Genomic DNA, 139564 nt, shown 5'->3' with positions numbered 1-139564 from the left:
AGGATAGCAGCTATTTTTTTTTTTTTTTAAGTTTTGAGATCTATAATCATACACACAATGTTACCCTCATTCCGTTTCCACACAGACCCTTTTTATGTCATTCTCAGAAATGTACTCTTTGCTACTTTTAAACACTTAACAGTTATTAAAAACAGAACAGGATGCTACTATATGAGTCCCAAGCCTCAGTTTACCTCCCTGCATTTCTATTTTATTGCTTTCCCTGTCAATGTTCTGTAAGTGGAATAAACGAATGGACATTTCGCAAAGATCATTTGGAGATAAGTTACACAGATCAGCACACAGGTAGATCAAGTTGAAAAAACTTGACCCAAACATGCAGGCACAACCCTGGAATCACAGTACTTCACAGGCTATGGATTGCCCCGAGTTTAGAGTCAGCTAGACTGAAAAGCCAGTAATAGCATAGGTTGGGATACCTAGAAAGAAACTGGCAAGCAAGCAACAAGAACAACAACCAAATATAACGCATACATAGATGTGTTTCTATTACACACATATGCATGAGTGCACACATGGACACATACACACATATCTATGCCAATATCAGACATTCTCCAAATTGAGTCTTGTTCTGACCTACCAAGTTTAGTTCTTGAACAGTGGGTTGCTCCTTGCATGGACTGTCAGCTGGTTTCACCCTATGTTTTTATTATTTTAATAAGCGAAACTCATAGGCGTGGTGGTGGCACCAGAGGAAAAGCCACAAAGGAGGGTGTGGATGAAACCTTGTATGGGCCTCCTGACACCACCAACTGTTAGTCACCAGTTTGTGGCAGTTCATGTGAGCTGGCTATCCAATAGGTGACCTCAACTATTCTGTATTGATTTGTTCAATTGATGAAATTTTCTGTGCCCAGATGCTGATTGGCAAGAGATCTTTATGTTTTATTTTCTGCCTAGGGTCTTCAAAGGTGAGGCCACTTCAGAGAATTTGCTATAGAAATGCCCAGTAACTACACACAAGTTATCCAAAGTGTTGTGGTGGACTTGAAGTGACCTTGGACTTTGTGGATCTGTTAATGACTTAAAACTTCACATGTTTTATAGGTGTCACCAAAGAGAATGCTTGTGACTCCATCCTTTTCAGCACCTACTTTGCCATAACTGCTTTTTCCTGCCCAGACCTACTTTGGTTTCCAGTATGGTCAGGAGAATGAATGCGCGACTGCTATGTACCACCTCCCTCTCTTCTATTACAGCAAATCTGCTCAATAGTGAATGCCTTTTCTGGAATGGATTCTCTTCTCATGATCATGATATAGATAATCAGTGTTTTTTTTCTTGATGATACCAGTTTCATCTCCATGATGGCAAGACCTCTAGCATCCTTTCCCTCCGTGCTTATTTCTTCTCCACAAAATCAGCTCTGAGTTTTTAATAGTGTCACCTTCTCCTCCATTTCTATGACCTTGCTTTGTTGAGGTTTGGTCTTTTGCTGTGTACTGTAATGCTGGCCCCCAAGGCCTGGTTGCCCCCAGGGACAAGAGAATCTGTAGGTACACAAAATGATGCATGTGACCTTGTTCTTTACGTTAAAATTATTGGTTGAATAAACATGCCAACAGTCTATAGCTGGGCAGAAGAGATATCGGTGGAATTTCGGTTTGGGGTCTGAGGAGAGACCACTGGGATAGAGAAGGTGGAGAGTGGGAAAGACTCCATGGGACAGGCGAGTCATGAAAAACACATGGCCATGAGGGCTGGCCAATTGAATGTAAGAGTAGTCGAGATGGAACATGGAAGTTATAACTCGGAGTTATTGATGGAGAAGTAGGTTCTAATAGCTTAGAGGGGATATATGTGGCCGGCTGTACTATGTTAAAGGCTTGTTGTAATACAAAAGTTGTGTGTATTTTATCTGGGAACTGAATGATCACAGGTACAGTAGAACCCCCCAACTGAGATTAAATAATTACAACAGCATTAGTTTGCGTGTAGATTTTCTCTGTACCCCTTTATGGGATCTTCTTCTTCCCTTCCCTTCCCTTCCCTTCCCTTCCCTTCCCTTCCCTTCCCTTCCCTTCCCTTCCCTTCCCTTCCCTTCCCTTCCCTTCCCTTCCCTTCCCTTCCCTTCCCTTCCCTCCCTCCTTCCCTCCCCTCCCCTCCCCTCCCTCCCCTTCCCCTTCCTTCCTTCCTTCCTTCCTTCCTTCCTTCCTTCCTTCCTTCCTTCCTTCCTTCCTTCCTTCCTGTCTGTCTGTCTTTCTGTCTTTCCTTCTAAAAATCATTTGGTATATGTAATAGATCTTGAGTCTGGGATCTTGCCCATGCTAGAAAAGGTTCATCTCCACTGAGCTAGCTCTTTTATAATATTTTGTGTGAGTTTAAATTACCCAGGCTGGCGACAAACCACATGCTGCTGCCTCAGCCTCTAAAACAGCTGGAATTGCACAGATGCTCTCTCCCACTCTGCTCAATGTCCACACTGGTGGTGTTTCCACTGGTCATGCTTTGCCAGCCCTCTGCTGTCTTCCACACCTGAAGCTATTTTACTACTGAGAAGTTTGTGAGCATCGTGCTTTTTGATGGACACCCCTTTCCCTTTATTTCTCCATCACTATCAGTTCCTTGGTCTCTAGCTGTCTACATCCTGTCTGCATTCCCTGACTGGCACATGCTGGCATTTCTGGCATCTCTATCCACCTAGGGTCATGAGGAGGGAGGGAGTTAGGTAGCACTTGCATTAGGCTCACAAACTCCTCTTTACAGTCTCCTTTCCTTTTACTTCCACTGTTCCTTATTTTTCCGCTTCTGTTTAGTCCAACTTCTCCATCTGTCTCCTCTGATGCTATCACACTTCCCAGGGTTACTAAATAGGTGTTAGAACCATGACTATTGGTCTCAGCACTGCTTGTGGTAGCTGGCCCTGGTTGGGCCTTCTGGATTCTTCCACCCCAACCTTTTTCTCTTGGTTATTATTCCACAGCTTCTGGGCTTCTTTTTCAGGCTCTAATCTTTGTGCCTGGAACAAGTAAACAAAGTGTTGAAAGGATGAAAATGAATCTAGACTCTTTGAATTTCTCTGACTTCTCTTATTTTACAAGGAGTTTAGAACATCTAACCAATGGTATTAGTTTCATTGAAAACACCACTGTGGATGCAATTATCTGGGACAAACACATGGACACCTCTGTTGTTCTCTCTCGTGCTAAAACTTCAGTGAGCTAGCACATGTGGATTATACTCAGTATGATATATCCACTTCTCCTCATTCTCGTTGTCTCATTCTGCCTCACAGAACATGGTTCCTTCTCGAAGTGAACACCCTATCCATCCAAATGTCCTCGTTTGTGTACTATATTCTGTCATTGATAAACACAAAGGTGACTATTGTTGATCCTCTACTTGTAACGGCTCTAGAGTCCCATGCCTTTCTCTAGGTCAATTCCAAATGCCACGGAAGGCAAGCATTTCTATGACAGGCCTGCTGAAGAATGTTCTTGCTCCCAGCTTTATTGACCTATTTACAATCCCAGTAACAGCCCTGTCTCCAGACTTCCCACACGTTCTGATAGAACACCCTTTCTTTTGTATCACTTCCATACCCTAAGAACTCTTTCCTAGAAGATTCCTTTGGGCCATAGAGACAGCACTTTCTGACAGCTTTCCCTGGTCCAAGGTTTGACAGCACCTGTCCTTTCAGGTGTGTACCCATAACTCGATGGGCTTATTCTCCTTACGGCTGTTACCTTGCTAAATTAAAGTTGTGTTCGCTTGTCTCCTATCCCTTAGCCAGAGTTGTGTAATGGGATATTAATTTCAAAAGTTCAGTGGTGGCACCAGGAAACAGTATCTGGTATCAAGGTGAGCTGTGTATCAGACTATAGGAAGCTTAAAGTGGGGTTGGTTGCAAGCTCATTAGATAATCTGTGAACTACAGTCTTCTGTGAAAAATATTTGAACCTCAGGAATGAGAAAGTGTGAAAAGAGGTTTGCTGGGGGGGAGAGGTGGAAGAATCATACTTCCTCCCTTCTCATTCTTCACCACTCCCTGTCTAATTACAGGAAGTTGTTAACCTTTAGTCATATTGCATAATACAAGTTCGAGTACAATCGGCCACCCCAGCGAACTCTGCCTGCATATCTCTCGGCTTCGTGGCCATTACTTTCTCTCCTCCTCTTTCTGTTCATATGAAAATCTGAAGTCTGTCTCAGCTTATCATTTCACATTTTTTTTTTCTGGAAATGAATCCTTCAATTTCCCTTTCTCTCTCTTTTTTTCACTTTCCATTCAGCCTTTTCTCCTGTAGAAATATCTTCAATTTTCCCTTATTACCTAAGCCAGCAACTTCTGACCTCTCCTCTAAACAGAAGAACTAACATCCCTGAATAACAGAGAACAACTAAAAACTAAGAGAAAAATATGTGAAATTGTGTGTGTGTGGGTTTTTTTTTTTTTTTTTTTTTTTTGACTTTGCATAGCACACAGTGCAGAATTGTGATTGGACAGGAAATTAACGATGGTGGCCCTATGGTTTTCTGAGGTTGAAGAATTTTCAGAGCTCAGCAGGGAACCATCCTTGGTAGAAAGCTGTAGTCTCCTGGAATTTAGACGATAAAAGCTTGAAATTTAAGAAAATAACAGGGTCAGAAGTTATGGGTTACTGAAAAGGTAAAGGTGTATACCAGCCAAAATGGAGGAGTCACCAAAAGGGTCCCTGAAATCTCTAGGGGAGTACAGATGGATAAAGTACATATCAGCACATGAAGGGGAGGTATTGCCTAGAAGCCAGGGCAGAAATACCTCAGAGTAGCAAACATTTATACAGGGCCAAGAATAGTTCATGTTTCCATTGTACACAGTAGGGAAAGTCTCAACAAATGGAGTAGACTCAGACTTTTGCCACAGTGCTACAGTAATGTCCAAGTTGGACAAATGTCTGCCCTAGTCCAACACCACAAACCTTTTATTAATCTCTCTGTCTTTTTTTTTTTTTAAAATTCATATAGTCTTCTAGCTTATGGTTATACTATGGTTAATTTAAAACTCACGATATGATCCTTCTGCCTCTGTTTCCCAAGCACTAGGGTTAGAAGTGTGAGCTAACACATCTGGCATAAAGCCTTTAAAACAAATCATCAACATTGCCAGGCAGTGGTGGTACATGATTTTAATCCCAGCACTGAGTAGGCAGATCTCTGAGTTCAAGACCAGCCTGGTCTACAGCGTGAATTCCTAGACAGCCAGGGCGATATAGAGAAACTCTTTCTCAAAACAAAAACGAATACCCCCCCCCCCAAAACAAGCAAAAACTAACCAAACAAAAAGCCCTAAACAAACAAACCCATGAAAAACAAAAGAAAGAAACAAACAAAAAAATCAACCAAAAGACCAAAAAAGCATCAAAAGGCCTAACTTACTCAAATGTAGAACACAGCAATACTTGGGAATTTTATAGGAATGCAAAAGTACACAGAAAACAGCAAGATAAAGTTTACAGTGTCAGGTATTCAATAAAAATTTGCTGGTCATATGGAAAAGGCAGGGATAATGAAATATAATAATAAACCATTATATAGAGGCCAGAAATCAGCCCAGATGATGTTTTTCAGTGGAAGAAAACATTAAGGTAGTTATTATAAATAGATGTCATATGTTTAAAAGGAAAAGTGAACCACATTTAATAAAAACAGATGTAACCAAATTGAGCTGTATAAGAAGACTGTAACGTGACAGATTAAACCTACTCTGAAGAGGATTAACAGTAGGCAGCTACTGAGGAAGATAAGACTATTCAACTTGAAGATGTGTAAGTAGAACCTAATGTTATATACATAGTAGGACAATGAGTGAAAAAATGAACGTGTTTTCTAAATGTGTAGTTGAAATATTTTAATATATTTGTAATCAGAGTCTCAAAAGAAGATGGAAGAAGAAGAAAAATATTTAAAGAAATAATGACGGAATGGTGTCCAATTAAAAAGTTACACCCACAGAGCTAACAAACTCAACAGATTTGAAACCTGAAGAAACCAAGTTACATGCTATTCAACTTGCTTAAAAGCAAAGACGAAAAGCTTTGAAGTAACCAGAAAAGAAATCTCACAGCATCCAGAGAGCAAAAGACAGAGATAAGAAGAAACGACAGAGATAAGAACAAAAGACAGAGATAACAACAAAAGACAGAGATAATAACAAAAGATAGGTATCAATTTAAGCAAGAAGACAACTGAATGTCATCATTTAATTACCAAAAGGAAGAAATAAATATGGTTCCTCTGTAAGTCTATGCACTATAAACAAAAAATGTTTTCAAAACTGAGGGTGAAATATAATTTTTTCTTTTCATCTATGAAAAGAATGCAAAATGATTGAGAGCAGGAAATGCATTACAGTAAAGGCTATGTGGAATTTTTTTAGGTAGAAAATGTTAGGGACACTGGAAAATCTAATTCTACACTGAGGAAATACATAGAAAGAATGCACATGTGGGCAACACTCCAACACCTGCTCTCACTCCCTTCTTATACTTAGTCATCTTCTTCCCAACAACTCTTATTCCTCCTCTCCCATTTTTATTTATTTTTAAACTCATTATTTGTGACCACTGAGTTGAATTTAGTACCGTTTGCTTGTATGATCATGGGTCTGAGATTACTTACTGGACCACAGGCACCTTACCAGTGCTACATCACTGAAGGGAGCAACCATGAACTGTCAACAGCTTTTCAGAAAGACATGGGGCCTCAGGAACTTCTCTCCCATTTGGATGGACTATTGATGGGTCCAGTCTTGAGCCAGTTAACCACAGCTGCAGTAGTTTATGAAGAAAAATGCTCGAGCATATCCAGAAGAAATTGTCAAACAGTTCTTCTCATTCTCCCGGGGGGGGGGGGGGGGGGGCAACTGATTTGTCTAGGCTGACTTGCCAGTGAGCTCTAGGGATCCGCCTGTTTCTACTTCTCCAACACTGCTAATGGACACATGTCAACTGGTCCAGATGAGCTCACAGTGAAGCCCAATCTCACCTCAAACTCACAGAGGTCTGCCTTTCTTCACCTTCTGGTGCTGGGATTAAAGGGATATGTCACCAGGCAAGGTTTGTGTTTTGTTTTTCACATTAATGGTGCAGATCCAAGCTCCGGTCTTTATGCTAACCTGAAAAACATTTTTCAATCTGAGTTTATAAAATATTTTAGCCATTTCCCTGAGATACATTAAATTTAAAAAGTTATGTTACATTACAACTGGTTAAATAAAAATGTGACAATTTCCTATTTTAAGATGTATAATAGATGCGAGAATCACCCCACATCTCTGTAATATCACAGAGGTTTTAAGATGGAGATAACAACTGTATCTTAAGGTCCTTCTGGTTCACTTACACTCCTTGACTAGTGCATGAAGTTAGATTATGAAAATTTAGAGATGTCATTTGTGAACTTTGAAGGAATGACAAAAAAGAAAAAGCTGTAGCTAATAAGTAAACAATATTCACAAAACATGCAAAATTAGCCCAAAAAGAAGCCAGACAAAGACAGAGGAGACCAAAAATTAGACAAAATCATTGTCTACAAAAATCTTACTTTAAATACAAATATAAAAATATATTTAAAAGCTAGGTGGTGGTGCACACCTTTAATTTCAGCACCCAGAGGTAGAGGCTGGCAGATGTCTGAGTCTGAGAGTATAAAGTGGTATACCATAAGAATAATTTCTAAAAGCCCATGGGATGCCTTTATTAGACTAAATATTTTTCAATACCGTGAAAGCTATCAAGAATAAAGTGGGTCAGTAAATAATGATAAAAGGGCAAATTTATCAAGTGGGCTTAGCATTTCCAAATTCTTATTTGCTTTATAAGAATTTATAAAATATATCATTTAGAAATAATAATTATTTGTAATAACAATTACAAATGTAGAAATCCACAATGGGAATGAAGCCTTTCATGGCCACCCCTCTAGATAATTGGTAAATTAGAAAGATCAGCACTGGTATGGAAGACTTATCACCTTGCCCAACAACATGTCTGCTCATCTAGAAGTCTATTTTTGTGTCAATAATTGACACATAAATGCCACTGGGGAAACCTGGACTAGAAATAAGTAAAAGCCAGAGACTGAGGAGGCCAGGAAAGAGTGTGTGACCTTAGGCCAACGTCAGGCAGATGCCGAAGCTGCTGAACAGCTCAAGTCTAATTCTAAGATATTCTAAAACCCTGTGTCTCCTGATCTGACTATTAGACTTCTGAAATAATGATCCCCAAAGAAAGAGGAATTTCCCCCAGGAACTGCATGTTGAGAGAAGGAAAGGCATCAGCCAGAGGTGGAACTTGTTGCCCAGGAAAGAATTTCACACAGTTCCTAGTACTTGGATGAACTTGAAGCCCAGACAAGGATGGTTCAATGGTTGTCCAAACTATACCTTGATAGACTGCTTAGATTTTTGCAAATCCTTGGCTTTTTATTTAAACCTTTAATGTCATTTCAGGACTCCAACAAATGACAACAAATTCAGTGTATCTTCCCTCCTCTTTCTAATGTATCCGAACTAGACCAATCTCCCCTTTCTCTGCTTTACTATCAATTTGACTCTTCTCGACTTATTGGGGAAGGGTGGCCAGCCTCAAATTAGGGCACAGGATAAGACTCCTAAGTCTACACTCTTTTACCTGGCAGTAATTGGAGAAGGTGAACTGCCACCTCTTCTAGACATTTGCACATAAAACCCATCTCTGTCTTCCAGGCAAGGACATAGAGTACCACTGCAAAAGGCACACAGGAGGGGTCTATAAAGAGACTGACCTGGAGGGACAATGACACCAGGTCCCTTATTCCCTAGTTACACTTCAAGCTCCAACCTCTCACTCAGATTTCAGGCTTTTGTCTTTTGGAATGATCTTGCACCTGAAGTTCAGCATTTCTCTCTGATTCTTTACCTTTCTTTTGGTTTCTTCTGCTGCTCTTTCTATCCCCATTTTCTCAATTTTGAATTTTACTTTAAAATCCTTTGTTCTGTTGAGCTTCCTATTTCTAGTCATTTGTTACAACTGTTTCCAAGTCATTGCGACCCTTCCTCTCTGATGTTTCATATATAAGCCGTTCATTCATTTCGATTTTTGAAAGCAAAGCTGAGTTACCTCTCCTTTGAATGATATATACTAAAAGTTGTAAATACTGACATTTGTCATCTACTCTCTATTCTCTGGTAAAATTTAGATTCTTCTCTGACACTGGCTTCATCAAAACTAGCCTAGACACCTCTTTTTGCTCCCCCCTCATTTGTCTTTCAATTCCTGCCTAATATATCCTAAGCGAACAACAACAAATAGGAGGCATTCCTCCTTCACATCCCAAGGTCTGTATTAGTTTCTCCGTTTGCTCTCTCTTTCTTGAGTGGTTCCCTCCATTGGCCTTTGCATACACAAATTTGAGCTATTCTTTAACTTCCTGCTTGACAACCACAATGCCTGAAGCCACATTTGAACTTTTCTACCTTACCAACAGTTTTCACATTCTGTCTTATGTAGCAGCCTCCCACTAGTTCACACCCATATGAATATGTACATACACATATTTATGAGCATGCAAACTCAGGCACATATGAATATATGTGTTCTGTAATATATGTGTTTATAGGCAGAATGGTATTGCACCATCTTTTCTAATGTACATCAGGATTGTTATTGCCTTTTGTGTACCAGTGTTTTGCATGTTACTTGTTCCTTTTTTGTATTTATTTATTGGCTGATTGATTGGTAATGTTTGGGTATTGAGCTTAAGGACACATGTATGCTAAGAAGCATTCTACAATTGAGCAAGACAATGACTTCTTCTTCTTCTTCTTCTTCTTCTTCTTCTTCTTCTTCTTCTTCTTCTTCTTCTTCCTCTTCCTCTTCCTCCTCCCTCCCTCCATCCCTTCCTTTCTTCCTCCTTCCTCTCTCCCTCCCTTCCTTCCTTCCTTTCTTTCTTTCTTTCTTTCTTTCTCTCTCTCTCTCTCTCTCTCTCTCTCTCTCTCTTTCTTTCTTTTTTTGTTTTGAGACACGATCTCATTAACTTTCAAGGGTGGCCTTGAGCTCACCCTGTTGTCCACATTTGAATTTGAAATCCTCTTAATATACCCTCTGTTGTAGCGAGATTACAGGCCTGCACTATTAGGCTTGGCTTTAAGTCATCCTTTTATTGCACAGATTCATTTTGTAATGTGACCAATACATCCCAGGCACTGGAGATGTACTGGCATATTTGATTTACAGAAATTTACTCTTTCTGTTTTATTGGGGAAGCAGATATCCGTGATACAAATATCTATTTTAAATTATAATAAATATTATAAAGGACATTGGTTAGGGCTCTAAATTGCAAGCAATAGAATTGGAATGCAGGTGGTTTAAATAGAAGTACACTTTCAGAAATTCACAAACTTGGCAGGCAGGGTATAAAACCAAACTCAGAAAATGACAAAATAGAACAGATATATAGCAAAAGTCACAAAATTACATACAAAACTCAACTACAGGGATAGTCTAGTGCTGATGACATGTCCTTTTTTCTTGCTTTTATATTACTCAAAGTTTCTGAAGCCCATGTTGGCCTAGAATTCAGTGTATAAACCAAGCTGTCCTAAAATTCAAGCATATTCTCTTGCCTCAGTTTTTTCAAAGCTGGAATTGTGTGTGAACCACCACACGTAGCCATTGGCTGTATTTTCTACTCCACTGATCACCAGAACCGTGTGCTCTTGTCACGTGTGGTTCTTAAAATTGGAAACCCTGCCATCACCACCACTTCTTTGAGCTGTGCATTATTTAAAGTCAGAAGCCAGTTTATCCATACTGCTAAAACTGTGGTCCAGTTGAAAGGAAGATGAGGAACATGGGTCTCTGTTTTTATATTTACATAATGAGAAATGGCTTCATGGTTCAGTGTAGCTTAAACTTTGGAAAATTGGTCATGTAAACATTTGGTTTGGGTGTTAAGCTGGCAAGAAGATAACAGCTGGTGTTCTTTATATGAAGAGCATGCAAATGTTTAGCCGAGTATCTTCATCCCATGTGGGAAGCTGGGGAGACCTTTAATCAGTAAATGAGTTTGACTCAAAGATGAATATAAGCCAATTTGAAGGATAGAGTTGTAAGGTCTCTAAGATGTGTGCAAAATATACACAGTAAACATCTGTTGTGTGATAAACATCTTTAATAATAACACATGCATCAAAGAAATTATTCCTGAAAAAAATAATATTAGTTTTGTATCTTGGCACTTACCACATTTTGTCCAACAGAGCTTGATTTTTAGAGGACATAAAAGAAAGAAATGGATTGATGTTTATACAAAACATTTATACAAGAGAGAATGGGTGTTGCCAGAACTTTTACCTAAGAAAAGCCATCGAAGTTGCTAAGTTTATACTAAGCACTCTGTCACACCAAAAGAGAGAAAGAAATGTTTCCCTAAGGTTTTGTATTATCCATGTTCTTTAAGACTTAGGCAGAAGTAGATTCTACCTTGCTAGAAAATTATTCCATGATAGATAAAGCCTAGTAAGCTAATTCTCTTCTAATTATATTACATTTATAAGTATAGCCTGCAGGCAGATCTTATCAGAGAGCAACAGCTTCTAAGGATATAAGATTGTGATCCTGTTAGAGCAGTTTTAGGTTCACAGAAGACCTGTGTGGACTGGAGGAAGATTTCTCACATATCCTCATCCCCGGCTTCCACACATTGTCACCACTCTCAGCCCATGGTTAGCATCAAAACTCACTGTCACAGTTGTGCATCCTTTGAATTTGGACAAATTGTGTGACAATTAATGCTGTCCATCATGGTATCATACAGAGGAGTTTTGATGCCTTGAAAATGGTCTGTGTGCCACCTGGACATCTGTCATTCCTCCAAGTGCTTAGCAACCATTCATCTTGTTCTTGTATAAAAATTTGCCTTTTCTAGACTAATCACAGTTACACAAGCTTTTCAGACTGACCTCCTTCTACAAATAACATACATTTAAGTTTTCTTGACATCCTTTTGTAGTTCAATAACATTTATTTTTAGGACTGAATATTTTATTGTCTAGCTTAAAATTTATAAAACCCCCATATACTTAAAATATTGTTTGCAGAGTAAGAAGAACACTTTACTGAAAAGTTGGGCAAAATGATAAATAGGTGGTGTGTGTCATATTACATTTTTAAAACAATTATGTGTATATGCAAGTTTTGCTGCATAAATGTACATGCATCTTGTGCACACGTGGTTATGGAAGAGTCACAAGGGTGGTGAAGCCCCTGGAACTGGAGTCACAAATGTTTATGAGCCATGTCCTTTGGAAGAGCAGCCAGCACTCTTAGTGGTTATATCATTTTTTCCCAGCCCATTGTATTCTTTTAAAACCCTGTCTTTTTTTAAGCACGTAGTACGTGGGGAAGGGGTAGTCTAATGTTCCTACCTCACGTGTGTAAGTCAGGATCAGATTCTATTTTCACAAAAACTGTTATTTTGGCAGTGGATTGAGATATTATGAAAAAAGGTATCAGAAGGTCCATCTGGTAGAAAAAGAAAGTTTTAGAATGGAGAAGGGTTAACCTGGATGAATGAATTCTTCTACTCCATTATTCTCTTTGAGAACTCTGGCTATGTGTAATTGAGAAGGAAGTATAAGCTTGGCAGAATGATCTTATATAAACTGGCCAATAGTTAAATGATGCTAACTTTAAATGATACTAATAAGCAAGTACATTTCTCTTCCTCCAGCTTCCCCACAGCCTTTATGCTCATTGTCTTTAACTATCTTTGAGGCGTTACAGACTGGTTTACAGTGTGTATCATTGTTAGAAAGCAGACTTCTTTTTAATTAAACATATCCCACACAGTAATTAGTCTGCTATGTTCTCATTAAATGGAATTATCTATTATTTTTTCCTAAACATTGCATTTGTTCACAGCCTTAAACTGTCCCAGGGCCCCTCCCACGCGAAGTACTCATTAACCTGCTCTCTCTAAGTGCATCCGCACTTGAGCCTTAAGGAGCTGTCCTCTCCCTTTTGTTTTTCACAATGGATCCAAAGTTATTCAAATAAAACTTCTACCCATTCCTTGTCTTCATGTGAGAGTTGAGTTTTGGTATTGTATAAGATCTGGTTTTTCAACTGTTATCACTAGTAGATATCAAAATACCAGCTGCCTACGATTAAGATGCAAGTGCATTTTTAGACTCAACTTTACGCAATTAATTTTGTATCTACTAGTAAAAGCTGTTGAAAAGTGAGTTTCAGTGAAATTGTGGTACTAAATTTTACGTGTTTGGTACTTATATCAACATAAAAATCAGCTATACAGTTTATATATGTGATTTATTTTATTTATTAAATGTAAGGCATATATTATATATGAAGAAACACAAATATACATATATATGTATATATATTTATATAGACAGATAGACAGACAGACAGAGACAGAGAGAGACAAAGAGTGAGAGACAGAGAGACGGAGAGACAGAGAGACAGAGAGACAGAGAGACAGAAAGACAGAGAGTAGTTGTTTGGCAATAGACTGTAACAGTTAAGCCATGTATTTAGTTGTAATTCCCAAGTTTCATTATGTGTGTGACTTCAGGCAAATACCATTACTATACAATGCCATAGAGTTTCTTTACCATAGAATAAACAATAGTTGTAAAATCCTTAATTAGGGAATAGTCCTTCCTGTAAAATCCACAATTAAGTGAGTATTAGCATTTGACCAGGACATCAGGAATCTCATGACTGTTATGGAATAAAGAATACAATCAGAGGGAGGAAGGAGATAAGGGTCGTAATAGATATGAGTGCAATCACCCTAAGTGGAGGAGATGTGGAGAATTAAGTAAAAAATAAGAGAAAAACAAACTACAACTGACAACTAGTTCTGCTTTAAAATGTGTCCAGGCATTTGAATGTATACAACAATGGTGGGAACAGGCAGAAGCAGAGCTATGAAAAGCAGTATAAAAAGTCGTTATGCAACCCTGCCTGAAGAAGGCAAGGTCCAGCTACTGTAGAAATGTATGGCAGGTGGTGGGCAACTATGGCCTTCCTCTGCTCTCAGTGGGACGCTTTGAGCTATGTGTGAGGTAGCTGTATTACTGGATAAACTATGGAAGAGTCTGAATCAGAGTCCATCTGGATTTCAGATAAAACACATTTTGGTGCACGTATACTCCAAACATTTTGTTAATACTTTAAAGGTGATTTCTATGTAACTGAAGTTCAAATTTAGCTCAACATCTTTATATTTGTATTCACTGAATCTGGCAGCCCTATTCTGTGCTCAGTTTTGGTCAGCATGGCCAGTAGCTGAAACAAAGAACTAGCAACAGAGCAGGGGAAATCAGGAATAGATCAGAATTCTTGCCAGATAATGCATTCCTCACTAATATTTGCCTGGGGGAGGGGTGGTTTGCCTGTTTACAAACTATTTCATCTTTTGGGAAACCGGACTTTGTCTTTTAATGAGCTATAATTCCCTAGTTTTATTCTCTGCAGCTTCAATGAATTAAAAGCCCATTTCTGCCTTCAGTCTTCGTATCCCTACATAAACCAGACTGATTCTGTAGATGGAATCTCAAGGCTTCATTACTCCCACCAAACTGCTACACTATGGTATTCTCTTTTTCATTTTTATGGATAGTTATTTATTATTTAATGTGTGTGAGTGTATGGTTACATGTACATGTGTGTACCACTTGTGTACCTGTGCTTTGGCTATCAGAAGATGGGGGTTGGAATCTCTGGAGAATTCCACGTGAGCTGCCGTGTAGGTGCTGGGAACCAAACACAAGGTTCTCTGCAATAACGACTTAACACTAAACCGTCTCTCCAGCCCTTACCCTTTTCTTTTTAATTTTGTGTGTGTGTGTGTGTGTGCACGTGTGCGTGTGCGTGTGCGTGTGTGTGTGTGTGTGTGTGTGTGTGTGTGAATGTGCCTGTCTGTGCATGGCGCAAGTGTATGTGTGTAGGGGGATTTACCACAGTTTGTTTGGGAAAGTCAGAAGACAACTTTGGTTTTGAGTTCTCATCTTCTATCTTGTTCAGACTTGCTCTTCTGTATTGTTTTTGTGTCTGTACTGTTTATTCCAGGCTAACTGGTTAAAGGGCTTCAGGGAAATTCTTTTGTCTCTGCCTCCTCCTATCTTGCCATGAGAGAGTTCAGATTACAGATGTGCACCATGGCATAAGAGCTTTCTCCATGAGCTATTGGGATTAAACTCAGGCCACCAGGATTGTGTGCCTGCTGATCCATCTTCCCAGCCTAGGGCATTGTTGAATTCTTGAATAAGAAACAGCTTATGGAGTTAGCTATGCCAGAAAGCAAAGTTAACACAGAGATAGACAGACAGTAAGGAAGGAAAATTATATTGTAAATTCATTTGAGATTTTAGATCTACAGTTCCGTTCATAGCTTCCTTTATTTCTCTTTGAAAAGGTTTGGTTAGACATACATGTAAACCTAGACAAGGTGGGAACCCAGACATTTACCTGGCAATTCAGTAAGAAAGTAGTAAAGATACAATGCCTGGCAGGTTAACTGAACCACATTTAAATTTATATGGCAAATTCCTTACAAAGAAAGTCAAAGGTTTGGTCTCCGGCATATGTTCTAGTGATCATTTCAGGGGCACAGTCACAAATGTACCAGAGTTGTACATTAGACATGTGTTCTTTTGTATAGCAAAATGTTTAATAAGAAATGGAGTGTAATGTGATTTAAGGTTTGAAAAATAACCATAACCCCCAAAGGAAAAGAAAACCAGAAAGAGAACATATTCCCTCCAAAGTGAGATGAATGAAAACAGATATCTAGTTGATGAGGAACTAATTTTAGATACCAGCTAAGTTTTGTCACATTTTGAACCACTCTCTGAAGAAGGAGGGACAAAAACACCCAACTCCATATGAAATCAGAAGATGCAAGGAGGCACAGTGTTTAGTGAAGTGAACTCAGAGCCAACTCACAGAGACTGTGTGTCTCTTGTTACTGGAGAATTGTATGTCTGTCAAAACGCAGAAAGTCTGAGTTCCAAGGCTTTGTTCACATGGATACATGCCTGGACTTTAGAATACCATGTTGCACCTCCACAATACCCTGGTGATGTATCTGTTGCAGTGGATATTTGTGGTCTTTCTTTCTTTCTTTCTTTCTTTCTTTCTTTCTTTCTTTCTTTCTTTCTTTCTTTCTTTCTTTCTTTCTTCTCCCCTCTTTCTTTCCTTTTTTTCTGTTAGTACAGGAATCTCCTCAAAATTAGAAAATTTCCTACCTTGAGAGACAGTTTACTACCCAATTCAGAAGCTAAATATTCTGGCTACTCACTACCTGTTCCCTTTGTAATTTCCCCTGCCACCATGGCTGAATGTGTTGTGTAGGCAATTTCTTATTAGATATGTCTACTTCAGAGTTGCTCATAGACTTTAGTAGGTGAACCTGAGAACATACAGAATCAATCTGATTGGGTGGCCATTTGTGCCCCCACCCCATGCACATATCCAACATGATTGGCTTCAGTGATCACTGTTCCAGGGGCAGCTTCATTATCTGGGAAGCCAAATACACGGGCAGAGCCCAGCGGAGGCAACAGTGTTTCTAGCAGAGGCTCAAAGTGGTTCATAGATTTCTATGTTTCAGCTTTATGTTTAGATTCTCTGGGGTGCAGCTTATGCTTTAATAAAAGCATTTTATGTTTATAATACAGAGTTCTTCTCTCAGAGGCTGGTAAGAATCCTATTGATACATATCCTAAGACAACACTGCCTTGACTTGCTTCCTATCTACCTCTCACCTCTTACCATCTGTGTTTACTCCAGGTAACCATGGATATATGATTTTGGATTCTCAAATTCTTTAAGAACTACAGAAATGTATTTCTAAAACAAGGCATTTGAGGAAATGTGTGTAAAGAGGCATGCGTTCATCCCAGTGTGTTTTTACTCTTCTGTTGCTGTGATAAAACTCCATGACCAAGGCAACTTGTAGAAGCAAAGGTTTATTTGGCTTATCATTTCGGGGGAGATAACCATCCATGATGGGGCAACAGAAGTAGCAGGGAGTTGGGGCAGCAACTGAGAGCTCAATTCCAAATGCAAATGGGAATTAGAGGGGTATAGGTGGGGGTTTGGGAAAGTGGTGCAAGTGTTAGTTGGGTAGGTAGTGGGGTTTTTGAAACCTCAAGCCTGTCCCCCTGTGACATACTCCCTCCATGCCTCCTGAACCTACCTAAATAGCATCACCAAGTGGGAACTGAGTATTTAGATACCAGAGACTGTGGGGGTGGCATCTCATTCAGATTGAGCAATATAGAAAACATTCGAGTAAACCGTGGCTGTCAGTAGTCACAACAGCTGGCGCGTCTGTAATTCCCACTCATTTTTCTCTATATATTTGCATACTGATGCTAACTGTACCCCCCACAAACTCTCAGCTGGCTATGCCTTATATCAACTTAACACAGGCTAGAGTCATCTGCAAGTCATCTCAATTGAGAAAATGTTTCCATAAGATTGTGCTCAGGCAAGCCTGTAGAGCCTGTTCTCAAGTAGTGATGGATGGGGTTGGGGGAGGCAGCCTTTGGTTTATGGAACCACTCCTGGGCTAATAAGGGTTCTAGGTTCTATAAAAAAGCAGGCTGAGCATGCCATAGAGAACAAGCCAGTAAGCAGTAACCTTCCATAATATCTGCATCAGCTCCTGCTTCCAGGTTCCTACCCTGTTTGAGTTCCTGTCCTGACTTTTATGATGAACAGTGCTATGGAAGTATAAGATAAATAAACCCTTTCCTCCCCAAGGTCATGGTGTTTCATCACAGTAATAGTAATCCTAAGACAACCTTTTTCATTCTCTGTTATGAGGTGTTACACGTATTTCTCATGTTATTCTAACACTTGAGAAAGTCAGCTCGTAGTTCCAGAGATGAGTCCACGTTTGTCTGGCTCCATTGCTGGTCAGCCTGTGATGGGGCAAAATCATCATGGCAGAAAAGATGTGACAGATGGATGCTGCTCCTCTTAGGCAGCTGGGAAGCAGTGAAAAGGATTTCCAAATGAAAATTGGAGTGTATTTCCAAATCAAATACACTTCATTAAAAGGTGTAGCTCCAATGAGTCTTTCCACTTAAGACCCCATCAACATATTCATTTATTGATTAGGTCACAGACCTTGTAATCAAAGCCCTTCTCAGGGGATCATTCAAGATAAGAAGTAAATTCAAACCCCATAGGGTGACTTCACAAGAAGAAAAGAGCATGTCCTGATGCTCTTGAGACATGAGTCTTATGGCAGCAGCTCTACTTTTCCAGATCACATTTGTCTTTGCTGAAGAACGATATCGCCCTTCCGCTTACCCATCACTATGATGCAGGCCAGCATTCTTCTTTGTTGTTATAAAAAACCTTCTTCTTTCTTCTTTTTGCACTGATTCGTTGAACCAGTCTGTCTTCCTGATGCATGTTTGTTGGATCGTTTTCTGAGCACGTGTTCTTTCTCTCTTTAGAAATGCAGCTGTCCAAGTTTCTTCTCTAGCCTTCCTTGCTTGCTTGCTTCCTCCGTGTCTCATTTTGATTGAGAGTCTTTTAGTATCATCCTTGCTTTTGTTCTTTTTTTTTTATTAGATATTTTATTTACACTTCAGATGCCATCCCCTTTCCCCATTCCCCCCCACCCCCCTTAGAAAACCCCTATCACATGCCCCCTTTTCCTTTTTGCATTTATACATTTTTTTTAAGTAATGTTAATCATAAGCGTTATAAGTTTGGAATTGTTCAATCAGAGGTGTAACCCACTGACCGACCTAGATATAACAACTATCTTTGACTGGTGGAGATACATGAATATCTGCCTTCCTGTCTCCCCCCTCTTTCTCTCTTTCATCACCTAGCTTCTCCTATCCTTCTTCTCCTCCTCTTCTTACTCCTTTTCTTGCTCTCAGTACTCCTCCTACCTTAGCTCCTCCTACACATCACCCTTCCTGTTAAAATGAAACTTTTCTCTCAAAATACAATTAGAGCATAATTATGCCAATTTGTACCAGTGAGGTACAAGATAGTCCTAATACCCAGTCCATCATTTTGTTGACTAACCAGCACCTCTGTCATCTATCCTAACTAAAACATTTAGTTCTGAACCTGGCTTTAGGATGAATGTCAGCTGACTACCATCCACTCAAATCTTTTCTCTTACGGTGAATAGCTATAAGTTTTCAACCCCGTCAGAAATCCAGAATGACTGAGTTAACTATAATTGTGGGAAGCACAAAGCATAGCTTCTAAAACTTAGCCAATTTATAGAGACCTCTGAACACCTGAAAAGCCCCTATACTACCGAACGTTGGAGCATCAAATCTTCAGCCTTCTGGCCCAGAATCATCTGACAGACCTTGGTGATGCAGGATTATTAAGGACTGATTACTCTGTCTAGGCAGATATAATCAGTCGACTATTCTGCATGTGTGCCCTTTTCTGGACAGTAATTTGTCTGTAGATGGAGAGAGGCAATTCTTGCCTAGTGGCTGTTACCACACAACTGGAGTAACTCCAAGGATGCTCAATTTCTTCTTAGAATCCACGACAGGAAGCTGTCAGGAGCAGACAGGTCTCTAATCAATATGAACATTAATATATAAATATTTGTAGCATCAGTTCTATGGACTTCTGATGTTTTGAAAACCAACTATCCATGTAAGGTAATCTGGACTGTTTTCTGTTAACTCCTCTCGGCTATTTCTAAGTAAAATATGGAAAGCACCCTAACAATAAACTCAAATATTTTTGAGTTTATTGAATTATTGAATTATTGAGTTTATTGAGTTATTGAATTTGCTATAGTCCCTTAACTCATAGGTTAACCATCCCAAATCAGTTAAAAAAGTTAAAAAAGGGCTGGGTCTAGGCATTGTATTCCTAAATGTGTTATACAGGCACAATGCCTATGAGTGTATCAATATTCATCTCATTTTTATATTAATAAGAGGCTCGTACCAATGAAAACCTTAAATTTGAGATCAAAGTAAATTTTGTACCATTTAAGAATTTATAACTTCATCTTGATAATAAGTATATAGATTTCTACCAGTAGGTTATGGCTATGCAGTAAGTCCTAGCTAATCCCCCCTGTTCCAACAAAACCACTACTTGTCCCTAGAAAGACAGACCGTTATTAACCACATTAGTCCCCAAGCTCAGGGAATAGGGGCGCTGACTCTTCTTTAACTTCTTCAAGCTGATTAAGGGCGTTGAGATTTTAGAAGAGGGGTGGGGGGGAGAGTAAGTTGATAAGCCTCTGATGCTGTGTCTTCACTGAATCCAGATGGAATTCCAGGACATCAGAGGTTTGGGCAGGTCTGCTCAGTTTGCTTGATGAGTAGATACACCAAGGCTGTGTATTCTGCAATACACAATTCTCAGAACAAGTTTTAGTATCAAGAAAAAAGAAAAAAAAAAAAATTTCCACCCCCAGGGGGCTGACATTTTTTTTTAAAGATGTTGGTTCTGAAGACTTTTTTTTCCCCGCTTCTTAAAATTGGTAGTAGTATTTACGTTTCAGATTTTATACCCTTAGCCTACTTCCTCCCACCACCCAGAAACCTATCCCATCCCCCTCCTCATGCTTCTATGAGGCAGTGACCACACCTACCCCCCTCACTATCCCTTCCCCGCCCTCACATCCCCCCCCACTGTGTGTTCATTCATTCATTTTTCATTCATTTTTTTTTATGGGACCAAGAAACTCCTTTCCCACCTATGTCTGACAGGGCCATCCTCCCCTACATATACCTCTGGAGTCTTGGGTCCCTCCCTATGTGTTCCCAGGCTGGTGGTTTAGACCCTGGGGGGCTCTGGTTGTTTGGTATTGTTGCTTTCCACCTGGGGTCAATAACCCTTTCTGCTCCTTCAGTCCTCTCACTAAGTTCTCCATTGGGAAACCCCTGATCATATCAGTGGTTAATTGTGAACATTGTCCTCTGAGTGTTTTAGTCTTTGGCTGACCTCTAAGGAGACAGATATATCATGTTCCTCACATTATGCACTTCCAGCCATCCACAACAGTGTTTAGATTAGGTGACTGTACATGGGGTGAATACCCAGGTGGAAAGGTCTCCTGATGGCCCCTCCTTCAGTTTCTGTTCCATGTTTTGTTTCCCTATTTGCTCCCTTGAGCATTTTTATTTCTCGATCTAAGTAGAACTGAGGCATCCCCTCTTGGTCTTCCTTCTTCATGAGCTTCATGTGGTCTGTGGGTTGAGTCTTCGATAATCCAAGCTTTTGGGCTAACATCCGTGGAGATATGTTTGTGTAACTCTCTTCTTTTGGGGTTTTTGGAAGATTACTTTCTTGCTTTTTCTAGGTTGTAGTTTCTCTCCTTGTGTTGGAGTTTTCCACCAATTATTCTTTGAAGTGCTGGATTTGTGTTGAGATACTGTGTAAATTTGGATTTGTCATGGAATATTTTGGTTTCTCCATCAATAATGATTGACAGTTTTGCTGGGTATAGTAGTCTGGGCTGGCATTTGTGTTCTCTTAGGGTCTGTATGATATCGGTCCAGGATCTTCTGGCTTTTATGGTCTCTGGTGAGAAGTCTGGTGTAATTCTTATAGGTCTGCCTTTATATGTTACTTTGTCTTTTTCCCTTACTGCTTTTAGTATTTTTTTCTTTGTTTTGTACATTTGATGTTTTGACTATTATATGGCGGGAAGTATTTCTTTTCTGGTCTAAACTATTTGGAGTTCTGTAAGCTTCTTGTATATTTATGGACATCTCTTTCTTTAGGTTAGGGAAGTTTTCCTCTATAATTTTGTTGAGGATACTTACTGGTCCTTTTAGTTGGGAGTCTTCCCCCTCATCTATACCTATTATCCTTAGGTTTGGCCTTCTCATTGTGTCTTGGATTTCTTGTATATTTTGGGTTAGTAGCTTTTTGTATTTTGCATTTTCTTTGACAGTTGTGTCAATGTTTTCTATGGTATCTTCTGCACATGAGATTCTCTCTTCCATCTCTTGTATTCTGTTGGTGATACTTGTGCCTATGACTCCTGATCGTTTTTTTAGGTTTTCTATCTCCAGGGTATTGTCCCTTTGTGATTTCTTTATTGTTTCTACTTCCATTTTTAGATCCTGCATGGTTCTGTTTAATTCCTTTTCCTGTTTGGTTGCATTTTCTTGAAATTCCTTAAGGGATTTTTGTGTTTCCTCTTTAAGGGTTTCTATCTGTCTACCAGTACTCTCCTTAAGTTCTTTGAGAGTGTTATTTATGTCTTTCTTAAAGCCCTCTATCATCATCATGAGAAGTGATTTTAATTCTGATTCCTGCTTTTCTGGTGTGATGGGGTGTTCAGGGCTTGCTCTGATGGGGGAGCTGGGTTCTGATGATGCCATGAAACTTTGGTTTCTGTTGCTTACATTCTTGCTCTTGCCTTTTGCCATCTGGTTAACTCTAGTGCTGCCTGTACTTGCTGTCTCTGACTGAAGCCTGTCTTTCTAGTTATCTAGCTTGTGTCTGATCTCCTAGGGGTCCAGATGTCTCTGTGATCTTTTCCAGCTGCACTGATTATAGTGGTACCTCTAGGATGCCTCAGGATATGGTGCCTCCAAGGTAGTAGTCCAGCTACTACAGTCTGCTGTTCTGGGTGCAGTGTCTCCTCTAGAATATCTCAGGATACATTGTCTGAAGCTCTGAGTTCATTTGTTCCTCTGTGGATCTGGATTGAGTGGAACTTCCAGTATGTCTCAGGTGGAATCCGGGGTCCACACAACAGCAGACCTGGCAGAGGTCTGATCCAGGCCTCAGATCTGAGAACTAGTTTCTAAGATACTGTCCAAGTTAGAGCGCCTGGGATCCCTGCTTCCTCTGGGTTCTTGGATGTTGGGGGCAGAGCTGCCACCCAAGATCCGCTCAGTGTTCTGGCCCAGACCGGAAGGAACCAGTGTTCCAGGCCGGGAGTGACTTCCTGGGTCCTTTTGGTTCCCAGTTACTCCCTGTTTAGGGCGGGCCCTGCTGTCTGCTTACCTAAGATACTGCCTGAGTTCAAGCACCTGGAATCCCTGCTTCCTCTGGGTTCTTGGAGGTTGGGGGCAGAGCTGCCACCCAAGGTCTGCTCAGTGCTCTGGCCCAGACCGGAAGCCTTGCTTTTGTTCTTACTCATTTCTAAGAATTGAATACAAACTGCCACATATGTCAGACAAGCACTCCACCTTTAGTCTTTTGAATGTTTAATTCTTCCTCTTTTACATATTGGCTATCTCTAGTTCTTTTTAAAGGCAGATTTTCAGGTAATATTTAAGTTATTTTTTTTTCCCACCTTTGATATGGGATCTCATAAATTTCAGGCTGGCTTACAATTTCTTATGTATTGAAAAATAATTGACCTGCTGGTCCTTCTGCATCTCTCTCCTTGGTGCTGTGGTTATGAGTAGGTAGCACCGTACCCCATTTATTTAGTGCTTGGAACTGAACTCAGGACTTTGTGTAAACATTGTCAACAAAACTATATCCAAAATGCAATGATTAACTTATTAAAGTAAGTTGCCAATGTTTTAAAATGGTAAGAGGAGGCTGAAAAGAAACTTCAGTGGTTAGGAGCACTTGCTCTTCCAGAGGACCAGGGTTCCATTCCCAGCACCGACATGTCATTTCACAACAGCCTACAACTCAAATTCCACAGGTTCCAATCCCCTCTTCATCTCTCTGAGCATCGGGAGCACCAGACATGCCTGTGGTATACAGGCATACAGACACAACTCCTATACGTATAAACTGAAATGACTTTAAAAGGTGAGTGTTTATTCACAATATTACAGTTCAGCTTCTCTTTTCAAGAAAAAAAAATTGAAAATCCTGAAACAATAGGCGGATACTCTTCAGAGTCAAGAAATGCTGGTCATGATGATTATTGTCTGCACCCCTCTAGTGTAGTCTTATGCTCTTGTATTGCTTCTAGACCCTGAACAGCCCATTTCCTTGTTTATACCTATGTGCAGAAAGAAAATAAAAGCTCACAACTCAGCCACACTGCCAGGCTGTAAAACTTGCTTCTGTCTACTTACTAATTATATATTGCTGGTGATTTTTCAGAACTTTAGGTACCTTACTGTTTTTTTTTTTCTACAAAGTAGAGTTAAGAATGCCCATCTTCTGAGCTGCCGTGAGAGTTAAATATATTTATGAAATGGTTTAGACTCATGCCTGAATATATTATTATTCAATAAACGTAGGCTCGCTATGGTTACAAAGCCATTTGGACTTTGCAACAATTTGGTTCACAGCCATTGTTATACTGTCTGCAAACATGCCTTGATAATGCTCTGCTCCCCCTCCCTCCAAGACAGGATTTCTCTGTGTAGCCCTGGTTGTCCTGGAACTCACCAGGTAGACTGACTGGGTTAGCCTCAACCTCAGAGAGATCTGCATGCTCCTGCCTCCAGAGTGCTGGGATCAAAGGTGTGAGCCACCACAGCCCACTGAGAATGCTCTGCTTTCAAGACTAGCCTTTTTGTTGTTGTTGTTTTGTGAGTACTGTCACTTTTTTCTTAGTGAGGAACTTATTGAGGTTGCTCTCTTATAATATAACACACATAGATAGATAGATAGAAAGATAGATAGATGGATAGATAGGTAGGTAGAAAGAAAGAAAGAAAGAAAGAAAGAAAGAAAGAAAGAAAGAAAGAAAGAAAGGTAGATAGAAAGAAAGAAAGGAAGAAAGATAGATAGACAGACAGACAGACAGACAGATAGATAGATAGATAGATAGATATTGGGCAGAAAAATCTCCTGGTGTCACGATGAGTAGTTCTAAGTTTCTAGGCAGGCTGAGAGGGCTGTGACTGATGTGTCTTTCACTAGTGCCCACCAGCTAGTTGCTCCTAGATTGTGAACTAAACTCGAACACAGAATATTTGTTTTTTTTTTTTTTAATTCTTCCTTTTCTATTATCTGAAAGGTAGTGCTATCAAGCTAAGCCAGACACAGTGGCTCATGCCTTAAATCTCAGGACTCTAGATGCAGGTGAATTTCTGCGAGTTTGAATCTACTCTGGTACACATAGAAAGTTCCAGAACAGCAGGAGATACATAGAGAAACCCTGCTCAGAAAACAAAACAAACAAACCCACTTTCCACACAGGAACCTTAAGATTAATCCCCTTCCTTCTCCAGATTCCATTTGTTTCCCTGTCTTTCACTGTGAACTTTTATCCTCCTCCTTCTCCCTTTCTCTCCCTCCCTCCCAACAGGCAATGGAATTCTGTTCTTGGAACTAACCAGTTTGTAGCCTGAAACATGAGATTTAATTAGTCACGTCTTATCATGGACCAGGAAACACATTATGACTAGTTAACAAGTTATCCATGTTAAAAAATACCAAACTTGAACTGTGATGTACAGTTGGGGATGCTACATAGGAATTTTTCAAATTAACTACCTGCTTTAGGGAAGACCCCCCTTCCCATTGTAAAAACTATCCAAGCTCCCTTTTCAGGGATGTTGAGATGCTTTCTTCCATATAATAATCTCCTGTATGAACAACCCCTAAGTGACAAATAGCTTAAATAGTCTCCTGAACTTTAAAAGAATACCATGTATCAGGAAATCTCTTTGTCTAGGCCTCTGTTCCTTTCTCACTTTCTCCCTCCCTCCCTGCTTGTCAGTTTTAATTATGTTCCTGCTTGAAGGGGAAAGCAAGGTAAATGGCCTTTCAGAACGCGCAGACTTGTCATTCTCTGCCTGTATCTTCTGACCTGAATTTATCCATAAGCTTGATTTTACTGTGTGTATTCAATTTGTAAGAAATGATCGGACTTAATTAGATCCTGCAACTTTAATAAAAACAGAAAGCATTAATACTTCATTATGAGGTTCCTTTTGATTTGTTTTGGAATTTGTTTTAAATTGCTCGATGGTACAAGAGGAGCAAGCAGAGCACGCTCCAACAGTCTAGCCTATTGGAGGGTCTGAGAACAATTGACAAGCTTTTGAGTGGAGTGGGATGCAGACAGGAATTTGGAGACTGGCAAGAGTCAGGTTTCCTACCTGGTGATATTTGTCAGACAGAGGTTTTTGAGGGGCCAGGGGGGCAAAGTGGAACTAAAATATTGAATCCAGGTGAGCTATTTTGAGCTGGCAATAAGCCAAAGAGGAAGTGTACACAGGTGGGCACTCAGAAATGAGCAGGCTGCAGACACCCAAGGGCAAAGTAACATGAGGACTCACTCCAAAGTCTGACTGGGCAGGCAGCCATCAACTCAGGGTGCCACAGGGAGGGAAAAGGCAGGGACAGCTGGGGAAACAGGAACTGGGCAAGCTGCATGAGCACTGGCCCAGGAAGCAAAAAAGACTTCCATAACAGATACCAACCCCTTTTATGATGTAGTTTGAAAGGCATGAGCAAAGACTCTGTCCTTAGGTCCCTCCAAAACCAGGCCCTGTGACCCAAGATAGCTTTCTGTGGCTCAGCCCAGGGCTTGGCATAGAGGAAGTGGAAATGCAGCACTCAGAGGCTCAATGTCTGTGCAGACATTGGGAGTTTTGCCTACCTTATTCTGTAAGGATCAAAATACATACTATAACAGTAGCAGTCCATACCTAGCATGCCTTGGAGCAGGTGCTCTGTGCAGAATTATCCTGCCATCTCCGTTTCAACACCATCTTTCGGATTTACTTGTAGCTGGTTCAAGGAGTCAGGACATAATGAAAATGAAGGGTTGTGGTTTATGAAGGACTCAGACTGATAGAGGTGGCAAGCCTTTGCCCGGGGAGCTGGTGTGTTTACCATCTATGTGCTTTTAGAAGCAGCTTCCCTTGGAGACTTTATGTTCTATTTTGACCTGAAATAACATGCTGTTTTGAAAGAGTCTCCTAACTCCCCCATGACTTTAGTTCATTGTTGGTGGGTTTCTTATAGAAGAAGAGACAATGCAGTGGGAAGTGATTTTCACGGATGAGTGACGTGTAGACACAGGAGTGACGGCAAGCATAGAGAAAAGAGAGTCAGCCTGAAGCTCTTTGCAAAGTAGGTATACTATTTCTACTTAGATAATGTTATTTGGAGTTCCATGATAACACAGGTTGAGCCAATGTTAATGTGGAAGCCTCTCACCCCTTTCGTTCTTACTCTCATCCATTCTACATTTCTGTCTTGAAAGACTCAGTTCCCTAATTATGAAATCCAAACTCTTCAGCATGGCCGGTGAACTTTTAGAAGGTAATCTAAGTGAACTGTGTGACTTCATTGGTCACTTCTCTTAAAACTGAGAGGCAAGAAAGGAAATGGATCGTTCCGTGTAACTGGGGGGGGGGGGGGGGGTCGAGAAAGCACCCCAACAAGAGAAAAAGAAACAGCTTTGCTCTGCCCCAAAAGCAGAACAGCAGGATGGTGTAGCCAAACAGAATTAGCTACAACTCCATGCCACCGAGTTGCCCTCATGAATATGGCTAGATTTACATAAGTAATTTCCTACACATTTGTTCACCCTAACCAGGAACAAACACCAACCAATCAGAAACAGCCCAATTTACATAGCAGGCATTGCATGCTGGAAAATTGCACAGCAGAATGGCTCATCTTAACGGCAGTACCATCCTCCCAGACTGTAGTCATATGCTGCTCATTTTTTTTTTTTTTGTTACTGCCTTGTGCCTGCTCTCTTGACACTGCTCTAAGTAAATTCCCTTCTTCCTTCAATGATCTAAAGGGTAAATTCTTTCACTGACCTGCATTCAAGCTGGCCTGAATCCAAATAAACAGGGATGATCTCCAGTGGCAATGCTATGTTTCCCCCCGATATTTTCTCTTTTGGAGTATTTTCCTCTTTCTACTTTCCTTTTCTACCTCCTGCTCATACTACTTTAAACCCTAGTCTGTAAGTTGCCCCTTTTGGGTAACTCTCCCTTGAGTCTGCTATAACAAACCCAAGGATAAAAATCATCAGGTATTCTGTAGAACCTGGAGCAAATATCTAGATATGCATTGAATATAAGCTACACGGTCTAGTAATTACCTATATACTGAACCTTCTTCCTCACCATACTGGATGTTTAAGAGGTAAGAATGGTAAAACTCACCCTACACACAAAACACTTAAAGGCTATTAAATCCAGTAATTATGTGTTTAATTATAAAACAATGAATTGACTTTGATCAAGTGGAACAAAAATTCTCCAAACAATAAAATTATCCCAGAACTATTTTGGTAATTGTAAAGAAATGAGGAAGGTACTGGTTCTGAAAAAAAAAAGATTTCTGTATCTGAATGACATCAGATAAAGCTAAAGGCTCTAAGGCTCATGCATAGATGCATGTGTGTGGGTAGGCGATACATGTGTGTGGCGATACATGTGTGTGGGTAGGCGATACATGTGTGTGGGTAGTTGCTACATGTGTGTGGGTAGGCACTACATGTGTGTGGGTAGGCACTACAACAGGAGTCTTCTGGAATCCTGAAAACATTTGATAAGATGGTTGAGGATGAGGGAGACATTCTTGAATTATAAATAAGGTTAATGTGCAGAAACAGCAGTAATAATTATATGTGATGTGGTCTCTGTCTGAGTCACAGAGCTAAGGCTGTCCCCACAGCTCTCCATGCCCAAATCCCACCTGGAGAGAGCTGGTCTCCCAGGAGTTCTATCATTCCTAATCTCACAGTGAGACCACCACTTATGCGCCAAAGAGGGACCTGCCAGGAGCCCACAGGGCATAGGAAAGGTGAAAGAGTCAGGAACAGGATCCTTCCATCAGTGCCCTGGAGCTAACCCTGTGACATACTCTCCACACCGAAATCCTGCCCAGAGAGAATTGGTCTCCCAGGAGTGCTGACACACCTAAGATCACAACTCTCTGCACCCCATTAGTGTCTGGAGAGAGCTGGTCTCCCAGGAGTGTTGACACACCTAAGATCACAGGCTCACAGGCCCACAGAAGGGATAAGCTCCAGTCAGAGACAGCAAGACCAATTAACAGCAGAGATAACCAGAAGGCGAGAGGACCTAAGCAATAAATACATAAATATTATGTATTTAATATGTAAATACATAAAATATCTAATAATTATATGTGATAAAGTCAGCGATTGGCAGCTAATTGCAGTGTTAAAATATGTACATGTAAATGTCCTGGTGAGATACCCTGTTTCTCCAATTCTTTGCTGTCCATCCATCGAATCTGCATTCTGGTGTTGCCTTGTGCCGAGTGATGGCAGTGCTGAGAAAAAAGTCAGAGCTCTTTGGCACAAGTTCATCACCATTTTTATATGATGACTTTGGAACTACAGGTGAACATTTTTGTTGGACTGTTGAAAAACCCGTTTCTGGTGCTATGGGAAGAGACTGCTCCTGACTGATTCTTAGACAGCAAAAACTCACAGTCCTGATACATAGACCAAACAGCCCACCATGTGTCTTGCCTTCCTGTTTCTCATGGCGTCTATTTGCAACTTTCAGTTCTCTTTCAGAAGTACTTTCTGTGTATACCTCACCTCCTCCCCATTGTCAGGATCCTCTCTCCATCATTTTCTTCCTTCCTTTTTTCCTTCCATCACGGAAGCTCTGCATTCTGCTTCAACTTAACTCCACAGATTTTAAACATCATCAGAAAACCTTCTCCATTTCATCTTGTAGTTTACCCTTTCCATTCCTTTTCCGTTAGGCTCTAAATCTGTTTAAGTCTCTCCTGACTTCTAACACAAAACCCCCACCAGTAGCCTTGCCATGTGGCCTCCCATGAATTGAGTGATTCTTTTTCATTTCTACGGCTGTCTAGCTAGAAACCTCTAGAAAGAGGACAATTTATCTACTACCATAAGTCTCAGCTTTATTTGTTTTCACCCATTTCAACCTTTGTCTTTTGCTCACTAACTGAAGTCACTCAGTAATTAATATTAATTTATTTATCATTCATTTATCCATTTATCTTTAGTCTTATTTTGAGACAAAAATCTCACTATAGAACTATGGCTGGCATGCAACTCTCTGCATTGGCCTTGAACTTGACTTTCTCCTCCTGTCTCTGACTCCCACTGACACTTTAATCTGGCTTCCTCTGCTTTTCTTAATGTCTACAGTCACTAAATGAAAAAGTTCAGTTTTTTCTTTGATGTTTTCCCACCTCTACTGCATTCATTTCTGTAACTTCCTTCCCTCCTACCATGTGATCCTTCTCTACTGTCTTTGAGCGTTGCTTTTCCATGGTTTCATTAATCCCTTTAGGTTTTATTTGATTTTTTGTTTTGTTTTGTTTGCTTGCTTGTTTTATTTAGTCACCTTTATAAGTGAAGCCAGTCATTTGCACAATTCTGACTGCCTTAACCCCAAGGCATATATTTCAAGCCTGGTATTTTTCTGAACTTTTATATTTCATACTACCATAGCTATCTAGTTGGATGCTCCATGAGTTATCAGGTGAAAGCTTCTTCTCTGGTCTTATGTTCGGGAAGAAAAGCAGAAATTCATTCTGCAAATCAAATCAAAGTGAGCAGCATATTCCAGAGGAAGTTAGGAAGTGGTTACCTCAAATGTGAGGAAAACCGTTCAGGTTCTATGCTGTGGACTGTAAAGACATTTTAATGAATATTTATAAGGTAGGTGGCATATTTTCTCATTTGTTTCTGGTGGAGAAGGGCTTATTTGCTCCCCTTTTAGATTCAGAGAAGGATGTTTTTCCTTAGTGTCCTTTACTTCCATCTGTCCACTTACTGTTCTTCAAACTGAAACTCTGCTGACTTCAAAGCCTCTACACACACTTCTCACTTTTTGGCTGCAGAGTTTCACCCAGAAACACTCTGAGCTCAAACTCAGTGAATAATTTCCCCACTACCCTCATAAGCCTTATTTCCCCAGGTTACTATGATTTGTTGGTCCCAGCTTGGGCTTATTTATTCATTTTGTTTTTCCTTACAGGTGTGATACATCCTGTGTTTTAAACTGTTAAATTTATTGCCACTAAATCTGTTCTCAAGAAACCACATTATCATCTGTTGACAGAACAACTTCAAGATTAAAGTTAGAGAGGAAAATAACCCCACTGAGAGTTAACTCTAGTGACATTGCAAAGATAGCAGTTTATGCACCTTCAGAAAGCTTGTTAGGGACTCCAGGGTGGGTGCCTCATAGTAGCTGGTCTTTGGCACTCACTCCCTCTGAGAGCAGTCACTGGGGACTAGCTAGTCATTGCTAGCTCAGGTGTTCTAGCTAGTGCTAATGTTTCTTTGGCATCTGTGCCAGGGCCTTCTCTTGAGGACTATGGTCATCTTACAGAAAATGCTCTCCAGAAACATGAGAGTTAACAGTTAATGAACCAATATTTCTTCTAGTTGATACTTCTCCTGTCTCACATCTTGAAATGTTTTAAAATTTAAAACATCTTTAATTATCATACAAAATAATGTCTTTCACCGTGGCATTGTCTTTTCTCTCCTTTTTCTATTTAGTATTTTCTTCATGTAAGTTGTGATGGTTTGAAAGAAAATGGTTCCCTATAGGTCCGTAGGGAGTGGCACCATTAGGAGGTGTGAGCTTATTGGAGTAGGTGTTGCTTTGTGGAAGGAAGTGTCACTAAGTGGTGGGCTTTGAGGTCTCAGGAGTATTTCCAGAGACAGAATGGATCAAATAACCTGACTGCTTTGCCTTTTCTACTGCTGATTTCTCACTTCAAAAGAAGTAGTTAAGTGATATAAATTATGCTATTAATGAGCCACTCCCTCTACACCCGGACATATCTTTTATCTCTTCCTCACTTTTATTATACTCTTGACTATCAATCAGTGTGTGTGTGTGTGTGTGTGTGTGTGTGTATGTATATGTATGCATGTAAGACAAAAGGCAATAGAGTGGGGGTTTCACTTTCATCTCTATTTTGAGACAGGTTCCCTCCCTAAACCAGGTATTTACCAATTAGTTAGATTTGTGGGCTAGTGAGCCCTAGAGAGTCTTGTATTTCTGCCTGCCTAGTACTGGGATTGTAGGTATATTCTGCCTTGCCTAACTTTTGACATGGCTGGTAGAGATCTGAACTCAGGACCTAAGGTTTGTAAAGCACACATTTTTTTTTGGCTGATCCATTTGCCCAACCCCAGAGAATGCTTTTTAAAAGTCTTTAAGTCTGCAATCAATGCATTTTCCTCTCTTTGTGCTCCTGTTAGTCCCACTATAGGCTTCCAAGTAGAATCAAGTTTTATCAAATTCTTAATTAAGGCATTCTTCAGAAAGTTTGTTTCAGAATGTTTGTGAAAGTGTAAAAGCATTTAAGCCAAAATGTTTTATTTTTCAGTGACCTCCTCTAAAGGTATCTGGGTAGTATTACCTAGAGCTACCACCTGGATTAGCACCTTTGTGAGGACAGGTTCTAGTTTGTCTTGTTCATTTAGACATCTACAGCATTTTGCCTGAAGTATAATATTGCATTCAGTTATATGGAAATACCCACATTAGACCATTGGCAACTTTGTATGATTTAACCTAAAGTTTCTCAATAAATGGATGCTGAACACACATATCCAGAGAGAGCTACATTGAATAGAGGCTTGTAAAAATTCTTTCTCTGTGAGATTATGAATTTAAAGAATGCTCTAATGAGCTTTGATACTGCAGGTACTGCTGATAAAATTATCCATGGCCTGAGGTCAGTATTTACATTTTGGGCAAGCTTCAAGAATGGCATATAGAGCTTGATCATGCTAGGTGTTTTTGTCCTGAGAATTCTTTTATTCCTGCCCATTATAATAAAGCTTGTCTTTAACAACATTAACATGTTGGCAGCCAAAGTACATGCTTGAAATTGAACATGGACCCCCAGACAGAGTTATTAATTTAACAGGCTAGCAAGCCAAGAATGGGTAAAATTCTGCACAGAGCCTTACCAACCTAAGACAGAAGTGCAGTGATTTTGATAATGCATATTCCACAATGGGTAAGGAAGGCATTCTTGTCAGAACAACCTAAGACAGGCTTAGTGTTGTTTATTAAATAAAAAAGGGGGAGATGACAATGGCTAAGGACAAGTAAATGGGTTTCAGGCAGGAATCTGACATTAGGGTAGAACAAAGAAGTAATGTCAGACAGAAATTTAAATCTTAGGCTAGAACAAAGAAGTAGGCTTCAGGCGTGAAAATGACTTTGGGCTAGGACAGGGAAGTAGGCTCACATATTTTGGTCATCTTGATAAGCCCTTAGAAACAATGATCACAGAAGTGTTTACAGAACTTTGTTTATTGCCTTGCTTGTTCTTTGACTATTTATATTTATTGTCTTGCTTGTTTCTTGACTATTTGCATCGATTGTATTGCTAGTTTCTCAACCTAGAATTGATTTTAATACTTGCATGTAATTAAAATGGTATAAAAGCAGATTGGGGGAAAAAAGAATTCTGTCTCCTGCTAATACCTATACAGACAAATAAGGCAGATAAAATGTGGGAAGATGTCATAGATAAAACCAGAATTTCTCCTCTGACATCTTGTCTTGTGAATTCAACAGCCATGCCTGGAATATAAATAATGTCAGAGTTATGAACATAAGAAGAGAAATATGGATCTTATATCAGAAAATGCTCAGCTAGAATTAGCCCATTTCTGCTGTTAAGGTCCCTACAGATGCAATTCATTTTACTGACCAGGAAATCAAGAGAGAGAGAGAGAGAGAGAGAGAGAGAGAGAGAGAGAGAGAGAGAGAGAGAGAGAGAGATTAAGTAGCTTGCTTAAGTAAGGCTTCTTTGTAGCCTAGGTATCCAGATTCAAGCTTAGCAAAGTGATTCTGAATGTTAACCATGCTCCCCATTTCCTTGGGGGAAACAACAGTCCTAATAGAAGCATAATAGTACAGGTTGAATTAGAAGCTATTTGTGATGCCTGCCTTTGTTGAGTTCAAGGTGTCTGCGCCATGGCATGCTAGGCAGTTAATATATCAAAATTCATAAAGCTTTTGTGGAAAAACAGTTCTACTGATAACCTTTGTTAAAAAAAGCGGTAAAATAATTTTCTACAAAGGCTGGAGCTAAAACTGCCAGAGCTCAGAGATTTTATAAGACCTGTAAAGTTGACCAGTTTGTGAATGTCATGGAAAACAATAAGCAAAAGGAACAGATTCAGTTAAAATAAAATAACAATATTGCTCTGTGGTGAAGAACACTCATTCTCTTCCTGAGGACTCAGATTGTTTTTTCAGCACCCAAGTGGTTGTTGACAATCATTCAAAACTTCAGTCCCATCTGAAGTCTTCTTATGTCCCCAGGAACTAGATACATATGTGGTACACATACTTACATGGAGGCCAAATATACACATAAATAAATCTAAAAATATAACACTGTTAAATTAAAATGCAAATAATCTATTAAGTACACTTAGCATATTAAATGTTGTTATATGTGCCTTTAAGCATTTTACATTATAGACAATTTTATGGAACTATCAATAAATGAGTCACATATTTGAGTGTTAATATGATAGGCAACTTTTGAATTACTAGGTTCTTGTAACTTGGATGTAGTAATAGAGTATTGAGGGTAATTTGTAAGGGAGGCTGATGAATCAGTCATTTGAGACAGTATGCGTGATGCTGGTCCATTTCTCATTGGGAACATTTGATTTTTAAAGTAATGATTCTTGTGCATTAAAAGTTCTTGCAGAGCTTTGAAATATCAAGAGACCAACCTTACATGGTGAAAAGAAGATATGAGATGCTATCTTACCTCACTACACAGAGTAATATCTTTTTTTTATTATTGAAAGCACTAGCAATGTTCAAGATTTCGCTGCAATGCCCTTTTGCAATTTCCTTACCCATCACTCCAGAAGTGAGACACACTGCAAAGAATACTCTGAATCGCCACTTCCAAAATGAACAGCAGCACTATACAAGCTAAATGGAACTTTTGATTCGTTTCACCCAAAAGTGGATGTTGTTGAAAGGCAGGATTGGCAGTCGCTGCAGATAACTAAGGCTGATGATGGTTTGTTGTTATTCATTGTATTGTTCTGGAGTGGATCAAATGCAGAAGGGGCTGCTTCTGAGCATTCTACCAGGGTGTAGCTTATGAAACAGTTGCCTGCTGTCCATACTCACTGATTCATTCAAAATGAGTGAGTTTGGTAAATATGTATCATGTAGCTATTGTGTCAACAAGACTCCCAAATAATTACTTCAGTGACTAGTCAACATGTAATTACAGAGTGCTTTTCATGTAGTAGGTACTGTATTGAGGACATGGAATGCAACGTAGAGCAGCAGCAATACAGCCATTGATTTATTTTCACTATAAAATTGATAGCAAAGGCAGCAGAGCCTGGGAACAAGTCTATTTCCAGGGCTGGATATTTTCTCCTCCAACCCTTTCTGTCTTTTCTGAACTCTATTCCACATTCAGTATGCTGATCTGTTCAGCACAAAGGACTCTTTTCCCCTTTCACTACCACACTGTGCTATTGGCTGAGCAGTAAGAAAAGATAGAATGGATAGAGTGAGGTCAACGTCTTCCCCCAAAAGTTGTTACAGACCAGCAGAGCCCCGAGGAAAATGTAGTTCTTTTTAGGTGGTCCTGCCCAAACTGTTCTTAATCTTCAATGTCTATTTCCTTCTGCCTCTTCAAACTTGCTACAGCTTGAATCTTTTGTTTGTTTTTTGAGACAGAGACTCATTATGGGACTCTGCTTGTTTTAGAACACACTATGTAGATCAAACTGGCCTTGAACTCCTGCTTCTACCTCATGAGAGCTATGGTTAAAGGTGTGTGTCACTACACCAGACTCAGCTTGAATATTCACTGTCCTTCAAAGGCTCACATTCTGAGTCATTAGTTCCTACTTTCTGACCCTATTTTGAAGGCTGTGAAACCTTTTAGAGGTAAGATCTGGCATTCAGAAATATGTCTCTAAGGGAAAAAATTGGGGTTTTATCTGCTTCCAGCCTGGCATAATTTGAACAAACTGTTGGCTGCTTTGTGTCTTCCAACACAGACAGAGCCAGCCCACCTTGCCTTTGGTTCTATGATAAAATTTCTGAAGCTGTGAGCCAATATAAAACTTCCCTTATTTTTATTTATTTTATTTTATATTTTATTTACATTTAAGATGCCATCCCCTTTCCCCATTTCCCCTTCCTAGAAAACCCCTGTCCCATGCCCCCCTTTCCTTTTTGCTTTTATACAATTTTTTAAAATGTTAATCAAAGGATTTATAAGTTTGGTAATGCTCAATCAGAAACATAACTCAATACCCAACCTAGATATAAAAACTATCTTTGACTGGTAGAGACATGTGAACATCTGCCTCCATGCCCCCTCTCTCTTTCTCTCTCTCATCACCTAGCTTCTCCTCTCCTTCATCTTCTCTCCTTACTCTATGCCTTCCTCTCAGTACTCCTTCCCACTTAGCTCCTCCTACATATCACTCTTCCTGTTAAAGTAAAACTTTTCTCTCAAAATACAATTAGAGCATACTTATTCCTAATTGTACCAGTGAGGTAGAAAATAGTCCTAATACCCAGTCCATCATTTTGTTGACTAACCAGAACCTCTGTCATCTCTTCTAACTAAAACACTTACTTTTGATCCTGGCTTTTTTTTTTTTTTTTTTTTTTGGCTTTAGATGAATGTCAGCTGAAAACCATTTACTCAGATCTTTTCTCTCAAAGTAAATAACCAGGATTGGCTATGAGACTATAGGTCTTCAACCCTATCAGAAATCCAGAATGACTAGAGTTAACTGAAGTTATGGGAAGCACTAAACATAGCTTCTAAAACTTAGCCAATTTATAGAGACCGCTGAACACCTGAAAAACCCCTATACTACTGAACCTTGGAGCATCAAATCTTCAGCCTTCTGGCCCAGAGTCATCTGACCGACCTTAGTGATGCAGGATTATTAAGGGCTGATTACTCTGTCTAGGCAGATATAATCAGTTGACTATTCTGCATGTGTGTCCTTTTCTGGACAGTAATTTGTCTGTAGATGGAAAGAGGCAATTCTTGCCTAGTGGCTGTCACCACACAACTGGAGTAACTCCAAGGATGCTCAATTTCTTCTTAGAATCCACGTCAGGAAGCTGTCAGGAGCAGACAGGTCTCTAATCAGAATGAACATTAATATATAAATATTTGTATCGTCAATTCTATGGACTTCTGATGTTTTGAAAACCAACTATCCATGTAAGGTAACCTGGACTGTTGTCTGTTCACTCCTCTCAGCTATTTCTAAATAAAATATGGAAAACCTCCTAACAATAAACTCAAAGCCATGAATTTGCTATTGTCACTTAACTCATAGGTTAACCGTCCCAAATCAGTTAAAAAAGTTAAAGAAGGACTGGGTCTAAGCCTTGTATTCCTAAATGTGTTATACAGGCACAATGCCCATGAGAGTATCAATATTCATCTCACCTTTTTATTAATAAGAAGCTCGTACCAATGAAAACCTTAAATTTGAAATCAAAGTAAATTTTGTACCATTTAAAAAACTATAACTTCATCTTGATAATAATTATACAGATTTCTACCAATAAGTTATGGCTATGCAATAAGTCCTAGCTAATCCTCTTGTTCCAACAAAACTACTACTTTTCCCTAGAAAGACACACCATTATTCACCACATTAGTCCCCAAGCTCAGGGAATAGGGGCGCTGACTCTTCTTTAACTTCTTCAAGCTGATTAAGGGCGTTGAGATATAAGAAGAGGGGTTGGGGGGAAGAGTAAGTTGATAAGCCTCTGATGCTGTGTCTTCACTGAATCCAGATGGAATTCCAGGACATCAGAGGTTTGGGCAGGTCTGCTCAGTATGTATGCTTGATGAGTAGATACACCAAGGCTGTGTATTCTGCAATACACAATTCTCAGAACAAGTTTTAGTATCAAGAAAAAAAAATTTTTTTCCCTTAGGGGGCTGACATTTTTTAAAGATGTTGGTTCTAACAACTTTTCTTTTTTTTCCCTTTTTAAAATTGGTTGTAATATTTACATTTCAGATATTATCCCCTTACCCCACTTCCTCCCACCACCAGAAACCTCCTATCTCATCCCCCTCCTAATGCTTCTATGAGGCAGTGACCGCACCTACCCTAATTTCTTTCTCAGCCTGTTTATCCTTTGACTAAAGGAAGGCTACTGATTTGTTTGAGTTGATTTTATATCCAGCCACATTGCTAAAGTTGTTTATCAGGTTTAGGAGTTCTCTGGTGGAAGTTTTAAGGTCACTTAAGTATACTATCATATCATCTGCAAATAGTGATATTTTGACTTCTTCCTTTCCTATTTGCATCCCTTTGACTTCCTTTTGTTGTCTAATAGCTCTAGCTAGGACTTCCAGTACTATATTGAATAGGTAGGGTGAGAGTGGGCAGCCTTGTCTAGTCCCTCATCTTAGTGGGATTGCTTCAAGTTTCTCTCCATTTAGTTTGATGTTGGCTACTGGCTTGCTGTATATTGCTTTTACTATGTTTAGGTATGGACCTTGAATTCCTGATCTTTCCAAGACTTTTAACATGAAGGGATGTTGTATTTTGTCAAATGCTTTCTCAGCATCTAGTGAGATGATCATGCGGTTTTTTTTTTTTTTTTTTGAGTTTATTTATGTAGTAGATTACATTGATGGATTTCCGAATATTGAACCATCCCTGCATTCCTGGGATAAAGCCTACTTGATCATGATGGATGATTGCTTTGATGTGTTGTTGGATTTGGTTTGCAAGAATTTTATTGAGTATTTTTGCATTGATATTCATAAGAGAGATTGGTCTGTAGTTCTCCTTCTTTGTTGGGTCTTTTGAGGCTTAGGTATGAGCATAATTGTAGCTTCATAGAACGAATTGGGTATTGTTCCTTCTGTTTCTATTCTGTGGAATAGTTTGAAGAGAATTGGTATTAGGTCTTCCTGGAAGGTCTGATAGAATTCTGCACTAAAACCATCTGGCCCCGGACTTTTTTGGTGGGGAGGTTTTTAATGACTGCTTCTATTTCTTTAGGGGTTATGCAACTGTTTAGATGGTTTATCTGCTCCTCGTCTAACTTTGGTACCTGGTACCTATCTAGAAAATTGTCCATTTCACCCAGATCTTCCAATTTTGTTGAGTATAGGCCTTTGTAGTAGGATCTGACGATTTTTTTTAATTTCCTCTATTTCTGTTGTTATGTCTCCCTTTTCAGTTCGGATTTTATTAATTTGAGTACTGTCTCTGTGCCCTTTGGTTAGTCTGGCTAAGGGTTTGTCTATCTTGTTGATTTTCTCAAAGAACCAGCTCCTGGTTTTGTTGATATTTTGTATAGTTCTTTCTGTTTCAACTTGGTTGATTTTAGCCCTGAGTTTGACTATTTCCTGCCGTCTACTCCTCTTGGGTATACTAGCTTCTTTTTGTTCTAATGCTTTCAGGTGTGCTGTCAATTTATTAATGTATGTTCTTTCCATTTTCTTTTTGTGGGCCCTTAGAGCTATGAGTTTTCCTCTTAGTACTGCTTTCATGGAGTCCCACAAATTTTGATATGATGTGTCCTCATTTTCATTTAAATCTAAAAAGTCTTTAATTTCTTTCTTTATTTCTTCCTTGACCAAGTTATCATTCAGTAGAACATTGTTCAGTTTCCACGTGTATGTGGGCTTTCCATTGTTTTTGTCCAAGTCAAAGACAAGTCTTAGTCCATGGTGGTCTGATAGGGTACAAGGGATTATTTCAATCTTTTTGTATCTGTTGAGGCCTGTTTTGTGACCAATTATATGGTCTATTTTGGAGAAGGTACCATGAGGTGCTGAGAAAAAGGTATATTCTTTTGTTTTAGGATAGAATGTTCTATAGATGTCAGTTAAGTCCAATTGGTTCATAACTTCTGTTAGTTTCCTTGTGTCTCAGTTTAGTTTCTGTTTCCACGATCTGTCTATAGCTGAGAGTGGGGTGTTGAAATCGCCCACTATTATTGTGTGAGGTGCAATGTATGCTTTAAGCTTTAGTAAAGTTTCTTTTCTTCAGTAAAGATGTTCAGAATTGCAAGTTTCTCTTGGTACATTTTTCCTTTGATGAATATGAAGTGTCCTTCTTTATCTTTTTTGATTACTTTTGGTTGAAAAACGATTTTATTTGATACTAGAATTGCTACTCCAGCTTGTTTCTTTGGGCCATTTGCTTGGAAGATTGTTTTCCAACCTTTTACTCTGAGGTAGTGTCTGTCTTTTTCACAAAGGTGCGTTTCCTGTATGCAGCAAAATGTTGGGTCCTGTTTATGTATCCAATCTGATAGTCTATGTCTTTTTATTGGAGAATTGAGTTCATTGATAGTAAGAGATATTAAGGAAAAATGAATGTTGTTTCCTGTTATTTTTGTTATTGGCAGTAGAGTCATGTTGGTATAGCTACCTTCTTTTAGGGTTGTTGGAACATTACTTTCTTGCTTTTTCTAGGTTGTAGTTTCCCTCCTTGTGTTGGAGTTTTCCACCAATTATCCTTTGAAGTGCTGGATTTGTGGTAAGATATTGGGTAAATTTGGATTTGTCATGGAATATTTTGGTTTCTCCATCAATATTGATTGAGAATTTTGCTGGATATAGTAGTCTGGGCTGGCATTTGTGTTCTCTTAGGGCCTGTATGATATCAGTCCAGGATCTTCTGGCTTTTATAGTCTCTGGTGAGAAATCTGGTGTAATTCTTATAGGTCTGCCTTTATATGTTACTTTGCCCTTTTCTCTTACTGCTTTTAGTATCTTCTCTTCATTCTGTATATTTGATGTTTTGATTATTATGTGACGGGAGGTGTTTCTTTTTTGGTCTAGTCTATTTGGGGTTCTGTAGGCTTCTTGTATATTTAAGGACATCTCTTTCTTTAGGTTAGGGAAGTTTTTCTCTATAATTTTGTTGAAGATATTTACTCTCCCTTTAAGTTGGGAGTCTTCACCTTCATCTATACCTATTAGGTATATCCTTAGGTTTGGTCTTCTCATTGTGTCCTGAATTTCCTGGATGTTTTGTGTTAGGACTTTTTTACATTTCATATTTTCTTTGACCGTTGTGTTTATGTTTTCCATGGTATCTTCTGTGCATGAAATTCTCTCTTCTATCTCTTGTATTCTGTTGGTGATGCTTGTGTCTATGACTCCTGATCTTTTTCCTAGGTTTTCTATCCCCAGTATAGTTTCCCTTTGCGATTTCTTTATTGTTTCTACTTCAATTTTTAGATCCTGGACGGTTCTCTGTAATTCCTTCACCTGTTTGGTTGTGTTTTCTTGCATTTCTTTAAGGGCTTCTATCTGTTTACCTGCGTTCTCCTCAAATTCTTTGAGAGTGTTGTTTATGTCCTTTTTAAGGTCCTCCATCATCATCATGAGTAGTGATTTTAATTCTGAGTCCTGCTTTTCTGTTGTGATGTGGTGTTCAGGACTTGTTATGGTGGGGGAACTGGGTTCTGGTGATGCCAAGTAACTTTGGTTTCTGTTGTTTACATTCCTGCACTTGCCTTTCGCCATTTGGTTAGCTGTAGTTCTGCTCGCACTCACTGGTTCTGATTGGAGTCTGCCTTTCCAGTTATCTTGGTTGTATCAGAACTCCTTGGGGTCCAGATGACTCTATGATCCTGAGCTCCAGCTGCTCTGGGTTCAGTGGCTCCTCTAGGATATTTCAGGATATGGAGTCTCCACAGTGGTAGACCAGCTAGGTGTTTGCTGCTCTGAATGTAGTTGCTCCTCTAGGATGCTTCAGGATATGGTGTCCCCTGCTCTGCTGCTCTGCGGGCCGTGTCCTCTCTAGATGCCTGCAGCTCTAGGTTCCTTGACCTTTCTTGGGTGCCTCTGCAGCTCTGCGGTCTGTGCCTTCCCTAGGGTGCCTCTGGACTCAGTTTCCAGAGGGGAGCAGATCTACTGGGAGACTGCTAGAGCCACTGGTATCCGGGCCAGAGGAGGAATGGGAGTGGTTCTCTGCAGGGGCAGGGTCTGGCTTCCAGGTGCCCTCTGGGGGGCTCTCTACTGACAGTTGTGCTTCTAAGGCCTAGGGATGTGGGCGGGTTCTCCTACCTTCTGCTCTGCAATCTGTGCCCTCCCTAGCGTGCCTCCGGACTCAGTTTCCAGAGGGGTGCAGATCAGCTGGAAGACTGCTTGAGCCACTGGTATCCGGGCCAGAGGCGGAAGTGAAAACTTCCCTTATTTAAGTTGCTCATGGCATTTTGTCACAGCAATAGGGACAGAAAGAAAGGAGATATTAGGATTGTTTTGCTCTTATTAACACTGATAGACTTGGAAATGAAGAAAAATCCATTCACAGACTAAAGTTTAAACCCCACAAGGACAGAGCTTGTTTGACATAATACTTTTCATAAGATACGTAATTTAATAGTAAATGAATATCTCTGTGTGTGGTGATTTGAACGAGAATGATCCCCATAGGCTTATTAGTTTAAATGATGGAACTGTTTGGGCCTGCTGCTGAGCTTCCTGCTTTCGCAGTTGTGGATTCACCCTCAGAAGCTTTAAGTCCCGAAGAGAACTGTTTCTTCTCTAAGCTGCCTTGGTCATGGTGCTCTGTCACAGGAGTAGAGAAGTAGATAAGACAAGGAGATCTTGAACTGTTGAAAATATTGCAGAGAATTGACACAGAGGGTAAAGAAACATTCATACTTAGAATAAATGAAGAATGAGTGATAGTAACATGATTGTGTTTGAAAAGTCAGGAAAAAATTGCTTTATCAGTTCTTATCCTTGTGCCAACATTCAGAAGTTACATTTCCGGGGACATTTGAATCAACCACCTTAATCCTCATTTGATCATTTGTATAAGAATACTGATAAGATAGCTAGACAAAACTATTTCATTTGCATTAAATAATTAATATCAAAGATTGTTGAAGAAGGTCTATACACTGAAGATAGATTACTTAGCACAAGTAATATTTTTATGAGTGTATGTATATATGCTTTGGACTTCAGTAAAAGGGATATTGCTTGTGGGTGTCATTTTGTTTGACTAAATGATAGTTATAAATCAGAAATATAAATAAAATATTTAGAAATTAAAACAAAAATTGATCTATAAAATATTGGTCAGAATAATTTGAATCTTTGCTCGTAATAGAATCTACCTATATTCAAAAATAACATCAAGATAATTTTATAGGCTTAGATTCTTCAAAATCTACTTTGGTAAGAGTTCTTAAATACTTTAACCTCCTTTCTTTCCCACCACCCACCAGAAGTACTAGAAAGGAAAAGTTAATAGGACAAAGGGGAATGTGGGCCTGTTTAGAAATAGTTATTTGGGGCAATTCCAATCTTTGTTGTCAAGATGTCAGCAGTTCAGATTACATGGGTCAGCAGTGGTAGCTCAATCCACTCACAGACACCATTTACAAATCAGCAACAGCAGTTTGATCTAGAAGAAATCACTAGGCTCTGCCAATTAACCTGTGTCTATGGAAAGAGCAAGAAGCCAGAAGAATATTTTGAAAAATTCTTTCATGAGTTTTTCTCTATGAAGTCATGACAAATGATGATCAACATAGAAGGCAGGGTGAACCAATGCCACAGATTGTCAGCAAAGACCTGTATTAGCAAAGACCAACAAAGACCAACATTGAGCAGCAAGATAAACCAATGCCACAGTTTTATCTACTGTGTGTTGGGTGATACTTACACCATTTCCAAATATCACGTGTCCTCTTAAGTATCCACTCCAGCAAAACATCACATGCCCCTTTCCTAGGCAGTTTCCAGAAAAACACCCCTTCTGTTCTAAGCAAAGCATCCTCCCATGTGTCTACTTCAGCCAAACATCCTCTCATAAGTCTCTAGAAAATCATCACATGACATAACTGAGTCTCCAAAGAAATCAGAAATTTTCATTTCTTATGCAGAGTCATTTCGTCTGCCCATTCCTATTCAGAGAATGCTTTTTGTAAACAAACTTATAATTTAGATCTGGATACAATTCTGGACATTGGTTTTATGGACATGAAAAGAAAATGTTTCTTATTTCATCTTATTTTCTAAATCATCTTCTTTTACAACTTATCGTAAATTAAGCACAAGCTTGAACTAGCACTGTAGTGTTCAAATCAGGTTAATTCTTTTGAATGTCAGCACTTGGTTTAGTGAATGTATTCTAGCTTTATGATTCAGGTACTAGAAAATTATACAAGTGAGGAAAAGGAAAAGACAAGTTTTCCCAGTGTGAAGTTTTAGCATGGAACATGAGAAAAATCGTGTGGGCTCCAGACCCTGCAGATGAAACGAAAGCCTTCATTTATAATCTGCAAATAGGTGTATGCTGTTAGCTACTTTACAAAACTGTTGTTCAGAGCTGACTTTTTATACCCAGTGGTCACCATAGTTGCCACTTACATAACGATTATCTTGAGAATTGACTTAATGTTTTGAACTGAGAAATACATCAAAGTTGGTCCACTATACTTACATTGAAAGTAAGACATGAGCTTCTATGCTGGAAGCCAAGTGCAAGGTTATGACAATGGATGGGTATTAAATATAAGATGATAAAAAAAAGGATTTCAACAGAGTTCTGTGGGTTCAAGTGAGTACTGTATTATCTTTCTTCTCTGCATGGGACAATTTCTGGGCAAGTGTTATTAAAATCTAATGGCATTTGACAAGGAACTAGGGTCCAGGAATCCTTCACTCTCTGGACAAACCTCAGTGGATTTTTAAAAAAAAAGACATATCAAAGGGATAATCTTGGAAAACATCATGCTGTTCATTTCTAAAAGATTTCCCACCAAATCCCCATAGTGTCTTCAAACTAGATGATGCTCTCAGAATGCTGTCAGCATGTACTGTGCTCAGCTGGATAGCTGGTCTTCTTGGCTTCATTTCTCTAGACCTACACCCTAATCTCAATTTTCCATCTTAAAACAGGATAGTGTATAAAACTGACCCAAAGGAAAGAAAAGAGAACATTTATATATTTATCCTTGTACTAAAAAATCAGCAATATGGTCTGACTTTCTTGGACTTGATTCTTATAGAGCATTAAATCTCCTTTGTGCAGTAGAAGGGTAAAGATGAGCCCTGGGTACCACATGCCACTTCCTCACAGTCATGATCACAAACCCTGTCTGTTTCTTTATCCTTCCCTTTCCATGTGGATGTAAACAGGGTTTTATTTATAACTTAGTTCTTACTAGCTGTATAATTTTGATGTTATGATTTATTATCCCCTAGTTAGTCTTTTGTTTAACTGGAATTGAAGACCTCTCATTTCAGAGGAATTTAGGGTGAGGGGGGGATAAATGGTTACAGAAGAAATATCTGAAAACTGACTAGTCTTCACATAGTTTTGGTTCTCCCACACACCTTCCTTCAGGTATATTTGCTTCTTTTTGTTTCCACTCATCACCTTGATATTAAATAAACTTTGATACAAACAAAAACTGGGCATCTAACAGGTTAAAAAGAAAGATTAAAACATTAACAGTAAGATGTTGGTTAGATATCTGTCTTGTTATATGAATATTTCCTTGTCTGTCTGGAAGTCCTGACTTGCTGCTTATAAAAATGGGTTTTGGAATATCATTTTTTCTTTCTAGGAAATGGTCTGCTTTGCAATACAATAAAAATGTTACCATAGATATCTAAGGTGATATCATGGCCTGACCTTAGATAATAAGAAAGGAGTCCATCATTCAACCTGGTCATAGTATGAATCATATTTTAATTCAGAGAAAGAGACAGCAGGGGTCAGTCATATTCTGATGATGACATAGACTGGTTGAAGAGACCATGGTTTCTCTTTGTGGAAAAGTGTTTTGTAAAGAAAATGAACTCAACACATGGAGAAGAGATGCAATGTATTTAGAATACATTGTGGTTTCCTCTTCAAGTTGGCTTCTGGCTGGTATTTGGGAAAGAAGGTTGGTTTAGAAAACACATTTTGAAAAGGAAAAATGTCATAACCCAGGCAAACAGGAGGTGATAGAGTCTGTCTAAACGGAAGATCCTGAAGTTGGAGCTGATTCAGGTTCAAGTGTGGATATTGTCCTTGCCTGAGTCCACTCAGAATTCAATTAGAAGGAACTGAAAATAAGGAAAACAGAGAAGTTGGGAAACAAGACGATGCACAAGTGAAACTGGTTGCCATTGTAAGGCAGTTAGAGTCAGCATCAGTAACAGACACAGCCGGACATAGTCACACACACACACACACACACACACACACACACACACACACACACCTTTATTCCTAGCACTTGGTTGGCAGAGAAAGGAGGATTTCTGTGAGTTCCAGATATCTAGAATTACATAGAGAGACCTTGTCTCAAAAACTTAAACAACAGCAACAACAAAAATAGATGAAAAATTTAAAATAAACAAATCACAAACACACAGAAAAATCTAGTTAAAGCCAGTAGGTAGGTCTTTAGTGGAAAGTAGATTCATCTTAGTAACTAAGTAGCTGTAGCAGGAGGGGTAATTATAAAGCAGAGTCTATAACACAAATGCAGACGTTTTGGTTTTAATGATTTATAGTGACTATGACCAAATGAATGTGTGACCATTACTCTAGCTGCAAAAAGGAATGTTGCTGTATTGGGTGATGTGAGTATGAATAGAATATTTTGCTACTCAAGACAATGAATGTATTTAAGCAATAGTGTGTTAATTATTCATTTATCTCATCTCCTTGTCTAATGTAGATGTTTCATGTTTATGAATAAGCTCCTAGGTTAAAAATTGTTTTTTAAATCTAGTTAAGCTAAATTCATGTTTTAAGAACAACAGTTATGTGAAATTTTAAATTTATAGATTCTTTTAACACTGAAGGGCTTCTTTATTCTATAGCTATGTGCTGCATTTATCACAGCAATATTTTTAATCAAAAGTAGCATTCTTCCACTCTAGCTAAACATGAGTCAGTCTTATGTAGCATTTCAGGAAATTCTTTATATGAAGAAAGACAAACCAGTAAGCACAAATCAGTTTCCATAGGCATCTATAATGTTGCAACTTTTAACATGGTGTTCATGATGTATAAGATTTCAAGGATTGGATACAAGCCTCTCTCATTCAAGAGTTGTAAAATTTGCCTTACTATTTGGTCAGTTCTCAGATGGTCTCTCTGTTTATTTGTACTCAGCATCAAATGGTTGTAGGCTCTTTAGGTATAATGTTAGAATGTTAGGTATAATGTTAGAATGCACCATCCAAGGTCACAAACTCACTATAGCAAGGATACAATATGGAAAAAAAGAACTGTCATATCTTAGATCCTTTAGAATTGAAAACACTTTTCCACTCGTTACTATATCTAGGCCTTATTACAATCCCACAACACAGGTATTAACAGAGTATTTTAAAAAGTCTTATCCAGTTTTGATAGGGATACTAAATAACTTGCCCAAGGTCTTATGAGAGGACTCTATCATGAAACCGGGGACTGCATTCCATTCTTCTGAATACTTTCTTTCCAATCTTCTTCAGCTGCTACGTAGCAGAACACCTCATCTATCTTCAAATGAACTTTCTTAGATACGTTGTACATGACAGCCACAAACCCCATTCAGGCACTTTTCTGCTTTCTAAGCATGATGGTAACCCTGGCCCAGGGTTGAACTTCATGAGAATTGCTCAGAACTCAAAGCCCAGAATGTAAGTCACACAGTTTCTTGTCACTAGAAGTCCAATGTACTATTCATTGTACCACAGAGCAACTTCAATTTTCAATTACTTGCCATAAAGTTTCTCTTGGATCTTAGCATGCTGCCAACTAAGTGGCAGATGTTCATCAATGCCTGTTTGGTAATTAGCTACTACTGTTCCCTCAACCTATCTAGCAGATTTTTTTTTTTTTAATTTTACACATAGCTGACCTATATATACGCCAGAGTAGAAGCTTTGAGTTTTATTTTGCACTGATAAGTCAGAAAAGATATTGAAAATACTGAGCATGGGTATCTTATTTCATTTTTAGAGATTATCACTATATATAACACAAAATATATAGTTATTACTTTTTATAATTGTATGTTTGCTTTATTGAGAAAATCATAGGGTTGAAAATCTATCCACTGGAAACCAAAGATAATCATATATGCCATGAGATACTTTTGTTTCAATTTTGGATAATTTGGGAAAGAACAAAATGCATTCAACCTTGTCAGAAATGCAATTTTCTGGGTTACTCGACATGGGAGAAAGTTAGAATGGCCTCATAATTTTATAAAGGAAGAAAATGGAGAATCAGTGAAATAGATGATTAGGTAGACTGTTTAATAAATAACTACAGGGAAAGGAATTGTTTTTAGTCATTCAATTGCAATATACCAACTCATCTTTCTCAACTAGGAAGTTTTAGTTATGCATGAGTCTGTTTGAACGAGGAAATGGTTAGAGTTAACATGTATTCTATAGTTATATATGCATATTTATAGACCTTAAATAATAAAACAAAGCACTCAGTCACTTTATACCAAAGAGTATTGAAGGACACTTTTCAGCAGCAACCAATGTCTAAGATTTATGATAATACACTCATGATAATTTTAGGGCTGCTTAGTGAATTCTTTAATGGGTGTGTTCTCTCTCTAGCTAACTTGAATAAGAGAGAAGATAAACAAGAGTTTGTTGGAGTAGTCTTGTTTTAATGGCTACTTCTAATATAACCTCACTGTCTGCAGAACTGTTTGCATGGGCTTCTCAGTTCAGACGGTGTATATGAGCACACCTTTGATTTATGACTTAATTTTAGAGTTGTTTACTGGACTAATTGAACAGCAGGAATTCAATGCTTCAAAAAATCCTTTCGTTTTGCTTCATTTCCCATGTTGAAATGTACAGTCAACTTTCCACAATACACTTCATATTTTCAGCAAAATAACCTTTATACCTAACTTTATCTTAATGTAGAAAATCTAAGCTGTTCTGCTTTCAAGACAGATACTTTCTCTAGTTACAGAATAATATTGGTAAAATTCTATAGCCATGCAAGTTCACTGTACAATGGTTGTTAGATCTTTTCTCCCACACACATTGGATTCATCTTCATGGCCATGAGGTGGGTGTCTGTCAATGGAAACCATCCAGTTCTGGTGCTTTATCTTGTAACGAGATATGTGTGGGTTGGACCCCAAATGTTAATAAAGTTGCCTAGCTACCACATTTCAGCAGAGGAGAAGCTAAGAATTTTGACAGCATTTAGCTGCGTAGCAAGCTTACCAGGCCTCTGTTGACAAGCAGGTGGTAGTGAGTTTGAAATTTTTTACCTCGGTAGTTTCTTAGAATGAGGCTGACTCATGTGAATACTTAGGTACATTGTCTTTTCCTACTCCTCCCAATTCATACCAATTCATACTAGTTTTCAGTAATACACTGTCTAAAGTGAGGATCAGGAGTTTGAAAAGTCAATGAACAAATAGTTTTGAATTTTTATGATACGAAGGGACAATGTACAGAATTAGGATATCAAGGTATGTGAACCTTGATTCCAGGGCATGAGAAGAGCAAGGGCAACTTCATCATAGATGGGCTCAGTAACCTTAGGAATGAAAAAGAAAAGGCCCTTAAACATAGGTACCCCACGAAGTACAGCAGAATGTGTTGAAGGATCTCAAAGAAGCACAAGGTTGAGAAGACAACTGTATGGGAGGAGAGAGAGATAACTCTGGGTCAATCTATTGAAGATTGTAAATATTGTTTGGATTTTGTCCCAAAGCAGTGTTCTCAGTTTGTGGGTTATGACCCCTTTGGGAGTCTTACTACCCATTCAGTGGGGTCTCCTAAGAACACATTCATATCAGATATATGCATTAAGATTTACAACAGTAGCAAAGTTAAAGTTACACTAATGAAGTAGCAATGAAAATTATTTTATATTTGGGGTCACCCCAACATGAGGATCTATATTAAGTAAGAGGGTCACAGCACTAGGAAAGGTGATAACTACTGTCCTACAGAAAAGAGATCAGAAACTATTAAAAGCCATGACTCCAAGAAGAGAAAAATCATTGGCGACTCAAAGAGACACCATTAGGATGCAATAGAGTATTTAGGAGAAATTTGTATCTTCACAGTATTGTTACCCCCAAAAGATGATCAAGACACAAAGTAGGGCACTGGTATTGGATGGAAAGGAAGACTGAATCAAGAGACATTTCAGAGGTACAACTAAATGAACTGGGTACCTGTTTTCTCATGCCTCTATCTGTGAGGTCATGAAAGGTAGATATGAATAATGAGGGCATAAACATTCTTATAGAGGCATATGGGAAAAAACAAGACCAGCAAGCATATGTCTGTCTGTCTATCTATCTATCTATCTATCTATCTATCTATCTATCTGTCTGTCTGTCTGTCTGTCTATCTATCTACCTATCAACCCTTCTATCATCTATTGTCTATCTGTCTGTCTATCTATCTATCTATCTATCTATCTATCTATCTATCTATCTATCTATCTATCATTTACTTGTGTGTGGCATGTCATACATGTTGGAGACAGAGAACAACTTATGCATTTCAGTTCTTCATTTTTATCATGTGGATCCAACAGCAGAAACAGCCTATGTCTGCTGAGCCATCTCTACAAAGAAAATACTGTTGATTTTCATGAGCTTTTGTTTAAAAGTTCCAACAGGCATGGCATTGGATTTATAAGACATAGTCTCAGACATAGACATATACAGATGTATACAAAATAGAGACAGTGAGAGAGGAGGTCTCACAGTATGCCATGGTACACACAAATAAATAAATAAATAATAGATAAATAGATAGACAGACAGACATAATAGAGACAGTGAGAGAAGAGGTTGCTTAGAAAGGGAGTTGGTGTGAATACTAGACTGATCTCCAAGGAATTCTGTTGATCAATTACAATTTGGAGAGATCTGATTCCATAATGAAGACTTGTTTGGGTAGGGAAATAGATCCAAGAGAAAAATCAAAAACAGAAGTGCCAAGAATTCCAAAAGAAGTGTGTATTTCAAGGAAAAAGAATTCCCCAGTTGGATGAGGATATGAGATAGAATGAGAGGGCTGACAATATGTTTTAGTATGGCCTGCTTTAGAAACTCCACTTTTTATTGATAAAGTTTAGTGACTTGGCAATCACAGTGTTAGTAGAATGGCTGGAGCAGGATGGTAATCGGATGTGAAAAGTAAGAAATTGGGAAAGAGCAAATGAGATAAACTCTATAAAATTTGGCTGTGGTGAGAGAAAGAGAAAGACTGTTTTCGTATTTGTTGCATGCATTTGTATGTAGGTGTGCATGTGTGTCTGAGGAGCTAAGTAAGAAATATTGTCAAAATGATGAAAAGTACAACATATTGATTTGAATCATGTTTTTATGCAGTTTTCAATATTGAGGATAATTCATGTGATGGCTTCTACTTTTGTTTTTTTCCCCCTGAATTTGGGAGGGGCGGATCACTTCAAATCTTCTAATGAGAATGAAATTTGAGACATCAGTGGTTTAAGACGAGGAATTTTTGTAAGAATAGATGCTAGAACTCATGCTGCTAAAACAAAATACCCAAGACTGAGTAATTTATAATGAATATCAATTTATTTTTTTTCAAACTTTGTAAACTTAAGATCAAGTCTCTAGCATCCAGTGTCTTTCTGCTTTGTCTTCACCTAGTAGATGGCACAAAGACTCATCCAACAAGCTCTTTGAAGCTTCTGTTCTAAGGGCATTTCCCTTTCACAAAGGCACAGTCTTCATGGGCCAGTAACCTTCCAAAGGCCCCACCTCTCAACACTATCACACTAGAGATGAGGTTTCAATCTGTGATGCTGAGAAGCATGTTCAGACCACAGTAGAGGTGATGTGTATGACAATAAGGGACATAGAGCTGTCCTTCCAATCCATACTTAGTGAGTACTGGATACTAATTTGCTGATTAATAGAAATTTACCAGCAGTACTCGCTGACATGAGTCCACCACAAAGGTAAGCTGCTAAAGTTTTTGGTGTTGGTTGACTATATTGGCATAGAGGTAATATGAGAAGAAAGAAGAGCAAAGAAATTTTGGCTGTAAACCAAAATTATTTGTGGAACTAAAGGGCTGTAACCTAACTGTGGCAAGACCTTCTCAGGTTTTCTGTAGCCTTAAAGGATCAAACCCACTCAGTTAGATATGATGATAAGACATTTCATTTAGAAAAATATCAGCTGCTACTTACTGGTTGGCTTTGAATATCTTATGTGGTTCTTGTTTCTTTTTGCAATAGCTTTCTCTAATAAGCTACTGACATATGCCACAGTTGTGGATTTTGGAGGAAAAAGAGGCACCGTACCTTTATATAATTTCCCTGTGTTCTCTTTTCATTTTTTGCTACCTTTCAACCCTTTATGTGTCATGATTATCCTTTCTCTCAGGGTAAGTTCAAGATTGTTCCATACATAGACTCCTGTTGAGAATATCTACCACTAGGTCCTCATGAAAAAGGTTTTGTAAAGCTATGATTCCATTCATGTGTCTTTATTCAGATGCTTAAGTATTCAAAAACCAAATCTAAAGTCTCACAGTATTTTCAGGACACCAATTTTAAGCAACTGTGAAGGTAGAAGCAGTTGTTATATACTCTCTAAAGCTTGAGGTTTTTTCCTATCTTTATGTCCACATTCTCTGTCATGGACAATATAATTTATACTGGCTCTTTCTGGTCCACATGGTTCAAGACCCAATCGCTTATCCATGTCTGTCATTCTGTCATGCTCCAATGTCTGTTCACCGCTGTTATTTAACTTAGTTTTCTGGGAATAAAAACGTGATTAGGATATAACAGATTCCTCTTCTCCTCTCTGATGATAACATTATCAGTCATTAATTTTCCTGTTTTAGATCATCTATATCCAAGAGCATAAGAAAGAAGAAGGTAGGTTTTATAGGTGAGTTTGTGATCAAATATATCATCTTCTGTATTTTAGGAAAGTTTTGCTTCTGGTAATCCTACTGGTAATTTGTAAAAGTATTTTAATTCTCACAATCTTATTACTTAAATATTAATATAATGTACCTTTATATATCCATCTATCTTCTATCTATCTATCTATCTATCTATCTATCTATCTATCTATCTATCATCTATCTATCTATCTATCTATCTATCTATCTATCTATCTATCTGAGATAAGGTCTCATGAAACCCAGGCTAGCCTTAAACTTGACCTGTAGTCAAGGGTGACCTTGAACTGTTGATTCTCTTGACTCTACTGCTCAGACCTGCTTGACCACAACCAGTTTATGCATTGTTGAGGATAAACCCAGACCCTTGTGTATGCTAGGCAAGTGTTCTACCATTTGAGCTGTACCCCAGCCATGAAAATGTGTTACATTTCAATGCAATATCTGTGTCAGAATATTTACTTATATTTCTAATATAAATACAATATATTACGTAGGGAAGAAGTATCTTGATATACAAGAGGAAAGAGACAGAACTAAGAAGTATTTATTTTTTCCCTTTCTGTTACTCTCAAAATATTTCATTACATCTTCAAAAATCCCTGTTATATATTCCACATTATTGATTAATTCCAATTTCCCTCAATAACAAGCATAGGATGTATATATACAAAACTACAGTAGGAGAAGCCTAGTTAGGTGGTATTGAAGAAATGATAAAATTAGAAAAATCACAATCGTACAATTTCTAGTCAGGCAAAAAAGCTCCTTGAGGGCCACATTTTTTTTTTGTCCCTGCTCCTCAAAGTTAGTACCCCTGTACGCTCAGGGCTTCCAGGAAGCTGCATTCTGGAGAAGAAAGATGGTTCAACTCTGAAACCAACATCTTTTAGTGATGTGATCACAGGCAGTACTCCACCAGTTTTTCCCTCTGTTAAATGGTGCTGTTAAGAGTTTCCATCTCTAACGAGGGGCGAAATGGTGTAAGGCATAGCCTGTTTCATTTTCATTCAAATTTGTAGGTGCTTCTTCTGCAACATGTACTCATTTAACACCCTCTCTGTTGTAGACGTGGCACACATAATATCCTCTGGTTTTGTGGAGCTTATGCTCCTAGGGTAGAACAAACCAAAACAGTACTAACAGATTATTCTAAGTGGTAATAAAGGCCAGAACGAACCTGTACTATTTGGGTACAGTAATCATGTCAGACAGAAGTCCATGAAAAGATAGTATACATGTGGTACAAAAAACATAAAAGGGGCTTGGAGTACAGTTCCTGGTGTTTGAAACCCAGAACCGTATATGTAATAAATGGTGGTGCATGTTCATGATTCCAGCACTCAAGAAGTAGAAACAGAAGGGTCAGAAGTTCAAGGTCATCCTCAGCTGTGTTGTGAATTTGACACTCTACATCAAAAATAAATGAAAAAGCTGAAACTTTTAAAAAAAATATGTAAAAGTTCCTGGTGTTTGAAACCCAGAACCGTATGTGTAATAAATGGTGGTGCATGTTCATGATTCCAGCACTCAAGAAGTAGAAACAGAAGGGTCAGAAGTTCAAGGTCATCCTCAGCTGTGTTGTGAATTTGACACTCTACATCAAAAATAAATGAAAAAGCTGAAACTTTTAAAAAATATGTAAATTCAGTTTAATCATTAATAAATGGCAAAACTATGCATATAGCAAAGAATTATTTTTAAATTTTCTTTAGGCCTTGTTATCAGTAAATGTTTGATATATAAGCCTATGTTATATTCTTATATACTTGGGGTCACATAAATCTTTCTAACGTAAACTTTTCTAACTTTCTAACGTAAAGTTTTCAAGCGAAAACTAAGAAGTGATAGTTCATTAGTTGCGTATTTAAAATTTTTTTTTTGTCTTTTGAGTTGATGATATAATTACAACATCTCCCCTTTCCTTTCCTTCTTCACATGGGAGAAACTTTCATGGGGGAGGAATATTTGTTAAAGCCCTGGGAGGAGGATTGTCTTGTCCCTGCCTTTTGTGAAATTAATGCAGCAGCAGTGTGAAAGCAGGAGGAAGTAGTTGATCAGGTCAAAGCAGGCATTACAGGCCAGTCTTAGAGAAGTTTGGGTTCTGTTTCAAGTATAATGAGAAATCAACATAGGGCTTTGAAACAGATAAAAACAGGTAACAGGTACCCAAGGGGGGGGGTTTCTTCTCTCCTGTGGAGAAGGGGAGAGGCAGTTAGGGGAGGGATTTGTAAGGGAAGGACCTTGAGGAAAGAGGGAGGTTGTGATTGGGATGTAAAGAGAATAAAAAATTAAATAAATTATTGAAACAAACCGAAACAAAGCAAAACAGATAACCAATCCCAACGTGTCTTTTAGATACATTTAATAGAATGTGTGAATTTGGATTGAACAAGAGCTGAGTGTACCAGGTCAGCAGGCTGTTTGTTCAGTAAGGGAACAGGAGTAAGAGATGGAGACAGAGAGGCAGACAGACAGATAGACACAGAGAGAGAGAGAGAGAGAGAGAGAGAGAGAGAGAGAGAGAGAGAGAGAGAGAGAGAGAGAGAAAAGAGGGAGGGAAGAAGGTAGGGAAGGAGAAAAAGAGGAAAAAAGATCATAATGAGGACACAGAGGTAAAGTATAATCATGATAAATGAAGAAGAGTTGATGTTATTGTGTGAAGGAACAGAAAGAGAGTATAGGAATATGACTGTGCCAGACATCTGAATTGCTAGTAAGGTAAATTAGGCAAAGGGCAGATGTGTGAAAAAAAAATTGAGACAGCAGATTTTCTTGCAACAGGTGAAATTTGAGATGTCTCTGAGAAAAATCAAGGATACTGTATCCTAAAAAGAAGTTGTGATGATGTTTTTACTAGTAATCATCTTTATAAAATAAGCAAATGGAATTATTTTGGTTGAACTATCTCTGATAATTCTTCATTGGTTATCACCAGTAACTATTCAAATACTTGAAGAGTCTGTTTTAGCTATGGACTTGGATCAAGCAAATTACATTAACAGCAGCCAAATTGGTAAAGCAAATAGTATTCAATGCTTCTTTTCTTTTTTTTCCTTTTCTTTCCTTTCCTTTTTTCTTTTCTATTTTCCATATTAAACATCTAATGTAAATATTTATAAAAAAGATTATAAACTCACAGTATAGCTTAAAATGCAGATGCAAAACCTAATATGAAATAATTCTAAATTATAATTTCCTCAGTGAGTATAAGTCATGTGCACCAGCTGATACTTCTAGTATGATTAGAATAAACTATGGATAAAAGGCCAAGGTGACTGCTCAGGTATTATTTCTGAGAACCAAAAGATTTGAAGATTGTCGTTTGAATTTTATAAGGCACTGATTTTTTATTCTGTTTCAAAATGAAGTGATGAATAAGAGGAAAACATACTATTTAGCTATGTGGTTTACCCAAAGGCATCATCAAATAATTGGTAACTCTGTGTACTGTAAAAAGACTGAGCTCTTGGTTTGAGAAATGAATACTTCCAGATAATGCCGATGATTCCTAGCCGGGTGTCAACTACATGAGAAACTCACTAAGTATGTTTAAAACTCAACCTTCCTGAATTCTGGCCATGTGAAAGGAGGGTGAACATCTGCTCCAGATTGTGTAGGATTGAGGGTGATTTGGGGATAAAGGATTTGGAATTAAAACTAGCACAGCTTTGGCCAAAAGTGGATAGGACTTTTTTTCTTCACTAAAATGAGTCTGATTTAACTATGGTTTTTTAAGTGGAGAAAATCATTGTTTTGAATGTGTTAAAATTTGTAAGTCTCCCTAAAAGTCACTTAAGAATTAACCAGGTACCATATGCCTGTAATCCCAAGACTAGTGAGGCCATGACAGGAGGATTATGAGTTCAAAGACAGTCTATGATACATAGTAAGTCTCTGAAAACATCATTAAAAATGCAGCTGCAGAGACTATTAATCAGCTAAGAACTTCTATTAGGATTCTCTAGGGGTGAAGTACTTATAGAATGAGCGCACATACATGCACAAATGCATGTGCGTGCACACATACATGCACATGCACACATATGCGTGTGCACATGATTTATTAGAATCACTTCCAGGCCGTACTAGTTCACAACAGTCTGGCTAATCCAACAATAGACATTTATCAGCAGAAGTTCCAAGAATCCAGTAATTCTTCAGTTCTCCTGGCTGGATGTTTCAGCAGATCTTCAGTATTCATTGAAATTTCTAAGACATAGGCGCTAATGCCCCTGAAAGATTTGCTAGCAGGAGCAAGAGTAAGCAGGAAAAAAAGGAACAAGCCTCTTTCTTCCACGTCCTTTAATATATGCTGCCAGCAAAGGGTTAGATGAAAAGTACATCTTTTTATCTCAGAATATCCGTGTTAAAGATTTATTTTCCCACCTCAAAGATCTAGATTAGAAGTGGGTCTTCTTACTTTATATAATTTAACTAAGAACATTCTACATAAATGTGCCCAGCCATTTGGATTTTAGTTAACTACAGATAAGGTCAGGTTGACAACCAAGAATAACCATCACAGAGCCTATACTGCTTTTTCAGGTTCCCAAAATTAAATTGTGTGGCTCACAGAGCCTTTATTTCTACATCCGGGAGATCTAGTGCCCTCTTCTGGCCTCTATAGTCATTACACTCACGTGCACATATTCCCATCACTACCACTCAAAATTAAAAATAAATGAATACATAAATAAATTAAAACATGAATAATTGATTATGTCCACACAGAAGGCGAAGGCAGGAGGCTTGCACATTGGAGGGCAGACAGCCTTAGTTACAGAGTATCATTATGTTTTAATAATGACAGGAAGCAAAATAAATGGAGAACTTTAAAAAATTCAGTGATCTTTAACTATTTTTTCTTCTATGTTCCAAGCTGGATAGTGATGGTGACTTATGCTTTTTATATGATTGGTATCTCAGGAAAATGGCCATAAGAGACCCTCTATACATAGAGATGTCTCAGGGTGGGGGATTTGTTAAGAAAATAGAGGCAGCAAAAATCAGGGTAAAAGGTATTTTCTTTCTTTGTATACCAGATTCTCAAATTTACATGAAAATTGGAAAATCACTGTCATACCACCTTATAGAATAGTCTTGGAATAAAATGTGTGAGAAATTTTAAGTTCCAAGACTAAGCTAATACAAAAAGCTATTTGAGCCAAGTGAAGCAGCTGAGTAATAAAAATATTTGCTCCGTTAGAGTAGGGTTTGTGTTATCACAACGCAGCCCCATTTTAATGCCATCATTTCCCTTTTTATTTTTCTAAATAAAAGAATCGTTACTTAAAATCGTGTTTTTAATTTTTTTTAACTGAAGTATCTGACATGTGGACTTTACATAACCAAAATTAAAGAAAACATTTGCTTTCAGTTCCTTTTCATTAAATTTTATGGAGGACATAAAACTGATTGAGCCAGTTAGTCTGCATTCTTGGTAAAGCATTGCCTGCTTCTTGATACAAGGAAGTAAAAATACCTAACATATATAAAGCTGTATTGGAGCCAGTGCATGTTCTTTACCACCCTTACTGTCTTTTAAAACCTAAGACCAGAAAACCCCTTTCTACAAATTTTTTTTTATCCATAAGGCTGAGAGAGTGAAGATGTTATTAACACTTGCAAACACAAGGAAAGGTTTAGTGTATGCTTGAAAAGGAGCAATACACAAATGTCACTGGGCTGCCTTTCACATCTTTTCAGAGCAGGGAGAGCATCAAGGTGATACACAAGAAAATTGGGTGTCTGATATGGAGGGATTGGGATGGGTGTTTTGTATAAGTGGGAAGAAGGCTGCTGTTATGGCTTAGACTTGTTTGAAGAATGGTTGGGATCATCAAATGTCTCATCATGTTAATTCGATTTTAAGTTTTAAAGATGCGCAAGCTTCATAACGATAGGTATCTTCTGATTATTTGAAATTATATTCATTATGAATGCTCTTTAAGAAGCAAAATTACACTTGCTATTAATTGATCTTGGTACCTTCCAATATACAAACACATGTTTTTTCCTTGCCTTGTATCCCGCTTTTGAAGAACAATCTATTTAAAAGAAACCTTGTATCTTGTAATTGGTAGTTATGATTAATTGGCTCAATAAAAATTACCTTGCCCAATTGGACTGAGTTTGAGCAGATTGCATTAGGTTATGTGTTGTCAGGTATTATGAGAATGAGTGAATGCTGAAGATGGTAGGGAAAACATATCAGTGTGCAGCTGCTCCTGTAACACATCACAACAAATCCAACTAACTCAACAGGAACTTACTAGTTTCCAGTTTAAAATCTAAAGCTCCGAATTAGGGCTTCCCTGGATTATGTCTCAGGTGGTGGCTGTGTCCTTTCTGAAGGTTCTAGATGAAAATCCTTGGTTTTGTCTTATTTTAGTATTATGAAGCTTGTGCATTCCTGGCCTCAGAGCTACATTCTCTGTGTTTGAAGTCAGCTGTGTAGAACCTTCTCAGACGCTATCATTCTTACCTCCCTCATTCTTCCACGTCCATTAGACTCACCAAGATGATCTCTCCATCTTAAGATTCTGAACAAAGTCACATCCACAAACTCCATTGTGCCATAAGCTAAATAAATTCACATCCATAGACCATGGGAAATAAGGCATGGGTGTATTTGGTCAAATAATTTTTTGTCTACCAGTAAAAACCACTATAGTCATCTAAATTAATGTGGCGAATATAAAAGATCAACAAATAGAAAAGAGTAGATCATTTCACTTCTTAAGACAGAAAACTATCCCCAGTAATATGGCAATTTAAATACATGTATATTAAAAAGCAATTTCAAATTATGAAAATTACCATAAATAATCATTATTATTAATAAAGTAGGGACAAAATGTGTATTGTGTCCTCATAGATACTTAAACCTCACATAAAAGTGTCTGTCAATATTTATAAATGAACTTTAATTTTAACAACATATAAAGTAAAGTATAAAATTGTATAGAATATGTGCATTTGTATATATAATTATGTTTCTGGTCAGCAGCCAAAAACGTTTTGCTGAGATTCTAAAGGTAATCTCACTGAAATTGATAATAAAGTCTTCCAATTTTCTCTGCTATTATTGGATACTTGTGAAAGACATTATGATATAGACCTTTGAAGAATAAAAAGTTCAATACCTCTCTGCTGGATGAGTCACTGGTAGAGAATTCTTGGCTGCCAACATGCTTCGGAGATCACTTGATTTAAAGAGATTTGCCTTCTCCTAAATGATTACTATTTTCTGAGTAATAGCTTATATGCAATCATTTTGAGAAAGAAAACATGCTTTCTCCCCAAGTCTGTAAGAACAATAAACTGTTTAAAATAATAAAGCATAGATGTTACATTTATGGAATACACAGGAATGAAATATGTCAAAATATTATGAGAATAATAAATAACATCATATTTCATAGTCTTTACAATTAATGTAAAAAGCTGAACTATTAATGAAAAGGGAAACAGAGAACTGAGGAGATCAATGGATAAAGTGTTTGGTATGCCAGCATGAGGATTAAAGAGTTTGGAACCATAATAACCAAAATATACACACACGAGTTGGTTTTGGCATTGGGCGCCTGTAAACCTAATGCTAGGGCAGAAATAGTAGGCCGATTCCCCTTTCTGGTCAGCCTTTCTGGTTGAAACAGTGAGCCTTATGTTCAGTGAGAGATTCTGTCTTAAGCAATCAGGTAGAATGACAGAGAAGATACTCATGTGCATACATGTATGTAATTAAAAATTACAAAAGGAGAAACTGTTAAGGAAATGTACTGTATTGCCTTCAGCAACCACTGAAGAAGATTATGAAAATGTAGAGCTAAGAGGCTAATGGTAAAGAGGGGATGGCACAAGCCTTAGAACTTTTCAATGACCAAATATCATGACCAAGACTAATTGTAAAAGAGAGCACTTAATCCTGGGCTCATGGTTCCAGAGGGTTAGAGTGCATGGCCATTGTGGCAGGAAGCACGGCACCAGGCAGACAGTCATGGCACTGGATTAGTAGCTGAGAGTTAATGTCTCCATTCACAAACAGCAGGGAGAGAGAGAGGTGGGGGAGGAAGGGAGGGAGGGAGAGAGGGCACTGTAAGGAAGAATAGTGTGGTTTCTTGAAATTTCAAAGCTACCCCCAAATGACACACTTTCTTCAACAAAACCAGCCCTCCTACTTCTTTCTAGACAGTTCTACTAAATGGAGACCAAGTATTTAAATGTATGAGCCAATGGTACCCATTCTCATTCACACTACCACAGCTGATGAAATACTCCTGATTAAAAAGGAAATGAGCAAAGGAGGAGAAAATGTATTAACAACAGGCATATTTCAGCTTCCATCCAGGCCTTCCAATAATGATGGCTGAATCAAAAACAGAGTCTGTCACAGTGGATAAAAATGAAAGTCGATTTTTGTAAAATAAGACAAACTGTTAAAAATTATGGAAAAACTACACAATGTAAACATTAGATTTAGAAAGCAAATATATCTATAATAACCTGAGTCTAGAGTAAAACAATGGTTTATCAGTTCATTATAAAGGGTTAAAGATTAACTCACGAAGAAGATAAAAGAACTTCAGTTATACTCATACATAATAACAGAATTCCAAAGTACAGAAAGCACAAATGGACAAAAATAAAAGGAGAAAGACACAAATCCATATCTAAGGAATTGTTCTTCTCTGGTGACTGATGAAACAAAGAGATAACAGTCAGTAAAAGGATGGAAGATTGAATAAGTATTTGAAAAATTTCCTCCTCATAACTCTTGCAGCAGACAGAAGTCAATGGATATATGAAGATTTGAAGAGTCTAGAACACTCTTCATTCATGGCTGTTGTATGAGATATAACAATCTCATATGATGAGAGTTGATGAGAGTTGTAGTAGTCATTTGTTTGTGGAGAGAGAAGGAAGGGTTTATTATAGCTACGGTTCCAGGAGAAACGACCCATCATGGCAGAAAGAGTGTGATGGTGGGAGCAGATGTCTGGTTAAGATCCATACACTCTCAGGAAGCAGACTGAGGAATGCTTATGCTGATCTGGCTTCCTCTTTTACATTTACATCAAGACCTAACCCATTAAATAGTTTAGGTTGGGCCTTTCCACCTCAATTAGCACAATCTAGAAAATCCCACATACACACAAAGAGATTTATTTCCAATGGTGATTATAAATCTCATCAAAGTGACAATCATGATTAACCACTACAAAAGTCCTGAAGATATGGATGACTCCAAAAGCATTCTCAAGCTGCTGAAGTAATTGACATGTGTGAGCACCACACCCAACAAAGCCCAGGTGAAGTTGTCAAGGTAGATTATATTCCAGGCCATGCAACAAGTCTCAATGGGTTCAAAGAGATGAAAACTTACAGAGTGTGTGTGTGAGCAGAGCCATTGAATGTGATTCAGATGCTCAACAAAATTAGATTATAATTCAGTGAAAATAAGACATTTATAAAAGTTCCACATTTTAGAAATTGGAAAACCAACATTTCAAATAACATGTAAATAAAAGAAAGAAAATAAAAGGAGTGAGAGATTAATTTTGAATGGAATGATAAATTCATGACATAAAAATAATGTCTTGTGGTTAAAGCAGGATTCACTGTGAAATGTGTCATGTCAAATGCTTAATATTACAAGAGAAATGACCAAAAGAACTGTTTCAATCGCTTGCATCTAGATAAAATGAAACCAAAGAAAGGAAAAGGGGAAAAGAATATATAAAAGATAAGAGCAACAGAAAAAAAATCAACAAAGTCAATAGTCAAGGATCTTCAAGATTTTGGTATTCAGGTTAGAGAGTGAATAGCTACTTGCTGTATAGGAGGCCTTATAGTATGGAGGAAAAGTACACAAACAAAAAAGACCAGATAAAACAGTAACAAGACTGTTGAAAAGAAAGGAAAGAATGAAAGTAGAGCAACATACAGACACATACACACAGAAACACAAATAGTGATATTCAGTAAGAATGCAGGGCTCTTATTGTATTTCTTCCAGATAAGGAAGGATAAGCAAATATATTGAAGGACACTTTTCTAGCCCATTTGAATATTTTCACTAGACAGATTTCTAAAAAGAAACATATTAAAATTAATAGCACAACATATCACATAGCTCTTACTCATCAATGCATTCATATGCAAGAAAAATAAACTTTTAAAAATAAATAACGTCTAGGCCCATTTGGTGACAGAATATGTGAATTCTAGTCGACATTCAGGGAGTAAGTACCACCATGCTACAAAAATTCCTCTGCAGAAGTAGACAGGCCTGGAGAGTTGAGCCAGGAGTTAAGAGCACGCACTGCTCTTGCAGATGATCTGGCCTCGATTCCCAGCATCCACACAACAGTTAACAACTGTCGGTAACCTCAGTTTCAGGACATCTGTCACTCTTTTCACCTTCTGACCTTGGAAGGCAGAAGACATGCACATGGCAGTGCACATGCATACATGCAGCAAAAATACTCATACACATAAAATAACAACATAGATTTTTTTCTAAAGAAGTGGAGGGATAGTTTGTACCTTGTTTTATGAAGCTAACACAAGTATAACCCACACACACACACACACACACACACACACACACACACTGACTCATAAAATTATTACTTATTATTTAAAGACGAGAATGCTTGATTCTAATTAATATACTTGGTCATGTAATGTATTGCTTTCTCTTAACACAGGGACCAGGAAAAGATGTCTGTTTTCAATACTTCCACCCCCATAAAAACCATAGCCAAAGCACTGAGGATAGAAACCAGGCCATAGAGATTAGGAAAGAAGGTGCAGAATTTTATTTACAAATTTTAGAGTATATGGAATGTAGAAGGGATGTGAAACCTTAAGAATACTAACAAATACATTCAACAGGAACACGGGAAATACAAGAAACAAAGAAGATACAATTAATGAGCAACAGACAACTACAAAATATAATTTATAAAATAATATGATTTAAAATAAATTCAAAATCAACTATCTTGAAAAGGATCAGCAAATGTCCATTTTATTTGTTTACACATATATAATTCATGCAAGTATTCAAATAACATTTTATTGAAGAAAAAAATTTTATTGGGCTGGAGAGATGCTTCAGTTGTTATGAATACTTATTGCTCTTGCAAAGGACTGGTAGTTCTTAGCATCTACAGTGTCCCACATTCATTTGCAACTCTGGTTTCTGAGGACCCAGTGATCTTTTCTGGCCGTTGTGGTCATCAAGAATACATGTGGTGCAAAACATACATGTAGGCAAACAAAATGTATAAAAAACAAGTGATACAGAAATTCATGAAAATAAAAATTATGCAATAAGCCAGAAAAGTAAAGAATGACTTAGGTAAATCAAGCATTGGTCTTGGGAAGCAGGGCAACACCAAAAGTATCGGTGATTTCCAAGGTCGATTTCCTCTTCTGTTTTTTTCAACATTCTGAATCTCTCCCACTCTTTGTATGCTTGCTCACCCTTGGATCTGTTTCTTCCCGCATCCCAAGATTCAACTTTCAGTGTCTTCCACTCTGAGTTTCACTTCTGTGTCTTCTCTCTTTTGGGTATATTCATTTGAGTGACAGGTACCTCAAACTCAACATTCTTGTACTAGAAATAATTAATGAGGACTGTCCTCTAATTTCTGCTTGCTTATCTTTCAAGCCATGGTACTAACAATTCCCCTTGTTTTTCCCTTTACTACTGTAACCTTTACCCAACCTGTGCCAGGTTGCAGTCACCTGTAAAGCTGTGACCAGAAAGAGCTTCTCATACTTGCTTATAACCTGTAGTCCGTAGCCCGCCTTGCTTCTCTGCTCTCATCTTGACCTTCACTGTGTTTGCATTTGGGACCACTGCCAAAGGTACTTTATCAAGTGCAAGTTAGCTTTTCAGTAGGATAAAGAGCCATGAGACTTTGTGGGCACTCGTCAGACCACATGTCAGATGACACTCTGCATATAATGTGTAACCTTGGGCATGTTACTAGCTTCTATTTCCTCATGTGTGCAATGAGGAAGCCATAACCCTGAATACTGGGTGCTTTGGGAACTTGAATGACTCAGAAAATGTTGTCTGACTTGTTTTAGGACTTCCATTAGCTATATTGAATTATTTTATATAAGTGTATTAAACATATATAAGCAAATATACAGACATAAATACTTACCTGTGTGTTATGCATAATGGTTAAATATTACTCTTTCCTCAAGTTGGCTTACAAAGCTATTGTCTTTTATTGTTGTGTTTATTGATTGATAGTACTTTATGTGTGTTTGTTGGGTTGTACATACCATGGCGTGCATGGTAGTTAGAGACCAGCTTCTAGGAGTCAGTTGTTTTCCTTCATTATTCTTTGAAGGAATAACACTCAGGTCCTCTGGTTCATCCCCGTATTTTTGCCTCTCCATCCTCTAACCTGCCAGCTGCCAGCTCTTCTGATTTAAAAAGTTATCTAGCTTATACATTAGTTGACTTTATACCTTCATCTTCTGTAAAAGAAAGTCAGCTTGTTTTTATAAAGGGCTATCGGCAGGGCCAATACCGTGAGCTTCTATTGTGATGGGACCTTTTATTTATAACCCGCTTTCCCTAAAGTCTTCACCGTACCCAAAATCTTTGTATAAATTAGTGTAACTTTCTGTATTTTCTTTGATGAGTTACTTTTTTCTCCCAGTGCAACACAGAAAACATGAGGTTTGAAAAGCTCATATGGGTGAAATATGCTGCAGCTTATGTGCTGTAGAACCACGCCCGGCCAAACTCTTTCCCTCCTGTGACTGGTGATGTCTGCCTCCTAATTTCTGAGTGATTGGTTCTAGAGAGTGGGGAGGAGGTATGGGATGTAGAACAGTTGGAGGGTGGACAGGGGTAGGGGGATAAAATCTGGAGTGTAAAAAAAAGTAATAAAAAATGAAATAAAAAAAAAATAGCCACTTGGGAATCCATCTCTCCCATTATTAGGAGCACTCATTAGGATCATGTTCATAGATTTTAGGAAGTTTCTATGGCACTAGATTTTCACACCATCCCTCAAATGCCACTCATTTGCACTGTCTTTCCCATATTTCTTCCCTCAACTTTATCTCCCCTCCTCCCCATCTGATTCTCCTGTTCTAGCCTCCCTGCCCCCAGTCCAACCACAAAATCTATTCTTCCCCCCTCCCATCCAGGAAATCCATATGTCCTTTTCTGTATACCTAATTTCTTTGGGTCTATGAATTGTAAGTTGGCTATCGTTTATTTAATCACTAGTATCCTATATAAGTGAATACATAGTATATTTATCTTTCTGGGTCTGAGTTACCTTCTTCAGAATGGGTTTTTTCTAGTTTTATCCATTTACTTTAAAATTTTATGATGTCATTTTTAAAAAAACCAGCTGAGTAATGCTCCATTGTATAATTTATCACATTTTCTTTATCCCTTATGTTGAGGAATATTTAGGTTGTTTCTGGCTATTATAAATAGAGCAGCATTGAACACGTTTGAGCAAGTATCCTTGTGATAGGATGGGATGTCTTTTGTCTCTTCTCCTAAGAGCTGGATCTTGAAACAGATTTGTTTCCCCTTTCTGAGGAACTAACATCAATTTCCATAGTGGCTGTACAAGTTTGCACTCCCACTATCAATGGAGAAGTATTACCCTATTCTACATTATCACCAGCATGAACTGTCTGTCACTCATTTTATTGATCGTAGCCATTCTGACAGATACAAGATAGGATCTCAAAGTAGTTTTGATTTGCATTTCCCTGATGTCTAAGGATGTTGAACATTACTTTAAGTGTTTCTCAGGCACTTAGTTTCCTCTTTTCAGAATTTTATGTTTAGATCTGTACCCCAACATTTAAATTGGATTATTACTTTTTTGATATTTAGGTTTTTGGGTTCCTTATATATTTTGAATATTAGTTCTTGATGGCACGTGTAATTGAGAAAAAAAACCCTTTTTTCATTTTGCCACAGTACACAGTAGTGGTGTTCTTTGCCTTACAGAAGTGTTTCAGTTTCATGAGGTCTCCTTTATTAATTGCTGATCTTAGTGTCTGTTATACTGGTGTTCAGTTCAGAAAGTTGTGTCCTGTGCAAATGAGTCCAAGACTATGTTCCACTTTCTTGTCTAATAAGTTCAATGTATCTGGTTTTGTGTTGAGGTCTTCAATACATTTGAAGTTGAATTTTGTACAGGGTGTGAGTATGGATCTATTTGTTTTTCTCTTCATGCAACAGTATAGTTTGACCAACATTGTTTGTTGAAGATGCTATGTGTTTTCCAGTGTGCATTCTGGCTACTTTAATAAAAATAAGGTGTCTGTAGGTGTGTAGATTTATGCGTGAGACTTTGGTTAAGTTCCAGTGATGAACATGTCTGTTTTTGTACCAATACCATGTAGTTTGTATTACTAAAGCTCTGTATTACAACTTGAGATTGGGAATGGCGAGACTTCCAGCAGTTCTTGTATTGATCAGGATTGTTTTAGATATCCTGGGCTTGTTGCTTTCCATAGAAAGCTGAGAATTGTCTTTTTTTTATTGGACATTTTATTTATTTATATTTCAGATGTCATCCCCTCTACCCATTCTGCCCCACACCCCAGAAACTCCCTATTCCATACCCACTCCTTCTTTTTTCTTTTATATCATTTTAATTGCATGCAAGGTCAGTTCTAGGTTGAGGAACTAGCAATACAACAGATGCAAATAGTCAAGGAGCAAGCAAGACAATAAACATAAATAGTCAAAGAACAAGCAAGGCAATAAAGTTTTGTATCACTCCCATGATCACTATTTCTAAGGGCTTATCAGGATGACCAAAATAACTGAGCCTACTTCCCTGTCCTAGCCCAAAGTCATTTTCATGTCTGAAGCCTACTTCTTTGTTCTAGCCTAAGATTTAGATTCCTGCCTGAAATTACTTCTTTGTTCTAGCCTAATGTCAGATTCCTGCCTGAAGCCCACTTCCTTTCCTTGGCCAATGTCATATTCTTGCCAAGCAGCCTATTTCCTTGTCCTTGACCAATGTCAGATTCTTGCCAAGCAGCTCCAAAAGCTCTTTACCTTTCCCCCCTTTTTATTTCATAAACAAGACTCAGCCTGTCTTAGATTGTTCTGACAAGAATGCCTTCCTTACCCATTGTGGAAAATTCATTATCAAAGGCAATGCACTTCTGTCTTTGGTTGGTAAGGCTCTGTACAGAATCTTACTTGTCCTTGGCTTGCCATCCTATTAAATTAATAACTCTCTCTGGGGGTTGAGAACTGTCTTTTAAATGGCTGTGAAGAACTGTGTTTGAATTTTGATGAGGACTGCATTGAATCTGTTGAATTGTTTTTGGTAGAATGGCCATTTTTTTACTGTGTTAATCCTGCCAATCCATGAACATAGATCATTCCATCTTCTGATAACTTCAATTTCTTTTTTTTCAAAGACTTAAGGTTTTACCATACAAGTCTTTCACTTTCTTGGTTAGACTTACCCAAATATATTTTATATTATTTGAGACTATTGTGAATGGTATTTTCCCCATGATTTCATTCTCAATCCAATTGTTATTTGTGTATCAGAGGGCAACTGATTTTTGTGAGTTAATCTTGTATCTAGGCACTTTGCTGGTGATGTTTATTGGTTGTAGTAGTTCCCTGGTAGAATTTTTGGGGTTGTTTATGTGTATTTTCATTTCATCTGCTTTCAGTGATATGCTGAATTCTTCCATTCCAGTTTATATCTCTTTGATCTCCTTTAGCTGTCTCATTACTCTAGCTAAAACTTTAAGTACTGTATTGAATAGATATGGATAGAGTAGATAACCTTGTCTTGTTTCTCATTTTAGTGGAATTGCTTTGGGCTTCTTGCCATTTAATTTCATGTTGGCTACAGGCTTTCTGTGAATTGCCTTTATTATGATTACATGTGTCCCTTGTATCCATGATCACTCCAACCTTCTTTTTCTAATATAAAACAATCAATGTGTATTTATTTAATATATATTCTAAGCATTCAAACAGACATAATTTAAAAATAAAACAAAAATAACACCACAGCTTAGAAATCCAGGAGAAGTGACAGACCATGGATGAAAAAAGATGACACAAAATAAACTGGACAGCTTGGGTCAGGGCTCTTGGCTATAGACCTGACTTAAGTAGGTTTCTAGCACGTACACCTTAAATGCTATGGATTTTTTCCCAGAGCTCTGTAGCATGTGTGTTCAAAGGGCTAACAATGTTTTGTTCTCCTAGCAGGTTCTGGCTAGAGAACAAGGTGGTCCTGACATCATATACTGTGGACCACTTACCCTTGAGGATATTCATGCATGTGTTGCCCTGGGCGTTCATGTTGGGGTGGTAGCAGGGTGTGAAGAACTTCACTGTGGGTGCATTTTAAGGGTAGCCACTGGAGAACATTAGAAAAAGTTTATAATTTAGGTCTTCATATTCAGTGCCAGCTGCTCCAAAGATGGTTCCTATCCATTTAAACAGGTTGTCTGATTCAGGGAAGGTGGAAATTTCTTTGTTACCAGACATTATGAGTGTCATCTGTTCCTTCTTGTCCACAGGGTCCTGAGCCCTGGTTGGGCTCATCTCTCTTGCAAAAGGTGGCAATGAGGTTTTCTGAGGCCATCGTAGAGGAGCTGACACCAAGACAGAAGTGTCAAGATGAAAAAGCAACTTCTCCAACATTCATTATCATGAAGGGGTGTTAAATTTTTGTCAAAGGCTTTTTCTGCATCTAATGAGGTGATCATTTGTTTTTTGTATTTTAGTTTGTTTACATGGTGGATTACATTGACTGATTTTCATATATTGAACCATCCCCGCATCACCTGGATGAAGTCTTCTTGATCATGGCGAATGATCTTTCAGTGTGCTCTTGTTTTCATTTTCCACATATTTTATTGAGTACTTTTGTACCTGTGTTAACATGGGAAATTGACCAGTAATTCTCTTTCTTTGTTGGGTCTTTATGTGGTTTGGGGTTCATAGTATGTAGCCTCATAAAATGAGTTGAGCAACATTTCTTCTGTTTTTACTTTGTGGAATAATTCGAGGAGCATTGGAATTAACTTGTTTTGAAAGTATGACTGAATTCTGCATGAAAATTATCTGACCCTGAACTATTTTTGGTAGGGGAGTTTGATGGTGATGGTTGACATTTAATGACTACTTTTATCTCATTGGGATTATAGGTCGGTTTAAATTACTTTTAAACTTCAATTTTGACATTTTACATAGTTGTACCATCAAATATTTTGGAAATAAATAAGGCTCATATATCACAATTATATTGCATTCTTTAAAGATATGATAATGCTCTTTGGGGCATAAATTCTCTTACTAATTCATTTTATTCGAAACTCAGTAAATAGTTTGGGTTTTAATTCATTGAACAACTCATGAGGGATATTTTTTAAATCTTTTCATCTATGTATTAATAACTTTATCTATTCAGCCAGAAGTCTAGCTATGCATTTGAGTTACTGCAAGGTTAGCAGTTGTCATTTACAAAGCTTATTTGGAGTACCTGCTGTGTGAAATGCCAAAGTTCAAGCTGGTCTCTGGGCTTATGATTTCAAAGCAATTCTTTAAATATTATAAAGTGGCTTAGTCATTCAATGACTCAAAGATGCTGAATTTGCATTATTAAAACTTCTTAGTTTGTGTGACTTGGAAGAACTGTAGAATATACCATGGGACAGATATTTCTTCAAGCCATTAAAACATTTTTTATATTGATTTTTTTTTTGTTTGCTTGCTTGTTTTTTGAAGACAGGGTTTTCCTGTGTAGTCCTGGATATCCTAGAACTATACTGTGGTATAGTCTAGCCTTGAACTCAGACATCTGCCCTGCCTCTGCCTCATGAGTGCTGGGATCAATGTGTGTACCACCATGCTTAGCTTTACATATTGTTTTTTTTTATGATTGGAATTTTAAATTCAATGCTACAGTTTTAGTAATGAAAGTTACGATTTCTGAGTTGAGGTTTTTGTCTTGATTGTTTTCATTTTTATTTGATACATTTTCAAGTACATAAAAATAATTATACCTGCCTATTGTTGAATAGTAAACTATTCCCTTTACACGACAGCATGTATGGTTTATATCTTGTTTATGGTTACTGGGTACATATTTTATGATCTGAATGTGCCCTGTGCACAGGCTCAGGTATTGATGGTTTATTCCCAACCTGATGACACTGTCTTGGGAGGTTGTGTGAACCAGCTGGAGGCAGTAGATCATTTGGGGCATGTTCTCAGTCACTGTATTTTGTCCTAAGTGACTCTTTCCAAGGCTGGCCTTGGATTGAAATTTCTGCTGGAGCCATAAGGCCCAAAACATCTTTAATTTCTTTAAATTTTTTTCTTAGGCGTTGTAACAGTGGCAGGAAATCTTACAGTACCACGAGTATACACAAATTCATACATACACATATGGTAGTCAACATATACTCCTAATACCAAATTCTAGGCTGTCTTTGTATTCAGGAAATAAATTACACTAGCAAACTGCACAGCTTAGAAATCTTCATTGCAAGGTAGCTTTAAGCTTTCATTTCTGAATTCCAATTTGTTTGCAACTTCTCAACCTTAGCAAATATTACTAGAAAGATAGTGATAAGCTATTAAAAGCCTAAAATGCTCAGCATTAATATGAAAAAATCTGATAACTTGGTAGAAAGGGGAAAAGTATAATTCAGACACCAAAATTCTGTAAGGATGGATACCAATAATCGTTGATGAACTCACTGCATAAGTTCCCACTTCTTTCCTATTTTATAATTCATAAACACGTCAACTGTCAAAAATATTTTTTCTCACACACCCTTTGAAAACCTTTTACAAAGTTTATGAAATTTTCTTTTTCTTTTTTTTTGCAATTAAGTTTTTGAAATCGAATCACTAGCGATGCTAGATCAGCCTAGACACTTTCTTAAGAAATTGTTTAGTCCCCGTAACTTTGATTAAGTAAAGTTATCAGTTGCTTTTACTGGGATTTAATTTTCTGTTTGATTCTTTTTGGAGTTTCCATTGAAGTTGCCACCTGTTGTTTTTTCTCCCAATCTCCTTTTATACCATTTCAATTACATGCAAATATTAAGGTCAGTTCTAAATGCAAATAGTCAAGGAACAAGCAAGACAATAAACACAAATAGTCAAAGAACAATTAAGACAATAAACAGTCTGGTGACCAAAATATCTGAGCCTACATTCCTGTCGTAGCCCAGTCATTTTCAGGCCCAAAGACCACTTCTTTTTTCTAGCTTAAGATTTAGATTCCCGTCTGAATTTATTTCTTTGTTCTAGCCTAATGTCAGATTCCTGCCTTAAGCTCTTTTCCTTGTCCTTGGCCAATGTCAGATTCCTGCCAAGCAGCCCCAGAAGTTCTCCACATCTCCCCCTTTTTTATTTCATAAACAAGACTGAGCCTGTCTTAGGTCATTTTAACAAGAATGCCTTCCTTACCCATCGTGGAATGTGCATTTTCAAATAATAAGATTTCCTTAAATAAATGCAACTTTGAAAGTCTCAATAAGCAGAAACATTGCTTGTTAGATAGTGGCTTAACATATTTCATCATCTAATCTCACAAATTTCTTGGAAGTTCTTACTACTATCATAATTTCAAAGTCTTTCTGTGGTCAGAAGTATGAATGGTAGTCCTCTTTCAATGTGCAGTTTTCTTTGTTAATTTGGAACTCTTTTGTTGATGTAACTTCTTCTCTGAATGACACTGGAGAGCATTTCTTGGTGTTGATGCCACCACTGCTCAAATTCTGGAATGCAAGCTATAGGACTAAATATATATATATATATATATATATATATATATATATATATATATTAAAATCTATAGTATACAATTTAGGTTTGTTAGTTTTTCACATATAGTTCTCATTCTCTTCTTTCAACGTAAGGTTTATTTTCTCTGCTGCCGTTAATGTTTATCTCTCTTCCTATGTTCGTCCTCTATGGGACTTTCTGAAATTTCTCTACAAGAAGATGTTGGGCTGAAGTTTCTTTAACATGTGTAAATGTTAGAGATACACAGGCATCCAGCAGTGAAATGAATGATAATGAACCTTCTTCCATGTGTCCAATATCTTTATGAGGGTTTTTTTCCATACTGTTAACAGCTCCTATCTTGTCAGAAGAATAGGTGCGGGTGGCTTCTCTTCCACCTTTATTTGTTAGTAATCCCAGAGCAAAAAAGAAAGATGATATCTCCCCAAATTTGTATATTAACTCATGAAAATAAAGTGGTTGTTTTTGTGTGTTGGTCATATATCCTTTTGGAAACTAATCACAGTGGTTGAAGAAGGCAGTTGATCTGATTGGCTAGTGTAGCATGACTTATCCATGATAGAAGAGTTAGGTAATTACTAGCTTCCTCATGAGCACAGGGAAGCGGATATATTGAGTAGCAGTGTAAGTACTTCACAGCAGAGAGACAATTTGAGCTTCCTAGTTTCATTTGTAATACTAAAGATGCAATTCTACTATGAAAGCACTTGCTGTGTTTAAAGCCTATTGTGTAGGCATGAAAATTTGTACTGTCTTTGTTTTCTAAATTGAACATGATAAATTGTCATCCTGAGTATAGATTGACTTTTGAAAAAACATAAATATATGTTAGTCAGTCTATTGATAGTGCCTAACTATGAAGGTGACAGCATATATACAAGGGACATGCAAGTCGAGATTGACTAAGAGTGGAACCATGTAAGAATAGTGAAATCTATTTTAAATCCATTAGAAAGGCTTCAGTGGGTAACAATAATGAGTTTTACAGCATCCAGATCTGAAATACCAAACGAGCAGCTACTTCACTTTACAGGATCCATTAATCATTGTGCCCACACAACTGGTCTTTTAAAATAGACTATGCCTGTGGTAGGAAAGATGCCTATCTGTGAAATGTTCAGACAGAAGTCCACACAGATGTTAACCACAGTGATGGGTTATATAAATATTGAAGGTTGTGATAACACCAGGAAAAAACTTAGTTAAAATGAATGAAAAATATTTTAGCCAGACAAATGATTATTCATTTTTGGTACCCTGCAAAAATTGTCCCATGCTCAGCATAAAACTCAGCACAATCTTCCTCAAATCTGATTGGGTGGTGTCACTGATTGACTTTATCACCTGCTGAATCACAGAGACCCTTCCCAGAGGCTTCAAAATTCTTCCAGGTGTCAGCTTCTGTGTTCTACCTGCATGCTTCAGTTAGTATCCATTGATTGTGTGTGTGTGTGTGTGTGTGTGTGTGTGTGTGTGTGTGTGTTGATTCAAATGTGTTTTATTCCAGAGCCATTTTGTACCAATTAATTTGTTGTTGTAAGAAAATAACTAAATATTTATGAATGTGAGTAATAAATCCCCCCAAAAGATAGTTGTTTCTGAGAAAACGTAAGTTGCATCTATTGTGAAATCTAATTTTCAACAGTATATTGCAGCACTGAGAGAGTGGCTTTTCTACCTCCCCATTTTGTTGGTCCACTTTGTTTTAGCTCAGATGTCTTCTGAATTCAGGAAGATTCAGAAAGCTGAATTAGGAATCATAACTAATCCCTTAGCACGTTCCCTTGCTGTTTGTGCTTTCCACATGTTTTGGCCAAGGGGAACCCTATGGGGAATCATGGGAGGTTTTGAATGATTGTTCTCCTTCTCAGCCTTTTCCTGTGCACCATAGGAGGTTATCTCCTGGTCCAAAGTTTTCACTTATGGACACACAGAAGTCTCTCTTTGGTGACCATGCCCTCCCATTTCCTCTCAGACATACAGGTGCCAATGCTGCTCCTGCTCCGATGTTTGCCAGTCCATGATTTCTGTGTTTCTCCATGCTGTGCCTAGGTTTGCATTATCCATCCCTTGTTTAAGCTTACTCATTGTGAGTGTACCTTCTGTTTCATTCCAGTACTCCGATAGACACAAGACCTAAAGAGAGGTTAAAAAAAATTTCATCATCAGTCAATCCTGATGACAAAATTTGAATTCATCACTTCCTATGCTGATAGAAGAAAGCAAAACATCAAAGAAAACTTTCAAATTACAATTTCATATTCATAAGCATGTGGTTAATAAGTTTCTTACAGGCACATGTTCTGTTCCTACTGCCACAGGGGGAACCAATTATTTATAGTTTTGTTTAATTCAATGTCTGGCACTAGATTTAATAAGTACTCATTTCTGGTACTTTTTGAAATTTGGCAAAACAAAAGCTTAATTTGTGATTAAAAGCAAATTCTTTTAGATGTATGTTCTGATAAAGTCACCTGTGACTGATCAAATAACTGCTGAATAAAATTTAGGAAGAATATTTGTTAGGCATAGCTAGTTTAGACCATGTACAAAAGTTTTCCGTGTCTTTTCATATCAACAGAATTGAAGTAAAGTAAAATATGCAAATATAAATGGTAAATAAACATGAATCATGAAAGTGCATGTCATTTTGACAGTAGAGCCACGTGGGTCATGGTTCCATATATACATGTGCACATAAACACCTGACTTCCTAATCTACTAGAAAATACTATCTTTGCTAATTATCTGCTGTGCTGTGTTCTGATGTTTCAACATTTTTCTATGTGACACTTAAAAATATATTTGTGCATGTGCACACGTATGTGCTTACATCTAAGTACATGTCATGATGCATGTGATAGGTGAAAGGATGAGCTCAGGAGTCAGTTCTTACTTCCCACCTCCCACCTTTGGGGCAGAGTCTTATTGCCCATCACAGCGTATGCCAGGATAGTTGGCTTGCAAGCTGCAAGGGTTCTGAGGTTCTCCTTCCTCTGTATCCCTTTTGACCATGGAATCTTTAGGATTTCAGTCAATCACTATTACATATAGCTTCACCCACTACTTCCTGTAGCTTGGTGTAGCATCCTGAGATGTGAGTTAGATATTCACACTTGTGTGACAAGCATTTTATCCCCTGAGCTGTCTTCCAATGGTGTGAAACTTTAAAACCCACCCTAGCACAGAATGCATATCATACTTTGCTCATTACTTTATTATATGTAGAAGACCTATGACAATCTAGTGTGGTAAGTTGTTCCTTCCTTCCATTTAAAGGGAAGGAACCTGAAGCACAGATTTGTTAAAATCACTATCTATACTCTTAACCCAGAGCTTTCAGTACCATTATTGTCCCATGTTTGGTTCACTTTCTTTTCCAGAGGCCACAAAAGGGCTACCTTCCCTAGGGGCATTCTACATTGAGAACAGTTAATTTTGCTCACTTAAAATTCATGTGATTCATTGTATCTTATTTATTTATTTAGAGATGGGTTCTTAGTGTATAGTATTGACTGTACAGAATTTACTGGGGTAACCTCAAACTCAAGAGATATACCTATCTCTGCCTCCCCAGTGCTGGGATGAAATTGTGTGTCATCACACCTGGTCACATGATTCATTTTCAACTGCAGTTTCTTCAGTGGGAAAAGTATTTCAATTGCTAGGCATAATGGGCCATTTAAACAACAACATTTTGCTTTAACTTGTAGGAATAAATATTCTCATCTCAAAAAGTGTCTTTGCTGTGTGTGTGTGTGTGTGTGTGTATCACACAACAAAGAAAAAGAGGCAATGAATTTGAGAAATATTAAGGATATGGGAAATAGTACCGGGGAAATGTTTGGGAAGACAATGAAAGAGAGAGAATTTGTAATTATATTTTAATTAAAAAGTAAAGGAGTATCACCTTAGTAATCTATAGGGGACTAATCTAACTTTAGCTAAGGAATATCTTTCTATTGGGTCAAATGATGAAATACTTTATGGAGGAACAGATATAAAAGTACTCAAACCCCTTCAGTCTCTGGCCTATAAAAGAACACCATGAAGCCCTCTAACTTTTCCTTCCTTTAGTGTGGCAACCTAGGACATTAAAGATGTCCTATTGACTCCACATCAGATGGAAAAGAGTGCCTAGCCTGTTCTCAACTGTAAATTAAGTAAAAATGAACTTTGTTATTTTGTGATGCATAACCAGGAAGGCTTTGTCACTAGCAACTAGAGCAGAATAGGTGCCTTTAACCTATGGCTTTGGAAATGGCTGGGTAGGACAAGAGCATCAGTATTTTAGGTCATTACTGCTTGCCTTGGCAAGGTGATTATAGATGCATGTCTCAGAAAGGAACTGGCTGCTCTATGAGTAAATTGAGAGAAGCAACGTGTGGAAATATCCTTGCCATGTAATGAGATGCTGAATCTTTGATGATGAGAAGGTACAAAAAAATGGAATAAGGTCCTAATATAGCAAATTTCCGCATGACATAGACTTAAGTCTCATGGTTCCAGAGATTCTCCAAGAAAAAAGGCATTGGCTTAAGAGAGACTGTGGTGACAGGGTAGGTGAGCCAGGTACTGATTCAGAAAACAGATAGACATAGTGTTTGAGAATTCATTCTGTCAAAGAACTCAGAACTTGCACAAGGGGCCAAAAGTAAGCAGAGCAGAAACCTATTAACTTCTGAAGGGTTTGCATTAATAAGGGAACAACAATCCTAGTCTTTAAAAAAATCATATGATCTTTTCAGACCTCAGAATACTCTTAGGTCCGAAAACTTTTGAAGAAAAAAAAGTCAAGCTACAAAGGCTATCACAGCTCAATTGTAAAGAATGGTCTCCAATATCCACATTAGATGTGGCTGGGGAGAACAATGGACAAAGGGGATGTCCTTGTCACAGAACCATGGCTGCAAAAGAAGTGCCTCAGGCGAAGGCATTCTCTTTTCTCAGAGAGGAGCCCTGCTGATGGGATCAGCAAGTAAAACTGCATATGTGCACTTTTAACTCCAAGAACAAGCTCCAGTTCTCAAATGGACAGTGTTACCAAGTTTCTAGATGTAAGAAGGCATCTTAACAGAAAAATTGTTGCTTTAAGTAACTGATACAAACATTGTTTCATCCCTGAAATGTAAGCTTGAAATAAGAGTAAATACTCCATAAGATAGTGATTGGGCATTTTAACAATTTGAAATACATTATAGACCTTGCATGCTTGCTCTGTGGAAAATTGCAATTGCTAGTGCCCCATTTGGGAAACTTCCAGTAACTGTCCAAACACTCAGGCAAACTAAAATTTCAGTGAATTTGAAAGTGATCATGGCATTATAAGATTGAATTCTGGCCAGCAGTTACATCCTTATGATTTTATTCATATTTGATTTCTGTGAATACAGTAAGCATAGTATTGTTGGTTGGATTGACATTCAAACGGGTGTTCTCAAGGAGGAGCAGGTCAAAGAGAAATGTTGCCTATATTTCTTTTACTACCAGTTTTAGTTTAAGGCAGAGATGACTCATTATTTCACACCAGAATAAATGCCTTGCATTGTGGAATAACAGATCACATCTTTTAGAAGAAGTTTTAAGATGCATAACGGCAAATGAATTCATGCTTACAGCAGTCATATCTGACAAGCGTCTCTGGGCTGAATCACTTGGCAGGAGCAAGTTAACTGCGAACTGGGGGATGAGAGAGAACAGAAGGAATACAGAGTGTAGGAGGCATTCTACAATTTAACAAGATGGCTAGTGATGCCTTGTAATAGTTATATATAAAGTCCCACTGGTCTTAGGACACTGAGAAGAACTATATGATATCAGGACTTTGAAGATAGAAAGTGCTGAGTAACTATGATGGTGTAGTCATAGCCTACATGTACCAAGTAATTGCATTTTACATATTTACCTTCTACCTACTCAGCTCTTCATTTAAATTTAAGTCAGCACAGTTCAAATACTAGTACTTCATGTGAGGACTTATGTATTTATCTCTAGATAGATAGATAGATAGATAGATAGATTGATAGATAGATATGAAGAATATGTCAGCTCAGTCAAAGTGTATGGTAGCTTATGGTAGAAAATCTAAAGTATCCCATTCTCCACCAAGGCCAGTTTGCTTTTCTGCAGTGAACTGCTGTCTGTACCCAGTTAGATTATACTCACCACATGTGCTGGGAACATGGTCCTGGAATGGAGTTGTGTAGGAGAATTCTTAGTACTTGTGAGAAAACTCCAAGAAAACAAGGATCTTTTGACCTAAGTTTCTTCAAAAATACAGAATTGTTCTGGAAATGTGGTTTCATGCTCCTCCACGTGTAGCAGATTAGAGTGAGTCTATTTTAGAGTTTTCATCACCCTTGGCTATTGTTATTTATTTATATGCTTTTATGGAAAAAAACCATGCTTTTGCTACATGCAGTTTGTCTGCTTTGTGTGACTTGTCCACCATGTGGAGTTTGTTTTTATAACTGTTTACTTACTCATTGAGTCTTCTTAACCCCCAGAGTATAAATTGTCTGATGCTCTGAATAAAGTTGGCGAAAGCATCAGGCTTTAGTCTGCCTTATTTATTGACTCCTTTCTCCTAAGGTCCTACAGCCTCTAGGAGAACGGTGACAAGGATGAAAGTAAAATCAAGAGCAAGTATTTGGTGACAACCCTGAGTCCTGCATGGTCATGGAGGAGATAGTGTGCCATGTTTTCCCACACCTGGAGTGAGCCAGCAAAGCATTGGCCTCCATGAATGTTGACAGTTGCTAGATGTGAGGCTTGATGATATAAAAATATGTATGTTTTACTTCATGTTCCTTCTTCAGGAAATATTCTCCCTGCCATGGTTTTTGGGGAACGGTCTCTTTGCCAAGGTTAATGACTACATGATAATCAGAGACAGTGCTAGGCAGTGGTGGCACACACCTTTAATCCCAGCACTTGGGAGGCAGAGGCAGGTGTATTTCTGAGTTTGAGGCCAGCCTGGTCTAAAGAGTGAGTTTCAGGACAGCCAGGGTTACACAGATCAACCCTGTCTCAAAACAAACAAACAAACAAACAAAAAAGATTTAATAATCGGAGACAGCACAAGTCCTAGAGGTGAGGGTATGTCTATGTCTTTAGCAAAAATGGTAAATGCTATGACCTTCAGGACAGCCCTTACGGCAGTGGGGAAAAAACTCTGAAAGCATGAGTTCAAAAATATATAATTTTTCAACTATGCAAAATATAGTGATGCAATATGAATTATATGAAGGGCTTCACAGACCTAAAAGAACAGAGACAGCTGCACTATGAGACAGCTTGTGAGAAAGATACAAAGGCAGGCAGATTCAAAGCAGACAGATTCCTGAGTTCAAGGTCAGCCTGGGTTGGAGTGGTCCAGGTGTGGTTGGAATGGCAATCTCAGAATGGGATCCCACACAGCTAAGTTTATTGCTTGTGCTTACAAAGGCAGGCAGATCTCTGAATTCACTTGCAATGCTAAAAATGCACTTGGTTTCTTCTTCTAAGAATCAGGGGGCTAGTGTCATGGTATGTTGATTCATGGAATAATCAAAAGGGAACCTGGAATAAATGACTGTATTGATGTCTAATTGACTGGGCTTTGGTCTATGAGAGCTAAGCCATCTGGATGAGCTGTCTGGAGCTCTCCAGAGAAAGCTGTCTTGAGCAGAACACAGGTCATCCTTACACCCCATGAATGACTTTGAATCACTTTTCTTGCTGCTTTCAAACACCCCTTCTCTCAGGACTACTTTCCAAGTCGAGGCTGGTCCTTAGCATACAGATATTATATCATCCTGTAGGATGTACTTTTTTTTTCTCTGAGCTGATAAAGAAGAAGAATGAGAGTCTGAACTGCATCAATTGTCCTATAATAGCATGAAAAAATAACAAAAAAGGGAACTGAACGAAGACTATGCTAACCAAAAGATTAAAATACACTGGATTTAGAGTTGTCATAATCTAATCATTGCCCTGTTTCATGTTTCCTTCCTTGCTTCCATTGGTGTGAGCTGGATTTGTCTCTTGTAACTGAAACTCTCCTAACTCAATAAGGCTTGATACATTTTGTATCACATCAGGTTTTTAATCATTCCTCCCAGTTTTCAACTCCAAGACACACTAGGACTACCAATATTAATTTTAGTTTTCCAGGGCTTACTGCTCTTTGGATTTCAAGATCTTTGAGCTTTCTGGTTTTCCCTGATTCTTAGGGGACTATTCCCTATAGGCAAAGATTATCCTATCCGGGCTTAAGAAACATGTTCAGAGTTTACTCTGTTTTGGCATTTAATTTGCCCATTCGATTTTGTTTTTGTCTGGTTCTACCTTGTATAGATACTCAAGATGCTAAATTTTATACAAGAAATGAATATATTGCCCTTTGGCATCTGGTTTGGATTGGCCAATGTGTAGCACATAACAGAAACAGAACAGAGGATGCAGGATGACTCTTGAACTTTTGGCTTCCCTCCCTGACTGGATGCAGGATATCTTCTTACCTCCTAGTCAGTTCTTGCCAGGAGGCAACTCTTGTGTAAATGTTTGTCAGGGTCCGTAAGTTGTTCCTACCACTAGCTGCAGAGGCTGTGACCTTCTAATGTGTTCGTTATCTAGTGAAAATTCTCCTCAGGACCTTCATAAATGCATCACCTTTACTACTCTTCTGAACTCCCTTGTTTACATAGGCCATGTTTCTCAAAGTTTGCACAATAGCATCTTGAACAAAGTAGAACCCAGAGGTAGCAGTGATTTTACATTTTCTTCCCAGCTTTACCACTTATAAAATAGTTATTAGGTGAACATCGGTCTATTACTTGTTATATCCTGGACACTTCATTTTGACATTTGTGCTATGAAGAAGAATGTGGCACCATGTCATCCATAAGAACTCAGAATAAACTCTAGACAGGCACAAATCTGCAGCACCTCACATTTGGACTTCACAGCCTCTAGAACTATGAAAATTACATGGCTGTTGTCTATAAGCCACATAACGTTTTTTTGTTCTTTGCTGAGAAAGGGTTTCTCTGTGTAGCCCTGGCTGCCCTGGAATGAACTCTACAGACCAAGCTGACCTGGAACTCAGAAGTACACCTGACTCTGTCTCCCAAGTACTGTATTTAAGTCCTGTGCCACTATGTCTGGCTATAAGCCACATAATTTATGACATTTCCTCACAGCAGCCCATTTGAACTAAGACAGTGGACAATAGGCAACAACACACCAAGTTAATAAGCATAAATTAGGAAGGTGAGCCTTCTATGGAAACTACTAATAGATATATAGGTTTGAAAATATGTATCTAACATTGAAAATGATTGGGGTGAACTTACAGGGAAGGTTATAAAGAATGCATATTTATTTATTCACTTATTTATTCATCAAAATGTAGGTTTTGTAGATGCTAAGAGTTCACAGTTTCATTTTGTGAGGTTAACAGAGAAAATGATTCCTGTCATGGTAAATTAAATGCTACTTCATATATTAAATAGAACTAACATGACCTGGTGTATACATCACAATAGTAAGAGAGGGAGACCAACATCATCTTAGACTGATGAGGGTCGTTTTTGGATTCTAGAACACTATTTTTTTCATTTCTGAATTTTTAAAAATTATTTTATTTATTTACATAGTCGTTGCCTTCCCTCAGCCCCCTTCCCACACTTCCTCATCCCATTTCTCCTCCCCGTTGCTTCTGAGAGGGTGCTCCTACACCCACCAGCCTTCCCCTTCCCTGGAGCCTCAAGTCTCTCGAGGATTTAGCACACTAGAATACTATTTTTATAGTAAAGGACTTACACATTTTTAGAATCCTGAACAAAGGATGACTCCTTGCCTTTCTGCTAAGATCAAGGGTAGAATCCCAAAGAAAGGACTTCACGTCCTTACCACAGTATACCCATAAGTCTGTGCTTCCCTCCAGCAGTACTCACAATGCCCTTTAAGAGGGCCCTGTGCTCTCCATGTTTCTGTCATACGCTATTCCGATACCTCATTGCTGTAGCCCAGGGGACTCCAATACATCATCTTCCCTCTTCTGTCTGAGCAGTCGCCTCTCAAGTTCTTTTTAGAAACTTTATCATGTCTGACTTTAAGTGTTTTCAACCAAGTCCCCTCAGAACACTCTATCTCTATTAAAATCAATTTCTTTATGTGAGGCTGTATTTTTACTTGCCTTTTGAGGGACAGGGAAAAGAATAATTTCAGAATTCTTGAAATATCTATTTATTCCTTTTGAGAAATGGATGAAATGTTCTGAAGTTTCAAGCCTACCCATGACTGATGGAAATGTCCTGAAGTAGCAATGTTCTACTGCAGTTTTTCTGCCCCCATGTATCCATGAATAGATGTGCTCTACATGCAAATAATAGGCTTAGAGAGAGCTGAAAGAAATCACATAGAACACAAGTAGGAAAGCCATAGTGTAAATTCAAAACCTTGCAATTGCCAGTACTGTATGAGATAAAATAGTGTAATGGCTAATTAATACTGCAGTATATCAATGTGGCCAAAGAAATGTTAACAAGATGACCTTAGATTGTAACAAGGTAATCTTAGGGTATAACAAAGGTGACTGTAGGGTATAACAAGTGACCTTATGGTGTTACTTAGTCTTTGTGACTCAGTTTTTCCTATATAAAATAGAAAATACTGCCACTACATGTACCATATAGAGTTATTTGAATATTAAATGAAAATTGCATGTAAAATGCTTACAACCATGTTCACATTATAATGATTATCACAGCAATTTCTTTTTATCTGCTGGTTTACTTACTATTATTTCATATGCTTGGGCCCAATATGGTTTATAATTTTGCATGGAAAATTTCAGAAATAAGAAATGTAGGCTTAGATTTTTAAAAATCTACTTTTTAATAATGATTGTCAAACTCTTTGACCCCCACTTCTACTCCATTGTTCAAAGATAGGGGGAAAAGATGATAAAGAGAACAAAAGGATATGGACCTCTTTAGAAGTAATTCCTTGGGGAAATTCCAATATCCATTGTCAGGAAACCAGCAGTCTAGTTCAGTAACATCAGGATACCAAACACAAGTCGGCAGTGGTGGCATGATCCAGCAGAAACCACTAGGCCTCCACTGAATCAGCACTAGTCAGCAGGAGTGACCAGGACCAGCTGTGATGTCAGGAGAAGTTCTCTGCCATGCCTATCTCAATGAAGTAAAGATCAGTAAAGACAGGAGACCAGTGTTGCAAAGCTAGCTATGCAAACCCCTGTCACTGTTCCTTGAATTCTATTTATATTCTCTCCAAATATCAGGAGTCCTCCTATGGGTCTTGCCTCAGCAAAACACCATGTGAGTCTTTCTTAGCAAAATACCATGCGAGTTTGCATCACATGACACTACCAGAAACTTCCACTTCAAAGAAATTTATAATTTAAAACTATTTACTCTTCTGAGTTGAACAATGAAATTTTGTGTGTCTTTTTTCTTCCCAACCCAGGATATAAGTAAACTCTGTGTAAAGTGTATCCTCACTGCATATTATCTGCCCAGGACATGAATAATGTCTGTGTAAAGTGTGTCCTCACTATGCACTATCTGCCCATTTGTCACTTGGCAGTTTCCTTGGTTATCTGCTACTGCTTGTGTTCAATTAATTATTTCACTTAATAGTTACTCTGAATCATGAGGTCATAAATACTAGAAATTTGGAAACAATAAGAAGAAACTGTAATTCAATACCTTTATGTAAAAAGAAGAAATTTCTGTGCCTAATAAGAAAAGAAAAATATTGTATGCTGAAGTAGTATTGGGGAGAATCACTCTTTTGTCTATGAAGCTACAATACTAATGCTGGTTTTATTGCCATACCTCAAACTGCAAGTGCTATTACCATAGCATAGGAAAAATGCATGGAAAAGGCATAGAAATTATAGATGCATGTGATGCTGGCCAGGATTAGGTATTATCTTTAGATTGAGACATTTCCTGAGGTCTTGGTTTGCAACCTTTGGAGATGAGACAAGGCATACTGCCCTGTTTTTTTTTTTTGGCTGTCATTCCTGACACCATTCTTGATTTTGTTACTTCTTGTCCTCTCTACAAGCAAGATTACATCAAATACTATATTCTTCCTTGGCTTCTCACAGCTCATCCCCCTTCATTCTTACTGTTTTCTTCTGCATCCATTGTGATATTGGCCAACCCAATAGATACTTTTAAGCATTTGCATATTTAAACATCCAGAGACATTCAATGTAAGTGATTGTTTTCTCTTTGAGCATTTTTGAACCTACTACTACATTGTAGGCTGTTTTTCTTATGTCTTTCTAAAGAAATACTCTTCATTTTTCCTTTATAAACTTTTCATATACCTGACAGAGCACGACTGCATCTCTCAACCCTCATCTGAAAAATTTCTCTGCAGTAGATGGTGATATAAAACTGACCAAGATGCGGAGAATAAGAAATCACAGAATGTTCAGCCATAAAGATAATATGTATACTGTACCCTGCCATCCAAGGTTCAGGAATCATCATTGAAAAGGCGACTAAAAAAAGTATAAGAGCCAGAGGTAGTGAATAACTACAGAGAAACATTATGTTTTTCAAGAACACAGCAGGTCAGCTGCAAATATGAATCCACAGAAGTTGCAACAGCAGTACACACAAACTTGTGAAACTACAGGCTGGACCAAATCCTAGCATGGAGATAAGATTGAGGGATACAGCCCCACCACTAGCTATAGAGATATTGGCCATTGTTAGTTGCTAGCAGAGGATAGAGACAGTCTTTTCTAAGAGTGCAGTTCCTGGTAAGTCAACTACTGTCCAGTTAAAGTCCACATATCCAGAAGTATTTAGGCAGCACAAATTGATCTTGAAGGATTAAAAAGGAAGGTACAGAGTTGGATAGGTGGATCTATGAAGAATTTGGGGAGACAGGCAACTATGATAAAAAAAACTCAACTATCAAAGAATTAACTCTCAAAGAAAAAACATTTGGAATAACTGAGACTATCTCAACTTACTTCTTAAATTCAACATGTTTTCTTTAAGCAATCATGCTCACATCTGTACCATCAAGTCTTAATCTAAGTTCATGATTTCTATAGTACTATATAGCCAAACTTTCTATAGGAAAGTACAGAGAAGAATGTAAGTAGAAACCATCTAGGTTTTATGACACATGCTCAGATAATATAAGATTGCAAAGTTGCCACTAAAATTGTGAATCTTAGAATGTGGTCTTTAGTTATGTGTGACATGGCTGCTGAGTAGGAAAATCAAAGTATTCTTTGGTGACATAAGTTGTTTCTGACAAAGCCTTTTGAAGAAGAAACTTGATTGCCTAAGGCTTCTCTACCATAGTGTGCATCTAGTCTCATGTGGGTTTGCCGACCGTCAACATGAGTGAATCCTAATGAGTAATAGAAAACTTAGATGTATAAGCTTAGATGTATAATTTGGTAGACATCACTCTTGATTAATTAATCAAATGTACATGAGTTTTATTTCTTCAGCACTTTAAGTCATTTCTTACATCTTTGATCTAGGTCTAAGATATTCTTAGTATATGTGCTATATAGTAAAAATAATCTAATAGCTGACTGGAGATGAAAGGAAATAAGAATAACATAACTTCTGTGTCAGAACGGCATGGTAAGAGACAAGCCAAAAACTTATTGGGCACATACCACTAATGAAGGTAAAAGAGAATTTATCTCGATGTTCTTGAAAGATGGTTCAGAAACTGACTACTCTCGGCTGCTGTGGAATAGTTGGGGAAAACAATCTATCACAGAGATAAGGCTTTCAGAAGGTGAGAGCAGAAGCCTTGTTTACTTCAACCACATCAGTGTTGTTCAGATGGTTCTCTGAGTCAAACTGCCACCATCTCTGTCAAATCTGCTGGGTCTTCCACTCACCAAAATTCACTTGAAGAATCCAGGCTTGGTGGTATACTTTAATAATTCTGCCACAGAGAGATAGAGACAAGCAGGTCTCTGGGGATCACAAGCCAGCCTGATTAGCCCATTGCCCACCTGGAAGCCATTTAGAGAACCTGTCACCAATGTGTTTGACCCCTGTGGAACCATCTCAGGTTGTCCTCTGGTTTCCAAATGCATGTGCTGTGCCCACTCACACATATATCTACAGACAGACAGACAGACAGACAGACACACCCACACACAGCAGTTTCTAAATATGTGGGAAAATATTATTTATAAATTTGCTAACCCTAGACATCTCTACATAGTGAGATGTTTTAGAAATTTAAGAAGTCATAATTTTTTTATGTCACTCTCTTTGAAAATACAAAAAAAGATGGTATAGGACTCTCTTCCTTCAGATGATCAGTGTCATTAATTCAGGGATGAACGTTATGCTCCTGGGGGTCAACAAAAGGGCTTTTGTGATACATCCTTAACCCCTACATTTTAGAAAACTCAATAATTTGATTCATACCAAATGTTTGGACTTTATCAACTCCCATTCCACAAATCATCAAGAGCATGTTTGTACAGTGATATCACTCACAAAGCAAAGGCTGTGCCCTCAACACACAAGCTCTCAGTTCTGCGTGAACAGAAACCACTGTGTACCTGCTATTTGAAGTCTCTGGTAGTCTTTCCTGTCAAATTCTTTGCATTCCTGAATAACTTGTGAGGTTGGAGTACTGAATCATTCTTGCTTTGATCATAACTTTCTTTTCCATTAGCTCTTGGACACTACCAGTCACACTGCTCTCAGTTAGACTATTCTCAGTATTTGCACGAACCTGCTGAGACAATAGAGTCCCAGTTCCTTTACTCTTGACACAACTGCTTTCCTTGATACTGATTGCTAAAAAGAATAAAGGGTACCTGTTATGATAATTAGAATTTAGTCTCTCTTCATTTAGGTTTATGGACTCAAAATGGCTTCTCTTAGTGTAAGTTTTTGAACCAATGGACTTCTTTCACCACAAATTCAATAAAGTCTATCTCAGTTCACCCAACCTGAATTGGTTATACCTTAACAAATACCAGGAGGTATTTGTCTGAAAAGAAAGCAAATCTTTCTTCCTTCTCAGACACCCAACTCCTTCTGGAAGAACACAAATGAAGGTACTTGTTGTGAAGAAGGGTAGAAAAACCAACTACTCCATGCAGTGGGGACAGCAGAAACCCTCAGCCTTCACTGAGCTTTAGAAGTTTTGGAAAATTAAATATTCAAGATTTTGTCAAATTTGGCCCTTTTCTGTATCAAATTTCATCTGTTCTTGGAAAGTTTTTCAGAAATTTCATGTTTGGTAAACTATATCTTCACTAGAAAGAGCTTGTAAGCCCATAACCACATCAGCTATGTGAAAAGCAATTTGGCATTCTGCCCCATTTGATTTACTGATTGGTGGAAAAATTTTTAGTTCTAGGTGGTGGTAGTAATGGGGGCTTGGCAAATTCTTATCTCCTCCTTCTAAAGTCCCAGACAGAAACCAAGCTTCAGTTTCACTAAACTTCAGCCTGAGGAACTGAAATTCATTAAGGCTACTTACAGAGTTATGGTTGAGGATTCTGGGCAGAAGCTTGGGTGACCCTAAAGCAGACACACTGGGAAGTGTGAACCTGCAAGGATCCTGTTCTCTCTCAGTTCTCTACCAACCTGTTGTCAGATGAAACCAACTGTTGCACACTCCTGCTGATGAGCCATTAAACATCATGCCTTTCCTGATGTATAGGGCTCGATGGGCTCTAACTGGGAGCCCAAATAAATTCTTCCTCTCATAAATTACACGGACAGGAAGTTTCTCATACCTATGACCAAAGTGACATACTCCCTGTGTTTATTGACTGTTTTCTTTGTTTTCTAAGCTTCTTTAGGCATGGAAGGGTCTCTGTTATATGAAGTAGAGAGATACAGGGGACTCAAGTGCCAGTAGAATATTTCCTCAAAAATCGAAGGATGTGCATTCCTCCAACAGTGCTATGTACACAAAAGTCAAACATTAACATTTCCTGAAAGCATTCACTTCTAAAACACACCCTTTTTGTTGGCAAGCTTTTTTCAGGGTTCCATTATGTGAGTTGTTTCAGTAAATAGCTATGTAAAGTTGTGACCTTCCAGAGAAAAATCGTCTCGTTCCTTACCATACCAGGCACACTATGATTCTCAGTTTTATATTTACAATCACCTCATGGGATTGTAAGTGAATATTAGTTTATTTTTCTGAAGACTTGGCTATGCTTCTGTGACTTGTGAGGTATTTTATACTCCATGATTGAAGTTATGAGTATTCTTTCCAGGACTAGAATTCTCTCAATATATCAAAGGGTATAGTGTAACCAGTGACCATGTTTAGCCCAGCTCCTGAGGCATACTGAATTACTGAATATATATAATTAACTATTGATAAATTAAGCTAAGATTCATAATGAGAACAGTGCATGTGACAAGGTATTAAATTACACTGATGAACAGGAATTGTCTCTATTTTCCAAAAGGAACTGCTTTTGGAAATGTTAGGTAGGTTCTGTTATAATCAGAGTTTAGCAGATTATAAAATGAGGTAATCACTTTGTTATTTCCTTCATATTTCACTATAAAACTGACAGTCTGGGTAAACAAGAGTTTTACTGTCTGTCAGGTATAGGCCAGCAGAATGAAAAGGCAAGAAACATTTGTCGCTTGTCAATATTCATTCATGCACAAACACAAAGAAAAATTCTATCTTGTAAGGAAATAATGTGGGTGGATATACACATTGACATGGAACGTCTTGTTCACATAAAAAATGAGTAAGCCAAAATAGATGAATTAATATATTTGAACAGATGTGTCAGTGTTACTCTTTGAGAAAGGGTGATGTAAATCCTCCTACAAAATTTCTTCAGCCAAGTTATTTTAGCATACTGTAGAAGAGATATTATGTTAAAAAAACACAGATGTGAAAGCAGCATGACTTTATATAATCTTGGAAATGCCTTCAGTTTTGTACCTCATTACCATAGACTTGATGTACAAAGAACTCGAACTAAGTTCTGGTCATAAGGGTGGAAATCTAAGCTGGCTTTTCCATGGTTTTCCCAGTTCTCAACATGATACCACTAGAAACAATAGATACAGATGATTAATACTGAAGTTAACAAATTTTGTTGTTATTCTAAACACAGCTTATTTTAACTACTTCCCCATGGAAGCATTGTGCTTTTGTGAACATGGACTCTCGTCCTGACTTCATTCTCTAATTGCTACAAGACTCTTATCCTTAACCCTTTCTATGGGATTTGCAAACCATCTATTTATAGTGTCTTCCCCAGATAGTAGACCCTGTATAATACACTCACTCCATCTCATTGAATAAATTATCTGTGATTGAGGTGTCCAGTTGATTGGGTACTACTGCTTTTCATCTTTGCCTCTTGTGTCTCATGAACACAATTCAGATTAGTTGGTTGTGATGAAGAAACTATTTAGTATTTGAGAATGTTGTGGTACTGAATAGTGCTTTGATAATGCTTGGCATGTCTAGGACAGTTCTTTCTCCTGTTTCTCCTTTCCTTCAGAGCCTGTCGTTGATTCCCCAGATGAACTCATGGCTAGGCTTCTCGGTTATAAGTAGCAAAACTCAGAACAAGGATAATGAGGGCAAATTAGATGAAGTGTATTTTCATTTGTCACAAAGGCTTATTAAGTTGACAAAAGCATACACATACAGACTGAATGAACATCTGTTGGAATCACCGTGAAACACATCCCTATGCTATATAAAGGTTTATGTATAAAGGATCACTGGAAAATAGTTCTTCTTCAATCCTAATTGAAATGATAGAAGAGATATTTTCCCTCATACATGAAAGGATTCAGCTGTAGTATGAAGGCCCGATAATTTTTTTTAATATTTTATTTACATTTATGATGCCTTCCCCTTTCCCCATCTCCCCTCCCTAGAAACCCCCTGTCCCATGCCCCCCCTTTCCTTTTTGCTTTTATATATATTTTTAAAATGTTAATCAAAGGATTTATAAGTTTGGTAATGCTCAATCAGAAGCGTAACCCAATACCCAACCTAGATATAAAAACTATCTTTGACTGGTGGAGACCTGTGAACATGTGAAGGCCCGATAATTTAAAGGCAGCACAACTAAAAGTTTTATTTTTAAAAACAGATTTATTTTACTTCTACAATTATGTGCATATATGTGTATCTGTGTGTGAGACTGTGCACATATGAGGGTAGGAGCCCATGGAGTTGAGGTAATAGTGTATGTAGGCTTAGATTTTTCAAAGCCTATTTCATTTAGAGTTCTTAAATGATTCAACTTTCCTTCTCGCCCCCTGAACCAGAGGTAGAGGAGAAAGAAGGTTAATAGGAAAAGGGTGTTGTGGATGTGTTTAGAAGTAGTTTTTTAGGGTGACTCCACTCTTCGTTTTCAAGATACAAGTAGTTCAGTCTAATAACATATATCAAACATGAATCAGTAGTTGTAGCACAATCCGGCTGCTCCAAATTGCCACAAGTCAGAATAAATGGTTAGAATCAGCTGGAATACCACGAGACCTTCTTTTGCTTGTTTTGCTCGACAAAGTCAAGACAAATGAAGACCAGACAAAACCAGCACAGTGTTGCATGGCCAGCAAAACCCAGCTAAGGGTGGCCCAGTGTCACAGTGTAAGAGTGACTTTTCCCTGTTTGTGAGGATCCATTTATATTCTTTCCAAATACCATGTGCCTTCTCAAGAGTTTGTTTTCAGCAAAACATCACATGTCTTCTCACAAAACAGCTTCCAGAAAAACATCACATGACACAATTGTGTTTTTAAGGAAACCAGAGACTTCCACTTCAGGTATCAGATGCCTTGAAGTTGAAATTACAGACAAGTGTTAACCACATAATGTGGACTCTGGGAACTTAACTGGGGTCTCATGGGTTCTTGGCCACTGAGCTATCTCTCCAGACCAGTGATTTTACTTTTATGTTTTAACACTCATATTTTATTTAATTAACTATAAGTTTTATATTTATAATATACTGTTGTACATTTACATTTACTTAAGTAAATATATCAATATGTTTTATATATCTCAAAATATTCATTGTTTCTCTCACGTACCCCATAGCACGTGCAGTTAGTAGTAATGTCTGAGTCTTGTGGCACCCATGTATTGTGTCTAGTTTATACTCTTCTAAATATTTCACTATAACTCCTTCTTAGTTGTCAAGGTTCTTTATGAAGTGAAAATGATAAAAAACACAAGATAAAGGACATTTAAATTATCCCCATAACATGGCTACGAAGAATTACAGTAATCAATGACATTTAGACAGCTGTGATGGCCAGATCTAGAGTTTGAACTTTTGTGAATTGCTGACACAGGTGTATCACCCTAAATAAACCCACATCACCTACCTTCTCATCAGTGATAATCTCTGCAAATGACAGTGCCTTCAGTGATGCTACTCACTTCATTTCTCCACCCCCGCAACACCACACACAGACCTTACTACCTTCTAAGCATGCAATCTAGGTAGCTTTCAGCTTGGACTAGGGTAGAATCCTGCTTTTCTTTCAAATGCATCAATTTGTTAATATCTTTTCTTCCCAGGGCTGCAGTGTTTTTACTGGAAAAAATGGCAGTAAAACTTTCTGCCTTGAGGAAGGAGGTACAGAGGAATTCCTAAAACACAGAACATGTTAAGTAGTATATTTTCAACTGGGCATGGATTTGCATACCTGTCATCCAGCATCTAAGAGACTGAGGCAGAAAGAGTGTGAGTTCAATGATGGCTTGGGTTATATACTGATACACTCACTTGAAAGACAAATAGAAAAGGGCACTCATTTTCATGGAGTTCTGATTAAATATGTAATGTCTCAAGTTCTTTAAGGCAGGAATTGATGGATCCTATTCCTTGAAACTGTCATCTACTCTGAGAAGTGTCCTCCAAACTGAGATGAGTTACTGAAAGAATGATTATTAGCATTATAAATTTATAATAGAAATGATAGGATTTGCCGTATGTTCAAAATATTCAGACTTCAGGGACTCAGAGCAATTGTGAACATGAATTCAACAGGAGCCGCCCTAGGCTGGGTTTGCTTTTGGCTGCCTCTCTCTTCTCTCAGCCTTTTCTTTTCTTCCACATGTTTTTGAATGTTCCAATTCTCTGAGATTTTGGTTGGCATTTGGTGTGAAGCCCTGATTTGTAATTATATTAAACTGATTGGCCTTCAAAATAACCTATGCCACATTCTCAAAAGAGACTCTGTAACTACTTTAATAACCTGATAAATGTCAAAGATTTAACAAATTTCTTCTATTGAGCTGAACTGAATAAGGCATTCATGGGAGACCTGATGTTGAAGTCATCATTTCCTAATGACACCTGGCACAATTAGAACTTTCAGAACTCTCCCCAGAGATGGAAATGGAAAGTTCATAATTTGGTTAACAGACATTTGTAGGTCTTACAGTCTAGGTTAGATATTGATTAATTGTCAACACAATATAGAAATATAGAGTTATAAAGTTCCAGCCATTTGACTTCAGTTCAAATGTCAGGATACTGGCTTAGAGTGATTCTGGGTCCTTGGTGGCAGCAACAGCAGTGGCTAAGAAGTAGTTGGCTCCTTCAAAGAGCAGGCTTTGACTAGTGGATTAGGGGCCTCACCCCTCCCAGTTCATCTATTTATGTCATCTTTCTGGACTCTGTAGGACGTGGATTTGTGACTCTTGGTGAATTCACATAGCCAATGCCAGTAATCTCTTCTCACCACTTGTTAGTCATGGGCAAAGTCATAAACAGATGGTTTAAGGAGAACATATGTTGTTTATCTGTTTCCCTTGTTTCATTAACTGTTTTGCCAGCATTTGAAACAATCTAATCATATGTCACAACCCATAACCAGGGTATCTGCTTATAAGGAGAGAAGCTAGAGTTTTGTTCAACTGTTTATTTTCACATGCCAGATTAAAGCTGCTTTGAGGTTTGATCTGTAGCTCAAGGTTGGCTGTTGCCAGCTCAGTAAATGAGGATTCTAAAAACATTTCAAGTGTTGTGCCGGACATATCTATGTGATGTTAAAAATAATAGAAAGGGCGTCTCCACCAACATTAATTTACAGAGAGTGAAAGGTCTCCCATGAAATTTCTCCATGGATGATGTATTAGATGGAAAAGGAAGGGTCCCCGGAGAAGGTAGCACTGTAGCACTTTTACAGTTTTCTGAAGGCTTGAGCCCTTTTCTCTAGATTATTTATGTTGAAGGTGAAGAATGTCTACATGAATACATTCGTGAAATAAAATGGAGTCATTAATAGCAGAGGTCAATTTAACAGAAAAACAATAACTTGTATTGCTTCAGCACTCTCCTCCCCCCTTCCCTTCTGAATTCCAGTGTCTTCCTTCTGTTATGCTAGAGGGTTAAATAGAGATCCAAGAGAACATCCACAAGAATGGCCCAAGTAAACATCATGTACAAAAATGTCACAATTAACACAGAAGATAGTGGAGGCAGAGCCCTTATGTCAATTTAGCAAGAGCAATGTAATTAGGAAGGTAAAGATGGATACAAGTAATTGCTAGGAGACCAAGGGAGAAAGTGACTGTGTAACATGAAGGGAACTATTTTTTCTTCTTGACAAACTCACAGACAAAATACATGGTAAGATGACACTCTGTGTCATTCCACCTGCCGGAGCTCAGCATCTCCACACAGTCCTCATGGCCGTAGGGGTCACTAGGCTCCCCCTCCTTCCAGTTGCTGTAGTTCTGCAGTGGAGTATTGTCTGTGAACACATATTGCCCCTCCTTCTCAAGGTCATTCACCCCAATGAACACTCTGAAGAAGCCACTCTTGGCAACATAGTCAGCAATAAGAGTGTTCACGACTTCATCCTTAGGCATGGCTAGCATCCCTCCCCGGATCCTGCAATGGGTCAGAGATTCCCTGTAGTTCTTCTCCTCCTGCACAATATAGTAGAATTTCTCTTCAGTTTCCCGGATCCCTGCTATGACTGCAAGGAGGAGATGAAGAATAACATGATGTGTCTCAATACAAGAAGAAGCAAATTGTTATATAATATTGTCACATTTCAATGAACTCAGCGCACTCAGGAGCTCTTTTGCAAGGTTATAATGAGGTAGTTACTCATTTAATTTCTTCTGTGTCTTTCTGTTTATTGGGTACAAAATAAAAATCTACCATCTGTTTTCTCTCCCCTTCCTCTTTAGCTTCCCACATATTTGTCCCATAGTACACTCGTTAACAGAGATCAGTTATTATGAGCTACTACCCGAAGCATCTCACCACTTTTGTATCAGGTACATATGGCACGTTTTTTTCCCACCCACACCTTTCATGCCTGGGAAGACCCTGATGGTCTTTACATCTCAGAGAAAAATGAGCTTTTCTGTACGAAGCTTTTCAATGCCCCTTGGTGGACATGGGGACTTGTACTGGATGTTATTGGGAAGGAGGTCAGGAAAACTCTACTATGCTCTCTGTATCCCTGGGTGGGACATTCGTCATGCTACAGGTGGCTCATAGCACATGTAACATAATACTAGAAAACACCAAATGCTCTATTGTTAGTAGTTATGTGCTATCCCACTCAAGTGAGTATGTCTTCATTGTCCTTTCCTATCTCTTTCTATCACTCAGCACAGTATACTCTGCTTGCTTGTGTATATCTTCCATTGAACTATAAATGTCTTGAGGTCAGTCATCCTGCCTGATGCTCTTCAACCCAATGCCTAGAACATCCTAAGAAATGCCAAATTCTATTACAAGCAAATTCAATGGATAGTATGGGAATAATAAAGATGTTTTGTCCACTTCAAGAATTTTTGGAATATGGGCATACACAATGATTGAGATTATCCAAAGAGTTATAGGGGAGACTTATCTACTGATTTTTCAAGATACAACTAGATATTGAAAATGACCTTCAACTCATAATACTGTCTTTGTGGTTTGTATTCATTATGGAGTCTTTAACTTTACCAAGAGATCTGTGACTGCTGAAATGTTATAACTTGTGGTTGTGTGTTCATGACAGTGTGAGTCATGTTAAGATGTAAAACTTTATCTTTAAATTTGTTTTTATTCATGACTATGTGTGTATGTCTCTCTCTGTATAGGGCATGTTATATGAGGGTGCCTATAGAAATCAGAAGATGGTGTTAGATTTTCTGAAATTTGAGTTACAGGGAGTTGTTAACAGCCTCATATGAGCAGTCAGAACTGATCTGGGATCCTCTGAAAGAACAGTACAAGCTCTTAACTGCTGAGCCATTTCTCCAGCTTCAAGATACAGAATCTTCTTATGACTTCCAACTAGAAGTTATAACCAATGAAGGTGCTTAGTTAAGCATTGGTATTTCCTGTGCCTCTATCATTACACTGTGACTCTGAGCAGTTGATTGTATTTGTTTGCTTCTACTAATGTGCAACACGTATGTACATCCATATTATACTAAGTGAAAGTTTATCTAGATTAAGTTGGCCATAGTCACTACATCAGATTTTTCAATAAAACTCTCTCAGCAAAGCCCTTTCCGAGTTGAAGAGTTTAGTATTCATTAGTATGGGAAAATGCACAAGGGGCAAGAAAAATGATCAAGCTGAAAAATTTATAGAAGCACATAAGAATGGTACTGAATGTTATTAAGGACAGGGTCAGGAAAACTCTACTCTGCTCTCTGTATCTCCAGGCGGGACATTCTTCATAGTTCAGGTGGCTCACAGCACATGTAACACAATACTGAAAACACCAAATGCTCTATTGTTAATAGTTATGTGCTATCCCAAGCGCTCAAGTAAGTAGCCCTTGCTACTAGGATAGTTTCAGAGATTCTGTTTCAATCTGTGTCTGTTCTTCTAGCATGGCTTGCTCAGTTCTCCTCTTTTCCTCTTCTGTTTGATGGACCAGCCTTACTCCATCTTAAGATTAAAAGCCACCTTGTTATAAGGTTAAAATAGGTTCAGTCCTATTTATGTAAAACTTGGATTTGACTAGGTCTTGACCCATTTTCTGGAATTTGACATGTTCTACACAATATGCCCTGATCACCCTCCACCCTGATAAGAAGTTCTGGTAAGTTCCTACATAACCAAAAAACCTTGGAAATCATCTAGGCCTGTCATGTTTTGGGCCATGTATAAGCTTTTTCTTATGTTTGATGCTATTTTCTCCAACCCCACTTTAGGGAGATAGCCTTGTGCTACAGAAAATAAACTTTTCTTAATTTGACCAAAGAAATTAGATAATGATCTTTACTCCCATTCTGTGGCATTAACACCCACTTTTAGCAACGTCCCCATTCCTACTGAAACACCACACACAAATGACTGAATCTGTACAGTGAAATTAAAAATATTGGAATCTGAGAGGATACTCAATATTTTGAGAGGCTTTTGAACTGTGATACTTTGCTTGACCCAAGGTATTTCTTGCTAAGGAATATAGTGTTGAAGGAGCAGATTAATAGATATGAAACTGAGCAAAGCAGTGACTATGTTTACCATTCTTGATGAATTTCATTGATGTCTTAAGACGAGCAACGCTAATATCCAGTTGTCCAACCACTTTCCGGTATCTGCCACAGTCGCAGATTGTACCTTGTAAACAACAACAAAACTGTCAGTTCGTGTTGAAGCACACCATGATCTGCTGGAGAGGACTATGTCTCTATTCCCAGTGTTTTCTATCACTTTCTAGCCTGGTTACATCTCTCTATGATCACTATACGTTTAAACAAGGGTTCTAATTTATTATTTTTTCTTAAAAAATTCATAAAGCATACTTTAGAAATGTGGAGTCAGGGCTGGAGAGATGGTTCAGTGGGTAAGATCACTCACTGCTCTTTCGGAATTTCCAGGTTCAAATTCCAACATCTATAAGGCAGCTCACAACCATCTGTAACTCTGAAATCTGACACCCTCACACTGACATACATGCAGGCAAAATACCAGTGCACATAAAACAAAAATATATAAATTAAAAATGTAAGTATTTGGAATGAGTTTTTTTTAAATAAACAACTCTAAATGAGGGTTTTATGATTAAATGAGGGTTAAATGACGAATAAGTAAGATGAACCGCTGCAGAGACGGTGAGCCATTTGGTGTTTTTGCTGAGTATGAAATGGTCTGCCCGATTTCAGGAGGAATCTTTTACAGCTTCCTTAAAATGTGTTTGCAGCCAGGCCTCTCTTCTGTTATTGCATTATTCACGAGCTCACACAACTCTCCCAAGATAGAGGAAATTTTCATGATTCAATCGCATGTTAATTCTGATTATCCATGTAAAGTGTAGCTGTCCAGTTTCAAAGCCTATGTTTAAATACTGTGAATATATGCAGTTTAAAATTTAAAAGGCAGCTGTCCAGTTTACTGGTTAAGTATTGTTTTAATTTGTTGGGCTTCTTGCTCTGCTCACCCGGCTTTCTACCGGCCCTGAGTTGTAGCGAGGAGAAGCAGAATCAAAGAAAATGGTGGTGAATTCTAATGACTCCCTTTTATTTCTGTTTAATGGTTGCTGCATGTAGTTTTCCATTTCTTTATTGCTTGGAAGTATGAAAAGTTAAACTGATTTTATTAAGCAAATGGAAAAATACCCAATGCTTTAATTAATCCACAGACACAGATAAACACAGGGAATATTGAGCAATTCTTTGAACGAGTCTTCACTAGACCACTGTCAATAGAAACAGTGGAAATTTTCCCTAAATAACCAACTTTCCTTCCTTATATCAAACATTACAAGCCAAGTTCTCTGAGGGCTCCTCAAGCTCAAGCAGGACAGGCTTTGTAGCCAGGTAACCTTAAAAAGATCAGCACTGGAGGCCAACTTCAGGCCAGCATTTGGCTCAGATGCTCTAGACTCAAGGCATGGCTGCTAATGCAGTTTCTGATGTGGACTTTTCTCTTGGTTCCAGACACTAAGCTCCAGTCCTTGATGTGCTGGGCTTGCTTCTCACCATGAGCACAGCAGGGATGGAATGTGCCCTTATTCCTTTCCCCAGGGTTTGGAAAGTCACCAGTGTGCAGACAGGAACGTTCTCTTTCTTCATGTCCTCTAGTTCATGGAAATAAGGTTGAATGAATGGAAAGGGGCTCTGTTTTTTTTTTTTTTTCTAACACATCATTTCGAGATGGACAAATTTGGAGTGGTGTCAGAAATCAATGAAAACAAATTGAGCATGTAGTTCATACCTGCCTTGCCTTTTTCTCCAGGAATCCCAAGCAGACCCTTTTCTCCTTTGTCACCTAAATAGAGACAGAAAAAAGCACAATAACTAAACAGCAGTGAGTTGTTTCAGGCTCATATCATCCATACCTCTAAAACCAAAGGAAACAGCCTTTAAATTTTATTTCCACCATCTCCAACTAATATTCCTTAGCTTTTTACCACTGATTTGCTTTGGGTTGTGCACAAACATAAATAATCAGATGAGCCACGATTTATTTAGATTGATCATTGAAATTCCTGCAGGATACATAAAGAACATTAGAATTCGTGGCATTTGTCTTGCAGATAATATGGCCTTCGCCTTAATAACAGTGCTAATACAATGAGCAGAATAGTTTTAATTTTAAAAATACAATTGCTTTGCAAATCTATATTCACTAATTAACACACTGAGCTGCCTGTAGTTACTAACTTGCAGGTCATTCTATGTGACTTTGACCTTGGCAAAATCAAATCAAATCAAAACAGAACAAAACAAAACAAAAACTAAATAAAGAAAACTCATCAGTTTTTTTTTTTTTCAAATGATTTCAACAAGTAGCAAGGCTAACAGCTAGGTTCTTGGAGAAAATACACAAAAGGACAAGATTAAATTTCTGACTTCAAAGCATTTACAATTTTTAGGAAGGACATAACACATGCAAATATCTGCTCTGCAGAGTCATATCACGTTAGACTGAAATGTCAACCTTGGTAATTTTTTTTTCTCTTCTTTCTATGGGGTGATTATATTACTCAGTCAAAGGGCTTCACAAAATAATTCTCAAAGAAGCAGACCTTTTGAAACAGGGAGAAAGAAATAAAAAAATATATATTGGTTCTATTTTAAAACTTCAAAATAACTCCTGAAACCCACATCAGACACAATAATTGAAAGGAAAGGCTTTTGATTTCCAGGAGAACATGTTTGGCTGAGGTTCTTGAGGATCAAAAGAGAAGACACTGCACAAGGTGAGGTAAGGTTTCATGCATTAAAGGTGATCTGGCAATATAAGAATATAAGAAAAAATACGAAGGATAAACACAGACTAGAGGTCACCAAGACTGAAAGAGTAGGAGGCAGTTCTGTCTGGATCAGAACCAAAGGAAGGTAGGAAGATGGGCATATGATCTAATAGGTTCTGATGTCATCTCCAACAAGACCACTATAAAGCCTGCAGATTCCTTCTGTCATTTGCTCTGAGGATGTCATTCTATTGACACCTTAGTCTTAGACAACGTCAGTCTTCTGAGAGCTTCTCACAAGGATATTCTTACAAGTAGGAGAAAGTATTTTTAATGGGATTCCCATGGACTTCCTGTTCCTTTTTAAACTGATCTGTATGGACACTTTCTTTTTACAGTGATGTCATGCATGTAGGTGCTTGGTTAACAGAAAGAAAGAGGCCCTTGACCTTCAGGGTGCTGTTCAGGTGTGAGAGTAGAAGTCTCAGAACTTTCCTGTGGACAATGTTGAGCTCAATAATCATATAACATGGTAAGTCTGGGAGAGACACCTCTAACACACATGATATACCTAAGAGGAAGTCAGAAGAGATGGGAGAGTAGTAGAAAAGATGGAGTACTTTGCACTTAAGCTTGGCAAGAACTTCAGTAGCAGTAGATAGAAGGGTACACACATCATAGAGGTGGTGAGAAAAACCAACCAACCAACCAACAAACAAACAAATAAACACATGAGAACATATCAACTCTTTTGCTGAGGAAGATTGCTCTCATCTTAGTTGTTTCCTAACGATTCTTTATTCCCTCATATGCAAGTTAGAGAAGACTGTGAGAATGAGTTGTTGAAGAAAGGGGATATTCATTTACTAAATATAAATATATTGTCAACCATTCTACATGCTTCACTTATATTATCAGATTAAATCCCACGAGGTGGGCAATCTGATTGCCTTCATTTTACAATGGAAGGAACCCAAATTCATGTAGGTGAGTGACATGTTCAATAGTTTGAATGGCAGGATTGGTATTCAAACGCAACCATTTCTGACTTCCTAGATCAGAATGCTTTGCAGATGAGTTGGCTGATTATCATATGAAGCCAAATAAAGTGAAAATGTTATTCAAGTGAAATAAGGCAGGTACAGAAAGACACCCCCCACCCCCATGATCTTACTCATATATAGAAGTGGAAAAAGTCAGTCTTGTAAACAGTAGGACAATAGTTAACAGATGCTGGAAAGGGTAGGATCAGGAGAAATTGGAAATGATTGGTTCAGGGGAATAAAATTAGACTTAGCAGCAGCAAGCCCTGGTCTTCTGTTGCACACTAGGGCAATTATTGTTGATAGCAATGTATTCTCTACTTCTAAATAGCTCGAGGAGATCTTGACCATTTCACTGCGAGACAGCAGTAAGTATTTGAGGGGATGGATATGCAATGTGCATATGTTTCAAAATATCACATCATACCCCTTAAGTCTGCATAATGATGTGAGGTAAAAAAAATAAAACAAGAAAATTTCTGAAGGAAATAGTCTTTGCAATAAAAATTCACATAAAATTATGAATATGTGTTTTGAAGATTCAAAGGCACCATAAATTAGAGCAATAACACTACTCTATAAAGGCAGACTTAATATTTTATTTTCTGATAATTTATATTTTGATTGCACTTAAATCTCTTTCAAATTGATATGGATTGAGTATGGAGTCTAATTCTGTTATAATAACTATTCTGGATAAGTCTTATAACAGACATAAAATAAATATGGATAACAATAATCTTCTCTTTCTGACTTTTGATTTTATTTCTATAGTTGTAGTTCCCTGTGATCAACCATAATCCAAAGTTATTAAATGGAAATTTCAGAAGTAAACAATTAATGAATATAAATTATATATTATTCTGAGTAGCATAAAAATATCTCACTTTAGTTCTGGGCAAATGAATCTTCCACTTGCATTATATCCACTCTGTGTATGTTCCCCATCTACCCATTAATTAATTGTTATCTCAGTTATCATAGGAATTGATTCATTAAAATGTTTTACAATAACATTTACATAGCATCATAATCATTGAAGAGATGAGGAATTCAAGGCCCATACCTAAACACAATAAAAGCAATATACAGCGAACCAACAGCCAATACCAAACTAAATGGAGAGATACTAGAAGCAATCCCACTAAAATCAGGGGCAAGATGAGGCTGCCCACACTCTCAGTATTTATTTAATATAGTACTCTAACTTCAAGTGAGAGCAAACAAAAGGAGATTAAGGGTATAAATACTGGAAAAGAAAAAGTCAAAGTATCACTTTTTGCAGTGATAGTATACATAAACAACCCCCCAAAATTCTACCAGAAAACTTCTACTGCTGATAACTTCAGCAAAGTGGCTGAATAAAAAATTAACTCAAACAAATCAGTAGCTTTCCTTTATACAAATGATAAATAAGCTGAGAAAAAAATAGGGAAATAACACCCTTTACAATGGTAACAAATACTATAAAATATCTTAGTATAACTCTAACCAAACAAGTGAAAGATTTGTATGACAAGGTCTTCGAGCCTCTGAAGAAAGAATCAAAAAACACTTCAGAAGATTGAAAGATCTCCCATGCTCATGGATTAGTAAGATTAATATAATAAAAATGGCCATCCTACCAAAAGCAATCTAAAGATTCAATACAATCCCCATGAAAATTCCAACAAAATTATTCACAGACATGGAAAGAGTAATATTCAATTTCATATGGAAAACCAAAAATCCCCAGGATAGCAAAAACAATTCTTAACAATGAAAGAATGTCTGGGGAAATCGCCATTCCTGACTTCAAACTGTACTACACAGCAATAAGGATACAATCTGCATGGTATTGGTAAAGAGACAGACAAGTCAATTAGTGGAATAGTACTGAAGACCCAGAAATAAAAGCACACATTTATGGACACTTGATCTTTGACAAAAAGCCAAAAACATACAATGGGAAAAAGAAAGCATCTTCAACAAATGGTGCTGGTCTAACTGAAAGTCTGTATGTAGGAAAATGAAAATAGATTCATATTTATGACCTCACATAAAGCTCAAGTCCAAGTGGATCAAGGAACTTGATCCTTGTTCCTTTTCTGAGGACTAATATCCAAAATATATAAAGAACTCAAGAAGGTAGCCAATTAAAAAATGAGGTACAGAGCTAAACAGATAATTCACAAGAGAGGGATCTTGAATGGCTCAGAAGCACTTGGGAAATGCAAATCAAAACAACCCTGAGATTCTATCATACACCATTGAGAATGGCTAAGACCAAAAACTCAGGTGACAGCACATGTTGGTGAGGATGTGGAAAAAAAGGAGCACTCCTCTATTGCTGATGTCATTGTAAACTGGTACAACCACTCTGGAAATCAATCTGGAAGTTCCTCAGAAAATTGGAAATAGATCTATCTGAAGATATATATATATCTCCATCCAAAAGATGCTCCACTATACCAGAGGGAGTAATGCTCTACTATGTCCATAATGGCCTTATTTGCAATAACCAGAAACTGGCAACAACCCAGATGTTTCTGAAATGAAGAATGGATACAGAAAATGTCATTCATTTACACAATGGGATACCATCCAGCTATTAAGAATGAGAAAGTCCAGAGTATTGCAGACAAATAGTTGGAACTAGAAAATATCATCCTGAGTGAGGTAACTTAGACACAAAGGGACATGTATGGTATGTTTCAATAATAAGTGGATATTAGTCAAAAAGTCCACAATATCCAGGATACAACTCACAGACCTTAAGAAGTTTAAGAAGCAGAATGGCCCAAGTGAGGATGCTTTAATCCCACTTAGAGGGGGGAAGAAAATAATCAGGGGAGGAAGAGGGAGGGAGGCATCTGGGTGGAAGAGGGAAGAAAGGGAAAAGGCGAACAAGATCAGGTATGGGAGGACTGGGCAGGAGAGAAGCCCAGAGAGCCAGTAGAATGAATGGTAATATGTAGCCTCAGGGGTGGAGTGAGAGGTGGTACTTTCTCTAGAAAGTACCAGAGATCTGGGAGGTGAAAGACTCTCAGGACTCAATGGGAGTGATGTTAGATGAAATGCCCAACAGGGGTTGGAGGAAATTTGAAGAGTCTACCTCCAGTAGATAAACAGGGCTGAAAGAGGAGGGACGAGGTTACCAGCTCACAGTCTTTTCTGACCCAGAATTATTTCTGTCTAAAATAACTGCAGGAACAAAAGTGGAGAAGAGACTGAGGGAAAATGGTCCAGTGTTTGGCCTGACTTGGGATCCATCTCATGGGGTGCACCAAGGCCTGACACTATTACTAATGCTATGCTATGCTTACTGACAGGAGCCTAGCATGGCAGTCCTCTGAGAGGCCCAACCAGCAGCTGACTGAGAGACAGAAGCAGATACTTGCACCCAATCATTGGACTGAACTTGTGGACCTCTATGGTTGAATTAGGGAAAGGGTAGAGGAAGCTGAAGAGGAGGGTGACCCCATGGGAAGACGAGGAGTCTCAACTAACCTGGACCCCACTCCAAGACATTAAGCCAGAAACCAGGCAACATACGCAAGCTTGTTAGAGACCCGAGACATATATAGCAGGGGACTGCCTCATCTGGCTTCACTGGGAGAAGCCGTGTCTAATCCTGGAGAGACTTGAAGACCCAGGGAGGAAAGATGCCTTGGAGGGGGGCATCTTTTGGGATACAGAGGGGAGGAGGAATGGGATGAGGAACTTGGGAGGGGGGTTGGGAGGGGGCAATGGCTGGATTGTAAAAACAACAACAAAAAAGAATGTATGAATTGGGAACAAATTCATGCTGAATAAAGGCTCTGGATTATTATCTGCAGCTTTGGCATCCATTGCAAATCTTGGATGTTTCTGCCAGGAATAAAAAAGGTCCATATTTGCTTTGGAAGAAAGATTGGCTTTTAAGGAAATAAAAACACACATGAGAACAAGGATAATGACATCATGATGTTCTAACACTTCAAAATAAACTAAAAGCGCAGTAGGTGTTCAGAACAGGAAAAGACCCTTGTGAATCACAGCAGAAAAGGCTCCAAGGCAGCACCATCCTGATCTGATTTTTTTGTGGGACATGGTTGATTGAATTAAAATGTGGCTTCTTCTATTCTGAGAAGCTGTAATCACTGTGGTGAATTTTAAACGTTTTAAATACGAGGTCCTTTCCTTTTGTGACAAATTGTAAGACACAGTCATGAAAGTGAATGTCCACGTGTTCGAATCCTGTGCTTGCTGCTTTGTGGACAGGCTGCTGAATTTCCTTAAGTCTGTATTTTTATGTCTTAAGTGGATGATGGTACCTAAAATGGTAAGTCATTAGGGTAGTAAATGCAGCAATCCCATCTCTTAACGGAATTCTCAGTGGCCTCCACTTAGAGGATGCTGGACCAACCTGAGCTCAGCATACAGCACTCAAGCTGCTTCCTTTGCTTGCTTACCGAAGATTTGGGTTTACTATATTTATCTTTTCTAATTATGATTTCAAGTTGCCCACAAAGCCTTATTTGGCCTTGTGAGTGGGAATATGCCTATAACAAGTGTCTTAAGTAAAGAATTAGAGGTCACATTCAGAGGAACAAAAGAAATCAGAATGCCTTCAGTACAAAAAAAGATTATTGGCCTTAAGCGAAAACATTTACTTTGCTATGAGATTGAATTTACCTATACTAAATCATTCTTATTCCTTATTCTTAAAATGAAATATTGACATCTGGAAAGCTACCTTGACTACGCAGGTGACAGCATTAAGGTCAGCTGACAGAGAAAGTTGAGATTAATCCAAGTCAGTGAAAAACTTAGGAGGGCCATGGCCAAATGAGGACAATAAATTTCCAAGTACTGATTAAAAACGAAATTAATCCAGGTAAGTCAAAATACTGCATCTCCATTTTTCTTAAGACATGCTCATAAATTTTTATGACACATCTCTATATGGGAAGAAAATCTCTGCAGCCAATGATAGAACTCACAGTGTAGAAGAGTGGTTCTTAAAAGAAAAGAGTGAAAATGTAGGCTACCTTGTAGGAAATAGTATGTTTTATCATACTGTTTTTGCTACACCTACGTACACCCATGAAGACCTATGTATGGGTAAATGTGTGGATTTCTATGTATGAAACCCAGAGCTTGTCCTAGGCAAGCTTGCTAACACTCAGCTATATCCACAGCCAAGTTTTTGGCGTTCTTAACACAATAAATTATTAGAGCGTTTTCACTTCATTATAGGCATAAAGGTAAAATTATAGTTCTAAGGTAGTATATAAGTGAATATACACATATACACACGTACATGCACACACACATTTTGTGGGTTATGTGTATTTATGTATGTGAATATGGTACATGTACACCTATATATGCAGGCATGCACGCCTGTGAATATGTATGCTTGCAGAAGCCAGAGAAGAACGTTTAGTGTCCTAGTCTACCATGCTTTGCCTTATCTTTTCAGACTTGGTCTTTTGCTAAACTTGGAACCTTACTGGTGACCAACAAGTCCCAGTGATCCTCCTGCCTCTGACTTCCCCTTCCCATCACCACAATGCTGGGATTATAGGTGCCAGTTCCCACACCATCTATTCAAATTGGCCTTCAGGATTTGAACCCTGGCCCTTGGTTTGCTCAGCAAGCACTTGTACCTACCATGTTATCTCACCAGCCTCCTGTTTATATGTCTTAAGTCAACAGATCCAACAAATATGTTATCCATCTCTTACCCCCTGTGCTGGTTTGAATAGGAATGACACCCAATAGACTTATGTGTTTGAATGCTTAGCCCATAGGGAATGGGTCCATTAGGATGTATGGCTTTGTTGGAGGAGTTGCATGTGGCCTTTTAGAAAAAGTCTGTCACAGTGGGGGTGGGCTTTGAGGTCTCAGAAGCTCAAAACAGTTCATTTTGTTCTGCCTGCAGATCCAGATGTAGAACTCTCAGCTCCTTCTCCAGTATTGTCTCTTTGCATGATGCTATGTTTCCCACCATGAGATAATGAATCAAACCTCTGAAACTGTAAGCCTGTCCCACTTAAATGTTAGCCTTTATAAGGGTCACTATGGTAGGTCTTCATGGCAGTAGAAATCCTAATTAAGACATCCCAAGAAACTGATACTCTACAGGGGCAAATAAAAACCCTGAGGTTATAGAAGTGTACTTTGGGTACTGCACCTCTGAGTGATAAAGGGAAAGTGAGAATTGACCAAAAGGAGAAGGTTTAGTTAACCCATCATTTCCAAATTTAATAATTCAACATTTCTGGGAGTCACCAATTTGTGGCTCAGCTAGTCATACTTAATGAAGATTTGTCACTTCTCTTTTTCTTTGTCACCTAATACTGAGTTTTTAAAATTGTGGGTTATTGACATTTCGTGTTGAATAAGCAAATGTGTGTGTTCTAAGAAACTTGGTAACAGTAAAAAGTTTTTGAAAATGCCAAGAACAAAAGCCAATTCAAAATTACTCATATAGTGAATCTGAGGTGTTGGTGGCAATGCTCCCTCATGTTGTATCCCGTGGCTTCACTGCAGCCTTGGTTTTGAGCATACAGCACGCACACTTTACACAGTGTGTTGCCATATCACACAATCAGAGCCAAGAGGATTGTGCTATGGGTTTTATAGTGTTTTTATTGCATACACAAAGTTATATAAGCATAAAGTTCATAAGCATAAGGGAAAGCAAAGACCATATTTTCCCATTGTCATCCATTAGCAGGTAAACATCAATTTAGTACAGCTTTTGATTGCATAGTGTTAGAAGATTTTATATATAAAATTGCTGTTTGAATTTCATAAAATGTCATTAAGTAAACTTTGGCTTGGGGTTTGGGTAGAATTCCCAACAGTCTCTGAAAAGACCCTCGGGATACTTCTGTCATTTGTGCTTGTATTTATGTAAAACAGCAAGCACATTTACACACTGAGCCAATTATTATTTCTAAACATGAATATTTAGCTAACCCAGTACTATTTAGAAATATGCAGCTGATTTTCCATTGAAAAATAGCATCAACCTGCATAAACCAAGTCCGGATGTAGTAGCTCTACTTCCATTATCATGGAAGTAGATTCCATGATAATGCCGTGATTGTTGTGAAGGGCTTATATACTTTTTACTAAACGTATTCCTAAGTACATGATAACTTTAATACTATGATAAATGGCATTATTATTTTTTTTTTTGTATTTAGAAGTCAAATTGAGTTTTATTTGTTTGGTATCCTAAAACTCTTCTCTATACAAGTAGCTTATCTGCAGCATTTTTAGAATTTTCTGGTCACGCAATACATCAGCTGTATGTAATGAATCCCCATCTGTGTTCTACTCTTGAGATTCTTAATTCTTTTTGCATTTGTACTCTGGCTAGATGCTCATGAGAAATGTTGCTTAGAATTGAAGATAGAGGGAGATGCCATGCTTGTTATCAATCTTGAGAAACATATTTTGAGTTTTGATTTTTTAATTGAATATTTTAAAGTAGATTCTTTGTTGTTTATATTCTCTTTTTTGATCAAGTATTTTCTCGCATACTTAGTTTGCTATGCTAACCAAACACAAATTGGTATGTGTTTAATTAAGTGCTTTTAAGATTTTTCTGGAGTATAACTCAATTATGGAGCATTGTCCTGGGGTTCTCAGTTCTTTGGAAATCCTTCGGAATCAGTTGAGTCTGAACAAGTTTCTAGTCACACCTGAGTCTCTCAGTGTTTCCTCCCTTGAACAGTGGGAGCTGTATACAAACTGATGAATGTCCAATGTAGAACCCACAAGTTAATTTAACTTTGACTCCTATACTCCAGAGCATGGCTGCTGTTCTCTCATGCCTTCACATGTAAGCATGTTTATTTTTTAAAAACCTAGCCAGTCATAATTTTCAGAAAATTTAATTTGATGTAGATTGTAGCCTCTTGTCCTATAGCTAAAGTCAGGATATTGTGTGATTATTAAGTATACTACTGTTCTTCCAACATTGCAACTTGTTCTTCATAGGATATGAATGTTCAGACTATCATCATGTTTTAGGAAATATTCTGGTAAAACGTATTCTGGTAAAATGTATACCTGAGCTATCTGATTTGCAAAACTTTAAATTATCTCCAGCCCTAGGCTTGTCAAGTTTATTTCTAGTTTATTTCTCTACATTACTTGTGCTGCATGTGCCTGGGCACAGTCAGCACTTTTGTTTCATGACTTGTACTGGCCCGCACAATAGGTGGTGGAAATAGTTTTGGAGGCTATCCTATGCTGTACTTGTTAGCAATAACTTAACTGTTTATGAAAGTAACTTCAAACTACATAAACATATCAGTTTAAGCCCAAACTAAATGTTTTTCTTCACTTAAACCTGTCTCAGTTCATTTCTTGAATACTTGTGTCCACTCCCAAACCATTCAATACAAGAAGGATGATAGGGAGAATTTAGAGCTGGAGACAGTGGTCTTAACTAATGCTTTGTTGGTGGCAATATCAACTCAGGGGTACAAATGGGTTTAGGGTTGAAGAAGAAACATACTTTAATATATAATACATACCAAATATATGTTAATATGTTATATATGTATACTGCTGGAGGGGCAATCATTTTGAAAGTGTAGAGAATTACTATTTCAGCTGATAAATATAAAACATCTGTCTTAATTTCCAAATTTTACCAAGACATATCTTGTAAACCCATGGTAAGCATCTTGTCAGAATTTTAGGTAAAACCTGTGCAAATGAAGTATTCTGAAGCTTTTTGGTAAAAAAAAAAAAAGGTCAGCTTTTTGATAAAACCACCAGACTCAAGCAACAACAACTGTCCTGGACTATGAGGAACTTGTATAGCATCCCCCAGCTGTAACGATTTCAACCAGTAGTGAACATGCAAGAGAGATGCCCACCCTTGTTTCCCAGTCCAACTGAAGGAAACTCCTTAAGTATCAACATGGAGAAGAGTGAGCTGAGACAGCCAAGAGGAAGCACTGAGTCTCAAGGGGAGACTAGAAGCCACAAGCCTCAGCTCAATTCTACTCTGGCAAGCTTCCTATAAGATTCAACTGTTGATAAGGCTCTGTGCAGAATCTTGTCAGCCTGTTAGTTTAGTAACTCTGTCTGGGGGTCTATTTTCAGGTTCAAGCCATGTACTTTGGCTGGCAACCTCTTAATGTTGTTAAAGACAAGCTTTAACATGATGGGCAGGAATAAAATTATTCTCAAGACAAAAAGGGCTAGCTTTACCAACCCAAGACAGAAGTGAATTGCTTTTGATAATGCATATTCCATGATGGGTAAGGAAGGCATTCTTGTCAGAAAAACCTAAGATAGACTCAGTCTTGTTAATGAAGTAAAAAAGGGGGAGAGGCAGAGAGCCTTTGGGGCTGCTTGGAAAAATCTGACATGGGCCAAGGACAAGGAAATGGGCTGCTTGGCAGGAATATGACATTAGGCTAGAACAGAATAGTAATTTCAGGTAGGAATTTAAATCTTAGGCTAGAACAAAGAAGTAATTTTAGGCAGGAATCTAAATTTTGGGCTAGAACAAGGAAGAAGGCTTTAGACATGAAAATGACTTTGTGCTAAGACATTAAAGTAGGCTCAGATATTTTGGTCATCCTGATAAGCTCTTAAAAACAGTAATCATGGGCGTGTTCATGTAATTGGGTTTAATGCCTTACTTTTTCTTTGTCTATTTGTGTTTATTGTCTTGCATGTTCCTTGACTATTTGCATCGATTTTATTGCTAGACACTCAACCTAGAACTGACCTTAATACATGCATGTAATTAAAATGGAATAAAAGCAGAAAGGAGGAGGGGAGATGGGATATGGGGTTTTAGGGAGGGGAAATGGGGAAAGGGGAAAACATCTGAAATGTAAATAAATAAAATATCCAATTAAAAAAAGATTCAATGGTTGGGCACCACTAGGCACTTGATCAGTTTTGAAAAGGGCTAAATATTTATGACTTACGCATTTGTTATAACACCTAGGATGCATTACTATAACACTTATGGCACTGAGCTTCTAATCTGAACCTTTGTAGAACTATTTGCTGCATTTCCCTTAAATGCTTTTTCCTGGTACATGAAAACTTGTTGCCATTTCGTAAAACCTATTTCAGTTTCTCCCCATCTCAATCCTGCCTTCCTCTCCCATTTGGCACCTCTAGTATTCATGTTGTTCAGGATTATAATTCTTCTTGTGAAAAAGCTTATCTTTCTGAATCATCTCTGAGCTGCTTGGCAAAGCATTTTAACTTTTCCTTCAGCTTCATGTTCCCAACCAAATGGAACGATGCCTGTATATATAAATCAATTAATGAATTTGAGAACAATTGAGACTTGTTGTCATTGTGAAGTTTTATGAGAAGAGGGCAGGGAAGGGGAGATTGGGTAATAAAAAGCAACTTATTGAGGCTGTAGTTATAGCAGAATATGTCCAAAGAGGTTGGCATTTTTATATATACTTCAGTTTCCTATCTTGATAGTAGATTTTGGAGACATTACTATTATTTTTTCTGTTCTATACTTGTCTACCTTGAGTTTTATGTGTAATCATGACAATATTTAGATCATGATATCATTTTGTTGTAGCAAGGGATAGTGGCTAGCCATAGATCCAGGGAGAGAGTTCAATATAGAACCTACAAGAACTTTATTCTTGATTCTGTTCTGACATCTTGCTTAATTTTACTCCACAGTTTATTTTGATTCCCAGCTATGGGATATATTATTTGTATAAGACTCAAGTTCAGGAGATAGAATAAATGTTATTTAAAAGAAAGAAAAGTGATCATTTTCATGACATAAAACATTAAAAATGTGTTCACCATGTGCTCCCTTGCTTTAGTTTGTGCTGCCAAATAACATGGCCAACTTACCCTTCTTGCCAATAGGGCCAGACTTGCCAATATTGCCCTGGGCTCCCATATCACCCAGCTCTCCCTTAACTCCTGAAAAACAAAGTATGCCATTATTATAACATGAGGTTTTGTCTTTCCTTTAAGAATGTGACTTATGTGATCTTTAATTAAAAGAAATAGCAATATGTATATATATTTATTTATATTGCTTATCATCTATATATTAGATATATACATTAGGTATGTTAGGTAGACGATATTATGTAGAATTTTATATAGAAAAATTATTAAACATTATATATAGAATTCTCTCTGTATATAATATATTATTCTATCATCTATCTATCTATCTATCTATCTATCTATCTATCTATCTTCTACCTAAGATACCTAAATGTGATGGTTAGTTTGCTCAATAATCAGGTTGTTCTGTGTGCATATCTGTGGGAGTTGTTTTGATTGTGTTCATTGATGGAGGAAGACTCATTCCTTGTGGATTGCACCATTCTTTGGGCTTAGTCTTGGAGTATGAACACATAAAAGAAATAAATGAGGCAGGCACGCGCGCACTTGCATTCTTTGCTCTCTTACTGATTATGGATGCAATGTGCTAAGATCCCTCAAGCTTCAGTTGCTGTGGCTTCCTGCCCATGATAGTCTGTAACTTAGAACTGTGAACAACAACAACAACAAAAAAACCCAAAACACTTTCCCTTTAAAATTACATTTGTCAGAGTATTTTATCATAGTATTAGAAAATGAACCCAAGATGCTAATATATAGATATTATGTTTAAACAGAGTTAGAAGATATCTATTAATTGAAATGTGATGATTCTGACAATTCTGGGCATGTTGGTGTTAAAATATTTACTGCAGAAATGTTATCTAATGCCCACAGTAGAGGGTCTATAAAATAAAGGGCAGAGAAGTGGCCAAATAAGGTTCTTGTATTTTATTTTAGATAGGATCACCTCTAGATACATTTCTGGTTTTGCCTTAGGATTGATTTCTCTCTGCTTTCAAACAAGATTTGACGTTTTTTAGCTACTTTGGAACAGGGAAGAGAAAGCGTAGTCATAAAACTTAGTGATGAAAGAGACATTAGAATCTGTCTTCCTGAAGTTCTGTTGCTTTTTTAATTTTTTTTTTTTTTTTGTCTTTGGAGACAGCATCTCACAGTGTAACCCTGTCTGGCCTGGAGTTCACTCTGAGTGACAGGCTGACCTCAAATGCAGTAGTTCTGCCTCAAGTCTGGATGCTGGGATTGCAGATATGATCCACCATAGCTCATATTTCTGCTGGGCTTGTGACTAATCATCAGGAACCCCCTACACTATTTTAAAGTTGTTTTTAAATGTTAATAAGAGATGGGTATGGCTCGTCTACTTAGCAAGCTTCAAACTAGCCAAGGCTATATTATGAAACCTCTCATAAAATACAAGCAATAAACAACCAACCGACCAAACAACCAACAAAAACAAATGAAACAAAGCAAAAAGCCCCCAAAAAGCAAATAAAAAAATGAAGCCAAATCAAACCAAAAATCAAACCCAAAACCTAACAAACAACTAACAAAAAGTGATACTATAAACAGTCACTTGTTTTATGAGAAACAAATCTTTGTTTTATGAGAATAACTTATCAATTAGCATAAAAACTTTCAGAATGACACAGTCTTTCTCAGATTGAGGTTCTAAGGGCGTGGGTGTGTTTTCCATACTTTACATTAACTAAAACTTTAAAACAAGTGGTCCATTGGTATCATTCAGTAAGAGAGGTAACAACCCAGATGTTTAGAAGATACATTATTAATTTAATTTTATTAAGGTTTACACTTAGGTTTATTCATGAAAACATCCAGGTAGCTTTTGTGTTACTGATGTTTGCTTTGTTTTCCATTCCTACAAGACCCTCCATTGACCTGTTACATCATTCTTTATTATAAGGAAAAAGGAATAAAGAAATACAAAGACTGGGGAAAGACAAGCATTTCAAAGGACCAGGTAGCCCCTTCTATGAACATAACTATTTCTTTTATCCCCAAATATATTGTCATTGATTATTTGGGAATTTCACATCATGGACTTCATTGCAATTTCCACTCTTCACATGTCCACCATACACCCTTGTGACCAACCTCCCCCCCCCAAAAAAAAAAGAAGAAAAAGGAGGAAAAAACTAAGTTCAAATTGTGTTGTTCATCTACTCACTGGAGCATGGACAAACTCCAGCCTCTTCAAGAGAACTGAGTCTTTCTTCCCCTGCCAGAAGCTATCATAGCTATATTTCTCAAAACTCACCACTTAATGTTTTTCTCAGAGACTGCTACTCCCTGAGCCATAGAGTGTGAGAAATACAACAGAATCTAGCCTTCAGGAAAGACCATAGGGGCCCTTAGCTGGCCTAGAAACTCATACCTCAAACACATTACGTACAACCCTGGGACAGAGAGCTTGCAAAACTGCTAATTTCTAAGACAAGGACAGAGATAGATAGATAGATAGATAGATAGATAGATAGATAGATAGATAGATAGATAAGAGAGAGAGAGAAAGAGAGAGAGGGGGGGTAGGGAGGGAAAGAGAAAGAAAGAGAACATTGCACATTAGCTTGGCAATTTCAGACAGGCTAGCCACCTACCTTTAGGTCCCCGGCGTCCAACTTTGCCATCCTTGCCTTCTTCTCCTGTGTCACCTCTTTTACCGTCATCTCCTTTTAAAATAAAGCAAGAGAGAGTAGGTCACCTAAACTAAGGACTAAACTCACTCTCCACAGGGGAAGGAGACTATACTCAAAATGCCATTGCAACTTGGATGTGACCATGTACCTAGACCACAAGGACAACTGAAAAGAAAGGATGTCCATTGTAATCATCAGAGCAGCTGTGGTTACCTGCATTGGGCCCACAGAAGAGTGACTATCAACAATCTATCATGGATGAGAGAGGGGCTCATGGATTCTTGATACTTATTGCTGAGCCCTTGGCTATTTGTAGATGCTAGGCGTTTGGAAGGGGGTCATCGTCTTTACCTTTGAACCTACTGCTGATTCCACAAGACTCCAATAGACAGTTCCAAACTCATGGTTACACAGAAGTCTTTGGTTAAATTCAGTGGGTCAGAATACAGGAAATAGAAATGAATGTGGGAAAAAGGTTAGAGAGAATAGGAGAGATAGATAGGCATGGGAAGGAGTTAGATGTCAGGGCGTTGTTTCATTGTAGCATCATGTAGCCTCTGTGTATGAAATTGTCAAATAACTAATTAATAAATTAATTAAAAAGGAAGTTTCAGTATATCTTCTCCTTTCAGCAACAGAGGGACACCACAATTTGAGGCATGGACTGGGAGGCTCAGAAGAGGAGACTACGGATGGTAAAGTGCTGACAATCAGCTGTGTGTGACAGTGACTGCCACAGCCGAAGATATGTGGACCTTAACAAGTCATACTGATTGAGTGGATGTTGAATGGATGTTTTACTGATCCATGTACTGAAATGGACTATGAGCTGGAAGGCACAGATTATAATATGCTAGTGACTAATAGTTTGAGTAATTCTTTGATAAGTTGCTGATACAGCCTATTGATTTTGGAGGAACACAAGTCCAGTCTTGAGTCCCAGTAACTCTGTTACCTATCTGGAGAAATATAAACATATGGCCATCTTTTCTGAGCCTGACTTCTGTTTCATGAAAATTAAAATAATTTAAATAATAATGAGTGGGCTACTAAGAAGTTTCCATGGACTAATATACACAGAAGACAGGGACACAACTGGTATATAACTATGGAGGCTATTGTTACTTTCTCCTATACTCTGTTTCCTTATTATTAGTGTGGGGTATTACCTGCCCTCCATGAGTTGCCCAGTTGTTTTAGAATCAACAATGTAAGAATGTGAGTGTGCTTTGGAAATAAAGAGCATAACACATACCATGTTGTGAGTATATACCCATATTGTCACCATGGCAATCTCAGGACACTGAAAGCATGACGGATGATGGAAAAGGAGATTGCAGGCTGTGAGATTATCCAAGCATCTAGCTGTTTTATAAGGCTGACTACAGGATCCTTCTGGAGCTGGCTTTCACAAAGATGCCTAGATGATTTTTGTTGTCACACTAGAGGAGTTGAGTTTGGACTGGATGGTGTTTTCCAGTACCAGGGGTATGCTTATTTAGCGACGTTAATACATGTTGTACACTTGAGCTAAAAACTTTGACATGGAATTGTGGTAATTCCAGGAGGTAGAAACTATTCTTTCTCTATTCATAAGTTAAAACAAAAGCAAACAAAGCAAAACAAAAACAAAAATACCTACCAAGATGCTGTGTGGTTAAGATACTTCTGAATTATCACCAGACTCTGAGAATCCCAGTGAAAATTCTCCCATATGTGGGAGAATTTTTCTACCCTCCCCATGTAAATTTGACACATCCACCATAGGCTTCAGTAGCTTCTACCAGATAATAGATTTTAGGAAACTTGACATTGGTCAAAGTTTTCAGAAAGACAGGAGAAAGTTACCTTTTAGGAGAAATAGGAAAGTTACCTATTTTAGGAAAAATAGGACAATTTTTATTCTGTTCTAAACAAGAAAGATAGTAGGATTCATGTTAGTATTCGAATGTCTTAATTCATACAGAATGTATTCCAGAGGTACAATTTGTGAGACCTGGCTTTGCTGCTCACTGACTGAGCAATTCTGCCTCTTGGGAGTCCCTTTATCTTTTTGAGTATTGTTTCACTCAGTGGTATAATGGACAAAATAATTTTTTATTTGTGTGTCTGTGTGCATGGGTGTGTACATGGGCTCATGAGTGTATGTGTGTGTGTGTGGGGGGTCAGAAGATTTTCCCGCCATCTTTTCATCTGTTCTTTCCTTTATTTCCTCATTATTCACCCATTGTGACATTATATAGAAAATTATTACCTTATCTACCATTAGAAGACTGAGCTAAATTCTTCTGGGTACCTTTTTATACTTAATGTGTCAGCTCATCTCTGCTTAGAGCTCATGTTCGGTCCTCTGAGATCTGTGAGATAGGCTGCCATCCTAAACAAGGTTTTGTTTGCACATAGAGAATTTAGCACAGTGTAATGCTTGAAATGTGCTGGAGCTGGCTATGCTTTGTATAAACTTCATGACACTTTACAAATGTTATGATAGTGTTATTGAATATTACGACCCTAAGTGTCCATTCTACCTGACAGGTATTCTATCTTTTGATCCCCATGACAACCTTTCAGAAGGATGGTATTCTCAGCTCCATTTTACAGATGAGGGAATGAGGTCAAGCAGAGGTGAGACCACATCTATCCGGTTACAGCATGTACAATGGCAACATTGGGATTCATAGTTTGTATATCTTCCCTCAAAGCACATGTTCTGCACAAGTGGAGTGATTTTAAATGGATTTTTATTCTCACATTCCTGGGACCTGGATTGTGGATCCATGCAGTGGGACTAAAGAGGCGATTCCTGCTCAATAAAGGGCAAGATCATAAAGCCACATGGGTGTGAATATTGATACCATTATTTTTTCCCTTCCTTCCTCCCCTCCCTGGGATCTTTCCCATTCATTTCCAAGCAAGCGTCTCACTGGAGGAGGGAAGATGAGTGATTCAGTCATTTGCTGCTCCCTGGTGGCTTCTGATGAAAGATCCTGGAGGACAGAAACAGGATTATGGTTCTTGTGACCTATATGACTGCACCAGCCTGCCTGCTAAAGCCGAAATAAACAACTTGTGTCCTCGGCTTCCACTCTGGTCCCTGTTGTTTAATCTTTGAGAGTTACTTTAGTGAAAACAGAAGGGAGATGTGAAAACAAGCACTGGAAAGGAGCGCCACATCTCCATGTTGTCTTTTAGTCTCTTGGAAATATTGAATGAGATTCCTTCATTTAAAAAAAATAACTACTTACATTTTTAAAAAACAAGCTAAACTAAGCTAAGCTATAATAGATTAATCTACCTTTCTAAAAACTATTTGTTGAGCCTCTCCAGGTTATCAACATACTGTAATTATCTTTCCAGCAGAATGCCACCACAGCATACAGTTGACCTCTGTTTTATTTTGTTGTTGTTGTTTTTTGTTTTGGAGTTTTTTTTGTTTGTTTGTTTGATTTATTTGAAATGAAATAGCTGAACTCAAGTATGTACCATGAATTTAAATGGAGTAAATATGTAAAAGAATGACTATAATCATTTTGGAAATGCTAAATAAAATAACTGAAAAACATGTCCTTTCTAATGTTAAAGTAATCTTAGAGATAGGAGAGAAGTTGTTAGCAAACTTTCCCTGATCACCCTTAGAGCTGGGTGGGGCATGTAGCCTGAGACTCCTGCAAGGATATACTCTGCCCTAAAGGATATACTCCTTATCCCTCATTACATCTTGTTTCCAAATTTGCCAATTCCATCGCCGATTTTGAAGCTTTCAGTAGTAGAACTGAGAGGAGACAGCTCGTGAGCCTCAGGGAGTGAGGCTGTTATTCTGAACCTGCACTTTCTTTTCTCCAGGTACTTTGCTGAAAAAGGTGGTCCTTCTTGGGATTTGAAACTGTTTGTCTTGCTTATGTTTATCTATTTATCATTCCCTCACTGCCTTCATTTGCCTTCCCATCTACTCCAAGTTCTATCAGCTTGATCCTTTCTACACAGCTCTCCATGAGGCACAGGGAACAGATTGAATTGTTGAAAATTCTCATCTCATCTCTCTGAGTCTTAATTTTTTCATCTTTAAAATGGGGGTGGGGGAATCCCATGTACTCCATATGACAGCTTCAATTTAAAGGTTTCTCATCCAATGGGTGAAGAGTATTCAGCTACTCCTTTGGTGTGTTCCATTGTTTATGTTTCAATGGGGAATTAAAAAGTGATTATTCCTATGTATTTACTACCTCAACCCCTACCCTATAACTTGATTACATTTTTGCTTGTCTGCATGGGTTTTTACTTCACACTATAAAAATTTCCACATGCTTAAAGATGAAGGACAGATATACTAGTATAAAGATATAGCTGTTAGCTTGTTGTCACTACCTTAACTAATTTTTGCTGATTTTTAAAGAAAAATACAATTACAGACATGACAACATGTCATCCTTAAACATGTCGACAAACGTCTAAAGGCTAGGAACAGGCTCCTATGTAAGCACATTACTATTACAACAATATTGCATTTTACTCAAGTACTTGATAAGATCTGCTTCATAGAATTCTTGCGGTTCCACTCATCTTCTGTCTATATGATTATGCTATTACTGTGTTATCTAATAAGATGGAGAAATAAACACTTAGAAAGAACAAGAAGCCAAAATTCACTGGAGTGAACCTGAGTTCTTTGAAAACAAATCATGGACGATAATGACGTTTTTCTTTTCTGCTGAACTACTAATAGACTAAAAGGGTTGGGGAAAGACAAATTCCTACTGGTCATTTATAGAAAGCAATAATCCTGAGAAGGTTGGGTCTAAACTGATTATATCCATAGGATCTAATCTTACACATCAAGAGTCCCAGCTCTCATCATATCGTGTACCTTCTGCTAGAGTTTGGATGGAGAGGACTCCTGTCTTAAAGACTTGGGAGGTAGTGAAACCTTTAGCAGTTGGGGAGTAGTATGAAATCCTTCAGTCATTGGGGATATTCCCTTGCATGAGGTTTAGGAATCTAGTCCCTCCCTCTTCTTTTGCTTCTTGTCCATGAACTAAACAGTTTGCTTTTCCATGACCCCTGCTATTGCCATGTTTGCCACCACTTGTAGCCAAAAAGTAATAGGCTTGCTCTAACTTTAAGCACTGAAGTAGCACTCTGTTACACTTATGGAAAGTTGATTCTTCCAGTCTTACAGTACAAAAGAACGAGTTGCATATTAATTAACTGGGACTCATGTCCTTAAGTAGGAAGGTTGTTCCAGACAGAATATTACAAGATAGATAGCAATGCTTTAAGAATATGTGACTTTGTGGTATCAGTTCATGAAAAATTTAAGCATGGACAATGATAAATTCAAAATATTGATGAGCACTGAAATGTCAATATACAGACTTAGGTATCAGGAAAGAATCCATGCTAGATCCACATGCTTGAGCAACTTGTTCTGGGATCAGTTTCTTTGCCTTGGCTTTGCTCTCCTCTGTAATTGGATTGAAGATCCATTGAAGATGCCTGGTGTTTTGCAGACTTGAATATTTAACCAATTTTAATTTTCTGTGTAAAAATAAACAAGCACATTTATCAAAAAATGATATACTTTGTCAAGGACTCCAGCTTTTGGAAGCATATGTTTATTAAGTGTTGAGATACTCATTCAATTCTGTAAATATAAATGTACATTTATGTATATATTGGATATACAGATACATATATAAGATAGAATATACTATGCATATGGGATACATTCTAACTTTAAATTTCCCAAATAAAAGCTCTTCAATAACATGCTAAATAATGTATAGTTCCACTTCATTAAATCATTGCACTTAATAAATAATTGAATCATAATAATTTTAATAAATAGCTTGTTAAATTATTTAATCAATTATTTAAATTTAAATTAAATCTTATACTAAGCAATTAACTTCTATTCTTTGGAGTTTTTGATTGAGAATGAAACTACTTTATTATGGAACTACCTGAAGATTATGTGAAATTATGGATGATCAAACTCATACTGGAATCCTCTAATCAAATGTGTTCCATTTATAAATATTATGTATATATATATGTATATATATACATATATACACACATATATGTGTGTGTTTATATGTATATGTGTATATATATATACACACACATATATATGTGTATATACATATATACATATATACACATATATATGTATATATGTATATGTGTATATATACACGTATATATACATATATATACATATATATATATATGTATATATGTATATATATGTATATATATATATATATATATATATAGAGAGAGAGAGAGAGAGAGAGAGAGAGAGAGAGAGAGAAAGAGAGAGAGAGAGAAAGAGTGAATAGTCATCCATTGATTTTACTCTCTTGGTATATTTTTCCTGGGATTCTGATAACATGTGAACCTATAAAGAACCATGAATCTCAATTTAGGTATTTTAGTTAGAACTTCCAAATTAGAGGAGAATCAATCTGTCTTTAGGGGTTCAGAGAAGATGCTGAACAGTACAAGAAGAACAAGCTTTACACTGTAGTAACTGTAGAGGAGAACAAAGCCAAGGCAAGAAATGTGAGCCCCCAAAAAGTTGGTCAAGCACCCGGCTCTAGCGTGGCTCCATTGCTTCCTGATACAGAAAGAAGTCTGTAAACTGGCATTCTCTCTTCTGTTCACTGTTTTGGCTTTGTGTTAGATTATTTCACTTGCTAATACAAGTTTCTCAATATTATAATTACTAGACGATGATTAAGACAACAGCATTCTTCTCCGTGGCAAGGGCACAGCCGGAGGAAGCCAAAAATCAGTGTAACAAATGCTGAAAGAATCTGTTACAGGAGCAGAAAACAGCCGCCTGCCTCCATCTGCTCACATCCCCAGATCCCTCTCTATTGTGTTAGGGAAAAGTAGAGAGGGATTCAACAGAGTAGATTTATGTATAAGACAGGAGCACAAAAATGAGCCAATGTATAGTTTTATTAGTATATTATAACAAGTGTGTGCTAAAACATTCTCACCAATAAGAGCTCATGTGAATTTTTATATTCTATTGGGTCATATGCTCCTGATAGTCCCAGGTCACAAGCCTTCTAGGTACAGGCATGCCTATGTAAGGTCTAGCACAGAGAATTAATGGTGCTCCCTAAAGGGTATTCCTCCAGCACCTCATGGCTTCCTACTATAAGGTGTCATTGCAATATTGGATAGATCTGAAATGACATACTGTCTTTGTTGCATTCCTAACACTTGACATCAAGTCTGAGCTGCAATAGGTGCCTGCTCAATAAGTGTTCTTGAAATGAAAGGAGTAACATCCCTACAGACAAGCTGTATAAATGTGAGCTTAATGACAATACAGTCAAATCAATCTGTGATTGATGGGAATGTCATTCCCCATACTGGCTGATTAATGGATTGGCCTCCGTCTGTGGTCACAACCTATAAAGTAATAAGGCAGCCTAGGAAAATATACAGTACAGTATTCCTGCTTCTGCCCTGTAGTGGTTTTGTTTCTTCCTTTAATTTATTTTCTCTCCCAATAGTTCCATCGTGCTCAAATGTCCCAGACTCAACAGTCAAACTGGTTTGGAGAATTTATCCATCCTCAGGCCTATCTTCACTCTTACTTTTTCTCATTTTCTACCTTTCTCTTTTCTTTTTGTTATCTTTATCTTACCTATTCCATCTTCAGGCCCCAATTCTTGCCCACTGTAGATAATTCCTAAATGGTCTTTGTGCTGTTTAACTAATTGATGCAATTGATCCAATACAATTAGAATAGTTTCTGTTCAACAAACTGTTAAACTGCTAGTTTACATAATTCTAAACTTTGCTTTATCAAACTATCTTGCAAATAAATCTTAAAAATCATATTTTCACTGTTATACCCACTTTCAAAATGTTCTAGCAGTTTTTGTAAGGTAGGACTACACTTAGTCTAGTATATGGCCTTTTAGATTGTCATCAAGGAAATTCTTCCATCTTTTTTTATGGTCTTGACTTATAGAATCTCTTCTTGACCAAGTTGTTTGTTTCCTGATCATCAAAATGCCCATGAGCTTTTGCTGTCACTGAATGGCACATACACTTTTTGTGTGATATTCGTGCACATAAGGAAGAAAACAAATGTCATAAAAGATAGGTGAGACATAATGACCTGGTGAGAGTTTGAAGTATATATACATAAATTTATGAAGGTTATAAACAAATAAGTGGCAAAATAAAAAGTAAATAATTGACATAAGAAAAAAGTATTGTCATAATATACAAAAACTTACAAAAATTCTTTTTCAGAAAGAGAGTGAATGATTTTAAAAGATTACTCAAAGGTTTAAATAACCAATAACAAATACTTGATGAGAAATGCAGTATATATATGTATATATGTGTGTGTATGTGTGTGTATGTATATGTATATATATATATGTCATATACCATATACAGATATTATATCAATATCGTATATTATATATTCCTCTATAAATATTTATGCTATATTTTATAACAATCTAACAAAGACATAAATAGAGTGTTGAAGTTTCTTATTCATGGCTCTTGACAATAGAAATACATCTAGAAAATAATTGGAAGTAAGATTAAAGTGCATGTACTAAAGATGTACAAAATCTTCAGGCCTGCAATCCTGCCTGCTCTGGAGGCAAGTAGAAAAAGATTGAATATTTAAGGGATTCCTAGGCTTCACAGTGAGTTAAAGGTTAGCTTGGCAACTTATAGGACCCTATAAAAGACAGGCCAGCAAGATGGATCACTGACTAAAGGCTACCTCTTAGCTGGGGGATCCCAATTTCATCCTCTAAACACATAATGTGAAAGGAGAGAGCCATGCGACTTCTGAAAGTTGTCCTTTGATCTCCACACATGGCATGGATACATATGTAAATAAGTAAATAAGCAAATTAATGCAAAATAAATAATTTTTTAAAGCAAAAAAGGGGAGCTGAATATATAGTTAGTGAATGCCTAGCATGTACCAGGTTAAGTCTCTAGTATTAAAAAAGAAAAAATAATAAAATAGAAAAATGTGTTACCCTAGTTTAATTCAAGGACCTTCTTTTATAGACATAAATAAATATACATACAAGAATGTTTGGAGTAAAAAAATCAGAAAGTGCAAACACCTGAAAGCGACTCTTTATGACAGTGGTTGAAACAATAATTAACATTACATTACAGTGATTACAGTTAATTTCAAATACTAAATAGTTTTATGCTGATAGTGAAAATGGGCTAGAGAGGGTGATCTTAATTCTAGTATTACATCTCCTAGGGTGTACTGTATGGCACTATTTAGAAGAAACATAAGTGGAATAAATCTATAGAAAGGCCCCAGTAAAAGAAATGGACCCAGGAATAAAAGGAAGCAGAACAGGGAAAGGTTATTTAGCTTCTCTTTATACAGATTCACTTCAAAATGCTCTCACAATAGAAAACTTTGCCAAAACTAATGAAAAAGAGCTGCACCTTTTCCCTTCCTTTGTTAATCTTACCTATAAATTTTTTCTTAAATTAATTCCTTCATTATCCAAGCTTGTTGATGGAAACTGTTTCCTTGGTAATGAACCATCTGGTTCCTTGTTACTACTTTTTAATTGATACCTTGACATATTATTTAAACAATGCACTTGTATTTGACTTCAAATTAATGTCCACTACTTAATTTGAGGAGACATTGTTTTCTTAAACAGTTGGATATCAAGTGTTATTCACAGCATGAATTTTACTTATGTATTCATTGATTGTGTATCTGTTGTGTTTGTGCTTGGTTGGCTATCTAGATCCATGTTTGGCTCATTGGAATTGAAGATTGTATTAAGAAAAACCTGATCTGAGCTTAAGACTTTGGTGGAGAATCTCTGAACAATGTCTTTTAATGCTAACAAGTGAACCCATGTAAAGATCAGTGACTCCGGACTTGGGATACTGTCCCATACATCTATGAGACATAGATGAGTTCAGTGTAGTTGATTTCCCTTCTAAGGACCCCTCCTAACCCTATACTTGTATTTCTTGCTATACTTCTAGAATCAAAACAAAAGGACGTTGGGGACTATGCTGATATAGGACAGATTGGAGTGACTCAGTAGATAGACACAGAAACTCTGTGAATCTGGACACTAGCTGTACATACACTCACATGTTCAGAATTAAAATATTAGAGAATCAGAAATAAGGAACAATGGGAAACTGCATGCTGGTGTAGTATGAACAATAGTATCACAATGGTATTTTCTTACCTCATAAGGACACAGGAAGAAAAATACTATTAAAACTATCAAACTGAGAGTCCATTTTTTTCTCATTTTACTTTCTTTGAAAATAGATTTTTTTTCATACAGTATATTCTGATTACAATTTCTCCTCCATTGACTTCTCCTAGATCCTTTCACCTTTCCATCCATTTAAATCTACAGCATTTCTGTCTCTCCTTAGAAAACAAACAGGCCACTTCAGCCAGTGAAGCAGGTGGGCTAACCGCAGATCTTGCAGATCTTTTTTTTTTTCTTCATTCCCTCAAACCTAATCTCCCAGTCCCATCCCCCCATTTCTGCAGCAGATCACTTTCTGTGGCCTTCCATTCTCTCTGCCTACTTCTACACTGGAGCACACAGATCTTCCTCTCCAAACTTTCTTTGTTACATTCATTGGTATATCCCAAGTCCCAACTCCAATAGATAATTTTTGGAAACACACAGTACACTGGTGGCAGTGAAGCAGGTATGTTTTCTGCATATCTTGACATTTTCCTCCATTTCTTCAACTTCATTCCCCAGTCTCATCCCCAGCTCTGTAGCAAAACAGCAGTTGAAGATTCTCTTCTCTGACCCAATTTTCAGGGGACTAGAAACAGAAGCCAATGGAATAATCTGCTTTCCTCCCTTCAGTTGACCCCAGGCCCCGCCCCGAGCCCATCTGCCTTACTGCCAACTCTCCAAACCTAAAACCACATTATACCTGGAACCTCCAATGGTCATACCTATCAGGATTCCAGAACAATTTTCTTCCAGAGAACACACAGCCACAACTCTGTCTTAAGAACCAGAGAGGGCTACAGAAAACAAGGAACAAAACACAGACAAAAAAAAAAACAAAAAAAAAAAAAAAAAAAAAAAAACAACAAAAATAAAAAAATAAACACAAAAAAAAAAAAACAACAACAACAAATGTCAGCACCTTGAATTATACAATTATACTCTTTCTAAACCCAGATGACTAGATGCTAGCTGCTAGGAATATCATAAAGGTTCTTAAAGAGGGAACGAATAAAAAATGAATAAAACAGGTTAAGATGTGTAAGAAAAAAATTAATCAACAAATAAGAGCCAAACTGTGGGAAATCTGTAAATGAAAAATGTAGGAACCCAAACAGGAACCTCAGAGGCAAGCCTCACCCAAAGAATACAAGAGAGAATCTCAGCCATTGATGATAAGATAGAAGAAATAGATACCTTAGTCAGAGAATGTTAAATTTTAAAAATTTCCCCCCACATAACATCTAAGAACTGAGATACTACGAAAAGACCAAATCCAAGTCTAATAGGTATAAGGGAAGAGGAAGAAACCCAGGTTAAAGGCATAGGAAATATTTTCAACAAAATTATAGAAGAACATTTTCCTAACTTAGAGAAGGATGTGCCTTTCAAAATACAAGAATCATAAAGAAAACCAAATAGACTGGGATAGAAAACCAGTCAAATAAATCAAAACAATAAATGCACAGAACAAACAAAGAAACTTCAAAGCTGCATGGAAATAAAGACTAAGTAACATATAAAGATGGACACAGAATAACACAAGAATTCTTAATATAGAATCTAAAAACCAGAAGGGACTGGACATATGTTCTACAGACCTTAAGAGAGCACAGATGCCAGCCCATACACAGAAAACCTTTCAATCACAACAGATGGAGAAAATAAGTCATCCTATGATAAAATCAAATGTAAACAATAGCTATGTATAAATTCTGCCCTATAAAAGGTACTAGAAAGAAATCATCAACCTAAAAAGTTAACCATACCTAAGAAACACAGATAATGACTAATCCCAGAGCAGTAAATCAAAAGAAGGTAAACACATACACATACCACCACCACCACCACCAGCACCACCAGCACCACCACCACCCACCACTACCACAACAACAAAAAAGAGGAATCAACAAATCCTGATAAATCTCAATATCAGTGGACTCAATCCCACCCCCCCAGACAAGACAAGCTACCCGAATAGATGTAAAATTAGAATCTATCCTTCTGCTGCATCCAAGAAACACACCTTAAAAATCAAGTATAGATACTACCTCCTAGTAAAAGAATAGAAAAAGTTACTTCAAATACATGGACACAAAGGGCAAGCTGGTAAAATTATTTTAACCTCTGACAAAAAATACTTCAAGCCAAAACTAATCAGAAGAGATAGAGTAGGACACTACATACTTATCAAAGAAAAAAAAGTCCACCAAAAAGCTGATTTAATTCTTAGTATCTCTGAAGGAAAGACAAGGACACTAGTTCATAAAATATTTTTTAAAACCAAAATCTTCTCCAGCCTCAATCACATATTAACCCTCAAACATTGGTAGTGAGAGATTTTAGTACCCTACCCTTACCAATAGACAGTCCATTCAGACAAAAACTAAAGAGTAATTCTGGAGCAAACTGACCTTATGCAACAAATGGAACTAACAGATCTTTACAGAACATTTCACACAAATACATTTCATGGAACTTTCTCCAAAACTCATCTCCTACACAAAGCAAGTCTCCATAGATATTACAAAATTAAAATAACACTCTGCATCCTGTCTGACTACCACAGAATAAAATTGGATATTGACAACAACAGAAAGCTTACAAACTCGTGAAAACTGAACAACTCTCTACTCAGTAAAAACTGGGCCAAAATAGAAATGAAGAAAGAAGTTAAAGACTACCTAGTATGGGAAGAAATCAAATAAACCACATAACCAAGTTCATAAAATATGACAAAGGTTAAAAGGTTCTAAGAGGTCATAGCACTAAGTACCTACATAAAAAATCAGAGATCTCATACTAGTATGTTGACAGCATATCTGAAAGCCAAAGAACAAAAGGAAGTAATCACACCTAAAAGGAGTAGATGACAAGAGAAAGAAGGTCAAACTCAGGTCTGAAAATATTTTCAAATAGAGAAAAAAAGAAAGAAAAAGAAAAAAAAAGAACAAAAAATACAAAGAATCAATGAAGCCAAAAGTTGATGCTTTAAGAAAATTGATAAAATTAATTAAAAGGTGCAGAAAAGGTATTCACAAAATTAGAAATGTAAAGAGGACGTAACATAGGCACTGATGAAATCCAGAGACCTATAAGGGCATTTTATGTCCTTGGGCAACTGCACTCCACCAAATTGTAAAATCTAAAAGAAATGATGATTTCCTCAATGTATACCACTTATCAAAGTTAAATCAAGATCAGATAAGCAATTGAAGCAGACCTGTAACCCTTTGTGAAATAGAAGCAGTTATTTAAAATCTCACAAACACAATAAAACAACCAACCAAAACTATAACAAAACCAAAAGAACAAACAAACAAACAACAAAGCCCCCCAAACCAACGAACAAACAAACCAACCGCCAAAAAAACCCAAAAACAAAAAAACCAACAACCATGGTCAGATAGTTTAAGTGCAGAATATACCAGACTTTAACAGAAGAGTTAATGCCAATATTTCCCAAATTGTTTTGCAAAATAGAAACAAGAGATATTCCCCAATTTGTTTTGTGAGACTGAAGTTACTCTGATGCCCAGAACACATAAAATCCAGTAAAGAAACAGAATTACAGAATTACCAATTTCCTTTGTGAGAATTGCTGCAAAAATTCCCAACAGAATCCAAGAACACCCCCAAAAGATCACCCGCTATGATCAAGTAGGTTTCATCCAAGAGATGCAGGATAGTTCAACATATGTAAATAGATAAACGTAACACACAATATAAACAAAGGAAAGAGTATAAAAAACTACATAATTATCTCATTAGTTGAAGAAAATATATTTGACAAATCCAAAAATCTTTTATGATAAAAGTCCCAGAGAGATTAGGGATATAAGGGACATACTTCAACATAATAAAGACAGTTTACAGAAAATACATAATCAACATCAACTTAAATGTAGAGAAAAATCAAACAACTTCACTAAAGTTAAGGAAAGGCAAGGTTATCCACCCACTCTATACCCATTCAAGACCTAAAGTTTGCTTATTGCCAGAGCAATAAGCACAGGAGATCAGGGGTATAGAAATTGAAAAGAAAGAAGTCAGAGTATCTTTATTTGCAGGTGATATAATAGTAATACACAAGGGAATTTAAAATTGCTCAGGGAATGTCTGTAGCTGTTAAACACTTTCAACAAAGTAGCTGGATAAAAATTTAACTCAAAAAAAAAATCCCAACCTAGTAGCTCTTTTATATACAAATTACAAACAGACAGAAAAGGAAATGAAGGAAACAACACCCTTCATAATTACCTCAAAAATATATATTCTGTGGTAACTCTTAAAAAGCAAGTGAAAGATTTGTATGATCAAGACTTTAAGACTTCAGAGAAAGAAATCAAATCAGAAGGTGGAAAGATCTCCCATGCTCGTGCATAGCAAAAATAGCCATTTTCCCCAAAGAAGTCTAAAGATGCAATGCAATCTCCACTGAAATTCAAACATAATTCATCGAAAAAAATGCAAAACGGAACTACTTTGAGAATTTCCCTTACACCTGTCAGAATGACAAAGACCAATACAACTAATGACAAATCATGCTGGTGAGGATGTGAAATCCGAAGCACAAATCCATTGCTCATGGGAGTGCAAACCTGTCCAGCCTCTGTGGAAATTGGTGTGGCAGTCCTCAGAATGATGAGAATGGACCTACTCCGAGATGCAGCCATTTTACTCTTGACTGTAAAGCTAAAGTGTGTTTCATCCTACCACAGAGACACTTGCTCATCATTGTTCATTTCTGCTCTATTCATAATAGCTAGATATTGGAAACAGGCTAGATGTCGTTTTAACAGAAAAAAGGATAAAGAAATATGTGGTACATTTGCAAAATGGAATATTACTCAGATGATAAAAGAGAGAAAATTATGAAACTTGTAGTTAAATGGATGAAACTAGAAAAAAACCATCATTCTGAATGAGGTAACTCACACCCAGAAAGACAAATATGGTATTTGTTTGCTTATATGTAGACGCTAGCTTTTAAGTCTTCCACAAACAAGCTACTGCAATGGATGCTAATCTTAATCTGGAAAAGTAAATCTCATCTTAGATCTGCTGCAATATAGGAAAATAGATCATGTTCCCTGCAGTATGACTTCCCTAGCTTCCGGGCAGTCGTTTGATCCAGATGTTCAGCATTGTCTTTGCTACACAATTCTTGAAAGACTGCCTGCCTTGCTCCTTGAGGAATAAACTGAGCAATAAGATGACACAGATAAATTAATGTTTCCAGACATCCATTTTCTGAGGGGACTTTCAGTTTGGCCTCCCACATATTGCTATGTTCACCTTCTTACATCTCGAGTTTGCAGAGACATATGAGTCTCATATTTTTCATTGGCTTGTCCTTAGGTGGCCCAGAAGATAGTCCAGTCACATAGAGGTGGCTAAGTTTAGTCTCTGAATGGTATTGTTTTCCCTAGATAGGGGTTCAGTTTAGAACAGGGAAAACACCACTATTGAAAATATTGTTTTAATTCATCAAATACTACTTCTTACTATGTCAGCACTGGCTCACAACAAATAAATGAAATCTGGAAGAGCATGAGTACAAGGTGTAGTAGGTGTTACTTGGCCAACGAAGTTGATATCAGTGGTCTATCTATTCTTCCTTATTCAGGCAGGGCTAGTTCTTCTGTGTGACATGATTCAGTTAGTACAGTACCAGTCATGCTTACACAAGCAGCAGGTCATTGTATTAAGGAGGGAGAATAAGTCATATTTTATTTCTCTTTTTAAACAATTGCCCATGGTAGTTCTCTGGAACCATAAGAAAAAGCAGTGCCTGAGTTTTCTTCTCTTTGAAACAAGGACTGTTTTCTCCATATACATGTCATCAGTGCTAAAAATGAAATAATGGATGAGCCTTTTCATAAACTCTAAAGTGATGTGCAAATAATTTGCTAAAAAGATACTAGTATTGTCAAGTGGCCACTAGAGACCTGAAATGATGCTTATAGAGTCCTCAAATCAAGAACAATCACGGTAAATAACCTCCAAATATTAAATTATTTAGATGACATTTCACATGACTATCTGGAGTTCAGACTTTACTGCATGTATTTACAATCCATCCCTAAAAGAGCAAAGATAGCTATAAAATATAATTTGGAAGACTTTTATTGTATGATAGGCAATTGCAGATCAAATAATTTGGTGCATAAAAGCAGGCAGACTCATTAGGGAGTGAAATGGCATGGGCTGTGATGGTTGATGAAAGCATCTTAAAAGAGGTACCAGGTTATACTAGTGCAGTTTCATAGGCTAAATCAAGAAAAATGATAAAGATAAGTTGATGTCTGACCTATGCCTCCCAACAATGGCTGGAGGACAGCAGAATGTGTTGCCCAGGGTGGACAATAGCTGATTCAGTGCTTCATAAAGGAGGAGGAAGAGGAGGAGGAAGAAGAGGAAGAGGAAGAGGAGGAGGAGGAGGAGGGACAAAAATGCAAGAACCAGTCTGATTCTCCCTTGGAATTTGCTAAGCCTTTTATTTGGTAACATTTACAGAATCCCTGAGGCTATATCAAATATTATACTAAGTCTTTCATGTGGCTCAACTCCTTCTTCCTCACAGTGACACCATGACATAGAGAATTCTCTTTCCCATGTTGCAAGTGAGAAAAACCATGGTTTGATAATGTTTGCCCTGAAGTTCATTTAATCCCATTACAAGCCCACTATTATTTCCACTTTAGGAATAAATGATGGTAAGTCCACGTGGAAAAGTAAAGAAAGAGGGAAATACAAGTGAATGAAAAGTGGGGTCTTGGGATTGTGTGCCATGGAAGACTGAACGTGAGTTTGAAGTGGAACTAGAAGCTAATATGAAGTTCCAAAAGGGGGCAGGAAGTTGTGGCCTTTCCTAGGTGGAGATGCATTTGTAAAGCCAATTTGTTAAGCCTATGAATAAATTTGTGAATGAAAGTGAAAAGAAAGCAATCTTATGGTGACCAGTAAAAGCACCAGAAGGGGGCAGAAGAAATAATGATAGCTGAGTTACATGTTACTTGTTTAGGTTTTAAAATAAGCTTCTAATGCATATGATAACCATTTTTTTAAAGTTGAGGCCACTAAAAGTTTATGGCAGCAAGGCTAATTTATATATATATATATATATATATATATATATATATATATATACATATATATAATTATTTTATATATATACATATATTTTATACATATTTTATATATTTTATACATATATATGTATAATATGTACATACATATTTACACATATATGTATACTCTATATTATTATAAATACATGTATGCACATATATGTACATGTATATGTACACACATATATATGTATAATATGTATACATATATAATACACACATATAATTATTGAAGGTTTCAAATTTAAAATCATATATATATATTTTCAAAGTCAACAAGTTTTATCAATATGCATGAGCCTGTTGCTATGGTCTTAATCAGAGATTTGTACATACACAAATAGTTACATGAGAGAATTGGGGAGAGGTACAGAATAAGGATTATGCCTTTACTAAAATGAGACAAATAAGTTTTAAAATCACCACCCCTGACTCATGGTTACACTTTGATGAATAAGGGTTTTATACTTTCCCTCCTAACCTAGCTTTGAAATGTTATCTTGGCATTTACTCACAAGAAATGGGGAGGGAGAAGTGGTCCCAAACACACTCAACATGGAATCTAAAAGTTAAAGAAGCCAAGTTACTTGCTCATATGCTCTGTGAAAGTCACTTGCAAAGACCAGACAGCTTAATATGTACAGATGACCTCATCATTGTGATCCTGTGCCATGTTAGTCATTGATCTCATAGATCTCTTTTTCTAATGCTAACTTGTCAAACCAAACAACCAATGTACAGACTGTCGGAACATGGATAAAGAAACAGGATGGATGAAAAGGTCTAGATCCTTAGCTCTACAGCCACCAATGCCAGTGAGACTGGCACAGCATTACTGTGCCACACTCGACCTCAAATTCACAAAATTGGGCCCAAATCAAATGATATTGAGGGTTGCCTGGCAAGTGGTAGACATGTAGCCTAAGGATGTGAGAGATTCAAATCCTCTTGGGAGTATACAACTTTATATATGAGTAATTGACAAAACCCTTCTTACTGGAGGTTGAGAATTATTTGGAGCAATAACTAAAACTGCATCAATTCTGCAATGTCAAATAATAAGGAGGATGACCAAATATATGTCCCCTTTCTATGGTTAGTCACTTTTTCAAGAAATGTTTACTTCTCCCTGTGGGGGTGATCTTCACCCGTCTTCCCTCACAGCATGACCTCTATGAGTAAAAAATAGCTGTGATACACATATACCATACATGTATTGGTTTGTGTTCAGGTGTGTGCCCTCATCTCTCCATGTGTAAGTTCTACGAGGACCAATGAAAGTTTAAATAAAACCCAAATCAGCTCATTTCTGGCTCCATCTAATACTACATCACATGCGGCATGGTTTGAGGGCCATGCCCTGGCAAGCTGGAACATTCAGCAGGCTGATTGCAAAAGAGAATACAAATGGAGCTATGCCGAACCCAAGTTCAATGTGCCCTTTCCAGCTCAGTGGCATCACACTAGTGACTCTAACTCTGAGCCTCAGTTTATTTATATGGCCAATAAAAATTATATATCTTTTGAAAAGTTTATTGAGATAATTAAAGGGGATCATGGTGGCACAGTACTTACATAGTTTCAAACGATAATTCTTTATTTGACACGTGTTAGTAGAGTAAAACAATGCTTACTTCCAAATAAATGAAGCACCAGTTTTAATGATTAATGAAGGCATATGCATCATTTTAACATACTTTAAGTGTCCACCAATGGACTGAGGCGATTTGCGTTCAATGTCCTGTGATAATGAACAAGCAGCTATTATCATCAGAAGGTAGCCAGTGACTGTATTTTTAAGTATAATATATGATAACTATAAAGTATGTCATGGAATGACTACACCTAGACAAGAGGGCAAGCGAGTTCAAGAATAACTGAAGCTCTAATGGACCTTGGGAGTTCTATTTGGCCTTTCTAAAGATTATTTCTTTGTGCATATGCTTAGAATATTGATAATAGATATGGATCCTGGGAAATTAAACAGGACAGTGTATTCAAATTCTACTTGCAGTTTGCCAAGCATCTTCTAAATACCCTAACCGATTTAAAAGTCTTCAAATTTTTTCTTATTTTATTCTTATCCATGTTGTTTACAACTAAAACCACCAGAGGTCAGACTTTCACATAAGTTGCTAAGAGATTGCAGTGAGAGGGATTAAAAAAAAAGAAGAACTTTTTTTTTTGGTTTTTTTTTTTTGTTTTTTTGTTTTTTTGTTTTTTTTGCTAAGTAGTATAAAACAAACATTTCAGGAATAAAAAGAAATATAATGGGTAATTGAAAGAAGTCTTGGTAACTAGAATGCTTAACACAAAAATTGTTACTTGGTGCACGTGAGAGGCAGGCAAAAGAAAGATAAGCCAAATTTGTTAAATATGCATTTGCGATACTGGTACGAGATTAATTTATAGTGATCCTTATATCTTCAAAATAAGAAATATATTTGATGAAGGCCAGGTTTTCAAATAAAGAAGCTGAACCCTAAGTAGATCAAATCGAATCTAGTTTCCCTATTCCCCCCCCCCCCCGTGGTAGGATGCAATTCAAAAACTATGCTGAAAATCATGCCTGTCTATTGAACAGCATATTCTATAACTGGATAGCATTATTGGTGCTTCATCTGCAGGTCTGAATAATTTATTTGGTTCCCGCTCTCCCTAACAAATTTAGAGTTACGTTTTTTTAATTGTCTGTTTCTCGGAGAAACTGGAAATTTCTGAGCACAGTATTGCTGTGCTGGTAAATATAAATGAGATGGTTATCCAAGGAGGAAAGATACTGAAGGAAAAACTATCATTTGGCTCCTTAAAATCTCTCCTTGGCCATCAAGCTATGTTTCCCCCTTGCGAGGAGTGCCTTCTTGGAATTGGGAAGGGCCTATTGCAGTTCTTACAGGGAATGAGGTATGGTTTATATTCCAAAGAAGGTCCCATGTGCAATCACCTGTAATGCTGTGCCTAGGACAGAGGAAAGGCATCAGTACACATGCTAAGGTTGTTGCACTGTGACGGCAGTTCATGAAGATCCACTGCAATCAGGAGCTCATCCAGAGTTTGCAATCCATTCCCAAGCTTGCAACCTAGAGACAAGTCCTAAGACAGGACCATTATCTTACCTTCAAACCTATGTCGTCCGACTTGGTGCCTAGGACTCGGTGCCTAGAACTTGGGGAGTATTCAGTACCTTCCAGAATCATGGAATCTTTTTACTGAGGAGGGAACTTAGAACGACTTTGGTGCAAAGGCCACAGGCTCCACAAGAGGAAACCATATCCTCATCTACAAGATGTGGGGTTCTGAAACTCCGTGTTCTGAAACACTCTCTTAGCACCTCCTTCAAGGTATGCTTACAGCTCTATCCTCCCACACCAGCTTAGAATTTGCCCACAGTTCTCTGTGGGCTCAGGAAGAGAGTTAAGCTTCCAAAATTTAAAACTGTACTTGAATTTACAATGAGAATACTCTACCTTTGCATTAGGTGAAGACATGACTAAAGAAACTCATGCTACTGGCTCTCAATAAACACTATTATAGGTTGATGTGATAAAGTCAAATAAAGTTGTTTAATTTTTTAAAAGGTAGATGTCTTTTTTTTTTATAAAGACTTGCATTGTATGATAAATTAATTCAGTGTCCGCAGGTAGATGAGAGTCATCCTGAACTTAAAATTCCTCTGCTTCAACCTCCTGAATGCTGTGGTACCTGGCTGATTTTGCAAAAATTTAAGATTTTTACTACATATTGCATGCAGTCTTTGGGAAGCCAGAACTAATGCATGCTTTTCTTAAGCTCATTCTGCAGACTTGTTCCTGTCAATACAATTTCTGTTGTCATCTGCTCTGCAGTATCGTGCCTGGGCCTCAACTCAATACCTTTTCAGAAAACCAACACAAAACAGTTTATCTCTTTATTGCTTATGACGCTAATACATTGTTTGTTGTAATAATGTACCTAAGATGGGGACTGACAGTAAATAGGCAATGTCTACTTGAATTGCAAGGGACATAGTTCTTAGATGGGAATGTATTATGTTTAGGGTATTTAATTAACAGCTTCTTGTATATTTTTATTTTATTGTGAAAATTGTAGTTTTTCTTCAAGGGGGAAAAAACCTCAGCTAGATTCTCTTAATTGCACAATTGAGAAAACCTTCAATATCCAGTCTTCAGGACACCACAGGGAAAACACAATTTCCTTGTATTCTCTGAGAAGTCCAGTAATAGATTTAAGTAAATACTATTTCTAACCAAAACTTTCCTCTCTGAACATTTGCCCTTGCATTATTCATTTATTCACCAAGGAAATGATTTGGAAGCCCCAAGGTCTTACTGTGACTCCCTCCATTTATTTTATGGTATCAAAGGTTAGGAGCTGGATTGCAATCACCGGAGAAAATTAATTCAATGATTAAGAAAAATGCACTTTAAGCAATACACATTTAAATAACTGACAAGCAGTGAGCCATGTTTCTTTCCTTTCTTTCCTTTTTCTTTTAAATCCTTCTTTTTCCTACTTGAGATTTTAAGCAGCTACAATTCTTTCCCCCAGTAGCCTCAGGAAGCATAGCATGAATTACTAATAGGAGAGAACCAATCTGCAGTGCAGCGACCACTTTCAGAACAAAAGGGTAAGAGCTGACACAAGGAAAACAGATTTATTTAACTGCATGCCCACCACCAACATTCCCCTGCCCCCTGGCCCCAAGCAAAAAAAAAATACCAACAGCAGCCAGTGCTAGAAGGATATTTGAACCTTAGACCTTGACTCTACTTGGGGGGCGGGGGAAACAATATTTTACCATTTTCAAGCTGAAGGCAGTTGACCTCAGAGATTCCACTTTCAAATAAAAAATATTTATTTGTATACGACTCTCAATCTTTAGTTAAAAAAATAATACCCACTGGAACTTAGGATCCCATTAATTACAAAATATATACTCCAGAAAAAAAATTATTTTTGACCTCCTAGCTAAATTTCTGTTTAGAATCAGTGTGAGTGAGAAAAGAGAGGAAGAATGGTCGCTTTGGAACAGAGGAAGGTGGTCTAATGGAAAAGGTTGTACATCCTCACCTCCATCTAAATACAATGGAGAGTATCTCAGGGTCCTCAGAGGTTGACATCAGACTTATATTCTAGGATTCCACCTTTTCCCACCGTCTCTAACCTACCACCAAGGGAAGCCTATAGTAAATAACTAGTAGTCTACTGATTTCCAGAATAGACAGGAAGTCAGAGGAAACTAGGAAGGAGGGGAGAGAAGTCACACGGCAGCTAGGGTGGATTTGGGGTGAGGACAGAGATCCTATATATTGTATGAAATTTAAGGTTTCTTCCTCACCTTTAGGTCCTGGTGAAATTGTATGTGTGGCACAGACTTCTGCAGCAGATCGACTATCAACATCCAGGCCCAGACTCTGAAAGTGCAAAAGAAAGAGGAGCAGCAGGATGAGTTGTTTGCTTCGAAGCAGGAGTCTAAAGCCATTCATGGCTGTGGTTCTTCAACAGAGGGTCTCCAAGACATATGAAATAAACAGCATTATTTTTTAAAGTAAAACCTACTACAGAGAGAGAGAGAGAGAGAGAGAGAGAGAGAGAGAGAGAGAGAGAGAGAGAGAGAGAGAGAGAGAGAGAGAGAGAGAGATCTGGAAAGTACATTCCAGAAATGGCTGCAAAGACAAGCAAGAAGGCACTCTCTTGGTTGTTTATTTTCTCAGGATCCCAAATGAACCATACATTGTCCAGACTGTTTCTTTTCAAATGACAACAGTTTATTGAAAATTATCTCTAAACTAAACACTCTGATGTCTAGGTCAATGGAAACCTCCCCACAAGCAGAGAGAATAGAGCTGACTGGTACTTAGACCTCCCACTGGCTACTTATTTTGCATTGAGTTTAAACATTGCATTCCAGGAGTGTTGGGGAGGTTGTGACCTGAGACTTCTGCACATTTTGCAAACATTATGTGTGGCTTTGAGTTTCTCATAATGTGGTGCTTGTTACTGAATGTGACAGTTGATCACAGATGTTCTTAATATTTTCTATGACATACCTCTTTCTGCTGAGAGCATAAATTGCCCTGAGAGTAAGCTCCAGATGAATGAATTTTTCTGGAAGTCAATCTGGCAATAAGTAGGAAAGCTATTAAAAAATGCATATAATTATGGCCTGGTACTTGCCCTTCTAGCACACTATCTCAAGGAAATAACATAAAATGAGAACAGCTTTATTTGAAAAAATTGGTCAAGATAGGAAAGGACATGATTTGTCTATCTCCATAGTAATAGCTGACAAGTTATGGTAAAATACAAATATGTGGGGGATGATGCTTGTCGCAAGCTCTTTACTTACTCGTGGAGAAAGTGTCCAATAATATTTCTTAAGCAGCAGATGATTTTTATATTGACTGTATAAGTTTAATACAGACATGTAGACATTATGGTGATTGAGGTCTCTGTATTTCTCTATGTATCTCTATTCTCATATAACTGTGTTTCACTATGAACAGTCTAGATTTGATTGTAATTTATTAGAAAATTAGAATCAATCATTTACATTGGAGAGACCTCTTATATTCTTTTTAAATTTTGTGTTTCTCTGTCTCTCTATGTCCCTCTCCCTTCCTTTTCTTTCTCCCTCCTCTATTCTTTCCATCCTCATTCTCCCTCTCCCTCCCGCCTCCCCACCCCCCTTTCTCTCTTCTGTGTGTACACATGGATGCAGGTATGGGCAAAAGCAAGCATGTGTGCATGTAGAAGCAAGGACTCAACATTAGGTGTCAAGCGCTCTCTACCTTACTTGTGAGATAATGTTTTACTGTACCTAAAACTCGCCAATTTGGCTAAGCTAGACAGCTAGGAAGCTCCTAGGTCCCAGTATTTTCACAACTGAGTACTGCGATTACAGGTGATGAGATGCCACTGTTCCAAGCTTTTGTTTTTACAGGGGTGTTGGGTGTCCAGCCCAAGTACTCATGTTTTTATGGAAAACATTTAAATCAACTGATTTATCTTCCCAGGCTCTTATATTCTTTATTACTGAAGTAGCATATTGATATGTGTACTAACTAGAGATGGATAAAAGGCATTTTGAACCCATTCCTCAGTTTGGAAATGAAAGTCCTTACAGATATGACTAAGAGCTAGTCCTTAAAAAACATCATTACAAGTAATAGCCAACCTAAAAAAAGAAAAAAAAAAAACTGTATGTATGCCAGTAAGCCAGTGCTGAAGTAACAAAACACCCAAAATTGGGTGCTTAAGCAACAGAAATTTGCACTGAAGTGCTTTCTTGGTAAGAGGGGAACAAATCCTCATAGGAACAACAGTAACGGGTGAGTGAACTGTTCATGTCATCAAATGCAGAGAAGAGGAAGGAAGGAAACTGGCATTGATGGAAGTCATTGTGTCTTATATATAATCATATATTATAATATATTATATATTATCATATACAAGAGATGAATGATCTCATTATTACCTCATGTCAGCCAGAGATTCGCACTGTGGAATAGCTAGTAAGCCACCCATTCTGTAGATAAAGCAGTCTATGCTCAGAAAACCTAAGCATTTTGTCTAAAGGCAACCACTGAAGAAGACAAACACACACACACACACACACACACACACACACACACTCGAAGGAAAATTATATCCAAAAATTTTTGCTCTTAAAATACAATTTGATTTCTACAAAGGTGAATACTCTCAACTTTTGAGCATGCACTGATTTTCACAGTCACTTAGGATGTCCAGAGTGGGAACACTTACCAGGCTGACAGTGACAGAAAGATAGGGAGGACAATCACAACAACTCTAGAAGCTTCAAATTCCACATCTGTCACT

General features: G+C 37.7%; 1 protein-coding gene, 1 long non-coding RNA gene and 1 pseudogene across 2 annotated transcripts; 1 reads left to right on the top strand and 2 right to left on the bottom strand.

Moving 5' to 3' along the window:
- Window positions 1–51700: 51700 nt before the first annotated feature.
- On the top strand, window positions 51701–104618 carry LOC143434074 (uncharacterized). Its single transcript, XR_013103266.1, has 3 exons — window positions 51701–51837; window positions 100175–100308; window positions 104131–104618. It is a non-coding gene; the product is annotated as an uncharacterized LOC143434074 (long non-coding RNA).
- Window positions 68199–70088, bottom strand: LOC143434209 (ubiquitin-conjugating enzyme E2 C pseudogene; annotated as a pseudogene).
- On the bottom strand, window positions 93516–137442 carry Colec10 (collectin subfamily member 10). Its single transcript, XM_034517067.2, has 6 exons — window positions 137061–137442; window positions 114292–114363; window positions 111668–111739; window positions 98795–98848; window positions 97103–97198; window positions 93516–94592 (listed from the first exon to the last, which is right to left on the bottom strand). Exons 1-6 carry the CDS (start codon window positions 137206–137208, stop codon window positions 94201–94203), a joined length of 834 nt encoding a protein of 277 aa, XP_034372958.1. The 5' UTR covers window positions 137209–137442; the 3' UTR covers window positions 93516–94200.
- Window positions 137443–139564: the final 2122 nt, after the last annotated feature.

This window comes from Arvicanthis niloticus, chromosome 13, assembly GCF_011762505.2.
Source record: "Arvicanthis niloticus isolate mArvNil1 chromosome 13, mArvNil1.pat.X, whole genome shotgun sequence".
NCBI classification, from domain to species: Eukaryota; Metazoa; Chordata; class Mammalia; order Rodentia; family Muridae; genus Arvicanthis; species Arvicanthis niloticus.
This window is presented reverse-complemented; position numbering and strand designations above follow the sequence as displayed.

What these genes read in the sequence shown, in the direction of transcription:
- Colec10 (XM_034517067.2), bottom strand. Translation starts at nt 137,208, where the DNA reads ATGAATGGCTTTAGACTCCTGCTTCGAAGCAAACAACTCATCCTGCTG. An exon ending in TGGACGCCGGGGACCTAAAG is followed by an intron (nt 111,740 to 114,291) that starts GTAGGTGGCTAG and finishes TTTGTTTTTCAG; the next exon opens with GAGTTAAGGGAGAGCTGGGT. An exon ending in AATGAAATTCATCAAGAATG is followed by an intron (nt 94,593 to 97,102) that starts GTAAACATAGTC and finishes TCCTCCTTGCAG; the next exon opens with TCATAGCAGGGATCCGGGAA.